This window comes from Argiope bruennichi, chromosome 4 (assembly GCF_947563725.1).
Source record: "Argiope bruennichi chromosome 4, qqArgBrue1.1, whole genome shotgun sequence".
Classification (NCBI taxonomy): domain Eukaryota; kingdom Metazoa; phylum Arthropoda; class Arachnida; order Araneae; family Araneidae; genus Argiope; species Argiope bruennichi.
Genome location: NC_079154.1, coordinates 102,196,847 through 102,324,843, shown reverse-complemented (window position 1 = coordinate 102,324,843; position 127,997 = coordinate 102,196,847). Strand labels below are relative to the sequence as shown.

The 127,997-nt window shown below is 27.9% G+C and overlaps 1 protein-coding gene across 2 annotated transcripts; it reads left to right on the top strand.

Moving 5' to 3' along the window:
* Nucleotides 1–11,318: 11,318 nt before the first annotated feature.
* Nucleotides 11,319–90,933, top strand: LOC129966047 (mid1-interacting protein 1-B-like). 2 transcript variants are annotated; one of them, XM_056080400.1, is made up of 2 exons: nucleotides 11,319–13,733; nucleotides 89,759–90,933. In XM_056080400.1, exon 1 carries the CDS (start codon nucleotides 11,510–11,512, stop codon nucleotides 12,167–12,169), a length of 660 nt encoding a protein of 219 aa, XP_055936375.1. In that variant the 5' UTR covers nucleotides 11,319–11,509; the 3' UTR covers nucleotides 12,170–13,733; nucleotides 89,759–90,933. The 2 variants fall into 2 exon arrangements, with proteins under 2 accessions (XP_055936375.1, XP_055936374.1); XM_056080399.1 differs by lacking the exon at nucleotides 89,759–90,933 and adding an exon at nucleotides 52,874–54,715.
* The last annotated feature ends 37,064 nt before the right edge of the window (nucleotides 90,934–127,997 follow it).

Sequence of the window (127,997 nt, the reverse complement as noted above, 5' to 3'; positions counted from 1 at the left end):
CAGTGAAACAATAACAACCACAGATGAATAATTTGTAATCCACTTCAACAATAGAGTATCTTCTTATAAAATATTTAAAAATTATGTTTAAAAGGTTGACTAAAAAGTAGAAGAATTATAGGACAAAATATTGTTATTATTAAAAAGACAATTTTTATTTTAAATTCTTGCAAAGAAATCTTTTTCTCTTGTAATACTTTTCCAAATTCTGATGGTAAGGGGACAAAATTTCCGCTTAGATTTTAATTAATCAAACTTCTAATTAAAATTTAAAAAAATAGTTCCAATATATTCATTCCCACGTTCAAATATATATATATATGTCTAATGTAACAGCTCTACGTTAGACGGTTTGGCCTATAGACCACCAACACATCCATCCACTCACTCACATTCATTCATTCATTCATCTTTATAATTAATTGGCATAAAGATGTGTTTTAATGATTTTACAGGTTCTTTGAAATATTTCATCCTGCAAACCTTGCTGTCTGAGACTTTTCAAACAGCTCATGCTATAAACTGGATACACCAGTTTTAAGAACAACTAATGTGGGAGTAAGTTAAAAAAAGAGTTTCATTCAGACGTTACTGAAAAGAGGCAAAGTCGAGCTTCTATTCTGTAACGTCTGTGGATTTCTCTCTTGTAATGATTTGGTTTTCACTCTTCGGTTCTGTGTTACAATTGTAACTTGATATTAATACATTTACTTAATTACAATGAAACATTCACTTTACAATTTAAAAAAAGGAACCGGCATTGCAACATTAAATGAAAAAAAATAAATCAAATACAGGGCAATTGTAATTACTGCATTGTCAAGCTGTCACGATTGACAGTGATAGATACGCTCTAACTGTTTGCCTATCTGAAAGCAGAATCCGTTTAAGAGAGAAAAAAATTCTTATCATGCTGACATTCATATTTTATCTAAAAATGAATCTGAACGAGTAGAAATATTTTTGCCGAATTCTTATTGAAAGGAGAAACCAGATTGTAATTAAATATCTTAAAAAATTAAAGTTGTTTATCTAATTTCCTCTCATTCTTATTCTACAATGGTACAATGGTTCTAAAATATATGGTGTTGAATATTCAAAATTTTTTCATTTCCAAGGTCTTTAATACAATTTACTAGACTGCAATAGAAGCGCCTGAGGAAATGTATTAAAGACAATTGATTTTTCTTATAGCTCAATATGGCTATTTTATGCTTCTAAGTTTAGTAAAGAAAAACGAGTATGAGCTATCTGTCTTATTTTTGACTGATGTCATCAAAATCTCATACATATCTACAGTTTCGGTTTACAACCCACATATTGAATTTCATTTAGATAATTTTTGAATAATTGCGTTCAAGTACGCATGAATAGATAAATGAGAGACAATCGATTCCTTGGCAGATTTGAGTCAGAAATTTGATTGAAGTCTATTAATTTGAAAGTAAAACTGTGTGACAAATTTCATTTAACTGATCTGTCCTATTTTTGAGTTTTCGTGATCTCAAACATATGGAACGACAGAAAAGTAGACTGAGTTATTTAGATTTTATATAAAATTTAAATGAAATCAACAATTTTGTTATAAAGGTGACATATTAAATTTTATTTCTGTTGATTATCGTACGAGAATTATCGTTAAAGAACTGAAGAAAAAAATAGATTTTGGGAGATATAATTTTTAGGAAATGGGATTTTTCATTCTGAAAAATTTTGAGGAAATTGTTAGGATTTTTACTTAACGAAAGCAGTCTAAATTATGTCTGGTGATTCATTCACTTCAAAATCAATTTTAAAAAATACGTTTTAATGCTTACCTATTTTAATGTTTAATATAATTAACGAAGCAGTCTTAAAGAGGTAAAACAAACACTTATTTCCTTAAATACTGTACCTAGGCTTATATTTCCCGTTACAAAGTTTAATTAAATAAGGCTAGCAGTCATGCACTTTGACTTCTGTAGAAGTTGATAGTAAAAAAGTTGAAAAAATTAACATACAGCCCCTATAGAGTAAAAGTGTCAGTAGGTAATATGTTTCTCTTACGTTCATCTAGACGCACACACATTTTCAAGCTTTTATTCTTAAAACTTGCAAAAATATTATAAAACACTTTTATTGACTTGACATTTTTTCATATTTTAGACTGGTGTTTGTTCGAGTCTTTCGCTATATATTTTATTGAAAATACATGTGACATGTATTTTCTATAAAATATATAGCGATATTGTAATATGTCAACAAGATCTGTTAACATATTACAAAAGGTCATTCAATAAGCTGAATCAAAATTTAATTTTCACTATTAATTTCTACAGAAGTCAAAGTGTATTCATACAATTGTGCATCTTATTTAATAAAAATTTTCTTACTGTTTCATTGATAGTATACATCTAGGTATAATACTTAAGGATACTTACTAGGTATAATACTTAAGGATACTTACTAGGTATAATACTTAATCAGTCGGTCACCAAAGGCGGCTACTAAAGGATAAGATTCTTGTGAATTATTGCTTAGTCCATTATTTTTAAATATCTCCTACTGAAATGATGTTTGAAATATATATCACTTTTAGGGATTGCAATACCGGACAAAAAAATTTTCAATACCTGTATTCGGTATTTTTTAGATCTTAATACCGGGATACCGGTATTAATACCGGTATTAGAAATTTTAGAAAAAGAAAGAAAACACAGGTGTTTCTTTATTTGCCAGTTTTATTAGAGAGTGTAAATATCACAAAAAATAATTTGTAACTTATAAATTATAACAGTATATAAAGAATCACAAAAAAGTAAAGGAACATCTTATTTATTTCAATCACAAAACAAGTGTAAATATCACTATTCAGTCTGTGGTACTATGACAAATTTTTGAAATGTGATCTTAAAAAACATAATGCATCCATTGTACTGTCATTAAGCCTAAAAAGTTTTGTGTAAAAATTACCAGCTGTCGAAAACGCTCTTTCGGCATCTACGCTAGTTGGTGGTACTGTTAGCAATGCGCGATATACTTTTTGTAAGTATTTACCTCTAAATCCCTCATCTTCAAATAAATCAATTTCTCATCGGATGGTTTTGGATATATCTGATTTTTGTATTGTATTTTGGTTCGTTGAAATTTTTTTATTTATCGCAGATTCTAATTTTTGTTCAAGAGACAATTCCTTTTCACTATCGACATTAGTGTCATCATAATCTTCGATAACTGAACCGGGAGATAGGTTTGTGGGTAAAAAATTTTAAGACAATTTACTCTAAACTTAATCAGATTTGAAATGGTTATCTTCTTTTCTTCTTTTTCATTTTCATTTTTAAAATCATTATAATTATATAAATACCTTAAGACATTTTCTTTCTTCTGTGCTATTTTTCAATGTAATATATAATTCTTCAGATAGTGATGTGTGTTGTTCTTTCAGTGACTGCAACATGAAATTTATTGTTGCATTAGCTGTTAATAAATTAGAATCTCTCCGACATAATGCCTTAATACTCAGTTTTATTGGAAGTAGAGCTGATATAGTTCTGGATATTAAGTCGAATTCACTATCTGAAAAATTAATTTACAGGTTTAAGTCGATTATTGTTTTTTGGATTGGATTTCTCAGTTTCAAAAATCGTTCCATCATTAGGAGTAAACTGTTCCAACGTGTTTTATAATCTAGTATCAACATATATTCTGTTTTATTTTCAGTTAGTATATATTTTAGTAATATATAATTTTTTATAGGGGAACGTTTAAATATCTTAACAATTTTTCGAACTTTATAAATTATAGGAAGCAATTCTTGATGGTTAATATTTCATCCTCATTAGCAATATCTTCTTCAAAAATTATTTTGTCATTGTCAATATCATTCTCACTCTTAATCTATTCAAAGTTGGAATCCGAAGTTTCTATATCCACAGTATTTGGATTCTTCTGTTCTTTATTTTTTTGGTATAATACATCTATTATTCCTAATTGCACCAATCAACTTTCCAACTTTTTTTCATAACTGTTGCTCCATCAATCGTAATGGATACAATATTTTCTTTCGGGGATAATCCATGTTTCGCTAATTTAGATTTAAGCAATTAATTAAGCCATTAATTAGCTAATTAATTTCGCCTGTTAGGGAGACATAAAAACAATAACGTATACTATTTTGCTATGTTCGCGATCCCTGAACATATAGTGGAGACAATTTAAAAATTTTTTAGTAAATACCGAAAAACCGGTATTTAAACTTGTGAATACCGGTATTACAAAATTGTACAAATGGCTCAAAATACCGGTATTCGGTATCCCGGTATACCGGTATTGCAATCTCTAATCACTTTGTAGATTTTAAATTTTCTCTAAATATAAGGGTGCTGATAAAATCAGTGAATGAAACGATTATATATTTAACATTCATTTGAAAGCTTCCTCGGCATCAAGATACCAAACCGTGGGAAACATCTTCTTGCTAAATTTTTAAGCAGCTTAGTTGTAAAAAAAGAACTCAAGGTGAATACAAATAATGCTAAAGTATTCTCAGATTTTTTGGTGTAATTTTTATAATAAAACGAATTGACTAAAACACTTTATCTCTGAGAAACTGAAAAAATATTCCAAGAAAATATGATGTGTGCTACAAGATTCTAAGTACATATTTTTAATAATTATTTGGGTAAAAATGCTATTATTTCGTTAAAAGAAGTTCAAAAAGTTTTATTTACCTGTAATGTGTCAGATTACTTTGCATTAAGTGACACATTCACTTTTTTAAAAATTGGTTTATCACATTCATTTGAATCACTTGCACGGGATTCAAGGCTCAATGGAAAAAAATAACAGAGCTTATATTTTTTTAACGTATTTATAGATATTAATTATGTATTAAATCAAAAGATGAAATTCTTTGGATTCGCGTTGTACCTGCAATTAAGGGAATTAAAAAATGTTATCTGTTATCGAAAATTTAAAGTTATCTTGGGAGAATATTTTAATTTTGTAACCTAAATTTTGATTGCTGAGAGTTGGAATTTAGTTTGAATATCTGGTGACATGAAATGCATTCATAAATCGCATGGTTCGAAAAATTTTGTAAAAAGTGGAATGATCATCAAACTATAATTTTCTTACAGAGTCATTTTTAGTGGTGTTATTAGATTTAAAAACAAACAGTTTTAATACAGAATCTAAATATAAACGCATTAGTATCATTTTAATGATATTTAGTGTTTTCTATAGCTTCAAACATAGTGGATAATCTTCAATGATGCATGGTCTTTATATTTATATTTGGTCAATTTTTTTGACATCACAAACCCCATTTGCAAAACAATATCATATTCTCATATGTTAAAAATTGTTTCTTCGAGATATAAAAGAATCTAAATATTTTAGACAATTCAAATGTCAGCCCCTTGTAATTAAGATTTATTTTGATAACGTTGTTAAAATAAAAATTTAGTTTAATAGATTAAAATGAAATTTATTCACTTTAAGAATGTTTTTTTGATATATCACAGGAGAATTTGCCTATTTCGAAAACCCACAAAAAAAAAATCAATCTATTTTCGAAAATTCAAGTTAAGAAAACTGGATATAGAATAACTACAGAAAAAAAAACTATAGCTTATATTCAAGATAAGAAATGAAACCAAGATAACTTAAATAAAACTAAAATTTGTATCCAAAGAAAAGAAGAATTACTTATAATATGCTGCAGTTTTAGTTACAGCTGTGGAATTTGGCAGAAAGATGCTTCAAAAGACTGGAATATGTATCTAACAGTTATTTTTGAAATTGTTATTAATTAAATATTAAGGAAAGTATGGACAATATTTTTTCTTTTAATAATCTCTAGCATATACGAATTTGTGAAACTAGATTTTAATTAGGAATTCTGTCTGTGTTACATTCAAAAACGAATTCAAATTCAAATAAAAATATTTTATATTAAAGTTGCTAAAAATATACTAATAATATACTAATTATACCAGTTTTTATTGTCTATGCAATTTACATCTTTAAAAACTATTTATAGTAAACATATCTATAGTTTATACTAATGCTTTTAATTTATGAGATTTTCCAATCGTCTGAGGAGTTCAAAAAAATATCATTACTTGAATAGAATATTTATTAGAATTGATGTTACATATTTTGGAACTGAAGTCATTTGATGATGAAAAAAAGTTCTTTTTTATTTAATATTTTTTCTAAAGTCAAAGTTTTTAGTAATACCTCTGTTTGATTATTTTATACCTCTCGTAGCGGATTTGTTGTAAATAAGTTAATATTGCAACTACCAATAATTGATGTATTGGAATGCTGATTCTGTAAGTAATTAACTTGCTGTGTTAAATGAAACAAAGTAACTGAAAGGCATTTCATCAGCTTTTTTTATACCACGAATTAAAAATTGATTCCATTGGTGAATAAAATGTAATTATGCATTTAGAAATTAAAATGTAATTTAAAACTATTGTGAAGTATTATGTTTCATTTTTATGCTTTCGATTAAGTATAATTTCCTTCGATATGTTCCAATTATAGCGAAACAGATTTAATATGATTTGATCTTATATATTAACATAAAGTTTGAACTATTAACGTCTTTTTATGTTGCATATAAATTATGTTTCAGGTGAAAATATTGAAAAAAAAATTTAAAATGATATGAAAATTATTTATAAAATTATTATAAAAAAAGAGAATAATTTCGAATTTTTTAGAATAAATTATTGGCGTATAAATTAAGCAACATCAGTTTTTAAAAATATAGATTTATATAAATTTTAACAATGAAGTTAATAATTAATTCATTTCTTCATTAAGTTTTGCATACGCTATAAATTTAGTTAACCATACTTCGGGATCACTACAAGCAAAGGCGTAATTGCTCTAACTATAAATCCCTTTTTGCTTACTTTCGTGTGCATCTTACGGTTTATTTTAAGAAGAACATAAATTTAGGAATCGTTTCGCAATATATATATATATATATATATATATATATATATATACCAAATGCCTTATAAAACTCCTTTATCGACTTGGTTTATAGAATCAATTTACAAAGACATGGAATTATCGAATATTAAAGCTATATAGCTTCAAATAAAAACATGTTTGATTGTAAAAATTTATACCATATTAAAATTGTTCAGTTTGTTATTTTATTTCTACTTATTATGAGCAATTTTATGAACAATAATATATTTGTGTTTGAAAACATTATTTGCTGAAGTCCGACTTCATAAAAAAATCTACTTTTCCAAAATAGAAAGAATACATTTTAACTCTGAAGACGATCATTTAATTTAATTCAGCTGTTTCTTAATCTGAAATTAATTTTAATTAAACATTATCTTCTTTGATAACGGAATTTTTTTTCATGACCTGATATATAGTATAGTTTCATGCTCAAACATATGCTAAAATATTAAAGTTATTTGATAAAAAAATTTACAGTAGATGTCATTTGAAAATTTTAGAACTTCTATAGTGCATAGTAAAAAAAAAAGAATTGAATTTGAAATTATATAAATGCTATGAAATATATTCATGTAAATTATACCTCCTGGATTCGATTCATCTGGCACGAAGAGTATTTAATTCAATTAGAATCAATAAATTTTATTTACTGTTGCTTATGCTTTTAAACTGATCAAGATGGAATGAACTAAAGGAAATTAAAATTTTGTTTTTAGTAGCTTATTAAAGACAAAAAGATGAACTTATTTTCTTAGGCTTATTTTACATAGAAAGAAGTTTCCTTTGACAAAATTTCATTTGAATAATAAGATTCCATCATAATGATTGTTAAAAAAGAAATACCAGAAAAATCGTTGTGAAGAGAAACTCATTTGTTCCGCTATGCAGGAAAGCTAAAGAAAACTTGTCTGAATCACGTGGTGGGATGGTTTCGGTTTTGTTGCCAAATTAATGCACGCCAAACTTTCTCTCGCCAAATTTTGTCTTGGGAAATTTTCTTTGGTGAAGATTAGAATTACAGAATGAATTCATACACGCTAATTAATTACGCTAATACACGCTAATTAACGCATCGGAATTGATGTTCATAAATTGAAAAGCTAGAATGTCATCAGAATCGACACTTGAACGATATTTTGGATTATACCAGAAAATTAATTCATTTGCATGGGTATAATTAGGACTTAGGAAGATTTAATAATAAAAGAAAAAATAATAATAATTTCGAATTTTTTTCTTTGTGTACAAAGTATATTTGAAAACAATATAAAAAAAAGCGGAAAAATTCGATCTTGATGAATATATTGTTACAAACGTTCCAAAGTTTAATTTTTTTTTAATTATGTCTGTTTGTTTCATGTATATGAGGACACAATAATTCATAAAACTCAATAAATTAGATGCTTCACTTTTAGAATAAAATCCTAAAATTTAAATTTAAATCTGAGTGAAATTCTAATATGAATTCTACAAAGTGAAAATGCATTTTAAATTTGAATTCGATTTACTTTACTTTAACAAGAAATTATATAGAATGGAATTATTTATGTATTATTTTAATAAGCTGTTTTGGCATTTATTTAGTATCTTACTTTGCTGTTGACATAAAAAAATATTTATATTATGTGCATTTCTCTTTGTCTTACACATAAGTTGCCATTCATTAATTTTTTTTTATTAAATCACTGTGAAAAGGGAAGTTGATTAAAATAATTTAAGTATTAGTTCCCGATAAATATTTTTTAAAATATGGCAAAAAATATTTGCTTTTACCTTGGTTTTGAGCAAGTGAGATTAATAATTTTTCATTCAAATTCGTTGTATCTATAATTCAGTTTGTGAAATTCATTTTCATTCTTTTTAATTAAGATCTAAAATAACATTTTATAAAAAGAAATATTTAGTTTATTGTATTTGATTACTAATCATATTTGGACTATAAATGCTTATTCGGTGTAAATGACGTATTTAAACGAGTAATTATGCGAAAAGGTCAACAGGAAACCAATCTTTAATTTTTTTTTAAAAGGAAATTTTTGTATTCCCTGTAATAAAAATTTTGTATTAGTAAAATACCACGTGACAAGCTTATACTTGTACTAGAAGTTATAACTGTGCATAATAATAATAAAAAAAGTGCTTCATGTATGTGATATATTTCTTCATTATTTCTCAAAATTTATCGGAATATTTCAAAATATAATGAAACTTTTTGAACTCAGAGGACAGAAAGTAGCAATTGTTTCAGTTTATTAATATTTTTTGCAATTTCAAGAAATTTTAAATTTTTTCATACTCTAATATTATATTTAGAATATTATAATATTGGTTTTACATATTAAAAACTGACTTTCCAATGTTCAAAACATGTAATTATTTTTTTTCAATTGCAGACGATTTGTAACATTACAAAAATTCAATAAATAAATTCCCGTCCATTGCAAACGATTTAATTCCAGTAAACAATTTTTTATAGAAGTATTACATTAATGGCAATATCAAATAAAAGAGAAAAATACAAAATTTTAATCTGGAATATTCTTTTAAAGAACTTTCTAGAAATAATTTACAAATTCACTACTTTTTCTCTTATTTTCATGAATCTGTAAACCATTAAAGAGGTAAGTTTTTGTATTTATTTATGAAATATTTATTCCATATATTTATTAATATGCTCTAATCGAAATTATTCAAAATTCTTTGAATTGAGAAAAAAATAAGTTATTTTTACCTCTTTCTGATTAATGAAAATATGAAAAGGAATATTTTCAAATAATTCAGAAATATAAGCGGATATCTTATTACTTTTTCTAAACTTATAATATCTTGATATTTTTTGGAAGGTATTATTTAGAATGCTATTTAAAAAACTTACTAAAATCATTGTTCCATGTTTCCTTTTTTTGAGTTCATGCTGATTTAAAATTGGCTATTTTAATAGGTTTTCTTGTGAAAACTATTAATATATAACATTATATATTATCAATGCGGAACATTTAGGCTACTTTAATGATACTTCAAAACTTTTGCATATCGTCTTCTGATATTACATTTTACATCGTATAAATTTGTTTTCAAACATTTTGGATATTGTAAAATAATGGTATTAAATTTTGAAGAATTGCAGCTGAAATCTATTGAAATTGTCTATTTAATTCTTATTTAATGAGTTTTTTTTCTATTTGTTTGTTTTCCTTTGAAATTATTGCGACAAGATATATTTTTTATGAGCAAAAGATTTTTTTTTTAAAAATTCATCTTTAAATTACTTTAAAGAAAGAGGAATATTTTTACTAAACCTAAAACGTATAATCTTTTAAAGAATTGAGAGCGAAGAAAACTTTTCGTACTGAAATTGGAATTAATTTATTATTTACGAATGTTTTAAGTGAATTTCTAAAGAATTATGTTTCAATCATAGTTTCAGTTGCTATAAAAAATTTTGTCACTAAATACATTTTCCAAAAATTCTTAATATTTTTAAATGATAAAAATTGTGTCATTTATTAATTAAGGTTTAATGAGATAATATTTTTATTTAATATTTTGATGTTAGTTAAATTGCTTATCATTTTAGATTTGCATTTATTTGATAATTTAAGCCACAAATTATAAATCAACGATCATTCATAAAAGGCTTTCAATATTATTTTATGAAAGACTAATTAACATTTTTAGGCATTTATCAGCATATTTAAAGATTATTTTAGAGAATTATAGAGGTTATATTTAAGGATAAATTAATAATATGAAACAACTGAGTAAAATTTTAATAGCAGCGTCAGAAAACTGAAGTAGAAATTCCATTGCTGAATTACTGTTCAAATATCTTTGATTATACCTGAAAAAATGTTTGTTTTCTGTAAATATTTTAAAGTGCAAAGTATTATTTATTTAATCTATGCGAATGTCATTTTTAATTGCATTAAATTTTAATTTAGATACCGCGAGTTTTTTTGATGGAGAAAATCTGTTTTTAAATATGCATATAAAAATTTGAATAATAAAATAAATTTTATAACTGTTGTTATGTATTAAAATAACCAGGCTTTGTTTTTTCTTCATGCAAGCTTATGTTTAAAAATTAATTGCGCGTGTGTTTGAAAAACATAGAAATGTTATCTTGAATATCTTTAACTGCGCTTACTTTTTTTCAAAAGCTACAGATGGGTAGTACAATTTCATAATTTATGCTGCTATTTTATATAAAATATTCATGAAAAAATATCTCTTATAATGATGCGTTTTTACAATACTATTTCCCTATTCAATACTTAGTCGAAAATCAAAGGATAACTCGCCAAATCAGGTTTTCTATTCAAGTTGTTCTCCCTCAAGGTGCATTACAGAGCGATCCGTTTCATCTGTAGACACAAGCGGCGAAAATCTACCTTGCATTTGAGCTAGGTCACTCAGGTGGCGAACTAGTTCGGGGTAGCGGGTGTGCTGCTTACGCACACGAAACGAAACAGATTTCAGAAATACAGCCAGTTCGCGCGAACTCGAGTGACTTCCGAGTTTCTCCATCACAATGCTAAATTACGGTGAGGGTCCGGCACCGGTCGTCCCGACATCGGCTATCCGAAGAAGACCTGGTGCTGGAGATCGATTCACATGCTCTCAACAATCGGTGTTAAGTGCGATTGATCGATTTGTGAAAGCCGTCAATAACATGGATGCTACTGTTTTGGTGCCCTCTCGCCTCAAGGATATGGAAGTGCAAAATCGAAGAAAGACCCAACCTCCACCTCCAGGAATCCAATATCAAGATTTATACAGTTTCTATACTATGTTGAAAGATGTGAAAACCGAGTTGCTTTGGGGTCCCTCGTCTATGAATGCAACTCTCTTCCCTGTTGCAGGGTCTCTCAGTGGAATGTCCAGTCCTCGGAGATCAACTTTAGGAATGATGATGCCACCAGGGATGACCACAGGAATGACCACACCCAGGCAATCATCCGATGACGGATTAGGAAGCAGCATGGGCTGTTCCTCTGATCAGGATACAGACAGTGATTTTGAGAGCATTATGACAGACCGTGAAAGCATGATTATTGAGCAAACTTCGCATCTTGCCACAGCCTTCCGCCATCATCTCCATGGACTTCATGCAATCTTGCATCAGTTAGCTGATTCCGCGGATTATTTATCTAGTCGGTATCAAGAAGAAATCGAGTCACCGATGGTATAGTCTTTTCAGACGAATCTTCGCCAGGGAAAAACTTTGGAAACAATGCTGCGCATCAAAACACTGTTTTTCTCAGATACATTAACATTCCATCTGGGGAAAATATCATTGCTCAAAGAAAGCCTAAATCATTTCTTAGGTTTTTCACGTCATTTATTTTGTACCTGGTCGTGGGTTCCGAGTGACTCAATCGGACTAGTTTTGCTTCACTTAATAAGTGACACATATAAGATAAAAATGGTGAAAATATCTTTTTTTTCAATTAATATTATTGATGTTATCTGCAAGTACAATATTTAATTAAATCATTGAGAGCTTTTTTCGATAATTGTGGTGAAAAATGTGCCAGTGCGTTTCAAAATAGGCTTGTATCAAGATGAACCAATGTAAAAATATGGATGCATATTTATATTTAAATGCCATAAGAAAATGCCATTTATTATGACAATTATCTGCAGCTTGTAATGTTCTGTTTAAAATATTTTGATTCATAAAAAGGTAAATGACATTTCTTTCATTCAAGAAGTTCCCCCTAAAATTAAAATGTGTATTATAGTTTCCTGAAATCTAACAAAATGCTTTCATATTTTAAGGTTTACGATGAGCTTCACTTCAGAGTTAAATCTCCATAGAAAAAAAATTTTCTTCGCTTTTCTTTGGTAGACAGATATTTAATATAATAGTGGTAGTCCTAATATTTAGTGTACTCCCAATTTAAATTAAAAATAATTCCCATCTTTTGATTGATTTAATAATAAGAATTTTTAAAAAAAATTCTTATTATTAAAAATTTTAAATTTAAATTAAGATGACAAACTATTCCAGGATATGAGATAATAATCTATATAAAAATGTTTATTAATTTTAAGCAAATTTTTACTGAAGATTATGCCAATATAATTAAGTTATTAAAAATTTACAGTTTTATAGTTCCTACTATCTTTGAAGGTTATTTAAATATTTTTTCCCTCACCAAATCTTTCAAATTTTAAAAATCCTATATAAATATGAACACTTATAAGTCCATTTTTTTCATGTTTTTACTATTTGTGCATTGGCACTTTAGCCACAAAGATACTCATAGAATCAAATGAAAATGAGAATTTTTATTCGAGTGAACGTTTTTCTACAAACGAAGTTTATTTCAGCAGTGCCTTTCCTGAAATTTACAGCAATGGAAGATAAATTATTGTGCCTATTTTTAGAACTAGTCTCAAGTTTCAAGCCAAACGTGAGTGATGTTTTTGTTTTGAGTTTTGAGGAATTCAAAAAGTAATTATTTTTATTTTTCTTTAATAATGTGGTGAGTTCCTGTCTATGGATTTTAATTATATTTCTGAATGGATTATGCAAGAGTGAAAGGAGCTACGCATATTTTTTTATATCTGTTTCTGCAATAGACTTTCTGGAAAAGAATTCGTGTAACCTGCAGATAAATTTCTTATGCAATGAAGCACCATTTCAAGAAGGAAATCAGTGGATATGGATTTTTTAGGAGCTTTTTCTGATGTACTTTTCATCGCAAGAGGAAATAAATATTCTTGTTGAAGAAGCTGATAATTGCAACGTAAGTACATTTCATTTTCTGATTTATTTGGTTTAATTACATTTTTGGATTAGATATGATTATTTATATGGAAGAAATAAAATTTGTTATTAATAGATCGTCCTTCAAAAAATTTGTAAAATACTACATTAAATAATCATTTTAAGATATAATTGATAAATAAATTAATGATACCCAAACTGTTCGGATTTAATAACGGTATAACGCTTACATAAGACACAAGCCAAACAAATAAACAAAATTCAAAATGAAGATTTAAATTTATAGATATTGTTTTCTATTGGAATTATTATAATTATATATTCCGGAACTGGTTCTAAAAAAATCAGAATATGCATTGTTTAGAATATTTTTTATGAAGAATTTCAACATATTTTAGGGAACATCCTAATGAGAATTTATTACTTCTTAATTTAACTATTCCTTATTTTCATTTGTTGTTTTTATTTTTGAATGTTTTGGAAAGCTGAAGAGTTTTTTAACTAAACTCAGTGGAAATTTAAAATATGTTTAATGATTTTTTAATACCCTTTTAGGAAGAAACAAACATTTTAACAAAAAATTTATCTCACGCATTGATAATATAAAAGTTAATCACACGTGGTGTTATTTAAAAACTAAAATATGGACTCATTATTGTCTTTAAATTAGAATTCAGAATGGTTAACTGAAATGTCACATATTTTAAAAAATAAAGCACAATATATATATGACCACTATAATCATTTATTAAAAATTTTATTATTTAAGTATATTATGCGTGAAACATTTTTATAAGTCATTCATTTCATCCAAATGTAAGTAAGGCTGAAATTTTTAGGAAAACGTTACATCATTATATTCTCAAGAGATGAGGAAAATAAATTATTTGCAAATATTAATTAATGTCAAAATTAATCTGAGCAGCAGCTCTGAGTTAAGACGCGATTCGAATAAATTTTTTAATAAGGTGATTCAAAGTTTTTTATATGATATGAATAAAGAATACTGTAATTCATAACTTTTAATTTCTCACAAAAAGTAAAAATGTCAAAAAAAAAAGAAAAAAAAAATACACTGAGTGATTAAATATTAGACTCCAAGGTTAGCAATATTAATCGTGTTTACTATCATCTGGTTTGAAAGAGAGTAGATAGCTTATTAGCATCTCTATAGGTTGCTGAAACAATTGTGGGGGAATATTTGCCGTGTTAAAAACGGTATCTTTATTTTGGTTAGATGGTAATATTTCGAAGTTATTGACAGATCTCTAAATACATCATACATTCACTCCATATCAGCATGTAAAAGAAGAAATCATGACTGTTACATCAGATAAATTTTTTTCCTCTCATCCGACATTTTAAAAAACTTTGTTGGCCTTTTGTTATTGTACTCGTTGCATAGATTTCATTTGGCTCATCTTTTATTAGCAAAAAATCAAAAAAAAAGAAAGTTATTTCGATTACAAATTTTTAGATTAAGTTGCCATTTTTTTTAGACTCGAGTCACTATAATCATTGAGAAAAGCGAAAAAGTTTAGTGGCTTCCGAAATAATTGGAATTGATTCTTTTGGCATCGACAAATATTCCGAGTTTCAAAATATTTAAACGCATTGTTTCCCTATATTTGTAATGTTTACTGGCGTATTTGATTAAAAGAAAGACTCTAAACAAGTCGTAACTTAAATTAGGTACGTATCTGGTACATTGATTATTCAATATAGAACTTACATTATTTAAAATATTTGTAAAAATTTAAATTCTTATACAGATTTTGTTTAATTTTAAATTTTAAAAATATTCCTAATAATAAAAATACATGAATATATAAGTAACAAATTCAGCTTGATATTTTTTTTAAGTTATATTTTTTAGAGTATTTTCTATTCTACTAAAGATGAGCGGAAAAATGTTATGTGCAGGGACAGAAATACGAAATAATGATGATTTTTATGTGGATGAAATTGTGTTATAAGGTTGAAGAGGGAGTAGATTATACTTTATTTTTTTATCTATTTGTCCGTAAAATTGGAGACTGACAATTCTAGACAAACTGGCTAGTTTATTTATACAATCTCAACAAATTAAAATATTAAAAAAAAGGATTTTATGGGAGTAGATGCGATTATCCTAATTAAATCGGCTTAAACTTACTTTAACACTTTCAATGCCACCGATGAGATATCTCGTATTTCAGATACTTCCAATTGCAGGTTTTTGTGGGTTAAAATTTGTCTCTTATGATAAATAGGTTGAACTTTCTAATACATATCTGAAGAATACCTTTACTTCTTTCAAACTGGGATAAGAGGCGAATTTTAGCTCACAGAAATCTGTGATTGAAATGTATCTGAAAGACAAGATATCTCGTCGGTAGCGTTGAAAGTGTTATATCATTCATAAAAGGAATCAGATTCTATCAATAATTTCTTTTAAAATAATTTATTTTCGGAATTTTATAGAATGATATTTTCAGTATTTTGTATTCACCATGAAAAACAAATAAAGTGTATTACTATAGGAGTGCTATACGTATGGTTCAGGGAAAGCATTTATCTCTCTTTTTAAGCCGTTAAAAATATTAAGTAAATATATGTGCTTTTATGTTATTTAATTTAAACAGACACTAAACTCAGCATTGATACTCCGATCAAATATAGATTATATATATATACAATGTATACAGTATAGTTTTACAATGTCGGAGAAACATCAGCAACAATGCAAAAACAGAAAAAAAGGAAGTTCTCCAGAAATTACGTAATATATATATATATATATATATATATATATATATATATATATATATAACTATCAGTAAATTAAAATTACAAAAACCTTGTATTAAATATATAACGGAAACATTTTTCTCCATAATATTTAAAAAAAATACCCTCTTATCATAAAAGCAAAATTTAAATATACTGTTTGAAAGCAGCTCCATAAAAATTTAAGATATATTTAGGATTTGATTGTAATATATCAGTATCTCCGATTATTTCTGAAGGATATTTATTGAGTCGGCGTGGTTCTAAAAGTGCAAGATTCAAAGAATTGTCTATTGCTCTGGTCTTAAAATAGGAAAGTTAGAAAGAATTCGGGTTATCAACTGCATTCTTGTCATATAAGTAGCAATAAAATATAAGAAAATAGTGAGCACGAATTCTGCATCAGAAACTTAAAGCATAATGAAAGATGTTGTATTTTTTATTTCGGATGACTAGGCATAGCAGTATTTTCCATATTATATAAACATGAAGATATTTTTCACAAATAAGCGTCAAAATAAAAAAGTATGCGTGCTTATATTCTACTAACATAATTTGTTAGCTTTTTTTCATTATTATAGCGGAAAAGCAAAATTAGGTGGTATGTATTAGGTATCTGAATATGGAAAATATGCAGTTTCTTGTGGGAAATGTTAATATTATTCTTTTAATGATTTTCTTGATTTAAATTCAGATAAAAATAATCATCTTTTTTTGAAAATTATGACATAGCTACATATAGTTTGTTTCATTATGTTGATGTGTAAATTAGCAGTTTATATTCAAAAGTTTCTATATTTGGCTTTTCAGAAATATTCCATTTTTATGTACATGTATTTCGGAATATTTTACTTATGGTAATGAGTTTCACCTTTGTATATCAGTAGGTTATTTTCATCCTTTGAGAGTATTCTTGTATTCTGCCTAAAGCTACTTGACACTGTTTTTGATGCCCAGTAAACTTGACCTCCTTCATCCTAACACAGAGCCATTCTGAGTCAAAAGATGTGTTTACTAAAGGTATTAGGTTAGAATTTGCCTTAGGAATGACAGTTAAAACCTTTTTTTGAGGCTGTATTAGCTCAATCGATTTAATCAAAATATTTTAAAAATTGCCTGAAGATGAAATGTCTGTAATAGCATTTAATTTTTAATATTCTTATTAGAGATCATAATCAATTATTTTAAACATTGCAGTTTAAAATATTATAGAATTATATTTTTCAGTTCTCGTATCATTGCATAATTTTGGATTTCATTACAATTGATACTAAGAGTAAAGAGGTAGTTTGATTTTTATATCATAAAATTAAGTCTTAAGACTTAATTAAGATAATCTTATTTTGTCTTGATATAAGTTAAAACATTTTTTTAATTACATGCTGCATTACCAGAAGTACGGTTATTTATTTTCGATGTTCATTTCATAAAAATTGTAGCGATTATTATTATCACTTTTTCTGAAAGTTTAATGAAAATTAAACAAGAGTTTACATTTACATTTTAAACTTTAATTTTTTTCTAATCGCACAAATATAAAAATTGAATAAATGCATTGGTAAAAAAATGTCTTTTTTTTCCTTTAAAGAAATGTTTAAAACCAGCAATGATTATTGTACGACTTAATGAGAGCAATCGGTAATTGAAGCAAAGACTTAAAACTACACTTACATGACACAGAGAATATTCGAGATAATAATTGCCCCATCATTTATATAGCTTTTACTCATTCACGCGCAGTTGAACAACCTCGTTACCCAAAACACGTGTTTTTGCCTTTGAAAATTATCTCCCTACAACACGCAAATAAAGAATGCAAAACAAAATCGTATAAGCGTTTTTCATTTATTTTTGTTATTACTGAAATCTGCTTAACCAAATAAATAAATAAATAAAATAAAATAAAAACGTAACTGCAGAAATGATGCAGAAAAGTCAGTGTTCCAAATGATTGAATACGTGGCGAAGTAATGGCTTGGTGGTCTGGTAAGCAACAGAAAATTTTCTCTTAGTGGTAGATTAAATTCATTTTCCTTGCATATGAGTGCTTAGATAAACTGGGTCTTTGTTATATTGGAACAAGAATCAAAATATATCATCCAAGGATGTATATCTGTATGATCTAGCTTTGTAAGTCGTTTATAAATATGAATTTTATTTTAAAATTTTATATTCCAACTATGCATTTTATGTAAGATAATATTTATCAATAGAATATCAAACATGGAATAAACTAACTTTTCAGAATAATGATAGTCTATGGTTGGGGGTCTAAAATAATCAATAATGAAAAATAGTTAGAGTTTTTTTCCCCTTCAAGAATTCAAAATCACTAAATGATTTCATATATGCATTTGAAAATAACTGATAAGATTATGCTTTTCAGTGAATTCTGTTGGTGGAAAATATTTTTTTTCTCCATAATATTTACAAGTAATAATGGTTGCATTTGCGTATGGTGGAGTTCTACAGGATAAATAATTTGTCCTGTAGCTAACATATATGGCATATAAAAACTTTGGAGGATGGGAATGTGTAGGTAGGAAAAATTAAAAAAAATAATTAGGATTTTAATTAATTGAAATTTAAGTGATATTTTGGCGGGGGTTTTTAATGATAACTACAAAAAATATCACAATACAAACTTAATTTTTACATTACCTAAAAATTCAGAAAATTGTCTTTTGAAAAATGCTAACTTTTTAACAGCATAATTTTTCAATCTTTAATTAATTTTTATAAAATATATTAAACGTATTTGACAAAAAATATGAAGTGAATTTCACATCATTGTTGCTACTATTATTTCATCTTAGCTACTTTTCCATTTTTGAATATTAAGAGAAAAGATACAATTTATTTTTCCACGTTGAGTAACTAGATTTCATTTAAGACATAATTTTAATAAAAGTTTTGAAATTTTGTTGCACTTAAAATCGAAGTTTAGTTTCAGAATCAAACAATGGTGAATTTTTTTAAAGTGCTTTCATTTTTAAGCGCCGCCGTTCTTTCTTGTGATAGAAGTGAATGTATATAAACAGAAAATTAAGGAAATCCGCAGCACAATGAAGAGTATTTAGGCTTCTAATATAGTGTGAGTTTCAAAATCTATAAAAATTTGAAGTTCAAAAATATCTTTCTGAGAAACTAGTAAGGCCAAGTTATGAAAATATTGAAATATTTAGCAACTGTTAATTCTATAAAACCAAATGGACGACAAAGGCTGCTAAGTTCTGATAAACATTAGTAATTGTGATATCTAACATTAACACTATAATATTTATAATCTTGATTTTATATGTATATTGTTACTAACTCTGGTGCATAGTTACTTCTTAGTTTAATTACCCAAAATTTGAATTAGAGTGTTGAAAAAATTAATTGAAACTTAACGTTTTCTTTCAATCATTTGAATTACATCATGGCACAAAAACAATTTTTCATCATTTTTAATTTTAAAAAAAATCAGTAACACTAATATTTTCTAAATAATTTTTATTGAATTCATTCTTTTTTATTGTTGGATTTCTTTGTTCAGAAATATTTGCGTCTTACAATGGTTGCAGCTTAATTTTTTATGCACTCGTTGCTATAATTAAGAATAAAATTATGGATATAATTTAAAGATAAAGAATCAAGCCTGAAATATTATCAGGTTACGATGTTTTGAATAAAATTTCAAATAGTCTTTAAATTTCTTTTCAATTATTACTGTATTAACTTAATTTATTTACAGACATATGACTATTATTTAAACTTGATCAACTAAAACAGACAATAAAGAATCCAGCAATGAATACTATCAAAATTAACATAATTGTTATCTCAAACAGTAAAGTTAGTGTCTTATACCATGGTTTAGAAATTTACTGATTTACCAATCCATATTTATCTGCGACTAAAAAAATTATATAAAATTTTAATTTTATATCTTTACGTTGAAATATAATTAATTCAAAAATTAAAATGTTCTTGGATAGATGATGTTTCCAAAAAAAAAAAAAAAATTCCAAGGGAAATGCAATATGGAAGCTATAGATGTAAAACACTATAAATGTGAAATGTATACCAAAAAAAGGTTTAATAATTAAAATAATAATAATACCATCCGTAATGAACAAATGAATATTGAAGCGTTATGCTTTTGTATTTTTGTGCAAGTTTCTTTCAAGTGCATTTACTTCTCTCATCTTTAATTTTTTATGAATCACATATCATTCAAAGAAGTATGTAACAATATAAGCATTCATAATATTAGATTAAAAAACCATTTAACGAAATTATGCATACTGAAATAGGAAAACCTTTGAAAGCAGAAAACTCTACAATGCAGGAACTCATAAGGATTAGCAATTCTTATTTAACCTTTATACATGAATATTAAAAAAATATTGAGTATTCTGTATCTAGTTTTTTTTGTGTATTTCCCAACAATTGTGAAGTTTAAATTATTTTCATTTAGCACCAAAAAATGCAAATTCAGTTATTCCTAAGATGTTTTTACAACAAAAACATACACATTATGAAGTTAATTACACAGGGAAAATATTGTATAGCTAAAAACCTGGGAACTTGAGATTTTGATAAATGTTGTCATTTTACACCTTCCTACATTCGGAAACAAAACCATTTTCTGAAATATGTGAGTCTGCTTATATCCTTGTATGCGCGCAAACATACGTCAGAAACTCAACTCAAAAAATTGAGTGAATCAGATTTGGGTAACTGAATTTTCTGAAAATAGTTTCTGCCGGGGAAGTGAGGAAATTATCGTATTTCTTATTACATATACTTGTATTTCGAGCATAAGAAATTCAAAATAACTCGTTTTTTGAACAAGGCTAAATATTTGCACACAATTTCTTCGGCATTGATATAGCTTTATTATAATATTTAGTGTGATATAAAGGTATCACAAAATGAAGTTGAGTTCAGATATCTTGCTTGTGATACGTGCAATGTGCTTGGTATTCTAATTCTCCATTCAAAATTTTTAAAAAATATTTAACTTCAATTTATATGCAAAGCAAATTGTGCTAAGTGATATCCCTTTTTAGCATTATATTTTACTTTTATGCGAAAAATAAAGAAAAAAATTGAAATTGTAGCGAATTTCTCCTGAATATTAAATGAATGTAAATGCACATATTTTCTGTTTTTTTTTGGGGGGGGATGAAATTATCTTCAGCACTCCAAATGATATTCCTTAAATCAACCCTCTTTTTATTGTTAATCTCCATCCTCTAGAGATGAATTACGAAATTTTTGCCATTAAAATTAGAACAAAAATATAGGTTGGGGGAATTTCTTAGAGTAGATTCATAAATTTAATCTGCAAAGTAAATACAATAAAGCACATTGACAGTTTATATAATATTAGATGAAATATCTCACAATTGTAATAAATTAAATGGTTTCAAGGAACAGTAATAAGAAAATTTTGTTATCCCAACAACCCCTCTCCAAAAAAATGAGAAAAAAAAAGAAGGCCCTGAATTGATTAATGATAATACAGTCACAGATAGCAGTTGCGATTTAAATTTAGCAAATAATAAATTATTAGCTATGTATGCATTGGATTCTCATTTTTGTAACAAGAGAAAAAGGTTCAAATTCACTCAGAATTTATCTTAATTCTTAAAAAATATTCATATTATACTCTAAATTAAATTTATCGAATATTATTAAAGTTTATTAAATTAATTAAATTTAATGAATATTATAGAATATTAAATTTATAGAATAATAATGAGGTCAAAAAGTCATTTTTACAATATGTTTTGAAGCAATTTTTAGAAACTCTAAATTATTTTAGTATAAATCTGAAAAACATTTTAAGTTCGAAAGAAAAATTTAAAATCTCTTTTAAATAACTGCTAATTCTATAGATGTTTTAACAATTCTGCGTCTTTCTGGAATTATTACTATTACTTCATATAAAATTTGTCTTAAAAAAGCTTCAGTATCTTAAAGTCACATTTTTGTGCAAATTTCTTTTGATTGAAATTATTGAGATCTTAAATCCGTTTACAATTACAATAAATAATTGTAACTGTAAACGAATATGACGGTTTAATATGTTTCATATAAAATGTTATTTAATTTAACCGTATACCTTACATTTTTTATCTTTATCTTATTTTACACATTGTATCCACTTTACTTTAGCCAAATTTTTTATTTATTTCACCAAAAGTTTTTGATAAAATATTTTTTATAGTAAATCATACATTTCTATAATAAGTTTCAAATTCTAGGAAATTTTTACATTCCGTAATCGTTACTTATAATAAAGATGAATGAGTGTGTATTTCGGCGCTCTATAGGCCAGATCGTTGGACCTCTAGCTAACGAACTTGGCACATACTTAATTTGGAGGATGAGAATGTGTATAGTGGTTGGAGTTTTTCGAAATTTTAATTGGAATTTTCATTAATTAAAAATTAAGTCGAATTTTGGCATCTTCCCATAATAACTTACGTAAATATCACAAAGCAAAAAGGGTTTTTATATCATCTTTAGGTTAAAATAAATTATCTTCTCAACAATGTAACCAATCTTTTAAACTATAAATTAAGTTTCTATTTTTAATGATTTTAAAAATATTTTAACCATATTTTCGAACATTTTGTTTCGCATAAAAGAAAAGGAAAATTTAATCTACATTAGCACATTATCTGTACAAATAAATAAATAAATTTAATTCAATAAATTAACCTTTAACATGTTGCCATAACATTGAAAAAAAGTGCAATTTAAAAAATAAATTAGCTATTAAAGCAAATTAAACTTATAAAACTTTAATTTTCAGCACTTGTCTATTTGAAATGAAATAAACAAAAAATACAATATTTTCTAAAAATGAATGCAAGAAAACGTTTTCTATGATCTTTTAGAATATCTATATTATTAATTCAATAAATTAGTTTTATTTAAGGCAGTTTATATAAATTAGTTTTATTTAACATGGTTTAATATATACAGGTTATCCATTCGAATCAAGACCAAATGACTAATTTGTAAACCTGGATTAATAGATATATATCTAAATGAAGTAAATAATTATATTTTATGTAACTTCAGTCAAGAAATGTTCTAATGAATTACGAATTTTAAATTTTTACAAAGATGCTCAGTCTTGTAAATCATTTTTAGCAAAATATTTTTGAGATATTAATATTTTAAATGAAAAAAGTTGCACTCCAGTCAACTAAATGTGTCACTAAAACTGACCAATTTATGGAAATTTGAATACCACTGTTCTATAAAAACGAATACATATTTCTGTCCACCATCTTAAAGAAACTAAACCAATCAGTCTCCAAGTCTGATATTAGACGAATATGTTTGTGTTTGCCTGAATGTATGTGTATGTGTTGTCTGTATGTAATGGCGTTCTACACGCCAGAGCTTATGACCTATTGCTTCCGAACTTGGCCTATATATACTTTGGAGTATCGGAATGTGCACTCCTAGCGATCAATTTGAAATATTAATTAGAATTTTAATTAATTTAAAATTAAGCGAAATTTAATTAATTAAAACTAAGCGAAAATATTATGGCATAGAATTAATTTTAAATCATTTTAAAGTTCAAAAAACAATTTTTTTAATGATACCAATTATTTAGACTAAAAATTATGTTTCTATTTTTAATAAATTAAAAAGTTAATTATATTTTTCAGCAATTTATTTTCAACAAAATGAAAATTAAATTCAACCTGCACGAGAACTTTATGAATGTGTAGGAAAAATTAGCTTAAATCAGTGCGTTGCTAACACGTTGATAAAAACTTAAATTGAAAGATTAAGTTAACTCTTGAAACAATTTAAGATTAGGAAAGTAAAATATTTAGCACGTGTTTGTATGAAATGGAATAAATATGAAATATGATATTTTCTGAAGGAAAAAAAAAACGAATGTAAGAAAATTTTTCAGACGTTTTAAAATATCTATACAATTAATTCAATAATTCAGTTTTATTTAAGGCTGCATACGCGGTTTAATATATAAAGGATATCCACTCTAATCAGGACCCAACAGCTAGATCATAACTTTTTTAATTGGTGTATATAATAAAAAAAGGTCAAAATGAAATAAATAATCATATTTTATGTAGTTTATAGCAATAAATTTTCTGATGAATTATGAACTTTAAATTTTTATTCAGATCCTCTGTATATCATATTTCACAAATATATTCTTGAGACACTAATATGTTAAATAAAAAAGTTCCATTCATTTGAAATTAAAATTAATTCTTATGAAAATTTGAATGCATTTATTCTATAAAAATGTGCGATTTTAGACCTCGATCGACTGTCTCAAACAAAATACATCAAGCAGCGTTTGGACTTTCTCCAAGACTAACTGTCTAAAATAATGAAATTGTTAATTGTCTTAAAATAATGATATTCAAAGATATGACCGATTTATATTTCTTTATAAATCGGTCAGGCTTGATACAATTTTATTAAATATGATTTATAGGAACGATGAACACTGTATAAAATTTACACTTCATATTTCTTTCCAGAAGTAAATTTATTGATCGAAATAAAAAAAAAAATATTGTTTACCACATTAAAAGCCTTTTGAAGGTAAAACTGAATTTAATGATGAACCACAGAAATATATTTAGTGATTGCCGCAGAATAAAATATTATTTTGGTTCTTTAAATCATTTTGGAAGTAAAAGCAAAAATTGAATTTTATAATAAAAAAAAGTTTTTATTAAATAATTTTTGAAATTTTGCATAAATTAGAAAAAAAAAATATTCTGTGATACACATAAGATTACATTGCTGAATGATTCGATTTTATGTATTCATAATTAAAAAATATAAGTATGGTGCCATCAAAAACTTTTTTGCATTTATTGAAATTTTATTTGTTTCATTTCAATTTCTAATTTAAATCTTACGGCAGCTGATAGAAAACTAGAGAAATATATAGTACAATGAGCAATATATCGTAAAGTTTCTATAATGATATGATATTTGGAGCTTAAAAATGTTTTGCGGAAGAAGCTATTGAGAGATAAAGGTACATAAATATTTAATTAAAATTTTTAGAAAGCATTAATCCTGACTGACCAGATGGGTCTCCAAAGTATTTTTCATATAACAACTTGCATCAAAAGTATGAACATCTTGCTCTTAACAGATTAACTTATAAATCATAAATTTGTTATTTCATTTTCGAATTTATTAAAGATATTGCCGAAATGCTGTTGAAAATAATCCTAGCTTTAAAAATATTATTAATTAGATATTTTTAAAAACTGCGAAAAGAATTTCTAATTATATGATGTTAGAAATATTGCAGTAAAGATTTTATGTGCAAAAAAAATTTAGGACGCTAAAAGCCATAACACTAAAGACACTTGATTATGAAACATTTAAAATGTAGGCCATAATAAACGATTTGCTGTAATGGGCAAATTTGGGTATTCAAAGGAATTTTAACAAAATTAATAATACATGTGGCAAAAAATTAATAGTTCTGTCAAATGAAGAATTGCTTTTATTGAAAAAGGTTTTCAATAATTTTAAGCTTTTAGAATCTAAAGGTTAACAAGTAATATATATATAAAAAATTTTTAAGTCAATTCCTACTTAGGTCAATAAAAAAAATTTTTAGTTACTTTTGTTAATTAATTACAATTAACATAAATTTGTATATACATTTCACAGAATTACAATATTAAGTGGCAAAATTTTTTAAATTGAAATTCTACTTATATTCTTATATATATATATATATATATATATATATATATATATATATATATATATATATATATATATATATATATATATATATATATATATATATATACATATATATATATATATATATATATATATATATATATATATATATATATATATATATATATATATATTATATTATTTATGATCGGGTATCGCGTCAGTAATCTCAAAGCTTGGTGACATGGCGACGAATTTGGCGACCAAATAGAAATAACTAGACAAATTTAATTAATTGATTAATATTAAACAAACTGTATTGACATCAAGTATCAGCCACTACAAGTTTAAAAAAATGTATTTGAACTTGTGTGGATGAATAAAAAGTATTTTATTTACGATTGAAAATTTGAACAAGATATATAATTATATATATAGGGAGAGTGTGAACTAATAGTAGGAATTGAAAATGCGATTTTCGATCTCTAACATGAGCTAACATAACCTATGCTCGCTATACTTCTTTGGAAAATTCTATTAAGCGTTTTCCCCACTCTCTTTTATTCTCCACGTCCAATCTTTTTGAAATGAAAAAGCGAGATATTTTTCTTTTTTTTTCTTTATATTTTCCTCCGAAATGAAATTTAAGTGAATTTTGACAAGAGACAAACCAAAGATCTTTACATGGTATAAAATGAAGTCTCCTGAAAGCGTCTGTATGTTTGAACTCCAAAAACTCGAGAAATACTTAACTGATATTGGAGATATTTGTACCATTTTGTAGGGCATTTATTGGGGAAGGTTTTAGTATATTGATGTCATATCAAAATAAAAAAAGCAGTTTATAATTGCAATTTCAATTATTTTCCTACTACGATTCGCGCATGCGTTAAAACAGCAGTATCTGTGCGTTGCACTTATCCGCACATGCGCAAATAGCAAGAGCTGTGGTATGCATATGCGATGCATTTCTTTGTTTAGGCTGATTTTAAACAGCGATTCAAAACTCATTATGTCCAGAAAAATTAACTAATATTGGAGATATTTGTACCATTTTGTAGGGCATTTATTGGTGAAAAATTTAGTATATTGAAGTCCATGGACAACTTTATATGGTACTTTCTAGAATTACATCCAAGAAAAATCTTTTTGTCTTTTGCATTAGGAAAAATATCCAGCATAAGTTACAGAGAAATATTATGTAGCAAGCTGAATTTTATTTTCATATCAAATTATACAGAGTTGATAAATAAGCGTGGAACAGTGGGTACAATGAGTTATTTGTAAATTTTTAAATTTTAAAACAGCTGTTCTATTGTGGTCTTTTAGTGAATCTGGAACCGATTTGATATACAGTCATTTTAGCTAAAAAAAAAATAGTTTATCGCCAAATTTTTGTGAAATGGTCAAATGTGGCGCGAACGGTAGCAAAGGCGCAACCAAAAAATTGCCAACCTCGCAAGGCGCCAAACGACTGTATATCAAAAATTAGCTAAAAATTGTTTTGTCATTATTTTTGATTATTTCTAAATATATTTTTATTTTTGATTGACGTTGCGTCACTTGCCCGTGCCATATCGGGTGGAGGCTAAACTTAAATTTAAAACTAATTTTTCATCTTGGATGTTATGCCACGGGCAACGCTGAGCGGGTACTGCTAGTTTCGGTAGTATGATTTTCCCACTTAACTTAATTACAATTTAGTGGAAAAATTTATTATTTAGTTATTTTTATTATTTATTTTAGCTTAAAATTTATTATTTATTATTTAAATTTATTAAATTTAATGTTTTTTATTATTAGTTTAAAATTTATTATTTAGTTATTTTTAACTTTTTAATCTTAATTTTTTAATGAATTACTTGACTTAGTATATTCATTAGTAAATTGAAATTTTACATCTCAAACTTTATTTCTCTTTCGTGTTGGTAAATAAGTACATCACAATATAAATCTAACCGTTTTAATTGCTTAATTTATTACTGGGAATGGAATGTTTAAGCCATTCGTTATCAAGCTTCAACCAACTTATTAATCTAAAACTGGAAAAGCGATTCTAAATTTGCTTTCCAGTTTAACTTATATTTTCGCCTCACGGCATTTAGAATCTTCGTCTGATATACACTCATGTCCATAAATTAAGGATAATGCAAGTTCAGGAAAAGAAAGAGTCAGAAGCAAAACAAATGTGACTTATTTGTAAAGCCTATTTATTAAACAAAAGGTAAAGAGCAAAAAAGATGCTATATGTTTGATATCATTAATAAAAATTGCGATTTTTTGCTCCCTGTAGCAAATCACACACACACACACACAAAACCTTATTTACAAAAAACAATATTATTACATGGTTGGTATGATGGTTAATACATAGTATGTCTCCTAGACGATGTAATACAGTCCGTAAAACGCCTAGAGCATGCTGAGTACCAAATTTTCGATCTGATCTTGGGGAATATTACACCACTCATCAAGCAATGCTCTCCGAAGTTCCTGTAGACATGTAGGAGGTGGTTGACGGGTCGCAACTCGTCGACCAAGCATGTCCCACATATGCTCTACTGGATTAAAGTCCGGTGAGAATGGTGGTCAGTCCATACGGATGATATCCTCCGATCGAAGGCATTCGTTTACGATGTTTGCACGGTGAGGACAGGCGTTGTCATCCATAAACACGAATTCTGCGCCCATGGCTCCCCGAAACACACATACATGTTGTTCTAGAATGACGTCCCGATAGATTTGGCCTGTCACGGTTGCAATTTGAACATGCAGGTCAGTTATGGAACCCAGAATAATTTCTCCCCAAACGAGCAATCCTGCACCACCGTAACGATGTCGTTCAATGATATGCTTTTGGTGGAAACGGGTACCTGGCCCTCTCCATATGAAAGTCCGGCGAGAATCAGACTGCAAGCTAAATCTGGACTCGTCTGAAAACATCACACAAACCCAGTGTTGCGATGTCCACAATTCATCTCTACTCCAGGCTAACCGCAGGCGACAGTGAGTTGCAGTAAGTGGAACATATCTGACAGGCCTACGAGCATAAAGACCAATCTGTTCTAAGCATCTGTACACGGTATGCCTTGAAACTATTGTAACAGTGGCTGAAGAGAGCTGACGAGACAGGTCTGATGCTGTGCTCCATCTATTTCTTTCGGCAGTAACTGCCAAAATTAATCGTCTTCAGTAACCAGCTGTTCAGAATAGTATTAATATAATTTATTTAACGATATCATTCAAATTTGATTAATTACATCTTATTTAATTAAATAGAAGGGATATTTAAAATTTTACTTTCACAATAAACCTAAACCATTCTAATTAATTCATTTTGTAAAAAAAAAAAAATGTGTCAATGGTCGGGCTGGGGAACTCTCTTTGAATACTTTTAAATGGCGAATAAAATTGGGAAGTTAGACCCTTTGTTAAGGCTGAAAGTCTACCAATGTTTTAATTTGATATATTTCTTGAAACATTAGGAAAGTGTGAACAAAAAAAAAACACTGTTAACGTATATAGGGGTCAGGATCGTTTATATCTAGTAAAAATTATCGAAATCAGTATAGGAATTGATATTTGATTTCACATAATTTTTAGTTGCGTTTTGGAAAAATCAGAATTTTGTTGCGAGTTTTCCTCGTTAAGAATATATAGTGATGTAGTGTTTTCTAAATTTTTCTGAAAAATTGAAGTTGTTGAAGATAAACTACCGATGATAAGGTATCTAGATACCATAAGATTTCATATGAAAAAAAGAGGCAAAATTGGATCACTGAAATTGGAGGATTGATTCATTGGTTTTCCTTATTATTTTGAATATACAGATATTTTATGAGCCTTGTCTCTAAATAATAAACGTTTCTAGAAAACAAAATGTTTTCAATATTTAATGCAAAGATATTGAAATAATAAGATGGATTGCTGTCACTGCAAAATATTTCGAAAGACAGTCATCTGGAAAATTCTAAATAAATGAAACTAGCAACATTATTTTAATCGCCCACACTACAATGGAAAATAAAGGCACATAAGAGTCATTAATATTTATTTTAAAATCTGTTTGTATCTGCTTTCCAACCATTCTTTCTTTCTTATTTTGCAAGCAATTAGTGTCAAATTTTTTAAAACGTAATAATTGCGACTGAAGAATTTTTTTTCTCAACTTAAATTACTACAATTTTATATTATTTTCAGAAAAATTGTGTAAAAATCTTAGGACTGTCCTTCAGTTTTCAGTTTCACATACTATAATAGAACAGACTATTTGAATTCCAGATAATTTTCTCGATATTAATCATAAAATAAAGGAATCCTAGAAAGATTAGAATCTACCTGCATTATCTACTTAATCAAATACATTTCAGCATTGCTTTCAGCCGACAGTCTATTTTTCGGCAGTCAGTTTATATGCCATTGTGAATTTTTTTTAATATAAAATTTGAATGTAGAATTACTAAAATTATTACATAAAGTATCATCGCATTATAAATAGCATTAAGTTTGGTATCTTAAAAATAATTTGATGTTCATTAATTCTTCAACAAGATATTTTTTAGGCATCAAATTAGGATAGACATTAAATTCATGTTATTTTAACAGCATTTTAGGCACATGCATCTTAGCATTATAGTATTAATAAAATGTAGCTATTCACACATCTATTCATACACGCGTTTTTCTCGGCATTTTGATTTCATTTTCTACGTCATATATAAATTTCATGGATATTAAACAGAATCTTTAACAAAAGAGGGGACAAGGGATTATATTCTTGATGGAATGATGAAAATCATTTGTATAGTTTTAAGAATAATAATAAAATGTTTAAAATTATTCAAAAATATTTTTAAAGAATGTCAAAATTCAGAAAAAAATGTACTACTACTAAATTGTTGTCAATTAAAAAAGAATGTTCTGTTGCCGAAATTTCAAAAAAATCACTAATGCACATGTTTCACCCTCAAGAGTTTATTTACTTCAAATATTTCTGTGTCAAACAGTCTAGCCAATGGAGCACCAACACACAAACGCTCTCCCACAGACACACACACCGCCTGTCCTCACACCTTTTGCTTTTTTACAAAGAGATATAGAGATGCTCTTATAATTTAAAGAATAACTTGTAATATTTTTTCTTTAAAATTTTAGTGTAGGATAAAACCCTTATAGTTTTGCAATTGCAGTTTTTAGTGTTTATTTCCAAAAAAAAATAATTTGATATAATTTTTTTTTGTCTATATTAAAGTAAAAATGAAGTAACAAGTGTTTGCATCATCATAAATAAAGCAGATATTATTTAAACGAAAAACAAAACATTAATAGAACTCTTTGAAACATGCAATGTTATATTAAGAACATAAATGAATTAATGAACAATAAAAACACGTAACCGCTTTTTTTGATATGTATCGAAAGAGATTTCATCTTTATTATTAGTTTGTGCGGCGATGTTGTCCATACCTTGAACCGGTGAATTAGGTAGTGACCTAGAAAGCTCTTGTTAATCATTTCTCAATTTTTGCAGACCTATTGCAATCAGAGCGAGACTTGCGGTGTAATTTTAGACAATGGCGATTTCTCCATCTTCATCGTCGACACCGAATTAAAACCGGTTGCATTTCCTATGCTCCACTCAATTTTCTAAAGGCTAATAAGATTTTACTATTAAGGTTCTCTTTAATAATCTTATTGAAGAATTCTTATTTGAATGGATTCGTATGATATATTACCATACAAAAGTTATCACAGAAGACATGGTTTGCAGGCTTGTTCTTTATTGAATTTCCACATCACTTTGACACCCAATTTTTTTTATAACTTTCAAGGGCAATTAAGAAAATAATAGGGCAGTTAAGAATAATGTCTGTCTATGATCTTTAAAACATTTAAAGTATGAAAATTGATTAAAGTAAAAAGTAAAAAATTTGATATACAAATTTTTAGAATCTTTTTTAATCAAAAGAAACGACTCTTTTGTTTGAAATTCACATATCGGAAGTTTTCTGTCTGGGTGTACGATTACATGCGAACAAAATAACTACAAAATATTAAAAAGAATCCATAGTTTTGGCATATAAAGTGTAGATTCGTATCAAATTTTGAGCCAAATCTATCGCAGTATTAGCTGTTTCTCAGTCTACATTTTCAAATGGATGCAAAGGGGACAATTCAAAGACGCAATTGCAACTCGGCGTCAAATTTTAGTTTCAGTCGGACAGAAAAAGAAGCACAGCAAAACGTATTCAATTTTCTGGCACTTGTGTATTATTCCACCCCAGGGTTTAAAGACCGAAAAAAAATTTGCTTAAGAATCCCAGTTTTATTTAATATAAACGATAGATTCACATCGAAATGGCATGAAATTAATGCCATATATATATATATATATATATATATGTGTGTGTGTGTGTGTGTGTGTGTGTGTGTGTGTGTGTGTGTGTGTGTGTGTGTGTGTGTGTGTGTGTGTGTGTGTGTGTGTGTGTTCCTATTGATTGAAACTTGCACACTTATTATAAAGAAAACAGTACCTTTTTAAGGTGTTATGTAAAGTTCTGTATTTTTTAGAATCTGTCAAAACTTCATGTATCAAAAATAAAAATATAACTCTTTATAGGAACAAAAATAATGCGGCGCCAATAATATATTCGTAGTTATTTCTTCAAAATTTTTAGAATATTTTATAACTAGGTAAATTAAATACTTGCGAAAAATTCTATATCAGATTAATTGTATACCTTTATTACATTCTTTGATATTTTAATAATTTAAAATTTATAACATAATCTTGAAAAAAATTTATCTGTCTATTTAAAATGATAAATTGGAATTTAACTTTCACAAATTTCTTTTTTTCTAATGATAATTTTTTTAATTAATTTCTATAGGAGAATTAAAATTAATTTTAAAAAATTCGCTTCTATAAAATATTATTCCATCAAAGATGAGTGGCATAAATTGAAAATAGCGATTAAACAGAAAGTCATCTGAATAGATTTAATTATTTTTCTAATAGTCACAATTCCGCCACCTTAATTTCGTGTATTGAAAGCTAGATAAAAATTGCATTCTAATTTGACATTCTTAAGATAATCATGTAAATCGCAAAAGTATGCTGCCAATTTCTTTTTATCATTGTATGAAGCAATCGTTTCTTTGATTTTCTCTCATTATTGCAATATTTATGAGACATAGAATTTTACCCAATTGTTGAATCCTCGTGTGAATTAGAACGTTTCGCTTGAAAACAAAAAATATTCAAGCAAAAAAAAAAAAAATCACGAATAAATCTTAATAAAAGGTCGATGGAACTAAGCATATAACCAGTACTTTAAGAAAAAAAAAGTTTTTGGTCGTCAGAGAATGAATAAAAAAAAAATTGCTTTAAACAAACAACGTTTTGATAGATTCTGCGCGAAATGATTATCAATCTGTTCTTCTTCTAAAATTTTGCTTAATGCTTCATTGGCGGAGGCTAAGAGGAAGAAGCTTCCGAACAGGAAGGGATTCGCAGTAGGGGGTTTCGTTCTTTAAGTTCAGGAGCGAGTCCCATTATGGAGGTCACACTTAATAAGGATACGAGATAGTGTTAAAAATGCCGACGGCGCAACAGGTGGCCAAAGAGAATAATAACCTTGTTCATGCATAACGGAATTTGAATTATACATTCCAAAGTAATTCCGTTACTTTTCTTGAAGAGGCAGAATGAAGGGCACGTCTTCATCTGTAATAGCTTATGTCAATCGGGAAAGAAAAGGAAGGCGTTTAATAACAGTCAATTAAGTGATGCACCGAATGATCTGGTTTTTTAAAATTATTCTGTTGACAGGATAGTTTTTTACATTTTTAGAAAAAAATTCAATAGTCATTCAATAATTCAAAAAGGCAAAGCATTTCATGATTTCAAAAGTTTTTAGAGGTAATTTTTGCTAGTGTATACAATTTAGAATAACCAAATATAACGAAATTCATTTACAACGCACTTAAAGAGAAAGAAATCAAATATCAAAAATTCTATAGTTTAAGAAATATTTAAAAAAATGGTATCTTTGAAATAAAAAAAAGGTAAAATACCAATATTAAAGTATTTATTTTTACAAACTGTTAACTATACATTTTTTAAAAAATATCGAAACGAATTTTACAAAAAGTTTGCGTGCTGCATTCTTTATTTATTATTATTACAGTAACAAATTCATTTAACGCATTTCTTTTGAAAATTACTTTTATTGTTCAGAACTAATTATTTAAATTATATAATGTTTCTTATTTTTCCTATATTATGTGATTTTTTGAAAAATGTAATTGATTATTAAATATAATTTTTAATTTTAATACAATTTCAATTTTCAATCAAGTCAAAGGAAAGTGGAATATTTAGACATTAAAAAGTTTTAATTGTTTCCTTTTTGCAGTTATTTATTATTTTATGAAATGAACTATAGTATATACTTTAACTCTTGGAAAATTGGTCATAATATATAATTTACTCGATTATCACTGGGTGCTTAGTGAGAAAGATACATGATTATATATTTCGGTAGTAAAAGTCTTAAAATCTATAATTTTACATAATATGTAGCAAGTTCAAATCTCATTTTAAAGAGATAGAAGCCAAATTTTTCTGCATAAAATTGTCATCATGTGACAGAAGCATGTTATTTAATCTGGTACATTTGCATCTAATTTTGATTGGTGATACATTTATCTATATTTTTTCAAAGAAATTACAAAAATGTATCAACTTTCTCAACATTTAATCATGAAGAAATTATTATCCTAAATTAATCACTCATTATAGAGTTTAACCTCATTTCATAAATTGTTAGTATTTTTATTATTAAAGAAGTAAAAAATTATTCACTTTATCCAAAAATTTATTAGAAATTTAGCTGACTTATAAATATTGTCATCTTATCTCACGTAAGAGCTATATGGCAAGTATACTTGCATGCTTTATTAAACTTTTAACTATCAATTGCCTTACGTTATGCTGTGAGATCACGACATTTTTCCTTGTGCTAAGTGCTTAATGAATTCCGAAATTTGAATAATTTGGTGCTTTTGATATGTATCATGCGATTATGGATAAAATCCTTAAAAACTGTTTATTTTCTATTATATGATAAATTAAGAAAGATTTTAACGATAATGTGGATGATGGTAAAAAAATCTTATAAACATTTGTTGGTATTATAGCCAGTAATATACATTATAGAATTATAGCTTTTTTAAAAATCTAAGATTGCTAAATAGTACCAAGAGACTCAAAAGTTGCTTCTTTTAAATTATTTCCATGTTGTATAATGAACTTTTTGTATTTCGTATTTTTTTTAAAAAATTAGTTTAATATTTATTTTATAGCGTAAGAATCTTTAAGGAAATAGATTTCTTTATATTTTTTGAGAAAGCTTCTCTTACTTTCAGTAAACTGGGATACTTACGAATTAATCAAAAAATAAAATGAAACATTGAGAAAGAAAATAATTATTGCTTGATTAAAAAAAAAACATTTTTTTGGTATTCTTCTAAAACTTTTGACAATTACAAATGAGTGAAAAGTAATTTTTTATAATTAACTGTGAATGAACGACAAAACTTGAATGTATATATATATTGCTTATTATTATTGCACCTCATACTATTTCATTGATAATTGAGCTTACTGTTAAATTTAATTAGGCTCATAATGACAGTGAAGTTGCAGTTCTTTTTTATATCGGTCGGACTATAATCTTTGCAATTTGTCCTCATGTATTATATCTCATTTGTCGACTTCCAGATCTTAAAATATTTTGTATGTAGATATCATGCGTCAAGATCGGTGTTCGGACCTTCCTTTGTTATGTCATTGGGCTATAAAGTAACCAGAATATCTAGAAATCAAAATGCACTTTATTACCAAATTCATCAATAGTTGCTTATTAAGTGAAGCAAAGTTGAGTAAACAAGATCAGGAATAGAAAACATATTAATATTAGAAAAAAATGAATAGAAGAAGAGTGATAAAAATGTTGAAATTTAGCCAAATGTTGTTTGTTTACGTTTAAATTTCGTCATGCAGAAATATAAATCAGTGTAAAAGTGCGATTCATAATGACATAAAAATAGTGAAATTACGTGTTCCGAGTCAAATTTTTGCAAACAGAACACGCGATTTTGTGTAAACCAAATCTTAAAGGCATCATCTGTAGAAAATTGAGAGGACTATTTAGGTGGCGGTAAGAAAATCAAATAAAAAAAATTAATACCAGAATTTTATTTTAGTAGAAAAATTTATGTGCCAAAATAAAACTAGCTAATAAAATAATTTCTGAATAATAATGGAGATTCATGAAGAAAATGAAGAAAAAAAAAATCACTCGGGAAATTCGACCGTTATCGTCTTCGATGAAGAAAATGTTGAATTTCCTAGAATGTGCTGGTATGCTAACACTTCAAACTAGAACTTAGTCCATTGTGCTACTTACAGTTCAGCTAATGTGAGGCTACTAGGTCAGGTTCAGAAGTAACATTCTACCTCACGGGTGACATTTCTAAAGTAATAACTAAATATTAGATCTATGTTAAATGCATGTAATAGTTTTCATTAGTAGAAAGAATTACATAATTTTAGTAAAGAATTAAATTTTTTTGAAATTGAAATTCTTTACATTTATTTATATTGCTATTATTTTTCATTGCAGCTATTTCAAAAACAAATTTCTTTTTATTCATTGAATTATTTTTCATGCAATTATTTTAAAATGATTTAAATTATGGTTTTAAAGCCATAATTTAAATTTACAGTTTACTACCTCATTACCATGTTTCTAGTATTAATTAAAAAACTATAAAAATAGTTATTAAAAACTATTACTAAACAGTTTTTGGGTAATATTATTCGTTATGTTCCAGACTAATGATAATTTTGACGAGCTGAAAGAGTTCTACTAGACCGTACAAGCTGCGCAGGTGCAAAAAGCAAAATTTGTGGTTTTCCTGTTCCATATTTAACTTCCGCGTTTGTTGTGTGCAACAAAGTGTTTAAAAGTAGGAAAATCCATTTTTGTTGAAATGCTTTGTGCATTACAAAACATTGACTATTGCTTTCACTTGTTTAGAAATGACTCACTTTATTTAACCTTTTATTGAAGTCAAACTTTTGATAATGAAATAAAATGAAAGATCAAATAGAATTACTAAAACTTTTTCTGTTTTTAATTTAATACACTTTTACAGAAACAAAATATTGATTAAATCAATATAACTACTAGCTTGACAGAAACTGAAAACCAACGAAAATTGTCTCCACTAAACTTTCTTGCACACTCTCAGGTACAATTCTCCTTCCCACAGAAATTGTGGATCTTGAACAATATCTTAAATGCCACGAGTGTTTAGATTCTGATTTTTCGAATTCGATACATGAGAGTTGCATGATTTATAGTGTTATTTAAAATTGCATGGCAGTGGGAAATAATAGTTATGAAATATCGATTATTGATGTGAATCTAGTGTTTTTACTGAATCTAGTATACTATTATTGGCGGTTTTTTTTTTGGGGGGGGACGTTATGAATCATTGGCATGTGGTAATTCACAGAAAATCAAATATGTTTTTCAGGTGCTTTTTATTCCAACCTTTTAAAACATAATTTAATGTAAAGCTTCAATTATAATCATAAGATCATATGTAAAATTTTATTCAAGTCAGTGCGTTTATATACATGGAAAGGTGCAGACCGACAGATTGCCAACCCTTTGGTAGAGTTAGTTCCAAATATACATATTTACAGTTTAAATTCTAAGTCTGTGACCTAATTTTGTCCATCTTTTTCTTTATGTATTGTAATAATCTTGTTTGCTTGTGTTTGGATCGCTGGACAGACAGGCTTTTTTCCAAATTGATTCCGTTCAAAATTTGATAGCATTTTTGACGCATTTTTTTTGTTGTCCATATATCATTCATGTAGTTCAAAGTGATTTTGAGTCATTATATGCATAGATATATAGACAGACAGAGCGACATAATTCCAAAATTGTATTTTTCGTACCCAGGAATGTCTAATAAGGAGAGATTGCCAAACATTCGAGTTTTTATTTATTTTTTAACTATTTTAGTACTTTTTCTTTTTGTATGAGAAATTAATTACAAGCAACAATTCAACAATATCTTTATTTATTTGTTGCTTTTATCTAAAATATAGAAATAATTTGTACACTGGGTCCGCTTTATACTCGCCTTATTTTTATAGAGTACAAAAACAATCGTTACTTCATTATTCTGTATTGATAATCCTTTTCATGACATTTTTATATCTTTTTTCAACTAATTTTGGATTATTCCAGTTTTTTCCTTTTTGAATATTTTTTGTTATACAAATTAAATTATTAAAAATCCATAAATTAAAAATTAGATCAAAATTTTCCGTTAAAAGTATTTTTTAAAGTATTGTGAAGCATTTCTATATATTTCAGTTCGAATTGTCTATTGGGTATTCATTTTGCTTAGAAATAATGGAAAATTGTATTTATTTTTTTGCTAGAAGAATTATATTAACGTGACAAATTATAATGGTTCAATACTATTGGAGGAAATAGTGATTTTTGACGTCGAAATATACTGAATATGTTTTATATAAGAAAAAAATTTATAAGATAATTTTTTGGGTAGTAGGGTAATTGGGGAATAAAACACGGCATTTTTATACCATTTCTTTCATGCGAAGTGCCAAAAATCTTTATATAGTAATTAAAATATGAATATTCTCGGTAAGTAATATAAAATTACATAAATACATAATTGGAAGAATTTATATTGCAGTCTTTTATTATACCCTACCTATACGAAGCGTTAAATATTGTTTCACATTCATGTGACTTTCAAAAAGGTTACTTTGAAATTAAATTTCTGAAAAATATCACTGCTTAGTATTTAAAGATGGTTACTCGTATCATTTATGTATAAGTATCATTCATATTTTGAAGGTGAAAAATAGGAAAAAGAAATTTCTTTAACTCCTGTTGTTTGGTGATAACAATTAAAATTACTGATTCTATGGATTAATAATTGTTTTTTAAATTAACCTATGACATAAATGTCAATTGAAAAAAAAATGGTTTGTTTGATGAGAAACTGACGAAGACATTACTTCATTATATCCCATCTTTATATCTATATATGTGGATAACACTAATTAATAATCGTAAAAAAAAATGGAACACCTCTCGACTTTGTTATTTATTATCACATCTTCCCAAAACTGGTATCTTTGGAACTGGCTTAAAGGGATAGGCTTGCTGATTAACAAGAGTTAATTAATTGCAATGTCGAAATGTTTCCATTACGGAAATCGAGATTTTTTAATAATTAAATTCCTCAACTCTTTTTGTGTATGTGTATCAAATTTTGTTCTGAAATTCATAATATTTCTTGAAATATAAATTTTGTTTGTTGAAAACTCAGCCCAAAAAAGAACCAACCCACCGGGTACCATATATTAAGTAATTCTCAACTTGTTAATAGAGAAATAAGACATTTTTTCGCATTTTTATCCCAGCAGTTTCAGAGGGGCAAACTATATGACACAGATATATCCTTAATATGAGTATTTTTTTTATCAAAATATAAACATATTTTTATTTTTATTTAAATTTTATTTTGATTTCATTGAAGAATTTCCATTTCTTTTAAAACCACTTCATAATTTAGACTTTTTTAGTTGATCCCGCTCTAAGAATGAACACAGACATTAATTTTTATGACGAATTCAATACGTTAACTCTTTTTTTTCCTTAAAAAGTTGCTTATTGGAGAAAAGTGAAAATCGCAAAGAGATTTTAAGCCAATGAAATTACGATGTTTATTAAAAGGAGGGACTTTTATTTTCAGGCGGAAAAAATTGCAATTAGGGGAGAATAATTATTAAATTTACTTTTGTAAGCTAATGTAAAAATGACTCAGTGACGGACATTCTTTCTATTATGAAATGGCAAATGCAATCAACATAAATAAATATTAACGAATTGCGCCAAGCACATTATCATGTTACAATATCTGAAATTAGAGGTTCGAAAAAAAACCCCGCTTTTCATAAACAAATGTAAGTGGCATAGAAATCGCTCTTATCAAATATTGTCGAATGGCGACAGTCAAATGTAAACAAATCGACATAATCTCACTGAACGTTTTTACACCAATACTTAAATCACCGCTTTGCTAACTAATGAAACTGTAGAATATTATTAAAAATGTTCTAGACTGGATTCAAAAAAATCTCTATTCATTCAAAGGAAAGAAGATGTAAAACAAATCAAGAAATAGGCGCCATAAAAACTTTAATCAAGTCAAAAAAAAAAAAAAAAGGCATAACCATTCTCAAAAAATATCTTTTTATTGATATCAAATTTCGTGTCTGTGCAATATTTTATCTTTAATAATTTTTTAAATACGTAATACATAACCTATGGATTATATGAAAAAAATTTATGTAAACCTTGCGTTTTATTCGCTTTGTAATTGGTAGATACCGAGTCACTCAACCCTTGATATTTGAAGTTTGTTTTGCCAGTATTCTTTGAAATATTTAATGAAAATATTTTGCCTGTATTCTTTGAAATATTTGACGAAAATTATCATTACATCGTAGTAAGTTTTAAACAGCATTTGAGGGTGAAACGGTGGTAAAGAAAGGAAAACAAAAGCCTTAATTATCACTAGATTAACAGCAAATTAAAACAATATTATTTGTTAATTCTTCTTTTACACAGTTTGTGGCAACACTAATGAATTGTCTTCCGTTTCATATAAATTTTTTGAGTAACAAAAAGTTTTCTTCTCTCGGCTGGCAATCGTCAGAATATCTTAGCAGTACTCGTGTTAGCACAACATCGGTATTGGCGTTCAAAAGCGGGCAGGGGACAAAGCCCCTAGTTTTTGAAAATTTATTTTTAATGTTAAGAGCAATTCAAACTCATCCATTAAAGTATTCAATCGCGTGCTTTTTCCAATGTTGAAATTAAGATTTTCAAATATACTTTCTTTGAACATTGAATCCGAAATAGGATTTTCACTTTCGTTTCATTTCATCCAATATACAGACATTATAATGGTTTTTAACTTATTTAATGAAATTCACGTTTTTCGGTTTTATCAAATAACAAGATGAAATTTTAAAAAATGTTCATTCCACATTAATATTTAGCAATCTAATAAGTCATTCTGGGTGAATAAGCTGGTTGCCAATGGTGGTTAATAGCATAAATACAGTTTCACAATCCTAAAATTGCTACATTTATTCATTTTTGTACTGAAGTGAATAGAGCATTATCATAAATTTCTGACAGAGATCTGACAATTCAGTGTTCTTCTCTTTTGATAGTAATAAATTTGAAAGTTAATTATTTTGTAACAATAGAATAACTTCTGCTTCATTTTATGGGTGGATTATATGTAAAATACCAAAGATTTTATTGCATTTTATTTATTATATAAAGTATTTTAACTGAAATTCATGCATTTAATAAAAAAAATTCCAATTAAAGCGTAAATATTAAATTTGGGAGTAGCTTAATGAATCACATTATTTTTTAAAAAAGCCTTCTCATTTTAAAAACGAGTTGTTTAATGGATCTTTAAAATTTGAGCATATTTTGTAAGAATATAGGAATCTATAAATGTCGCATGTTGTATACTAACTGCACCTTTCCCAATTTAATTTTCAATCGACTTTCATCCATTTTACAAAAGGGACGGAGAAATGACATCACAATACTGCATGAAAGATGTTATTGGTGGATGTTAATAAGTATCATAAAATAAAGATATTTCTGTGTATTGATTCATCTGGGATCAAAGAATAGTTGAACATTCCGACAATTAAATAGAGTCAAAAGAAAATGAAATAAAATTGAAAGATGCCATTAAAATAACAAGAAAAAATTGCTTGTAAATCAATATACAAGAATAACAGTATATACTTACCGTATCTACAGAAAAGAAAAAAAATGTATAATGATATAAATTGGACGAAATATTTACAATTTTTAACGACTCTTGCAAATTTTAACTTTGAATGGTTGGCACTGCATATGCATGTTTAAAATAATCGTCAAAACTAAAGAACCAGTTCTTTAGCATCAACTTTTTACCCATCCCACCAATTTTTATCTTATTTAAAAGTTCACTCCTAAATACGCCAGTAATGGTTGCCGCCCCCTCATAATGCCTTCCACTTACAAGAGAAATCTCAGAAACACTATCTCATAATAAATTTCTTTTGGGGAAAAAATTGCCATCCACAATTGTTAAAACAATTTCATAAAATTTGTTGCATATACTAATGATGTCAAATAGTCACTCACTTTCTCAGTGAGCTCCATTTTCAAGATTTAAAAAAAAAATAGCAGAAATAAAATCTTGTTAGAATCTTCATCGTCAACAACTGGACTATTTCTTCAATTGTAGTCGTCAATTATTTTAAATCCATTGCAACTAATCAATGCTTACACTTTTGCAGAACTAACCAAATATAATAATGTATATTTATCGCCTAGGTTTAATCTTAAATGATAATTTTTTCGTCGTAATAAAATATTGTTAATCAAAGTTGACATAACCCTTAATGATTTAGGCGAACATATGGTCACCGATAATCTCTCTGTTTTTTTTTTCATTTATAACCATTTTTATTAATTTGAAATTATAATATATGATCGTAGTAAGTAATTTTGTTTTACAGTGAATCAAGAAATGCATTGATGATTACATTTAGTATATAAACATATCAAAAAACAATTCACTATTATTCATTTCACAGTGCTTCTGTTTAACATTTGAAATGCATTTAAAAATAAATTCAAGTCAGTTAGAATATCATTTAAAAAATCATTATAGTTTTTTTGTGAATCTATAAGTTTAAAAAACTGTAATATTTAATACTAATAGCCTTTGGTCTCCAGTCGGTTCACTGGGATTAATGGCTGATAGAAATTTCAATTGAGCATTTTGTGAAAATTGATCTTAATGAATTTCTAACTAAACTATTTTGAAATCTCTAACTTTGTCATATATATATTCTAGACTACTTTAAAAGATATGAACCATTCTGTTTATGGAAACTATACATTTTCCTAATTTACTCTCCAGTTCTAGGCTATTACAGAAACAGCAAAATTGTTTATAATGGGTCGAACTTCCAAAAGTTTTCGCTGTTTCCTAATGAGAAGTTAAACCTTAATTGTAATTACAACACAGTTTAAAATTTTTTTATTAAAGCATGTCTTATACTGAAACCTATCTAATGTGGAAAAATAAACTAAGTCGCCATATCGTGATCACCAACAATGGAAAATAAGCTAAAATTTAGGAGCAATGAAAACGATTTGGTTTTCAAGGCAATAATGAAATACATTTTTGTAAAATATGCTTAAAATATTTTATAAAAATTAATTAAATTTAGAAAAAAATATGCCATAAACAATTGGTATTTTTAAAAAAAGATTTTTTTTTTAATTTCTAGGTAATGTAAAATCAAGCCTGCATAGCAAAAATTTGGAAATAATCGCGAAAAAACGCCAAGATTTTGCTTAATTCTTAATAACTGAAAATTCTTATTAATTTTTTTTAAAAAAAATTGTCTCTGAGATGCTCATTTTCGTTATTGAAAGTATGTATTTATCAAGTATGATAGCTTTAGATAAAAAAGTTTAATCTTAGAACATCACCGCATGCAGGCACTTAAACCAGGTTCAAAGTTGGTTTGAAATCTTTATTTTTACTTTCGAAAAAAAAAATGGGTTCATAATTTTAAAATTTGTATAATAGCTAAATGTGTTCTTGTACTTATAAATCACTAATATGCTATCTATTATTATGTCAAATACAGAATGTTATCTAATTAACTTATATTTAACATGGAAAATTTGCCTTAAAATCTATTAAATGGAATTTGTGTTTATAATTCATTGTTACATTGTTTGTTTATAATTCATTGTTTATAATTCATTATGTAATTTAAAATTACTGATGAGGTTTAAAATAGTCGATGTTACAAAGATTTCAGTTATTTAAAAGAAAATAGATTTAATACCTTTACAAAAAATATGTGGGATTTTTTTAAATGTGACAGAATTTTCGCCAAATCAATGAATACTTGAGTCTGAAAGAACTATTTAAATACAGAGATAAAATTTATTAAAAATTCTGCCTTATAAACTAGAGCTTTTTTATATATTTTTTGAATTAAAAATAATGAAAGAAGATTTTTGAGGGAAAAAAACATAAATTTATAAAATATTCTTCCTTAAAAAGTCTAAATAAAAAGATAGAATTATAATTTCTTTAAATTATTCTTAAACTACGGATTGTTCCTAGACCATCAGATAGTTATGAAAAGCTAGTGATCGTTAGAAAAATACTGTGATCTCAATTTATAATAATTATGATTGTGTGTGTCTTAGTTTGTGTTGGTGCTTTACAGGCTAGACATTTTGACTTAGAACAAAATAATATAAAACATGAACAAACAAAATAAAACAAAATAAAATAAAAAATAGTGAGAATATGCACTGTCGAGCCATTCTTAAAAATTTTAATTAGTATGTTAATTAATTGAAAATTAAGCAAAAACTTGGTGTTCCCCACGATAACTTCGAAAAACATTACAATATAAAAAAAATCATCAGCTTAAAATTTAAAACATTTGTGTAAAAAATGAACCGATTGAAATAAAATAAATATGAAACATGATATTTGTTAGAAAAAAAGGCATAAGAATGTTTTGGGGAGAGGGTGTTGTATTTCCAAAATTTTCTCTTATATTCACAAATGAAGGTGATACATCAGAGAACGCTTTTCATGGCAATGGGCATACTACAGTTAAGAAAATTTAATCTTTGGCTTGAATTTAACATTTTTACTGGATCCATAGTGTCATTCTTGGGGATTAGTCCCTGGTATGCTGTTAAAAATAATTAAAAATCGATTTCGATTTTAAATTTTGAACTAAATTTCGATTTTAAACTTCTTTCCCTTCCAATTGAAACAAAAATTTAATAGAGTACTACATTTGTAATCACAAAATTAAGAATCAAATGAGATAAATTTTTTATTAAATTTTTGAGTTATCAAGTTTATATGTTTCTGAAAGTAGAGTTAGACAAACGTCAACCCCTCATTGGATTTGGCTCAAAATTTTATAGGTGTCTACACAATTAGATATTAAATCACTGCACTGAATGTTATCCATCTAGCTCTATCTGTTTTGTGGATTTAATATTAAATTGCATTTGAACAATCAGATAGAAAAACTTCCTCTGAAAAGAATTTACTCAAAATTTGATAGAATTCCATATAGCAAAGACCTCTAACAAATTTCATCCGACCACCTCAAAACATTTTTGAGTTATTTTTGTCACAGATAGACAAATATTTTCCAAAAATGCTTTTTTAAATTAAGGAAGGTCTAAAACATGGAGAATCACCAAAACCTCGGTTTCGAATTTTTTGACGATTACTATATTTTCTCTATACTACGTATACGAGAAAGTAAAAAATACTTATCTTTTAAAATTATTAAATTTGTATTATTTAAGACAAGCACGGTTTAATTTATGCAGAATATCCACTATAATCGGGATTCAATAACTAGTTTCTTAAACGTTAGTAATATATACTTCACAGCTAATTATAAAAAAAATTGCCTAAACGAAGGGAAGAATTGTATTTTATATAGTTTGATTCAATAAATGTGTGGATGAATTGCAGAATTTTAAATTTTAATATAAATCTTCGGTTCTGTGTGTCATATTTAATAGAATATTCTCCAGACATTAATAAATGATGGTTACACTCTTTTGAGACAAAAAGTAATTTGAGTTATGAAAATCTGATAAGTAGTATTTTATAAAGATGATAGAATTTAGAAGCACTCCATTGACCGTCTTGAAGTAGATTCGCCAATCAGCAACCGGAATTACTTCAAGGTCGGCATGCCTAAAATAAGGAAATTGTTGATTGCCTAAATTAATGATATCCAAAGCTTCATAAATTGGTTGAATTTGTTCGCTTTTTGATTTAAAAGTTGGAAGTGTCAAGAATATTTTACTGAATATGATTTTTTGGATCGAAGGACAGTATAAAATTTTAAATTCGTAAACATGATCAAAATAAAATATTATTAATTATATCATTTAAATCCTTTTGAAATTAAAATTAGAAACTGAATTTTATGATAAACCTGAAATTTTTTTGTAGAATAATCTTTTGAGATATTTTAGGAAAAATTCTCTGTAGCAGCCATAATACTTCAATGTCTTTTCTGTGTTTATATTTAAAAATAGAACATATTTCGGTTCAGCAAAAATGTTTTTGTTTTAATTGAAGTTTAATCACTTCCGTTTCAAATTAAATTTTAAATTTTAAGAGAGATGATAGATAGCTAGAAGAACTTATACAATAATAAATAGAACGGTGTAAGATTTCCATAATAATATGAATTAAATGACTATCAAAATGTGAAGCTTAAAAATATTTATTTGAATAAGTCATTAAAACCTAGTTGCATAAAATATTTGATTGAAAATTTTAGCTTCCATTAATATCACCGAGCCAGCTGGTTGACAAAGGCAACTGGTGCTTATGGCTGTTAAATTGAGTCAATAAAGACTATTATGAAAAGAATTATTTCTGAAATGAAACTGAGTTTCTTCAATAAGAGTTGCTTTAAATGCAGAAAGTTGAAATATTCAGACGGCAATGAAACTGAATTGAGTGGTTTTGGTATGAAAGCTTCGTTGATGGCAAATATAGAAACTATGGAAAAAATTCCGAAACTCTCGTAGCCAGGGTAATTTGTCAAAAAAGTGCTAAGTTACGAAGGTTATTGGGCTATACTTGAAATGCGATATTTAAAAGTGACTAAATGTTATCTTGCTGAAAATGTAGAATAGAAATTGTTGAAGGAATTACAATTACTAAATAGATTTCAATAAAGTATTGCAAAGAAAATCGTTATTAAGACAAAACAACTTATTAAATTAAATAGTATCCTTTTTTTATTATTATATTGTTTATACTTCCCAAGAGTATCTCGCATGACTTCTTTCTTAAAATGGAGTCATGAGAGATACTTCGAGATAATTAGCAGATAGGTCTGTAGGAAGCGTTAAATTAATTTTCACTAATAGCAATTTCATTTCGATTGAAGTGTTAATTTTGCAATTTCAGTTGATTGTTAATATTACAGTTTTCTCTTAAATACAAGCAGTAATTTCTAGCACTTGGCTTTTAGAATTTTTTTTACCCTCTCATCAATGCCTTAGCAGATCATTTTAATTGTATGTGTCTGTCAGCTAAATATGTATTAGGGATATTATTGGTGATTGATTTCGGAATATTATTATTGGAATATCAGCAACATCGCCAACCGTGGCATCTATCGATAATTTATCTATGGCTGTGTTATGACATCATGTATTTTTTTTTCTTCAATAAGAAGTGCGTTAAATTCTTGAGCTGGCAAAACGCGTATGTTTATCGCTTGACAGCGCTTATTTGACGTCAAGAGGATATTGCTCGAAGTTCATTTTGAATTATGTCAATCTGATCTTGTACATTCCGATGCTTACAATGATTGTCATTATTTCATCGCCTTAATGTGTAGGCTATATTCTATAAAAGGAAAATCTACTTAGCATATTCATCGTATTATTGTCCGTCTGTAAGCCACCTCTGAACTAATTAATGCGGTAATAAATAATGTAATGACTAATAATAGGTGAAATTATTGCTTCAGTTACACGATAGAGTGTTTTTTTTTAAATTTCCAGTCTCGCTAAGTATTCTTAAATCTATATAATTACCATTCATGAAACACACACACACACTATTTTTTGCTATATTATTTTAAGCCTTTTTTTAATTACAATTTTTAGCATTTAATAATTTAAATTAGAGTTGAAAACTTGAATAAGCAGCCATATTTTTAAATTTTGTTACTACCTAATATGCAATTTTTATCTATTAACTATAAATGTGAAAATTTTCAAAGATTGTCGATAATTTACAGTCGACATTGTTTACGAAGTGAAGTAAAGATCTATTTTATCATCGCTCAACAAACAGTACCATTTATCTATCCCAATTTTCCAAGCTCTATGAGAACAAGAAAAAACTGAATTCGGACACAAATGGTAACAAATACATCTCTTACGATAACTCGAATCTGCTATCGCAAATTTCAAGTTATCATGTGAGAACATTATTTTTGTTTAAGTCACGTCGTATCAATCCAACATAAAAACATCATGTTCTCACATGACTCATATTTCGCAATCACCAAAATTTAGAGAAGCGATGGCTTTTGACCATCTCAGAATCAATTTAGTTCTAAAATGTTTTTTCGTGAAAAATTAGTTTTAAATAATCACGTGATTATCAGACTACTCATGCGTCGATATTAAGAAAACGATGGGTTTTTTCCCCTTATCTCAAAATCGTTCGAGTTCCAATATATATATATATATATATACAATATTTGTATAAATAAGGTGATTCATCGTAGGTGACTGAACAAACTGACAAATTTATTACGGGGAAAAATGTTTTTTAATTCAGAAAATTAAAATGATTTTTGTCTCTTGATATGATGAATACAAAAAGAAAATTATGTGACGAAAACTCGGTTTCTGAAGTTATGTAGGATATTGTATGTATGTATGTATGTTATGTAGGATTATGTAGGATAAAATTCCTTTTAAATAATTGCTGTTTAATGAAGTTTCTAGCAGTATAAATAAAAGCAAAATGCGATATATAAGAAATTTTATACTCAAGGAATTGTTTCGAATTCCCTACGATAATAAAAAAAAGGAATTATCAGCATATGATTTGTATCTTTAAAATTTTGTTGAAATGAAATATCTAGAGTGACGAAGTACCTTCCAAAGTATATATGTTGCAATTTTAAAAATTTTAGGTCATATGATCTGGTCAATAAACCATTAATACACAGAGAGAGAGAGAGAGAGAAAGAAACACACATGATCCTCAATGAAGTTAACTATGAAGACAAAACGTTTATCTGTAAAATGCTGACATATCAGAAAAATCAGAAAATGAGTCACAATATTACATTGTTTAAATTTATCAAAAATGCGGAATGCATATAAGCATAAAAATCAAATTTGTAGGAATTAAGACGTAAAACTATTGTATAAAACTTGAACTATGATTTTTCAAGTGTGCATCAGAAGATAAGAGATTTGTACTTATTATTTTCATTCAAAATATAGCCTGAGAGGTAGTAAAAAAATTTAGAGTTTCATTATTTTAGATCCTTTATAGCTAAATGAATTTTCTGAAAAAGTCAGAATAAATATTTAAAATTTATTTAATTATCATGTAATTTTACCTAAATGACATATACATATAAATAAAATCATTAGTAAGAAGTGAACCACTTGGTTATTATGCGAATAGGTCTTTGAGATTAATGATGATGATTCTTAAGACTTTATTTGAAAATTTGTTTCGTCTTTCAGCAATCAAATTTGAACTTTACAAAGCTTTTAGGACTTTATTTTAACAAAATTAATGTATCTGGTAGAAATTCATTGTACTCGCAGACACATGATTTTTATATATTTCTTTCTGTTCTAAGTTACGAAAGGCAATTTATTTTCATAAGATTTCCTCCACATTAATGTTTTGAATAGTCAAAATCATAATGAAGCTCTATTTCCTAAGGATTAAATCAGAGTGATTGCAAAGCTGTAGAAATTATCTTCTTCTAGATTTTCAAAGATATTCTTGGTTTATAAGGAAAATTATCCTAAGTCTTATCAGTTGTTCCATAAAGACTTGATATGACTTCAGTTTCTTTCAAAATGTTCTCCAAAGGCAATTTTATTCATTTGTTGATGAACTCGGGTCTTTTCATTCTGTTTCTATTATAACAAAAAAAAAAAGATCTTAAAGTACCATGCTGTGGTTGACATTTCGACCACTTTGAACAAAATGCTTTTTTCTGAAAGAAATAAAACATTATAAGAAATATTTTTTAAAGAATTGACCTTCGAGGTAACGAAAAGGAACTGTATCATTTGGGAAAGCGTTCTTTTATTTTCATTGATTCGTAAAACAGATATTTTAATCAGGGATAAAATCCTTAAATTTAATTAATGAAAAATGCATGAAAAATTTATCTCTAAAGTAAAAAAATAATTAAAGGAAACATACATTTATGCTTTTTAATTTTCCATAAAGAAAGAATGAATTTTTTTTGGCGAAAGTTACGTAGAGCACCTCAATATTCATATCATACATCGCACATAGCAAATCGGCATTTGTTATTAACAGCTTTCATCCACATTCTATGAAAATTTTGAGAGTCGATGCATCATCATGTATCTGTTGGCGTTCATAAATTATCGAACTTGAAAATAAGTTTCGATAGTGTGTGTTCCGAAATGTACAATTCGGAAATGTACAATGCGGTTAGGTCAAAATTGAATCGAAGATGACAGTATCACTAACCATTAAATATTCACTTTATTAAAAAAACTTCGAAACTTTATTTATTTTATATAATTAAATTTAAAATTATGTATTATATAAAAATTTGGAATTGATTTTTTGTAAGTGTAAAATCATTCTTCTAATAGCTGAGCTGAAATATGCAAATATTTAACATGTAAAATGTTCTTAAGATCATATAATAAATATAGATACTTTTATGCTATAAAAAGAACGTTAATTTAAACTAAAATCATCTTAGAATTTCATTTAGAAAAAAATCAATTACTGAAGGCTGCAAGTTTTTTTTATTAAGTTTTAAAGTAGGCCACCGAATAGTCCTGTGATAATGAAGCAAAAATTCCAATGTATAGCATTAAATTGCTTTCAAAAATATGGGGAAATCCATCAAACAAAATAACGACTCTTAATTCCTGATATATTATTTCCTGTGATAGAAAGAAAGGACAAATGGGTAATTTAATTTTGAAATCTTCCAACAATTAAAATTTCTTTCCTCTTTAATTAAAAACATATCGAATACTTTCCAAAATACATGTACAACAAGTTTTATTTTAAATAATATTATATGAAATGGACTTTATAGCATTAAATTTGAAAACACACAAAAAAAAAAAAACTACCAATTTAGCGGGAATTTTTTCATCTCGTTTCTTTAGTACATTAGAACAACAGAGAGGGCTTTTGTGCTTTGAAATATAATCTATTAAGTTGGAGACAATAGTCAGTGCCAAGATAAAAACCAGCAAGACAAATTTCATAGACCTAAATTTTGCTGTTTTAAATTACTTCAACCTCATACTCGAAAACATGCAGACTGGCAAACGAACTACTCTTTGACAAATAATGTCGAATATATTTGATAAATATCTGTAATGCTGGTGAGGAAACAATAAGCCTAATTTCATCCTCTTGCTATTTACTTCTCATAGATGGTCCAAAATTTAACAGAAATGTATGAATTTGGTTAAAGAGTTGCATAACATATTTTAAATCTAATTCATTCAGTTTTTGAATCGTTGTGTCCCCCGGTAAGTTGAAATAATTCCAAAAATGTGTCTTTCGGTCTCTTGGAGATCTGAAAGGGGAAATTCATCAATTTATTTCAGTCGAATTTTTTGGCTATTACAACATTTTCCTTTCTCTACTTCATGAATGGAAAATCAAATAAATAAATAAAAATAATTATAAAAACTTACTAAAAATGTCGTTGGAAAAATAAATTTTTCAATAAAAAATTTATTATTAATCAGAGTTTCTTTTATTTGAATACATTGTTTTTAGTAATATGTAAATTTATGTATTTTAATAATCAATAAGTATCCTTCACAAGGACGAAATTCTGTATAATAAACTTCCTTGGTTTTCAAGAACAATGTTTCTCATATTCGTGTCACGATCATGGATTCGAAACAAAAGACAATGGATTCATTCTTTTTCTTTACTTGACCGCATTTCTTCAGATGCAATTGAATATACAAAAAGAATAATATCAGCAAACTATTTCAAAAAGTATGAATTAAAAACCTTTTTCCTGATTTCTTTTTAAATGCAAATACAAATTCAGGTATTTTCGTATTTTATACAAACTTGTAAGATTCGTATTAAAAAACCGAATTTAAGTTTTTATTTTAATTTCATTTAGATCATTTCTGATCTTTGAATAAGCAACGAATACGAAAGATATAAAAAAATAATGCTACGAAGTTAAAAATATTTACTGAAGTTGTAAATTGGGGATTTTGTTTTGCAATTTTGATTTTAAATTATGTCACTAGACAGTGAAATGAATAGATTTGTAGCTTCTCTTAAAATTATTTGGTGTCCTGGTGGCCTAGGTATTTTACTGAACTGGAACCCTTTTATATTTCTCGCTTCATTTATTTTTATAAAATAAAAACCTGATTAAAACGTGTTATTTGTTCTATATCCATATTTTCATTTCCAAACAGGTGTCTGAAAAAAGTTTCTTAGAACAATCAATAGTAACCAAAATATGTACGAACGATAAACAAAAAAAGAATATTATTATGATAATTAGTTACTTTATTCATTAAAATTTTGATATAGCATATTTAACTCTTATTTTTCCTTTCGACCTCTATTAATCAAGAACTTGCGTATATTATGATCTTTGCTTCCTTTCTTTCATTTCAGGTGGATTGCTGGGAAAATAAATTGCGATTAAATCACCAAGGAAGATTAGTGTACAATCCAATGGCATCAGCTCTTCTTTAATAATATCAAAGAATGTTAAAAAGAACAGTAAAATCTTGTTTTGTTCATTACTAGGCTAAGTATTTAGGCTAGTAATATGCCAACTGGAAAACATTCACAGACGGAAGTAATATTTTTTATTTTCTCGTTGATATTTGATTTGTTTTCAATTGCAAATAAGTTGAGATACGGGTTTCTATCGTTTTCCTGTGGGTTATGTTTAAAAATTTTTCTTGTTAAGTCTTATTTCTCTGTCATCTGCTGCTTGTTGATTTCTGTTTATGTTGATGTGTGCTTTCGCTGCTTGTTATCTTGGAAATTTAGAAATGAATTAAGGACATAACTTAGTCGGTAGCTAACTCTTGAATGAAATTTTTAAAAAAATGTTTTTTTTGTTCTAGTTTTATTATGCATTGAAACGCTTTAATATATTTGAAACATTTCCTATATTATTCCTATTTTTTATAATTTTTTTATCTTTCTCTATAATGAAGAAAACAGGAAGTAGAGCCAAATGTATGAAAAAATTGGTTAATTGTTATGGGTTTTCAGTTAATAAGTTTTCCTTAATGTACTAAAAACACGTTACCAAAATTTTTGAACTTCACTTTTATTATTCTCTATAGCATTGTAAACGAAATTTCTAATGAGTAAAAAGTGTAAACAACAAAGGCATAATAAAATATACTAAAATGTTCGTTTTTTTGGATATTTCATACATTAAACAGAAATTTGAATAATATAGAGAAAAAGAGAAAATATTTAAAATAACACTTTCATGATGACGAAATTATGTTTTCAAAAATAAAGTGATTGTTGTACAGGAGGAATATAAATTTAGCATCATATTTATTGGAGAAATATGAACAGATGTTTCATTTTAAGAAACATCTATTCGTTATTTCTTCATTATTCGTTATTTATCTATTCTTTAAATATCTCGTTTTATGGCATACTTTGCGCCAAAAATCATGTCTCAACATGTTTTTAGTTGGGGAGGTGAGATAATCTGAGCTTATCATATTCAAATAAGAATTGAGAAGTTCATTTTAAAAAGTTTTATTATAAATCTTTAATATTAGTAATTTTGGATCGAAGATTAATTCTTCATTAAATTTTCTCAATAATTTTTATCGCAAAGGCCAATAGATTGTGTGCATTTTTAGAAAGTTTGCATTAAAGAAGTGGGTCATTCATCTCTCCCTTAACTCGACCGTACGTAAAAATTTTAATACAACACTAAAATTTGTACTCAAAAAATACTCTATTTATTTATCATTTCCTAAAATCAATACATTATAATATGTACTGTAACTGCAAACAAAAAGGAACAGAAATTTATAATATAACAATGAATAACAGTAACATATTTTGAAAATAAAAATGCAATTAAAATCGCTTGGCCCAAGAGAATGTGAAGTTGCAGCGGAAGTACACACAAATTAAAAATAATCGTTATTTCCATTATTAGTATGTTATGGTCTGTGTTATATAGTCTGAAATAAACGGAATTTGATACGCAGCAGAATTTGTCGTTTTCCTGTCCTCATGCTGATTTTTATATCTATTATATTTTTGTGTGCGTTCCAAATAGTGTGGTGATTGAATGGAACTTGAAACATCTGTCAGTAACCTGTTATGTTATTGTAGATATATAAAAAAAAATCCAGTGCCTGAATTTATTTACGTATAAATTGTGTAAATATGTACATATTGTTATTGTACAATAATTATTGTATGTATAGGTCCAGTAAATTTTATATTAAAGTATTTTTATTGAAACTTGTTAGATGCTTATTTATGTTTTTCAAAATTAACTACACATTTCAAATGTCTTTTTTCCGACAATTGTTCTTTAGACCAATTTCGGTGATAAAAACCACCCTGTTTTAAGCATATGTAAATTTACCAATAATTTTCACATTTTCTCTGGTTTTTTTATCGTATAATTAAATCAAAATTATTCTAGATGAATAAAACAATTCCTTATTGAAATCATTATTAATAATAATTTTAAATTTAGTTCATTTATTTTCATATCTATGAGCTTATATTTATTAATATCCAATTTCATAGCTAAAGCAGTCTAAAAAAGGTTATAAACCAATCTATTTTAATTTTTTCAAACAGAATTGATTTATTCGGCTTTCATTAGAATTTCCTGACTGACTTTGGATTTATTACAAGTTTTTGGTTTGTTTTGGTGCATAATTTAATTCCGTTAAAATGAGTAGCTGAATTCACACCTGCGTAAAATCAGTAAAGATATTCCACAGAATTTCTAGAACATAAGTTTTAGAATTAAATGAACAATTTACAAACAACTGTTAAAATTTTGTTTTTACAGACTTGCCCATAATAACGAATAATTTACAGTTAAAATAATTGCAAAAAAGTTAATTAATTATTTTTGTAAATTTATTATGCAATTATTATACAAAATTATTCCTATTATACAAAAATTGTTGTTGTTAACAACATTCCTGATAAAGAATCATTAAATTTATTCTCATTTAAGCCTTATAATTTCTAGAAACAATTTATACTACTTCCGACATAAGCTGAAGTTTACTTTTAATTTAAATATCGAATCACCATATTTTCAGACAATGTTTATTCTTTAAAAATGATATTTATTTATAAATTACGAATATTTCTACTTTTTCAGATGTTGGCTTATTTTCAGGTGACGAAGATATTTCGCTGTATAGATAATCCAAGAAGATTGCTTAACAACTTTAAGGGAAGGTCAGATATACATTTTTCCATTGGAGAATGGAATCAAAATGTGAAAAAGACAGTTACGAAAAACTCTTTGTCAGGGAAATAAGTAAAAGAAGACAAGTTGTACAACACAAACATAACCGAATCTAAATTAACAATCTGGGTGCATGAATTACAAAATGAAAGGCATTTATCTTTTCAGACGCCAATTCCTTTGAACACTTACTTTAAATACTCAAAAATTTATTATTATTCGATATTGGATCTATTTTCATAATCACACTTGGCATGTTCAGTATAAATTGTAATGTTATCATTCATGCAGTTGCGTTGTTATATATTGAAAATTAATTTTCATTAATATTGTGCATTACATTTTACCTTGAATATTCCTTTCTTTAATTTAAGTCGCAGTCGCCCTCTGTAGAGGCCATCGTTTTCATTTCCGACATCAAGCCGTGTCGGAGAAATGACCTATTTCTTTAACTTGACTTATCCTTTAAGCTTGCAAGCGAATTAACGGTACCCTGTATTTATGTATTACTGGAAAGAAAAAAAAAAGAAAAGCTCACTGTTGCATTTGTAGAGATAAATCGGAAACTAGTTTCTAAACTCGGTTCTAGTTTTAAGAAATATTAAGAAAATTTAAATTAAATAAAACTACAGACGTTTGTAATTGTTCAGAATAAAAATTGTAAAAGGGGATTATTGTGTTTTTAGGCAAATGGAGATGGCTAAATCATTTCCGAATTCTAAAGCCTAAAACGAGGTAGTATATTCATGATAACTATAACTATCCAGAGACATTCTTTCTAAATTTTACATAAAAACCATTACTATTTTGTAAAGAAATATGCATTGAAAAATATAGAACATTCTTGAACAAAGTGTAAAATTCTATAAATTAATTCAAGAGCCAGGCCCCATCATTATGTATGAGACACAATTTTTCCTGAGGATGATTACCTTTTTATTTCAATGAAAAGAAGAAAGAAAATTTACAAAAAATATCGTTTCTTTCATGACGTTTAAGATTGTTTAAAATATTGAAATGAATCGATTTGTAAATTTATTGCATTTATTTCAATTTTCATTTTATTATAAATTGCATCAATTTATTGGGAAGCAAATAACGAAATACAAAAATAGAAAATTAATAAAAGTGACACAATTATAATTAAAAACGAGGCACTATAAGGACTAAGGTACTACGTTGGAATTAAATAACTTAACAAATATATATGGTCATTCTCACCGCTTTTGAAATGAAAATAGGAAAATGTTTGTTAGATCAGAATAATATTTTAAATTTATATTAATCAAAGAAAACTCTCTAAATTAATTTAATATTTGAAATCAAATTATATTGGAAACATCTTTTAAAAAAAAAAATTTCTTTAGTTGCCTGACGCATCACAGCAATGTATTTATTGAAAGGAGTTTCGAATTCTGTGCAGAGGATTAAAATATTAAACATTTAAATTTCTTTAATATTTTCTCAAAATTATTGATAGCGAAATTTCTAAGATACCAATGAATTGGTTTAATATCTCATGATTTTAGATGAAATGAATGTATGTAGTGTGTTTTTATTTGTGTTTCCTTAAATGCATGCATTAAAAAAATTTCGTATTCTTAAAGAAAAATATTCCAAATAAAAATAGAATTTAAGGAAAGAAAGTTAAAAACATAAATCAATTTCTTTATCAAATGTTCTAGCATTTTTTTCCCTAATAAACTGGTTTGACAAGCACGAATTTTTGACAGCAGACTTGATAAATTTTCTTACACTACTGCAATCACTTTTTTAGAGGTAAACACATCTAGTATCAAAGGTGACCACAGAGGATCTATTATTTAACGTTAAAGTTAAAACGGACCCTAGGGCCAGCAGCAGCCTTCAGAATTATCTAGAATTGATTCTAAATGGCGTCAGACAACCTTGGAGATCCATCCTGAAGACAACCTGATGAAACACCAAGAGGCCACCAAGGAACCCTCGAGATTCTTCATTAAAACATCCTCGAATATTTGGACATCAGTGCTCTCTGCAAAAATTTCGAAATCAGGTTAAGAATTCGAAACGACCTCACGTGAAACGCGCGTAACATGAAAGCAATGGCCTCCTCGCGTCCTTCAAGGACGTAGAAACACAGATCAACTTCCTGAGCATGATTTGTTTTTTCAAGATAATTTTATTGATTACGTATATCAGTACCCCAAAACAGTTGCTTAAAAGAAGGACATACTTACCGATTACTTCATCTTTTTTTTCCCGTACAAGTTTGCAACTATATATATATATATATATATAAGTTTTAGTTTCTCATTAACATTAAAATCGATTTTTTTGAATAATATTAATTATTTTTTTATGAAAACAATTATAAAATATTATTTAATTAATATTTTTAATTTGTAATCTAACTAAAAAGCCGCGAACGCATACAATAAATACGAATGGCTTGTGGTTCTTCTAATGCGTAATCAAATAGTTTCTACATTATAAAAGTTATATAAATGTAAAAAATGAATAGTTCCTTTTGCACAAGAAGAATATAAAAGAAGAGTTTGTTTTATATAGTAAATTACTTTCTAGTTTTTCTCTTATATTAATTATTTTTAAGAAATAAACAGTTGAAATTCTTTATTGGAAAAAATGTCAATCTTTTAAAATTAATTTTGATAAGATTTCAAAAATTAATTTTTTGATAAAATTAATTATTAAATTGAAATTTATAATTTTGAAAATCTATAGTATATTTTGCATTTGTATCACATCAATTTTACTTCATATATTTTATATGCAGAAATTTATGGAAAAATTCATGCGAGACATTAATAAAAATGATTAATTTTTTTAAAAAATCGTCTTTTAATGAAAGAAAATTTATTTTTGTATTATTTGGGCTTAACGTCCTCATTTCAAGAAAGAGGTATTTCTGATTTCTCGATAAATGGGTTCGTTATGCTCGTTGATCACGAGTTCAAACCCGATGTAAATCCCTTCAAAAAGTACTTTCACCTAAGTCTGAGAATTAGAACACTAGCTTCTTATCCATGACTAATTAGAACTTGCACATATAACATGAAATAGAACAAGTGTCTCAGGAAAACATTAACAGTAAATGACGAAATATTTGCTCGTTTCAATTGAATATTTAGATCTTGGGATTCGGAAAGCGAAAGGAATTTATTCGGTTTTTATTCATATCGATTCATTATCCTTAAATTAATCATTCCTATGTACAAATTATAAATTGCAGTTACAAGTTTAGTTAGTCAAATTCTACTGCTAATAAACTTTCGAAAATCCGCGCAATTGTTGATGGACTGATTTATAGATAGGAAATAACTATTTTTTGTAACAAATAAGCCACTACATAAAAATTTTATAAGAATCTTACTAATATTCATTATTCCGTAATGCTTTAGACAAAGAGGTAGAAAATTGTTAACTTTTTAATGCTTTATAACCTACGAAATATAAGATTAATCATAAATAAAATAAAGACATTTTAATAAAAGAATAATTTAGAAATTAGATTATAATAAGTAACATTTTGAAAACACATAAATTTTAATTTTGCATTAGAAAGAGTCCTAATTCTATTTGATTAGAAAGTAAAAGAAAGTAAAGGTAAAAACGCATTATAAAATATGGAAATCAAAACTAACTGGACCGAAGTTTTGAAGGGTTTCAATTGATTAGTAGTATTCTTGTTCAGTTTGTTTACATTTTAGCAGAAAATGAAAAATCAATTTTCATTTTAAGACTACATTTTATTTTTACAGATCACTTCGTTTCTGATTATATTTACAGAATATAAATATGCTGGATATTAATACAGACGAAAATGAGATATTTTCATTTATGCTTTTTTTTCTAATTTTCAAAAGAGAATATATTGTCATTCATATCATTTTCATTTTACTCATTTTTTTATCCTGCCTTATTTAATAAACCTCTTCATTACAGTCCCACTTGTATCGTCATTAGGCTGATTTAAAGTTTATTTTCACAGCATTGGGTGTTTTAAGAAATACTTTGATTTTATTATTATTTAGAAAGCTTATGCTGCAGAGTTCATTTTAAATACCTTGCCTTGAAAAAACATAAAACCTGGACTTCATTGTTCTTCCAGTCTAAAATCGGGTTTATGACTTAAGACTGAAATGATTCTATCCTTAAAGTTTTTTTTCTCTTTCAGAAAAGTTTACACTTGATTCTCATGGTAAGCAATTTTCTGCGAGTATAAACATTTTTTTTTTCAGTACTGCTTTTTAGAAAACACGTTTGAATAAGAAAAACATTATGCACTTCAGAACAATAGTCATGACGTCTCCGAAACCTTTTTGCTTTTTGGATCGTAAGAAATTCCTGTCTCAATTTCGAAGCTCATTCACCTCTTAAAATCTCATTTATATTGCTAAGCTTATATATTGAGTATGCAAATTATTTCAGTAAGTAAATTAAAAAAAAAAATTAATATATAGCTTTTATTTTTTAACCACGTGAAATAATTATTTTTTAAATTAAATTTTTTTTCTTCTTTAATATGATTGATTACTTGACTTCGTCATAAGTTCTTTAATATTATTATCGTTGATACCAAGATCTATGCCTTTTTTTCTTTACATCGATATCTATATGAGGCGATGCAAGACTTTTCAAGTTTAAATAAAAGCTATTTGAAAAATAGCCTTTATTTTTAACTACCAGAATTGAATTCCTAGGTAGTTATAGTTTACAGAAAATTTATTTTATTTACAAGTTTTTTTTTCTATTCGATAAATCAACAAATTGTAAAATTAGGATCGGTTTACAAGTGAATTTTTCTTGAGATGTGCTTACTTTTGTTAATTTTCTTTCCTTCTGCATATTTCATCGGGAAATGTCATATGACAGCTTAACCGAAATACGAAGAGATATACGGAAGCTTTCAAAGTAAGAATAGATAATTTCGTTATGTTATATACACTAGAATAATGAGAAGTGGCTCATTGAATGATATTTTGAGTGAAATTAAAAACTTCTTAATATTATTTGAAACCAAGAAATGTATATAGTTTAACCTGAGTGATGATATTTGAATAATAAATTTTCTTATTTCATTACAAGCATCGCAAGAACAATTACAAAATGACCTTGCACATCTATTACGAATTCTCTTTTAATAGTTTCGCTTGATGTGCTAAAAAAATTACAGTTATTTATTTAATTAATCAAATTTTTTATGGGTATCAAAAGTAAAATTTCGGTGAAAAAATATATGTGTAATTATTTGAGCAAATATTCTAGTAAGAATTTATGCAAGTTAAAATCATTCAATGCCACATAAACTAATTTAATTTTAAAAAATCACATTTTTAGATTTCACTTAGTTTTAAAAGATGACATTTCTAGATTTGCTTTTTTCACAAAGAGGAAATAAACTTTATGGGCATTCTTTCTAAGATTCGGAAATATCATTCACATTTGAACAGTCAAATGTTGATGATACAATAACGGAAGTTAGTATGTTGGCCGGCGTCCTGGCATAGAGATAGCGCCTTCCTCGTGATCTGGGCGTCCTGGTTTGGAGTCCCAGTTTGGGCATGGTTTTTCTTCCTCTGTGTTCTATCTGTGAGATGTGCGAATTAAGTAGCTAAGTTGTACTCTTGGCCCTAGTTGGCGCTATTTAAAAAGAAAAAGACGCTCATTCGGCTCAAATAGTTTACAGATCTGACAGCGGCTTCTAAAGTGTCGTAAGTAACGACAATATGATTGCATGTACTTGGACTGCAAGATTAAGTCATGAATATAATGGAATACATGACATCAAAATGGAATAACTTTAGTAAACTATGACTTTTAATTTTTCATGGAATGCTATTTGCAGAAAATGTGTATGTGAAATGTGCATTAGGATTCGCTGTTGCTAATTTTAATGATTACATATATCAATTTATGTGCTCTCCATCTATATGCTAGGTCTGGGAAAAAATAACTTTTACAAATTAATTCAAAATGTTGCAATGATTTTTCAAAAATGCAAAGACATCAAATTTCGAAAGGTTGAAGAATGTTATGATGTTTTTGGTGGTTTTTTTTAATTAAACAAATAATTCGTGATAATATTCACAATGCAACAATTAAAGTAATATTTCATGACATCAACAATAAATTTCAAAAGCCAATGCATTCATTTTTCCAAGATTAAGCTTCAGTTGTGATTATACATTCATAAATAATATAAGTTTATTTTTAAAAAAACAATCAATTCTTTTAAAGTAGATCGTTTTTGTATAAATCATAAGAATTGAATTTCATTACATACAAAATCACATAATTTGTTAAATTCTTGACTTTTTTATATTTTTTAGAAAATATAATTTTATTCACTCTTGTATTTCATTAAAATTTTTTCTCAAACCTTTTGGATAAGCTTCAAAATAAATCAAATTACTTTAGTAATGTAACGTGAGTATAAGAGTTGTAAACTATTACTAGACTATATACAAGGCATGAATTAATTAATGTTCTTTCAATTAGCTCTGAAAACTGGAACTCATTGATAGTTGCAAAATTCATGTTTTTTCTATCTCAAAAGTTACTATGTTAAATTTAGGTCAGGGTTCATAACAAGGCGACTGAAAGCGAATGGTTGCTCCTATGTGTTGCGCATTTAAATTAGAATTCATGAAATTTTTTTCAGCATTTTTGCCATTTTTTTCAAACATATTGTAAATTTATTCATAAATATATATTTGATGATTTATAACCTGGTACATTCGTTTCATTTTCGCATGATTCTCAGAAATATCGTATTTATTATGAGATAGTATAGATACTATAATTTGTCCTATATATCCATAATTTTGCTCTTACCACATTATAGTTGTTGTGGTATGCCATAATTTGAATTACTCATTCTTATATCAGTAGCTATGAGTTATAGATTTAGTAATGCCAAGTATCAAGTGCCAAAAATTAAAAATTTTAAAATAGACAGAGTAACCCATAATTATTAGATGTGTGACTAGTTTTATTCTTCGTTTTTTCAAAGACTTTTTTTTTATTTCAGTAACTTAAAAATTACGATATTTTGGATATAAAGTCAACAGATTTAATCGAAATAGTTAAGTTTAATTACAGCATCTAAAATTATGATTTTGAACCTACCTTTAAGTTGTAAGTTTTCTTTTAGTTTAAATGGAAAAAAATTACTCAATAGATGTTTGCACATAGCAGATTAACTTTTAGAAAAAAAATTATGAAAAAATTTTAATTGATTTATTTTTATAAAACTGAGAGTGTGCAATTCAGTCTTTCATCAATTTTCTTCATTGCTTTTGCCAGTTCGTAATCTTGTGAAAGCAGTGGCAAGAAATCTTTGCAAATAAAAACTTTAAAGAATTAAAAAAATAATAATAATCTGTTTATATTAGAAATATTAAATGGATTAGGAATATTAAAAATAATATAATGCCTCAATTTTTTTTCTTTACATTTCTGCTCCGAAATGTTCTTAAAAAATTAATTGATTTGTAAAGCAAAAAAATGTTACTTTTAATTCATTTCAATAGTGCTTTGAGAATTGATTTCTGCTCCCCATTAGGTAACAAACCAGCCTCCCACCTGTGAAGAGAACTAATAACGCATAATGTTTAGAGAAAAAGCATATCTAGTCTGTACCACTAACCAAGTATTCGAATGAACTGAATATCTCTCCTCTGAATATTAATTTTCTTTCTGATCTGGTTTCGTCCCATTCAGAGTTGAGCACATGATTCAAGAGAAATAAACAACAACAATAAAGGAAGAAACGAAAACGTTATTTGAATGACACCTGATACACACGCACCGTAGCTACTTTCTTTGCTTTTCCAACCACTCATTAGGAAGCAATCACATCGCTGATTTTCCAGTTCCTATCCCCACGCCAAATCTCTCATGCGTGGATGGGAGCGTTTGGCGAAGATGCTTGGCGATAATTGCAAAGAAGGGTAGCGGGTAACCCTTACTCAGTATGTTCTGTCTGGTATGTATTCGAGCGAAATAGTACTAACTTGAGGTCACTGATTCCGAAGTGCCTGAAGCTCTTGAGACAACTGGGTCAACTATACACGGATCTGAAACATTTTACTTCCTCGTTAGATTTTGAAATGGTGCTCACTCTATGTGTACGATGACGTTTCTCACAACCTCGTCATCATTAGCACAGTGGAATGAACATAAATATTGACAGCTGTTTTTAACGATTCGAATTTTCAAATGCCAATCTCATAATAGCATCTCAGGGCCATGCATTGTAAAAATGCTGTCTCTTAGAAAGTTAGAACAAAAGTTTGCTGTCCTCATTAAAAATAATGATTTTTAAAAAGGATTTTCCTTAAATAGTAATGGAGTCATAAAAATGCATTAAAATAATCAGTTGCATATTGCAGCTGCTTAAGCAATGCAATTTTCAGAAGCAATTTAAAGTATAATTTTAAGAAATTTTAGATTTTTTTAAAAAGAATTATGCTTAGTACCAGTGAGTAACTAATCATTTCGGGAAATAAGTTTTTTATCTAGCAAATTTTATCAAATATTTTTAACAAAACACAAAAATTCAGAAGAGCACATTTTATCCAGAATTCACAATTTTACAGAATTAAAATTATTAAATTTAAAAAAATATTTAATTTATAAAATTAAATAATTATAATTCCTTTTTTTAAAAGTTTTTAATTGAATATGTGAAATAAAGGCGTAAACTATTTTTGACAGTATATTTTGTTTCTTTTATATATCTAATTACCTAACTAGATTTCCTGAATATCTAACGAATCAATAGTTATCTAAACAGATCTGATTGAAGTACGTAATAAACAGGTAATTTCAAATTGTTACAGTCTCAGTATTATAAGTAGACAAATAAAATTATTAAAAAACTGTAATTTTTTTGTAGTTGATCTTTAAATCCTTGTATTTTTCATAATAGAAATGTAATATTCTGGTTCAGTTTATAGGAACAAGTACCTGTATTTATAAATTATTTCTCATATTAATTATAATATACAATTATTAACATTTCTTGAAGGAATGACTCTAAAGTGTAATTCTGTTTTGTTTCTTTAATTACAAATTGATAGCTAGCTCAAACAGATTAATGTGAAATGCTATGCCTTAATTTTAGATATTTATGGCGTAATATTGAATTATGAAAATTACTGTCATAATTTCATTAAACAATTCTTAAATTAAAAATTTGGTACTAAAATATATTCATATTTCACAGAAACTTGAAATTTGTGTCATTTCCAATTTGCATTTTAATTTATATAAAATTGATTCTGCATAAATTAAAAGATAAAAGAAATTATTGCAATAAATTTAAAGTGTTGAGTTTTCTGCTGTTTTTGAGCTGGCCTGAATCTGGCAGTATATGATGCTGTCTACTGCTGTGACGGAGAAGACCGACCCAGTGATTCGCAAACCAGTTATGGCAAAACAGACATCCACTTTTCCAGGGTGTAACGTTAATTAAATTATCTCATATATATTTGCTCACACAAAACATTTTATTATTGCAAATATATAAATCTCATAGGTAGAACATGTTTCACGACTAAACCATTGCATTTGCATTCCAAAATTTCGGATTTATCACAGATAAATTCTACCAATCGTTAGAATATTCTCACAACATTTAGATTTAGCAAACCGAAGGTTTAATTTTTAGAATACAAACCTAGATAAAATGCCAAGATATTGCTCCAAAACGGGAATCATTTGGATGCAAAAATAGAAATGATCTATCCACAATTCCACTAGTGATTTTTCTCTGCTTTCGTTCATAAAAATATCGGATCATTATGCATGCAGAGTAATAGAAAGATTACGTTCTTTTGGTGGTGAGAATTTCCCATATTATCATATCATCACTGGAACTATTCAAACACTTTCGTAGTTTATTGCATGTTCCAGGCTTTGTTCAAAAGAAGAGGGGAAATTTTCTTCCTTAGCATATACATTGCTAAGAAAAGAAATCATAAGGAAAGCCCCTTTACATCACAAGGACATCCAGTACAATTGGTCAACTGGACACAGCTGTAATATTATATGACAATAAAATAAGAAAAGCAAAAATCATTACTCAAGTCTTTCTCTTATTTTCAAATGGCTATATTTTAAGAAACATTAGATATATTGATTCCTATTATAATCCCAAAATTTTCTCACAAACACTTAAATAAATGTAAATCGCCCACCCACATAAAATTTTTGAATCCGCACTTAGTTGTTGTATGGCGAAAGAAGAAAAAACTGATGAATCATTTTGATACATTTTATACTACTATATAAAGCCAAAATTTGACACACAGCTACAATTTCAGTGACAAGATTGCATTGTGTTGTTAGCGCGTTTATATGCGGAAAACTGAACAAATCGGGTGATGGTCAACACAGAAAGGGATTTAGTTACAAATCTGATGAGTATCTACATTTTAAATATAAAGTTTGGATAGCAAATTTTACCCATTTAGCTCTCTTCGTTTTGTAATAATTGTGTTAATTTATATCGAACGTCCGGGCACACAAGATTTCCTCCGAATGGATTTCGTTCAAAATTTGACTGAGCTATAGAAATGAAGTGTAAAGTAATGTCCTGCGTCTACCTCAAAGCATTTTCGAGTTCACAGACAAACATAATTTCAAAAATGGATATTTTGGACCAGGGAGCTGTAATGAGAATATTCGTCAAAATCACTTGGAGTATTTTTAAATTACTATAATATCTTCTATTATATACTTTATATTGAGAAAATAAAAACAATTAAAAACACTCTTGAGTAAACCGAAATAATGAAGAGTGCGAAATTAACTCAACTAGTTTAGGGTTTAAAATCAGGAATAATTTGTTTGGTGAGAAAAAAACAAGAGATATAACTTTATCAAACTTGTTGTGATGCGAACAACATTTTCATCTGCTTTCCAACAAGACGCAGCAAACATATCAGTTGCATTACTGAAATATTGAGACATCCCCTTTTGTGGTTAGTAATGTGATAGAGATTTCCCTGTATTTAGGATACATCTGTAAGGAAACTAGTTTTACAAACGAAGCAGTTGAACTAGTCTCTAGGACTGAATAGCGTGCGTGCATCGTCTAGAATAGAAATTAAAAAATGGGCTATAAAAAGATTAAAGCTGGAAACGTTTGGGGCCGTTTTGTAATGCAGTTTATGAGATATAAAATTTCATTTAACGAAAAAGTGCAAAATAGCAGTTACTTTTAGTTATTAATCTATTTATTCTAAAATAAAATGGTTAAATATAAAATAATTCTAATAATTTTGGTGATAAAAATTTTGCCATCGTCCCAATAATACTACATTCATCCGTAACATTGGATTTTTGCTGATAGATTCTATTATTGGATTCTTTTTCATATTAATTTTAAATTGAAGACTGTTTGGGTCATTACTATCTCATGGGAAAGCTTTTTTCCCCAAAAGGACATTAAAATGCTATATGCTTGCCTGACTTTAAAAAAAGAAATCCTCAAATTTTCAACTGCTAATACTGCACACTCATTTTTTAAATGAATATACACTTTTTATTTTTATTTTTGAAATATTTACATAAAGACATATTTAGTTTAACTCTATTTTTTTCAGTTATGATACTACATTTGAGAATATTTATGTAAAGTACTGTTATTCCCATCCACGTGTAAAATTTAGTGAATTTGTATGTAGTGCTCTAAGAATATTGCAAGAAGAACATAATTCATGCTGAATAACATAATGGCTTCAAAATACGCTATTTTTAAAATTCAGTAATTCCGGCTGCAGATGGAAAATTTCAGATTATTCAACATTAGGTTGCTCCAATATTTTTCGAAGACCAATTTCGAACGAAGTTTCAATAGAACTGCATTTACTAAAATAAGTAACTTGTCGAGCCATTGGTCAGTTGAAAAGGAGTACAACATCAAAATAAGTTATTGTTTTTTTACTTGTATCAAATTTCGATATACTGAAAATATTCTTATAAAGACAGATCATGGTTGAAGATTATTATGCGTCCATAATAAACTATCAAATAGGGCATAAGAAACCACATATATAAGAAAACACATATGGCATATAAGAAACCACATAAACCACATATTTTTCAGATTACAGGAGACGACCCTGCAGCAGAAACTGTAATAACCGCCTTCAATCTGAACGATTTATATGCATGCAGGTCCTCTGTTAATATTCGCTTAATGTTAAGTGTTTGAGGGTTAAAGAGAGACTCTATTAATGAACCAGTTAAAGTATAATGGAAAAAAAGCTGCATCCATTTCTCTTCACAGACCTGTTGATGTTAAGCCAATTTATCGCCTGTCTTCATATGACTAGAACGTGGATTTAAAAATTATCTCAATTTTGCCTTCGAAATTTCAGAATCACATTCTGATAATATGAGATTCAAAGAAGAGATTGAGCTTTTTCTACTCATTTGTTCTTATTACATGAAGCTTTTATTCTACTATATATGGAATTCCTGGCCTTCATTTTAATGGATGTCATTGTTCAATGTCACAGAGCTCATCTTGTTGGTCATTAGCTTTTGGTGAAGGATATCAAAGTTATTGATCACTCAGCAAGCTCATCTGACTTATAGATTACTCAGATTTTTTCTCTGACAACTGGATGACGAAAATTTTTTAATTTACATGATCTTTTTTAACTCTAAACCAAACCAATATTCCTAAACTGCGCCATACATATGATTAAAAAATTAATTGTTTAATTCCTTTCTTCTGGAATTATTTGTTTGTTGAATAATTTAGAAATATCTATTTAATTTTTCTTTAAAAAATGAGTATACTTCTTTTTTCGAAAAAAGTTAATGATCCTTTATTGTTTAGTAGTGTACAAGCTGAGGCAATGTTTTCTCTTACCTTTAAAAAGAAAACAATATAACTTAAAGAATCCCTTTTTAATCAGTCTTATCTATTTCTTTCCAATTAGCAAACTGCGGCAGAAGCTAGCTAAGGCAAGGTCTTATTCAAGGACTATTTTAATCAATATGATGACGGGCATGATTTAAAATACCTCTTCTATATCTATTTAAAAGATAGAAGAAAGTGATATATGTACATAGCTTAGCTATATAACAGCTTAGTTCACTTTTATAATAAGAAAAGAGAGCGGCCTTCGAAAAAGAGGAACAGCTCTATAGTTAACACAACATCGTTAAATAGAAGGACGACATTCAAAGCGGTTGCGTATAGGGAAGTTATTTAATAAATAATCAGCTTCCGTTTTTTTCACTCTTATTATATTGTTATTACAGCTACTATTACTATGCTGTTTACTTCTAGCCATTTTTCTTGTTTTTTTATTCTACTTTTTATTCAGCTGTGCACTTTGTGGCTTCAGTTAATTTTATAATCTTTACGAGCATTGAAATCCACACGGCGTAGTAGTTATTTGAATAAGACTTCTGAGAAATGCGGAAGTAGATGCTTCAGTGATACGAGGTAATTTACGAAATGTAAATATAAAAGTGGAAGCTTGTTAAAATTCAAGAAAAAAAAAGCATATTTTTCGAAATTTCTAAAGAGATTAATATGATTGTAGTACATAATCTAATTTAAATTTACGTTGATGTTACAATTTTCTAGAATTTTGTTCTAGCTTTCGATTTGTTCAGAATTTAAGAAATTTTATCTGTTTGAAGTACATGAACAGACATGGGGAAATGTAATACTTCTTATTTTTTTCATATACGAAATTATTGGAATCGTCGGAAAAAATTCAACTCGAGATTTTGATGAATTTTCATCTCCCAGAACTTCCTGAATCCAAATTTTTGGAATTAAGCCTCTCTGTGAACATGATAATTTAAAAACCGTTTCGAGCTGGATGAATGAAATTTGGTTTATATCTGCTCCAAATTTGTAGTTTTCTATGCAGTTTTTTACGAATCGGAGAAAATCTATTTCTCTTACTATACCGAATATAAATTAAAGTAATTACAAATCGAAGAGAGTTGTGGCTAAAATTTGGAACATATATTTAATTTTTAAATTGTAAGGAATTATTTTATTTTGAGCCAAATTGTCAAGTGGTAGACCAGGTATCAGTCTATACTTTCACAAGAATATAAATGCACGAGAATGCAGAAACGCAGGCTTAAATATATGAAATTTGGCAAGTCATTTTTGTGACTAAAAGTATAATTTGTGTGAAATTTTGCTCCTAATCCTGAAAAAAAGGTGTCGGCAATGCATTCAGTTTTCTGATATGTCTTAACCACACATCAGTGATTAATACCCAAATAAATCCTCAAAATATCGGCCTCTAATCACTGTTTATTTAGTTAGTATTTTTCGCCTGTGGCATACGATTAATATATTTATTAGAGAGTATGCGAGAAAATATCAAGGAAACAATTCCTCTGATTAGTTTCTATGAACAGCAGCGTTTTGGAAAAAATGGAAGTATAGATATTTGCTTTATTTTTCATAGCAGTGGAAATAATTAATAAAAATGGCATGGAATTTTATTTCTCTTTTGCAAGTTCCGTTGCTTTGAAATACTCTGTTCTTTATTTTCAATGAGGATAATGTTTAATCCTAAAAATCAGCACATTTCTTTTTTAATATCGTGTTTACGAAGTATGCATAAAGAAAAAATATTTAAATCACCAAAAAATTAGACCTCAAGATTTTGATAAATCTCCACGTTTTAGATATTTCCGACACACATATGTTAGGCACATAATTTCACATGTGTTTTTTGCAATAAGCTTGTATACCTAAAATAAATGTTCTAAAAATTATGTCGAAAGGATAGTTGTCCGCCTTAACGTCCGTGAGAATGTAAACACGGTATTCAAATAACAAAATAACCAAGGTGAAAGAAATTTTACATATCGTCAAACTCTATCTCTAGCGTTATAGTTCGGTGTCAAATTTTAAATTAAATCAATGAAACGGATAAAGAATCAACAGATCTATCTTTTAGTGCATTTCTTCTATCTGTTAGTACCTCTAAAATTTTTAACACGCCAACTAGACATTTGTCTTCAATGTGTTTTGATGCGTTTTTGTCAGAAACACATATAAGATAGAGAGTCATTTTAGGAAAGTGGCTCTTGAACCTGCGACACTCTAGTCTTGAAGCTAAAATCTCGTCAGAAATATCTAAAGGTTCTGCAACGTTATCACTATAGCGAATTATTATAAGAAATTTAATGTTTTGCACATTTTTTTTCATTTACTCCTCTCATTTATGTTATAGATTCAATATTTTTTACAAATTTTATTATTCATTTCATACACATATCATCTATGAATTTAATTTCATTTTTAATAACAATTTTTAAATATAATTTTAAACTAAAAGGTTTGACATATTATAGTCAAATATATTCTTTCCGCCACAAAATTCTGAACACAGATATTTTTAGCTTTTGAAAGCTGCTTGCACTACAATTTTCCTTTTTTTTGCATTAAGTCTTTATTTGTTTTCGCTAGTAACATATTGAAGATAAATTTTATGGTTCAGAGAACATGTAACCATAACCATTAAAAACATACAGAAATCTTGATGAGGCAAACAAGCTTAAATGATCATTCTCCAAACTTCCAAAAGAGTAACTTTATAAGTTGAAGTTGCAATATTTTCTTGCGCAACTGATAGATATATCACTACTTTCTTCACTAGTTGACATTACAGATTTCTTCAATGATTGATGAATTTCTTTCTTGCAATAAATCAAGCTTTTTTTATATTGTGGATACTACCTTAATTGTCACAATCTGAACTGCACGCTCAAATTTTGATTTCGAAACCTGTCACTTACAAGTCTTAAAGTGAAATTTCATCAAATCCTTCCTCCTTTTGTAATGTGGCAAAGACCGGAGGAAACGTAGGGTAAAAACCTAAAGGCTGCGACTTAAACACAAACTGAATTCATTGTTCACTTCTTCATCTCCTGCAGAAGAAGATATGCTTCATCACAGGAGAAGGTGTAACTAAAACCCAAAATTTTACTATAACCATGAAGTTTTCTGTTATGTAACAATTATTAATGTTATCAAGTTATACAATATATTGTTATGAAATAATTTTTATTGTCTGTATGATGAATTAGTTAGAATCGTGATACAATAGTGAATCAAATATAATTACAAATGAATTAAATAGTCTTTTTTATGTACTTACCTATTAATAAGACTTCTTGAGCAGATGAAGATGAAAATTTATTTTCAGAAATTATTGCAAAAATTTCTGCTAATCATCTTCGAACTTCAACTAAAATTCTCTACATTTTTTAACTACCTTAAGGAACTTATAGACTAATGTAATAATACAGTTGACTGGCACACACACACACACTATGGTCTATGCCGTATAGATATCTTAATGAAGACTGACTTTTAAAAGTGCATTTCCCTGGTATTTATAAAGAAATGTAAGTTTCATTTCCGAAGATTCCAATGTATCTAAATATGATGAAAACTTACAATTTTTTAATGCTGTTAATTTTAATAAAATTGTTATGATTTTTTTTCGTATAAGTTTGATACGGCTCTGTTTGATTCAAGGTTTATTTTTATTATGGCATTTGAAAGTTAATTATAACTATGATAGTTTAACTAAAACTTTTAGAATACCCGGCCATATAAAGTGGATTGCAAAGATATTTGTTTTGAGTACGAATCTGACCTATTTGCGTTAATCCAATTTATCTTAGTACACCTGTTCCCATTACAAAGTATCTTGATCTTAAACTGCCGAAAGTACAATACGTATCATGCCATTATCAGCATAATTTAAGACTAGTGAAATCGAGTTCGGTTCTGATCAGAAAGTATTTGATTAATCGATGCGAATAAATCAGGTTTGGAAGAAGGAAGAACTTCCACTTGTTTGGGAAGACTGGATTTGTAAGAGGATGATAGGTATAAATGCGAGTCCTTAATAGCAACTAACTTTGCAATTTTAGAGTAGAAAGTATAAAGCATATACATTAAAAAGTAGCAAATGGGCAAAATATGAGGAAGAATTGAACTTTAACAAACGTTTGAGAATGTAAAATGGGCAATTTTACTATATACATTAAGTTTTGAAAAAAAATTGAATGTAAGTGAATTAAATATGAAAATAAATGCAACTTGAGAATTGTTGAAATTGTTAAAATTCAAGAGAGATTGCATATTTTTTAAGATTAAATTGAAATGCTAAAAGGGCAGGCTTTTAAATGTCACTTTTAGATGGTGTTAAATTTCTTATCTATATAACTCTGTCGAAATTCTAATATTTCTTAGCTTTGACAAAATTTCCTTAAAAAGACTTTTTAGAGAAATTTTGACAAGAAAAAATATTAGTTTCTTTTCTTATTAACAATTGATTAGCATTTAGCATTTTTATTTGCACCACTTTAAATAATTTTTTATCCTTTCACTCCACAAATTCTGCACTTTTTTTTATAAAAAAATTAAACTACTCCGATATTTTTAATAAAAAATTGTATACGAATCTTATAATAGAGTTAAAAATAGAATATTTTCTATATTATAAATCAGTACCGTTTTAATATTATTTGATTTTTTAATTTATTTACCATTTTTTTTTCTATCAAAAATTGGAATTCATTTTTGTCGTTTATATATTTTTTAAATAATTTTAATTAAAATGTGTTATTTTGAAAATTCATGAATGTATACTTTCAGTACGAAAGAATGAACCTCACGTTTTCTTCTCACAAATTTTGTTTTTCTAAAACTGATGAGCCTTTGATGATTTGTTTTGAAAATGTTTACAAAATCGACACTATTCATGAGTGGTTTGCTTACTTGTAGGTCAAAAGCCATGTAATAAAGGAAGCAAAATCAGCTATTTTTGTTCATCTGAATGAGACTAAGAGGCCAAATTACACTATTCTTTTCTCCATGGCTGAAACACATATTAATAATAATGTAAAAAATGCGAATAAAAGAGCACATATGCACACAGACATGGGCAGAATCTTCCTTTTAATTGCATTCCTCAGAGCTGATGTAAAACTACAGAATTAAATTTATTACAGCCATCAAATTCGTAACATATATTAAATAATGCTAATTTTAAATGCCAAAGAAACTGAAAAAGAACAGATATCTTTGCATTTATGAATGCGAAACCAAGATAAGTTTTTGAAAGAAGAATTTTAATCAAGAAAGAAAAGAATTTTATGGTTTGCAAAAAACTATTTCCATTCAAAATAAAATTGCTTTAAAATGGGAAAATACAAGATTTTCTAAAACTAATAATAATTAAAGAATAATTAATAAAAATAATAAATAAGAAGAAGAAGAAGAAGAAAATAAAAAATAATAATAATAAGTAAAGAATAACTGAATTTTTGATAGAAAATTGGCGTTTTAAGGCATGCTTCATGCATCATTATAGTGTGTAATTTTCTTTTACAGTGATGTTGAAATGAACAGCCCTCTAATAATTATGTTGTTTAAACTTATAAAGATAGTTCGAGGACATTTCAAATTTTCCTTTATGAATTTCATAAATGACGTATTGAGAAAGAGCGGCGAAAAATCAAAAGTTTTAAGAGAAATAATAAGAGGTAGAACAAAACTAGAGGAGGGAAACTTTGCCATTGACATTTCTAAAAGATGAGTGTTATGAAACATCCTTCAGAACAATAAGACACGCCATCTCACTTTTAAATGTGCGTTTTGAAACTACAAACTTTATGCAGTTCTGGCTAAATTCAACAAATATTTCATTTTTTCAGCGCTATTATAAAATGCAAAGTTTCGAAAATTCATTTTATTATTTGCACGCTAGGTAATTTTATTTTGTGCAGTAATATTTTTGATTTCAAAATACTCTACTGCTTTCCCTGGTTGAAAGTATAAAATCTGAAACGAACTTGTTGCTGAAAAATTTCAATCTTACACTCTGTTGCAACAATTTAATAAATCTCACTTGAGATAAGCAAATATCATTAAACCGAAAGTATTTATGTTTCTTTCGAACCGCATAAGGCATTATTTTATTGTGAAACCCGATAGACTGCAAAAATTAAATGTTGAAATCATGGCAACAAATATCATCAGTAAATTTATATTGTGAAAATTCCTTAAAAATCAACAATCGGAAATATTTCGATGACAATCATTCATTTGACTTTTGATTTAAGTGAAATTAAATGAATGGCTGATAGGAATAATTTAATTGAATAAAATATTGATATTAATGCAATAATAATAGCGATATTCCTGTTAGATGGAATAAAATGAACCAGTGAAAGCGGCCTTCCGAAATATTTCTCGCATATGTTATTCCCCATCGCTCGCAAAAAAAAAAGAAAAAAAAAAAGGAATTTGATTAAGGCCTCAAGTGTCTTACAAGGTAAGATGAACAATAAATATGAAATATAAATGTTTGGCATCAGTCTAGCATTTTTGCTGAATCTATAGAGTGATCTTTGAAATATTTTTTTGCGACTAAGTCCTGACATAGAAAAAACTCGAATGCATGTACTCGAAAACGGAATGTATTTTGTTACCTTTTGTTTGTGTGGAACTAAATTTTTCGTAGAACTAAAACAATAGTTACAAGTTCACCATATTTTAGTTATTTAAGCACAGCATTTTTGAGTTACTGTGTTTACTTACTTGTGAAAATACTGATCGACAGACAGTCATTCCTTTTGGTTCAAAATTTTATTAGGATTTACATTTTAGATGCTAAAACTGAATATCAAATTTATTCTATCTAATTATTTACTTCTACTTTTATGTTTTCGAGTTCATTTCTACTCGAAGAGCTGTACAGGCATACAGGGTGGTCAAAAAAAAAAAAAAAACTTCCCCTATATATGATATCCTAGCGGCCTATCTGCTCAACCAATCGAACCAAAATTTCAGACATGGCTGTTTGAAGGTATGCGCTGGAGATTGTGATGATTCTAAACAACACAGGGTTCACATTTCTGTTACAGTGAGAGAATTTTGAAATTTTCGAATGGCAACACCCACTTTTTCATTGCGCAAATTGATCAGCGTATTGAAAAACCACAAATGGCGTTGGAACGATTAGCGTGTGACGAAAATTGCCGCCGTAAAGCATATGCAAAGAAGAGCATTATAAAGGACTAATGACAACACAGAGAGAAAAGAGAAAAAAAGTTTTTATTGGAATAGAAAGTTATAATTACAGGTTTTCAACGTTTTCATCTTCGCAGGCGACAACGCATTGCATTCGGGAGATTGTGGACAACAATGCCGAACGTAACATGAAAGGAGGAATCTGCATAACTTCACGTGTTATGGCATCTTGCAATTCTGACACATCTCGTGGACCAGTCGTGTACACCTTAGATTTCAGATAAACCCAGAACCAGAAATCTATAGGAGTGAGTCGGGGGATCGCGGTGGCCACGAAACTGCAAAGTTATGAGAGATGACTCTATCAGCAAAGTGTTGTTGCAGCACTGATCGAACACATTGGGTGACTTGTGGAGGATCCCCATCTTGCATCTATACAATGTCCCTAATGACATTTCGTTGCTTCAATTCAGGACAGAATTCCGCAACTGTGTCAGAATTGCAAGATGCGATAACACGTGAAATTATGCAATTTCCTCCTTTCATGTTACGTTCGGCATTGTTGTCCACAATCTCCCGAATGCAATGCATTGTCGCCTGCGAAGATGAAAACGTTGAAAACCTGTAATTATCACTTTCCATCCCAATAAAAACTTTTTTTTCTCTTTCCTCTCTGTGTTGGCATTAGTCCTTTATAATGCTCTTCTTTGCATATGCTTTACGGCGGCAATTTTCGTCACACGCTAATCGTTCCAACACCATTTGTGGTTTTTCAATACGCTGCTCAATTTGCGCAATGAAAAAGTGGGTGTTGCCATTCGAAAATTTCAAAATTCTCTCACTGTAACCGTAACTGTGAACCCTCTGTTGTTTAGAATCATCACAATCTCCAGCGCATACCTTCAAACAACCATGTCTGAAATTTTGGTTCGATTGGTTGAGCGGATAGGCCGCTAGTGTTTCATATATAGGGGAAGTTTTTTTTTGAGCACCCTGTACTTTCTGTGAATGTATTTTATTCAAAATTTGATAGAATTCAAAAATTTGATCTTACTTTCGTATACTAAATTGTACTGCTACTACTGTACACAAATGGACAAGATAAAAACAAAAATGTGTTTTTGGACTCGGAGATATCTAAAACTCCAAATCCGTCAAAATCACGCAAAATGTTTGAAACTTTTTGACTTAACTGTTAGCCATTTATAAAAAGAAATATGCATGAAAATATTTTTGAATATGCTTTTATTAATTATTATTAAAGATTTTATCTCTTAAAGGTAATCAGGTATTATGATGTTATGTATATTTTTTATATATGAATTCCAGAAGGGATCTTTCATAGAATTTTTTCAGATTTTGAGCGTTGAAACGTGAGCATTTTCTACAGCAATCCTGAAGTAAGAAATGTTTCTCCAGGACTGCAATTCTAATATAGCACACGGGATACAGACATTTTATTTTTACTAAATTTTAAAGTTAAAACTAAACAAAATGATTGTGCACTGTTGCAAAAGTTGTATTCAATATTTCGAAACTCTACTCAAAAGCACGATATTCCCATATATGATTTTCAATCCGTTCTTTTTCTAAATTGATTTGACACGCATTACATGTCGGCTTCTTTTATAACGCTATCGTATCTGCATTTGATATCTTTTTGCCAAACCGATACCATCGCTTTTCATGGGAAATAAAAGAAAGAAAACCTGCTCTGTGCAATGACCTTTCATAATGTTATCCTTCAGAAGGAAATTTTGTTATTTAATAAACCATAAAAAAAAAGAATAGTAAATGGGAAATTTTACTTCCTTGTGAGAATTTTATTATTCAAATGAGTTTTTTTAAGCCGATATAAAAGAAAAGGCATATCACAGAACTTTTCCTGTAATTACTGGGTGTATTCAAATTTAAAAAATGCTTTAATAGCAATACAATTGCAATTAAATGACAGTAACTAGTATTAACTCACTGATTTTCCTTATACATTAGAAGAGGGGACGATTAAAGAAAATAAAAAATCAAAACAGTTATTATTATTAGATTTTAAAAAATTGAATCAAATATATCGTAAGCAGTTTATATTTAAAAGAACAATTTAATGTTGTTAAAATCTTTTTTCTTGATCATCTTCAAATTGTAAGATTTCTTTATTAAAATACTAATATCGACCTAAAATTTTGTTTGCTATCTTTAAGGAGAAAACTTGTTCTTTCTAAATTTATTTAAGTGCTCCTTAATTAAATTCCGATATGAATATTTCTTTCCTTAGTATATAATGGAATATTTTCTTAGTATTTATTACAATGATAGTATATTTCCTTAATATATAATTCGAAGCATAATTGCATGTTATCTAGCATCCAACTGTATGCTGACTTTGTCTATAATGATGCAGCATTTCATCTTCCGAAAACATACAATGAATTCCAAAATCAAATTGGCATTGCTATTTTGTCACTTGTCATTTAAGGACAATTGAATCAATTAAACAAGTGTCTTTTTTGAAAAATATCCCAATAAGAATTCTGTGATGCTATTGTATAGCGAAAAATATATTTTATTCAGTTTTTGTGGATCATTTATTATGATCGGGTAAAAATTCCTACAATATTTCACTGCTATTTTCCAAGTGATAAATTGAAATTCTTATTAATAATTAATTATCTTTCATAAGTCCTCATTCTTATTTCAATTCTTTCCTTTAAGGTCAAGAACACATTTTTCTAACATAAATAAGGATAATGAAATCTTATTTTATCTGAAAAGAAACTCAATCGAAAAAAATTTAAATAAACACTTGTTTCCTCCAATATTTCATGCAAAAATGTTTGATTTAATGCGTTAGAAATATAATAATTAGCCGTTTTATTCTGCAAGTTTTCGAGACAAATAATTCCTAAATCTGGAAATATCCAACATATTTTTATAATTTTACGAATAAGCATATTACTTTATACAAAAAAGATTAAAAAAACTTTAAATATTTATGTTTTTATTAGAATATTAATTGAAGCTACGCTACTACTACCAGACATAATTTTAAGAGAATTTAGGAATAATTTAATTCCGCCTCCCACTTTGCCGAATTTTTTTATTCATGCAACATAGGCAAAAATATTTTTTTTCCCTCCTTCGCCCTAAACTTTTAACCTAGACATCAATATTCATTTATGTCTTTCCCTTCCCTACGTCACTGCCTCTGGGCTTAACCAGTCCATGCATTAAAATTACAGAATTTAGCTTCCTTGTTCCAATATACTTTTAGGGCACGAAGATATTTTTCCAGAAAATTAAGTTCACTTCTCTGCAGATAATTTCATTTCGCACATCTCCTTTTGACACTTGTTGAAAGGAAGGATGGATCTTCACAAATAATTGAACTGCTCTTGGAGATCATGCTTCATATCACCTGTTAACCGTAACTAATGCCTCGCTTGTAGTAAATATCCTTCATTTTCTGCTCACAAATATAAATTAAATTCTCCTTTCCTTTTCCTTAAATTTCTCGCACACTTGACTGGCAGAAACTTGCCTCCAACTGCATAGTTGGAAGTGCGCGGGGTTACAGTGAACTCCACGGAGATGCTCACCACTCCGTAAAATGGCATCTAAAAATAAAGGCCCAGTATGAAGAAATGCGCGCCCCACATTCGAGCCGTGGTGACGTATGAGGAGCCGGGGGGTTCATTGACCTCCAAGTGACCTTGGCCTTGAAGTAGGTCTGCTTTCTGTGGAGTTCCTTGTCACAGATTCATAGGTAGTCCGAATCCGTGTGTATGTATCCGCCTGACAGGTATGAAAGTTGGGTTCGTTAAAAGAAATCGGCCACCCGTTTCAGTGAAAACGGCGTTTCTTTGATGGGAAGATTTCATACCTTCTCTCCTGGCAGTATGTCTCTTATGCATAATTTACTTCTCCGTTGTGTTAATTGGTAAAAGCTGTGAGGGGTTGTTCACATATTGCATGTTTAGGGACTCCCAAATGTTTCGAAATATTATTATTTGCATATTTAAAAAAAATAAAAATTTGAACTGTTTCCGAACATAAATTTATAAGTTAACAAAATATATGAAAAACCATGGAATAAAATATGACTAATGTAATTTATGCATATTAGAGCAGAATTGCTGTTAATTTTTTTACTTTTTTCAAGTTTCTAATTTATATGATATCTGCAATGGTACTCGGCTGATTTGCAAGCGTTTTTAATCCAAATTCGTCGATGATTAAATTTTTTATCTTGAATTTTTTTATTACCATGAAATTCCATCTTTAGTTCGAATTTAATTCAGTTAATTCAAATTTTTATACTACAAAAATTTACTTTTATGTTTGAAATAAACACGCGTATTCTTATGCTCTCAATGATCATTAATGAATAATATTTTAAGGTCTTTAATATTCGAAGACTCTACATTTATGAATGCAGTCGATTTAAAAAATAAAATAAAAAAAGATTATAAAAATTTCTAATTAAAAAAAAGATTATTATTTTTTTTGCCTGAATTTCTGTAATGAAGTTTCATTGAGTAATTAGTATTTTATTTGTATGAGAAATCTTTATAAGATTTAAATGAATTTGTTCTTAAAATTTATTGCTGTATCTTGGTGTGAATAACATATTTTATATTGTAAAATATTTAATTAAGTATTCAAACTTAATGACAATTCCACTTACGATTTCCTTTCTATATTTTTGTTTGACTATGTCTCATACTATGTGGCAACTTGAAAAAATATAGTAATTATTGAAAAAAGAAAAGTTTTAATCGAAGTGGAATTTTTATCCGTCAGAATGCAAGCGATTATTTAAAAAATTTAAAAAATTCTCATAAATAATAGTTTTAAAAAGTTTTTTTAAAGTAAAGATTTTTGTATTACAAAATTTGTCTTGTTTTTGAATCATTAAATACTGTTAATTTTGAATTCCTTTTTTTATGTAGTTTCATTTCCAGAATATCTTTTTGGTCATATTAAAAATTTAAATTTAATAGGCTTCTTATATTATTTTTTTTTTACATAGCGTTTATGAGTTTTAAGCGAGTATAACTAAAATAATCATAAACAAATCTCAATTTGGAATATTCAAATACTTTGTAAATTCTATATTAAAATATCCAAACATCCGATTACAATTTTTTGTTGATTGTTATTTCTTGTTTAAAAAAAAACCGCATTTATTACCTAGAAACCTGATGAAATCCTAAGACCCGTTTTTGGCTGAAAATGCTACCACTTTAATAACGTTATTTGTTATGCAAGAATAAAATAAGTTTCCGAAAACAAATGCTAATTACATTCTTGAAAATGCATAGATACATTAAGTAATTCTAAATAGCTGAAGAAATAAATAGCTGTTCTTGAATGACAGCATTCTGATGATATCAACTTGGAAACATACCATTAGTAAGCTCCAAAAGATAAATGAAATTTCATTATGCTTAAAAGTAATATTAGCTCTAAATGAAATAAGAAATAAATATTTCCAAATCATGGTTTTGCATCACTTTAGAAACTATTTATTTCTAAACTAGCTTGCATTAGTTATAGAAATTAGCATAAAATCATATAATTACATTATTTTGCAAGCTAGAATCTAACTATTTTAAACTTATATATCTTTGGAAATTTTGCGTATTAATATTGAGGTATAAGCTTTTAAAGTATTTAATAACTTAAACCTTACGAAACATATGCACTTATTAAATTAATGATAATTACCGTAAATTCAAAAGTACTTTCTCGATCTAACTTTTTGTAATAACTAAGAAAATTGTGAAATTGGAATAATTTTTTGGAAATCTTTGTAATTTTTAGCAGGAAAAATTATAAATTATAAAAAAGAATATTTATAAAATTTTAGAATGAAAACAGTGAAACTAGAAATATCAAAAATAGCGTTTAAAATCTCATTAGTTTTTTAATGGATGCTTATTTAGTAATATTCAAGTACCATGAGAACTGCAAAAGAAATAAATGTCTAGAAATAACCGTCTAAACGTCTAGAAATAAAGTTTTCTTTTCTTTTCTTTTTTTTTCTTCTAATGTTTATGGTACTATAGTTCAGATTTCTTAAAAAATTTTAATATTAAGAAATTTAATATATTTTTCAATCTTATTGCGGCTTATAAGGCAGCGCATTCCAACTTTTTAAACATCAGAAAATGCTATTTGGAAAGTCCATTTATACAGAAAGAAAACGAAACAAACTTCCGTTATATTGTACACCTGAACTAAGGAAGATTAATTTAACATTATTCTATTTTAGATTTTATTTAGAACAAGATCATCAATTAAAATTCAAGCATTAAAAATTTCTGAACTTTATTGAAGTTGTAAATAATATTTTAAAGTTCGAAATCTACTTTCGTACTTTTTTACTTCGTATAGAAAAAAAAACAGAAATCACCGACTGCATTAGTTTGCAGAAATGTTGATATGGCTTAAAGACAACCAGGGATGTAAGTAAGGCATATTTATTTTACAAAAAAAACTAGTTATTCGTTTTGATTTACGATCAATGGCAAGCGAAATAAACTAGTTCATGTTCACACGATGTTCTTCACATTCTCAGTTCCAAGATCATTTTCGATATATAGTGCGCGTCTGGGAGGAAAAAAGAGTAAAATGCCTCATGCGAAAATAATGCGCATTTAAGAAGGAACAGAAGACTTAGATTTTAAATAGCAAGCGCAATAAAATTTGTTTTGGGTATGTGAAGTAGTTTGAATCGACTCCATTATGGAATCTAAATTTTTATTTTAAATTTGTATTCTATGTAGAATCGTCATTAATTGCTTTAATATCTTATAACTTTAAAAGAGCATTCTTATATCTATAGAATTAAATTTCAAACAATATATAAAAAAGAATGAAGGGAAGAATTATCTTTTTCGAATAGAATTTAGAAGAGGAATAATATTAATTTAGGATTAATTAATTCTTAATAATCAGCGAATTTCTGGAAGACTTTCTAACATTTTTAATAATGCGCTTCTCTATTTGTTAAAATTCTACTGTTTTGATATTTGTAATAGAAATTTCCGACTCTGATATAAATAATCTGGATTTTTGCTATTAATCTTTAATAAAACTCTTCCCAAACTTATAAAGATTTTTTCCAGAGGCAAAGAAATTAGCTTATGAAAGTTGTCGAACGTGATTGAGAGACTCATTAAGTAAGACAGTTAATCCATTTATAGGTCAAATGCAGGTAGAAAGATTCTCCGCTTCGTAAACTCAAAATAAAATAACTTAATTGATGGCTTTCGAAATCAGCCTTGGCATCAGTAACCAGAGTATTACTCAGTATCTTAGGTGTGCATAAATTATTCAAATTCTTTTCAGCCTTCAGTAACACATTAATTCCATTGAGTGTGGAATTTCCATAAGGCATGTATAATGCCATCAACCGTTTTTTCCGTACTGAGAAGGTTATTTTAAGAGCCTATACAACTCTTCATTTTTGTGATACTTTAAACGAATTATACAAAGAGAAAGTATCGTAATCGTCAAATCCTGTAGAAGCAAAAATATCGTCAAACTCGAGATTTTGGTTTATCTGCATATTTAAGATTTCACGAAATCCAGGAAAAAATAATTGGAATTACATCAGTACATGAACACGATACCTAAAAAAAAACTGTCAAATAGATTCAACATCTAAAATGCATATCCATATCAAATTTGATACGAATCCGACTAGGGGTTTGCCGTCTTTTGATCTTTGACATGAATGTACCCCCGGGGAGGTACTTCGAAATGAGGATGAGAGGCTTCCGGGATGGTGGTTGGATCTCGCCACCCTGGAGGGTACACTAATAGGTGAGGGATCTGACTCTTCCCATCGATGACGGGGCGTACTTCCTTCGGGGAGAGTTGTACCGTGGCCGGTGATGGCCCTTAGGATTCAACCACAGTTCCCGCTAATGTTGCTGTTGCGGTGGTCCGGTCATTCAGTTTTTATGGTTTAAATCCGTGTGCCTTCGTGGCGGGTCGAAGAGTTAGATGGTTGACTTGACATGAATGTAAACATGGTAACTCAAAGACACAACTGCTTAAATAAATTAAATTTGGTAGAGATCTTATTACTCAAACTGCATTTCTAGATCAAATTTTGTTGGGAAAAAAGGCATCCAAAATGCATACTCCGTTTTCTTTATTGTGTTACGAAGCATAAAATTCTCATGTGTGAAATTAAAAATCAGAGCAGTCATGGTATTCATGGTCTTGTCTAAGTTATTTATTTTTATGCAGAGAGAAGGAAAAGACAAGTATGTGATTAGTAAAAGAGTTTACGAGAAAGTTTCTGCAAGTTGATTCTACTGTTTTTATTTTTGTTACTGTTGCTGCTATTATATTGTTTCTACTAAAGTGATGATCCTGTATGTTTAAAATTAAACAGTTTTGGAATATTTTTATAAAATGTTATTTAATTAAAGTAATGAGGTGGGTTGATTAATTAAAGTAATTTAATAAATTGCATACTTAAATATTTTAAATAGATTTATTTAAAGTGGAACGAGATAGAACGGCAATTTGGTATCGTCACACTCACAACTATTCCCAAACGTCTTTTTATTTTACTACTTGCAATAAATGCAGTACAAATAAATACGTTAGATAAGATCTAATATTTAATTCAAAATGAATGACTCAATACAATTAAGACTTTGAATTACCATTATTCACTATTATAGAGTGACTCTGACCTGCAACAAAGATTCGGTATACAGGAAAGTTGGAGACGATACTTTTTTATTTTCCAAATTAAATTTTTTTGTATGAAAAAATTATTCATTAAGCTGAAAAATGCTGATCGTTTCATCATTTTTTCCTTGAGTTACCTTACCTATTGTTTTGTCATTAGAAAAATACGACTGCATGTTATAATTTTATTTATATATTTTATTGCTATTGACTGGAAACATTGCATATTTTATTTAAAATAATCAGAAAATACATTAATAAATTTAATGCAGTTAAACTTTAAAGCCATAAAGTTCTTAAAACCTGATTCGTAACTGTGTATTTATGTTGCAGTTTCTTTTCATTGATTATTCAAAACTTTTCCATTACTTTAGAGCTAATTTTAAATTACGCCATTTAATTCATCAATCAGATTCGGTGGTTTTATTTTTGTATTGATAAGAGAAGGAGACTGTAGTCTATAGTTATTCGTCTATTAATTTTGTACTGTTCGTAGTATCCTCTTTTTCGCAAGGCAGTTCACAATGTACAATGTTCGCATAATTTTCACACTTAGAAAGGATAGATTAATGACCAATATGTTACAATCAGATCTAATGAATGTAAGTTGAAAAGATGAATGAAAGGAAGCGATAAGTTTGACAGTCGTGATTTTGAACAAGATATCTCTAATGAACAAGAATAGTTTAACCTAGATATTTAGGCATCTAGGTTTAGGGGGAAAAAATCCAGGAAAATGCTTTCATGTTTAAAAGAGGGAGAAAACATTCGTGTCTAAAGTTGAAAGATTCATGCTGGCAATGATTACATATTCCGTTAATGTTACTGTCCAATCAATATAATTCTTACGTCAACTTGCAATGACATATTTTACATCACATCTAGTATATAGGCTCTACTTTGTTTTTCCACAGAATGTGGAATGACAATGAATGTGTGGTAACTATATGTAATATGATGCTTTTTTAATGATATCCAGTCCAGTCAAGTCATTTATCAGTCAATTTATTCAGATAGAATATTGTTTTTTAGTAGACTAGTCGCCCTACTTAACTTCTTACTTGATTTTCAATAAAGGAAGTTTAGATAATTTACACTTTTATTTTAATGTCTCTCAACAATTCATAATCGGAATATCATATGCCCAAGTCTTGTAATGTTTATTTACAAACAAAGCTAAAAGGTAGATTTTTAAAAAATCATATTGAAAATAAGTTGCCGAAAAATTCGATAGAAAGATGCTGATGAATTTTCTCTTTTTTCTCCGTATCAGAAAAAAAAATGAATTATTTGTTTACTTGTGAACAAAATCACAGAAAAAAACGGAAGGATCTAAAAAAAATTAACTCTGATATGTAGTCTTCACATTGTGGTTCTTTAGTGTAAAGATCAAAAAGGGGACAAAAAATTCTCAACTGAAAAGTCCGTCTGTTTACTTATCCATGATAAATCGATAAAAGGTCTTGTTCATCAGTATTGTAGATTTATATCAAATGTGAAATCAAATAAGTTCTAGTGTTGATTGTAAGTTAATTAATCGATTCATGTTTATGAAGTCAATAAATAAATAATTTAGATAAATAACAAATTTTATGTAATTTTGTTGAATCTGCCGTTATGTAACCTGCCAAAACTGCGCATGCGCCAGCTGCTAGATGTTTACGTTACATGTATTCTATATGTTACAAGATTCTTCCGAGCTTTAGCTAAGCTTCGATCATGATCTTAGTTAATTTAGTTGATCATTTTACTGTAATGTCTTTGTGTGTGTGCGTGTGTGTGTGTTTCTGTACAAATAAATGCTTTTGATGTTTTTGCAATATTCGCTGCTTAAATCTCCAACAAATGTTTATAAAATCATAAATTTATATCGATGGGTGAAAGTACAAAACACACATTCTGCTCTCTTCATTTTGCAACAAATTCAAATGCATAAAGTTACATATATACAAGAAAGCAAACATAAAAACACTTCCTTTTACTTTTTTTAAAGTTTGAAAATGTTTGTATTTGTAATGTATTATGCTTTATATTTAAAAATATTGATGTTTTCAATGTATGTTGTCTTTACTTTGCCAATGATATAACCAAAATCACAGTTTTATTTAAATCTGAAAAAATGGCCAAAAAAGTCTTTCTTATGATTACATTGTGTCTTAATTTCTGTACAATATGTTTAATTTCAGATTTTTAAAAAAGTATTATTTCCTTATTTAAATTATAGTAATAAAAAGAGGCTTAATATCTTTTTATTTTTTAAGTTCGACTTTTTAGAGTTTAACATATTTAATAATTCAAAGTTGCAAACGTTATAAAATCTAAAGGTTAACATTTCTTAAATTTATTTTTCATTGCACTTCTTTTCTAAAATCAATTTTTAGTTAATCAATTTTAGCTGGAAAATTATGAAAATATTCAAAATTCATCGAGAGCTATTATTTGTACAAAATTTCCGATTTCTAATACATAAGAAAGTAAAAAACGTTTATAAAATAGATTACAAAATTTTTATCCTTAAAAATATGGAAAATACGAAGTTAAGTAGAAGCATTCAGAAATGTGTGAAAAATAAACACAGATTTAAAATGACTATTTCTAGGCTCATTACTATTGGCTGTAAATTTCTCATAGTGATAAAATGGGGTTTTTTTGTGAAAAAGTTAATTTATTTAAGATTTTTAAGAGATACTTTCCGGTGAAATTTTTAAATTTAATAAAAATTGCATGCATTTCGTTATTTTTATTAATGAAGTTGAAAATCTTTCAATAATATTCCTCATATGAATCACTTTGACATTTTGTTATGCATCTATGTTATTTTTGCTAGCTTTAATTTGTTAGTTGTAAAACATAGGAACTAATTTACCTTGATTAGGTCAGAGGCACAATATTTCTGATTTAGAAGAAATTATGGATACTTGATGAGATGCAAGATGATTCTCCCATATTGTAAAATAATTCATTCGAATCTGAAAAAAAATCACTTCAATTGTGGATAGATAAAATGAATTTTGTAAGCTTGAAGCCTATGTAGTTTCTCATTCATCAGTAGATTAAAAGTTTACTTTTAAAAGAATGATGAATTCGAATGTACCTAAGTCTTCAACAAGTAATTTGATATATGATATTGTATAATACTTTAATTCTAGATAATTTAATCGTTAAATTATATATAAAATAATCAAAGAAGAAATGATATATTTTTCTAAAAGATTTCACTGAAGAATTAATATAAATTTGTAACCTTTGACACTTACTGTAGCTTCGATATTCGAAGCCGAGTGAAACATATTGTGTATGTGGATTAACTTACTGGTGCGATGAAGTCTGTCCCAAATATGGCAGCCTGCATTTTAAAATTGGATATTGGGCTTCACTTGTACTTCACTTTGATTAAGAGTATAATGACTTGTATCTATAGAAATAGAGTTTTATATAAAAATAATTATTTAAAAACAGTTGTAGATAATTATTTAAGGAATAAAATTTCTTTTAAATTATTTTTAGGTTAGTTGCATGCTTTTGTAATTAAATTGTATTTATGTTAGTTATATATTTTTTTGTATATGCTTATAGTTTTAAGTACATCGTTTGTTTTTTAAGTAGTTTTTTTAAACCTGTTTTAGACCGATTATTTTAAACGATTCGTTTTATTTTCTTAGTGTTTGATGCATTTAAAATTAAACATTTTTAATTAATCGATCTGTTCATGATGAATCTAAAATTTTGTTGACAAATTCTTGAGATATTACATAAATTAAGAAAGATATTCTTTAGTGCCCATAAAGTTTAAACGCTCAGTGACTCTATTATCAGTAATCATATTATTAAAAAAATGCTTTGTTTCAGTAAAAAATATTATTATATTAATTGCAGATTAATCATTTACACTTTAATTTAAAGCATAAATTCTACGAGGGGTAACAGAAAATTAGAGAGATACATATCACGTTATGACTGAAGGCCTTTATAATATTATGAGTGAATTATATGACTATCAAAATTTGAAGTTTTAAAATATTTTGCTGAAAAATCTATTAAAGTTGGAATTGCATAAAATATTTAATTATTAATATTTTAACGAACATTAAGATTGGCGAACCGGCTGGTCGCCAAAGGCGGCTAGTACTAAATAAAGTTCCACTCGATGCAATTGGTGTTGACGGTCTTTCTGAATGGTCAAATGAGTCTACTTTCTTCAGTTTTTTTTTCCAGTAATTAAAAAACCAATAATTACATCACCTGAACATCAAGAAAAACAGTCATTATATTCCTCCCACCGGAGTTAGTTCTATTAAGAATATATCAGGTTATCAAAATAATTTTAATAATAATTATCTAATGAAGAAACATTCATCGATGAATCTACCTTCAACTTTAGGTTAGTATGGCTTAGCAATACAAAAGTTTTTCTTTCTTTTTTCTTTTTGTCTGACTCCTAGGTGTAAAATGCTGCGTATGAAGGCATTTATTAAAAGTCCTTGACCAATCAACTTACCATATTCAAATGCCATTCGGAATCTATGAAAATTATGAAGAAACTTCATGATTTAGGCTCAAGGAAAACAAATTAGCATGCTAAAAGTACAGTTGTGGTTTGTATCAAGTTCCATGAAAACCACGAATATAAATTAAATTTCTATAGAAGGCCGTCAGGAAGAGAGAGAGAAAAAAAAAAACATACTTAAAAGGTTTATTTTTTATTGCCTGTTTTTTCCACCTTTATTTTTTTGAAGGTAAAAAAAATGTTTTTGATTTTTTTTTTTAATTTTTTTATCAATAAGCTTTATTTAAATATTGTTACTCATAGTATAAAATATTTGGTTTGTGGTGTGGAATTGTAAGATTAATAAATAATTTCCAATTATTATATGCTTAGTGGAAAACAAACACTACAAATTTTCATAAACTATCATTTGGAAAATTAAATGAATATTAGCTGTATTTAAACGTGAATTTCATTAAATTCAATAATTCGTTGTTTTTATTTTTGAGACTTTTGAGCCAATACAAAACTTCCATTTTAAACAGAAAAATAAAATAAAAAACTTTCGTATATTCTTTAAAATCTGATAGAGTATTTTTTTTCCTTACAAACAAAAAAATATCCTGTGGTAAACTGTTATCTGTACATCTTCTTACTATCGTTCTTAGTACTGCTATGAAAAGCAATCTCAGTGTCATTTTATGCATGTTTTCCGTGGTCATTTTACAAAAGTGTGAATATTTAATTCTAGTTATAAATATAGCATAAGGATGTCCCCCTTAGCTAAAAATAAAACAGGTGTTTGAATTTCAGGACTCTTTTCACGCCTCCTATCAAGCAGTGTCCTACTCTGGAAACAAGGTGCCTCCTCATGCGCGGAGAACATGCTCAGAGTGACCTGGGGATCCGGATCTTCGGAAAAGTGAAACTGCTATTGAAAGGGAGATCCAGGCCTCATCTATTCGACATTGAATCGACCTTCTTTTCCCCTTGCTCTTGTTTCGTTTTCTTCTTCTTACTTGTTTTCGAAATTAATAGGTGGTCTGGGGTTTTCCCAAGAGAAACACTCCCTTTAAGCAATCAGAAAATTCCATTGATACTTTCTATGGTCTATAAGAGATAATTTTTGATAAATGGGGTTGATTCAAATAAATTTCAAAGCATTTCTTTGACACAAGATAGATGAAATATAAATGAGATATTTCTAAAAAAATCTAGTCTGAAATATGGCTTAGCAATATGACGCCAATGTTATTTTTAAACGTTTTTACTTAACTTCATAAAATATTTTAAACAAATACTTATAGCAAAGGTTACAGGCATCATCTAAGAAATCAGTTATTGAAAACTATATAGTGTAAACGTCTTATGTATGTTAAGTAAAGCAAAAATTAAAAAAAAATTGTTTAAAGAAAAGGAAAAAATTACTAATAATAGAAATATAATTTAAATTAATATTAATAAAAACTAGAGTAAGCTAAATTTTTCATTGGTGATTAATAATCTACGAAGAAGGATATAAAGCTTAAGTAAGCACTGTGAATGCCAATTTTATTATATTTTTGCAGCTTGGAATAAGAAGAAAGCTGTTTTGAACTGTGAATTTATATCTTCATTAACCCCTTAAAGAAAACAGTAAAGTTTTGTGTCAGTTTTAGCAACAGATAAAAAAAATTTCAAATTAAAGAGAAATTTTTCATATTAATGAAGTAAAAGAAATCTTTTTAACTATACTTTTCAGTCATGCTTTGGATATTGCAAATTCAGTACACTGAGGAAATCTTGGGTGTTGGCATTCTATTGCTACGGAATACTATGCTTGCGCAATAGTCACTTAATTTCTGATTGACAAAAGATTATTAATAGTAATCATTAACTAAATTTTTGACTATAAATTTACCAGTTTTTATGGAAATTCCCCACTCCATTTATACTTTTGAGAACAAAATTAGAATTATTTCAACGATTAAGTTGTAATTAATATATATATATTAAAAAGCTGGTATAAATATTAAATTATTTTTTAAAAACTTTTTATTCAATATTTTAACATTTAATGAATTTTGGGAGATTTTCTTTCATATGATATTCACTATCTTTATTCTCTTTTAATTTCGTTATATTGTATTTATTTTCATTTTATAATTGCTTTCTGACCTCAAGTGTGAGGATAAAAGTAAATAGTCTCTATATTTTTTATAGTGTTCAAATAAAAAGTTGTTTTTTTAAACTTTTTACTTTATTTCCTTTTAATGCATTAATAATTTTTAATATCTATTTCATAATATATTCCATGATTAATTAATATAAAATTTGTGAAATATTGAAAATAATTTTTTCTCAAATTCTCTACTAGATGGCGCCTTCCGTGTGGAATCGAAATTATATTAAAATTCATTCAACCATTAAAAATCAATTTAAAAAAAAAAATAATTTTCCTGTGGACGCGAGTATATGAGGTATACACTAGAGAAGAATTCCACTTCATATCTTTTTACCACAGGACGCTAAGGAAGCGTGATTTTGGCTATTCTTACAGCTCTTTTCAATGAACATTAGTAAAACTTTACGATTTCGTTATTTGCATTTCAAAGTACTTGCAATCGATGAGTTACGTTTTTGATGTATTTACATTTCTCTGCCGTTTTAAAAAGTCCAGTTACAATCACAGCTATATAATTCATTCAGCAAACAATAAATAAAATAGCTTAAAAAGAAATCTCTAAGATAGCTAGCAAACGCTTTTATGAAAGAATAATGTGTTCAGCGAAGAACGCCAACATCTTTACAAAGCGAACTAAAAACAAGTGTTGAAAAGGAATTCAGAGCAACGTTTTGAAGAGGTGAACAATGTGTCATCGGGTAAAAAAGATGAAATAATAAGCACGCAAGAATCACAAAGTGTAGCTATGAGATTTTCTAGAAACTGAAATGTTAAGAGGTTATCATATTAGAGAAATTACGAAGGACAAACGAGAGCAATCTCCAGATTTTCCCATCGAAAAATGTTTTTCAAAGTAATTCTAAATAGCTACCAGTAAAATTTAAACAAATTATATTTTATATATTGTGAAGGACCGGAAAAACGATATTAACCTTTGTTGTGGGAAAAAATGTTGTCTAGCGTTAGTTTTTGAGGAACTACTGAAATTAGATCATTTAGGCTTCTGGGACTTTTGTCTGCAATTTTGTGAATATTGCATTAAAACAAAAAAAAAAAAAATTAACTTGTTTCCAGTGAGAATGAGTTTTCACAATCGTTTAGACGATGCTTTGAGTTGGAGAACCGTTGGCAGGCTTGTAGCCGGGCTGTCTCAAGCGGAGGTGGCTCGATGGTTACAAACGGCACCGAAAGTGGTATCCAGGCTGTGGAATCAATTCCAAACAAGTGGTGCTGTAACTAGGAAGGCCTGCCAAGGCTTTCATAGAGCAACAACGCCTTCACAGGATCGGTATCTGGCTATATCGCACGACGGGATATGCTGACAACGGCTCCTCAACTCGCTGGTGACCTTGCTGCTGCTTCTGGAATAAGAATTTTCAGACGAACAGTATACAGATGTCTATCAGAGAGGGCCCTTTATGCCCGGCGACCAGTTCAGGGCGTCCCTTTGACTGCATCCAACAGAAAAACCCGGTTGTTATGGTGCCGAAGACATCAGTCTCGGGCACAGCAAGAATGCGGCGTGTTCTTTTTAGTGATGAGTCGAGATTTACCACACAGAGTAACACTCATCGAATCTTTATCTGGAGAGAGCGAGGAACTCGCTATCATCCCTTCTACGTAAAAGAAATCGACAGATTTAGTAGCAGAGGAATCCTTATCTGGGGTGGCATAATGTTGGGCAATCGTACACCACTGCTCGTCTTTGATGCGGGTACTGTCAATGTACATCGCTATAGGGATGAGATCTTTGAAGCCTATGTGAGGTTGTTCCGGGGTGATTTTGGCCCAGACTTCTTGTTTATGGACGATAACGCGCGTCCACACAGAACCCAGATCGTTGATGATTTTCTTGAGGAAGAGGATATTCGACGTATGGGCTGGCCCTCGAGGTATTTGGATATTAATCCTATTGAACATGTTTGAGATATTCTCGGAAGATCCATTGCATAGCGTAACCCTCCTCCTAATACCCTCCAAGAGTTAAAAGCCGCTCTTTTAGAAGAATGGGCTTTGTTGCTCCAAGCATTTATTGACACCCTCATAAACAGTATGAAAGCTCGTTGTGAAGCCTGTATAGCAGTGCACGGTGGTCACACTCCATATTAGACAGGCTTTTACCGAGATAAATGCTTTATCTCTGATTCATAGTGTAACACTTTTTGATATACCCTCTTTCTTAATTCCCAATTAAAATCTTTTCCATGTTGTTATGTATCTATATTCTTTCTTCCATTGTAGTGTACCTCTGTGCCAAATTTCGTGGCAACACAATGAATTTATGTTTGTGACCTTAATTTTGGACATGAGTGTATATATTCTACCTTGATTTAGCAATTTTCTATATAAATTTAAGTATTTTAATCGCAATATTAGCAACTTCATTTATTTAATTTTCAGATCATTCAGTGAATTCTATGTTTTATGATTACTGTATTCCCATTCCTTGTAAAATAAAAGCTCTTTAAAACAAATGCACATATGATCCTTTACAAAATTACGACCCAGTTTTAATAATTAAATTCTTAAGCATTTATATTTTATAATAATTTATTTGAAAAACACATGCGACTTTTCATATAGGTATAATGCTATTGTAATGTGCGTAAAAATGTTATTGTAAAAAAAAATATAAAAATGTGCGAAATTTCTGAAAAACCCATCATAAGGTAAATAAATAAGATGTTTAAAACTTCCTTTTTAACAACATGAAATAAGGAAATGAAAACGTATAAAAAATATTTTATTTAACAACTAAAAATTATCATTAGGAGCGCTTTAAGAATTTTTCGATTCTCATCGTTACAGGGGTAAGGTCCTTTAGCGTATTACATTAAATTATCAGTCTTTGGCAACCAGATGGATCGCCTAGATTGCTGACTTTTTAAATGATTAATATGGAATAGTTAATCCATCTGCCCATTATTACGCCTATTTTAGCATTTGTTATATTTTTCTAGTGCTTATTTTTTTACATCTTATTTTCTCTGTCTTAATAGAATACCAAACTTCTACAAAGCATTTTTAATAACACTTTGCAGTTCTATTAATTAGAGAAAATTGAAATAACAGTACGTGAAAAAAATAATTAGAGCAGTTTAAAACATTTATATAATGATTTGTTTGTATTTCATTGTTGACATTCAGTAATAAATAATAAGAACAATTTCTGTGTCACGTACATTAGTGTTTTATGTATGGAGAGATATTTTGAGCTTGTAAAAGTTACACCGAAATCCAAAATAAACAAGAAAAATTTGATAGAATATTAATTAAAATTAATTTTTTATAATAAAATCAAGAGCTTCCCTTTATGGTAAATTTTATACTTAATATACAGAGAATCTTAGATAAATTAATAAAGTATCTGAAAAATGATGTAATCGAAATCACGAATCCTATATTAAATGATTTAATCTGATTGAATAAAAATGAATATTTCTTATCAATGAGCGGAAACTGATACCAAAGGACGGAAAATGAATTACTTCCTAATTCGGGTCGGTAAACGAAAGCAGAAATTAGGTTAAATTTGCATAGAATAATGAGTGTGACAGAAAAGGGGATAAAAAAATTTTCTGCATAGGTGGAATTTAAAAGAAATATAGTATTTGACGGGTAGCAAGCGAATTGGAAGCAACTCAATTATTTGCTGTCAGCACTGCTCAGATGGAAAATTTTAATTTCTTAGTTTTAAGAAAAGGGATTGATATAAATACTTAAGGGTTTTTTTATCAAAAATTTTTTACATAAATAAAATTGTTCATAAAAGCAGTCAACTCTCAATAATTTCTGACGAATGCAATTAATATTGCCAGTTTCTCGTGGTAAGTTGGATTCCTCATTTCAGTTCAAAGGATTAAAATTACTGACAGGAATTTTATTGACCACTAGGAGAATGGACAAAATTTGTAGATAAAAGGGAAAATCAATAAATATGTCAAGTGAGTAAATTTTGATTCTTAGGTTAAAGAGTGGGCCTTTTAATAAAAATAAAGAAAATTTATTACATAAAACTTCTTGCATTATTTTACTTGCCTTTATTTAGATCTCTCAAACATAATATTTTTCCATGAATCTTACCATAGAGTTGGCTTTCTTTTATCAAATTCTTCGATATTTATTTTCGTTCTTTTTTCTTAAAGTTTCTCCAAAATTTATTCTATTACATTAGTTATTCTTCATTAATCCTTATTCCTCAACATTTGGAATAAATTCTTTACTTTCCATTTTTCTTCAATTCTTTCATTCTTATCACATTTTATTTTCTATTGTTTTTATTACAGTCCTTATTCTTTTTTACTGTATGGAAATATAATAGGAAAAAAATTATTTAGAAACTCTCATTAAATTAAATAATTTCATTGGAATCTCTGAACTCATTGCTATGATTAAGCTTTCTTTTCGGATATCATTAATTTATTTAAATTTCTTTAACATTTTCAAACTTTACGGTCTTAACAAAAAATTTTACTGACGGAAATGAAGTAGAGAATGGGAAAAATTTAAATAGAACTAGTTTATGAAGACTTTTCATATGTGCAAACTCATTGAAATGCGGACAGTAACGAAATAATTTCTACGAATACATGAAATATTATATTTCCTTGATTTTATTGCAGCATTTTAAAAAATATGGCCATAAATCAGGACTTTGCATCTTTTTCCGCTCGTGACTGTATAATTACCTTGAAAATCAATGCAATGTTGCAGCTGTGAAATAAGTGATATGAATTTAAAATAGAATATTTAAATCTTTCATTCATATTCTCTATAAAACTGGATGCAAAAACTATTCAAGTAAACTAGCGTTATATTTAAAAATATGCCACACTAGGAATAAATTATCTTAAATTTATATAATTTTAAGTGGAAGCATTTAAGATATTTGTGAGAAACTAAAACCAATATTATTGAATTGTGACATTATTTTTATATTGTTTTGTGAAAACTTGCCAATATGGAAACATTAATTATATTCGAATAAAAAAATTAATTTTTTTTATTTTACAAAATTTGTCACCAAAGAATAAAATTAGTATATAAAAAATATTTCAAAGAAAGCCTCAGCAATTATGACAAAAAAAGAGCATAAAATAAAATCAATTGCTGTACATCCTCCTAGAAATAAAACGACCTTGTAGGAAAAAATTACAAAACTATTTGATAGTTTTCCGCAAAATGTACTCTTTAAAGTTCTCTTTTTTTTATCGCAGACATGAAACTATAATAGGAAAATGAATTTCTAAATTTCAATTTCTCCTTTATTATTTCACATTTAGCAGATAAAGAATTTTAAATATGATAGGAATCATAATTGCGGACCTATCCTTGTAATATTAAGAAATGTGAAGAGAAGGATAAATACATTTATATTAAAAAAAACCGTGTCCCCAATCTTTCAAATTCCAGGCTGGAGAGGAAGAAATCGTTCTTCACGTCTTCGAGTCCGGGAGCTATTTTCTTTCATTTTTTTATTTATTCTTTAGTCGTTTTCTTTTCCTTGTAGAAAAGATTGCTCCTCTCAGCGCTGGCCACTTACAACCTTGTTTTCTTTCTCTCAGAGAACCACTGTGTATGTTTGGGTGGTTCTCTTATCAGATTTTCGCTTTCGAAGACCTTCAGATTTACGCAAATAAGAATAACAGCAGAATTCGCATTCTACTGAAATCACTTCTTCTCTGACTATTTATTATGGATGGTGTATGATTAATTTATTTTGAATGGATTATTGTAAATGCTGAATGTGTTTATTAATTCGAAATTTTTTGTCCTTCTGTGAGTTAATTTTATTTAATATCTTTGCAAACTTTTTACTAGTCATTGAGTTAAATTTACTCAGTGTCATTCAGCAACTTAATTTGAATCAATTAACCATTATCAATTATTTTAATTTATTTAATTACTCAGCTAATTTGTGAGGTAATAGTTTCATTTATATCACTAAAAATGAAATTAAGGAAGAAAATAGGATTTCAAGAGCTGCTTTTAAATTAAGTAATATATGCTTATTGCCTTATAGAAATAGATGAAATAATTAGTTAATAAATAAAATTTGTTGCTTAATAAAATTGCTTATGTGTAAGAGCTTATATAAATGCGAATAAATTGATTCCTTCATTAATGGATATTGCTTTTATTCAAGAATTTAAATGATATCTGGAACCTTAGTCCGAAACATTACAACAAGGTAATATTCTAGACTTCATTTGTCTGTTTTTATATTATTTAAAGAATATTTTTCACTTGCCGCCTTTGACGACCAGGTGGTTCGGCGGGAGTAATATTCGTTAAATTTTTCAATTAAATATTTTATGTAGCTTGGTCTCTCAATAACTTCTTCAATAAAATATTTTTGACTTTATATTTTGATAGTCATATAACTCACACTATTTATAGTAGCCTTAAGCTTCTCTATTCATTGTACTATATATTTTTGACTTTATATTTTGACATATAACTCATACTATTACAGTACCCTTAAGCTGCTCTGTTCATTGTACTATATGTTTCTCTCTAGTTTTCTGTCAGAAATTTAAATTAATATAGAAATGATTAAACTTCAATTAATATAAAAACATTTTTTGCTGCAACCAAATACGATTTTCAAAAAATATAAATACAGAAAATAGAATCTTTCGACATTGAAGTCCTATGTGCACTACAGAATAATTTAAGCAATATCTCAACTAATTATTCAATAAAAATTTCTCGGAATCATCATAAAATTCAGTTTTTTTAGTTTTACTTTGAAAAGAATTTAAATGGCGTAAGTAATAATATTTTATTTTGTTCTGCTCAATAAATATACTTAAAAAATTATGAACAAAAAATACACTATCATTTGGTCCTAATGAATCATATTCTGCGAAATATTTTTGACGCTTTATTTTTAAATAAATAAAAAAATTTCTACATTTTGCGACTTTTCAAAGCTTACCGGATTATGAAATTTCGAATATTACAATTTCGGAACAAATGTTAGGCATAATATAATGTTAGGAAGTTCAGCCGGGGGAGACTATGAGTGCCTATTGGCGTATCTTCATTGAGATGGTCAATGGAGTGGTCAATCGAAAATCACGGGTTCTTTTAAAATATTTATAACATTCAAATTTTTATAAATCACTCAGTTTCAATCGCAATATAATGAGTCTTTCTGAATTATGAATTGCTCATTATCCCAAAATATAAAAGTTTAAAATTTCATAACGCGGTCAGATTTTTTTCTCAGAAGTATTTTTTTTATTTAAAAGTTGAAGCCTCAGAATTATTTCATTAATTATGTTCCCTTAGAACCAAAGCACTGAATAAAATTTAGATTTCATAATTTTTTCAGAAGAATATTTAGTGCCTGACACAAAAGAAAATATTATTTATGTCATTTAAATAATTTTGAAAGTAAAAATAAAAACTGAATTTTATGATGAAAAAGAAATTCTTATTAAATAATTTTTGAGAAATTACATGATTTATGAAAAAATATTCTGTACTGTACGTAAGACTTTAATGCTGAACGATTTTGTTTTCTGTGCGCATACTTTAAAAAACATAATTTTCTGCAAAAAAGTTTTCGTTTTAACTGATGTTTTGTCCTTTTCGTTTCAATTTCAATTTCAAATTTTACAGACAAGACAGAAAATTAGAAATATACCATGTAGAATGAACAGAACGGTACAAGGTTCCTATAATAATATGAATTATATCACTATCAAAATTTGTATCTTAAAAATATTTAGCTGAACAAAACTATTAAGAGATCAAGTTACAAAAAATATTAAAAACAGTCAGCATTAAACCCGGAGTACTAACTGGTCGCCAAATGTGGCTAATACAGATAAAATAATAAATGGAATAAGAAATAAATTAAGATTTCTAGAAGGAAAAAAGTTTTTTTAATTACATTTTTTTTTATTACTCTGCTTGAAGAATTGAAAAATGTACATATTAGGAAAAAGTCAAACGATTGTCAATTACTGGAGTAAGCAATTACGTTTTAGGTCAAGAATTAAAGATTAAATGACGGCTTATAAAATAACTTCGCCTTTTAACAATTATTTTGAGTTTAATTGAACATTTTTAATAGTATCACAAATAAAAAAAAAACACGAGGGAATTTTATTGGCGTATTTAGTCGTCTCTTTCAGTTGAATTATTGATTATAACATGGTTTGTTATTTGTAATAATAACAGAAATATTTTCAAAAGTAACATGAAAGGGAAACAAATTGAAATAAAGAAATTTTTGTGATTAGTATAATTAATTAATTAAATTCTTAATAACAGATTTTATTATAGGCACAGATAGATTGATACTATTCCAAAAATTCAACAGGCATTTCTTATATGGATAGCTATTGTCCAATCTTCCACAAAGTTATAAAAGAATTTTAAAAATTCAATAATTAACTTGCGAAGCTCTTAATAAAAATCACCGAAGTGAACAATAAATAATTACTTCTTCATTTTTATTTCACGATTGAGAAATTTTTGTTTATAGAGAAGGAAAGGAAAATGTTCAAAAGAAAGAAAATCATTGCTCATCATATTATTCGATGAAGAACTAATATTATTTTTACCTATTTTGTGAAGCTTTCAATGCGACCTACAGGATATGCGTACTATCATGAGTAAACTTCACGCGTTTGCAGTGAAGGCGTTGAATGCAAACTTCTAAGCCATGTCAGGCTTTATGTATTCACTTTATACAAATATTTTCCTACTTTAGAAGATGTAGCTACTTCCTTTTAAGATATGTTTCTCAAAGTATTTGCATTCCACTCAGTACGGGGAAAAAATCATTTAAATTTTCAATTAAACTTTGCAATTGTTAAATATATATACAATTCCAGACATGATTTATTGCTTTCTCCCGTTTCAACTAAAATAGGATTTTGAATGAAAAGAAATAATTTTATAATCCATAATTGTTTTGAATAACAAACAAATCAAAGCATTATATATGCCTTCAATATTAAATACAGAAATGGAGTATTGCATTGTGATAATTATTTTATTCACAAAACCGTAAGAGGTTTTAACCTCAAGATTTTTTAAAATCTAAATCAACTGAATTCATGAAAATCATGATTCTTTACAGCTTAATAAAAAATAGAGATAAAATTTTATCAAATTGAATTGAATAAATAGAAAATATTAGCAACAGAAACTAATAAAACTGAAATAGAAACTAAGATAATAATTTTATGAAAGTGAAAAAACACTTGTTAATGAAAATCAGATGGAGTATTTTCTCATCGGTTTTCTGGGAGATTTTCACTATATCGATCCTCTTCTTGGGCCTGCGTTTTCACTTCATCAATAGTTCACAGATTAGTTAGTTTAGTTATATTTACGTCCCGTTTGAAAGCAACACTACGGCTATTTTGAGCTTTATACGGCTATTTACGGGTTTATACGGCTATTTATACTACGGCTATTTTGAGTCACGGTCAGATGACGAAGACGACACCTGAACTAGCACCCCCTCTCTAAACTTCCACATAGGGGGTGTAATTTGGGGAAGTAGCTCTTTCCTTTGGCAGCCCGAGTCCTAATTTTAATGTGGATCTTAAATCTTAGTTTTTATATTGGATATAAAAATTTCTTCCTTCTGTTTCGTTGCATTTTTGGTTTAATGTTTTCACAAATAAGGAAATAATGTTTTTTCTCTGATAGACTTGGCTGCAAATTTCTTTTTATTTACAGTTTTGTGCTAAAGATCACGTATTAAAGTAATTCATTTATATAGCTTATTGCGCTTTTGATGTATTACAGAAGCACATGAAGGAATAAGCATACCTACCTCAGTGATGAATTTCCAAAATTCCATTTAGATTTACAATTATGGGGATAAAAATATTTATGAAGTTGTCTAATCGACTGTATTCTTGAGTTATCACATGAACACAAAGATACTTCCAGCAAACGGATTATGTCCAAAATTTGATGGAGATCTCGTATAACACGAATCTTTTTTTTATTACACATTTGAATTACCGTGTACTCATACAGAAGTACAGATAAATATAATAGACAGTTCCAAAAATTTCATAATATAATTCAGCAAATTTTTAAATGTAGAGATTCATTCAAATCCAAATATGATTTTTTTTACAGTTACAAAACTTTCTCTTAACATACTTAAAAGTAAAATTTAAAAAAAAATGTTTATTCGAAAAAAAAGTATTATTTGAAATTTATATATTGTCATCATACACTTCTTAAACTCACAACTGAAAGCTGTAAAAGTGAAAATCTTATGGAATCTAGTCAATGTAAGCCAAGGCTAAAAGGATTTAAGTAGTAAAGCCTTATTCGAAAAGTATGCCTTACACTTTCTTTATAACTACCTTTTACATTAATTGAACGCGGTTTTATTTTGAAAGTCAACTAACATATAGAGTTATTTCGAAATTTTTGTAGCGTTATGATGCAACTACTTTAATTTTCTTTTTGGAAGGTTTAGGTAATACTTTATAAGCATGTATGAATTTCTTTTCAGAAATTTATGTGTCGAAATTTCCAATATATTTTTTAAAAATTAAAATTCAGGATTTATGAGTTATTTGAAATGCTTTGATACTATTTCAGGAGAAAAATCAGATGTTGTAAGAATAGTATAGAAGTAAGTTCACCAAGATAAATAGTTTAAAGATTTTTTTAGTAAAGTAAAGAAATCATTTAGCAATTTACAATATTTTAAAATTAATTTCAGTCTTTCATGGTATGGTCGAAATTAGTTAAATTGTATTTTAATATTTTGTATTTTCAGATTTGTGCTTTTTTTCTGTGACAACTTCAATTCACAAATTTAAATCTTCATCATAATATTCATCCATAAGTGACACATTTGAAAAATGTTCTCAGTTAAAAACATCAAGCTCTGATCACCCCGCATTTACATTTTTAAAAATAATAATATACTAGGGGTGTTCCATATAGACTCTGCTTCTTTACATTAATTAAATTCAGATGCTTCGCAACAATTCTGGAACAACATATAACATTGAAATTCCAACAATATAGTATCGGAGTAAAGTAAATTCTAAAATTATTTACACTAAATATACAAAATAGGATTTAAAATTAACATTGCAGGTATTAAAATGCGATAGAATTTGATTCACCTTTTACATGCATTATAAATTTAATCAGTTTCATATTAATTAATTATTAAATATTTTCGTAAGTTTGCTAATAAATTTGTATATTACCTTCAAATTTTGAGATCAAGCGCTCTAAGGATTACCTAAACATTTTTAGACGAAGTATAAAACAATTAATATTTCACACATTTCGTAGACATAATATACAAAGTCAAATGACAAACCGGCAACTTATATATAGAAAATAATATTAAATTTTAATTTTTCTTCATGTATTTTGAATAAAAAAAGGTTTAACGGAATGTTTTTGATTGTTTCCTAAATAATATTCGAATTTCTGCCAAATGTGTATGTTTTAAATAAAAGTTTTATCATCTCATTATTTTTATAATTTGCTTAAATAACATGGAATGTGTGATTCCATGTAATACTTAAATACTATATACAGTGACTAGAAAAAGATTAACATATTCAAGGAATTCTTATATTTCCTACTTTGCTACTAGCATATACGTCTTTAAAATTTTTATATTTAAAAGATATTACCAGATAATTTGGATTTAGAAATTTCCTTATGAAATGGCATTGTCCTACTACATAGTCATTTGAATATATTTATATAGTTATTATTAATTATATAAAATATAATTCACTATTCACATATTCGGTTTTTAAATAAAAGTAAATAGTTAATTTAAAATTTGAAAGTCGACGTCTTGGCATAGGGATAGCGCGTCTTCCCCGTGATCTGGGAGTCCCGGTTTGGGCATGGTTGTTCTTCCGTTGTTCTATCTGTGAGATGTGTGAATGTGCCCTCCTGCGAAAAGGGGTTGTGCAAGCGAATGAGTGTTGGGTGAGTAGCAAAGTCGTACTCTTGGCCCTAGTTGGCGCTACTATAAACTCCCCCTCCGGCTAAAATCGCTGAATTCGTAACAGAGGGCTTGTCCGTGGTAAGTGCCATAAGAAACAACAACAACAAAATTTGAAAAATGTTTTCGCTCGATATTCAACTTAATTTTTCAATTAATTAATTCCAAAAGTTTAATGTTGTCGTGTTAAATGTTTGATGGCATACAGTTTTATTCGCCTTTTTATTATGCATCACATGAATTAATCATATGACTAAACGTTGTTACAAATGAAATGATCATATTGACATTATACGATTCCACTGAAGAATCCTTCACATATTATTCTTAATGAGCAGATTTTGGAATCATTAGAGAGTCTTTATAATTTTCTAGCATAAATAATAATTATTTTTTTACAAAATTTAAATAGCATTCCAAACAGCTTAAACCATCATGCAATCCATTTTATGGTATCAAGCTTTTAAGGAACAAGAACATTATTATTTTTATGATTCAGAGGAAATTTAACTGGTTTTATCAGATGTTATGAAAGTAAAAGTTTCTATTTTAGTCAATGGGAATTATTTTATAAACCAGCTTCCAGATACGAATTACTAATTTAATCGTTCAGCAATATATAACGGAGCCTACAGACACGAACAGAGCATGCAAAAACTCTGCCACTTTGTGGGAAAAGGACAGCATACCGTGTCATTTAGGTTAGCCCAAGGCGCCTATTACTCCAGTTGCCACAGACTAGCAAAACGCTAATCCCTCGTTTTCCAAACAGACTTACAGCAAGGAGCGTTTCCCAAACTTTTCCTCGCTATAATGGATCGCAGTATTACACCACAGGAACTTTTGTGGCAGAGAAAGTGAAGCTCCAATGAAAAAAAAAAGTTTTCGTTTCCCCCTTCAGGGCAAATTCTAAAAGTGATCCGGTGTGGGTTGGATTTGATGAGGGTTTGAGGAAACCAGGTCAAATCACTTTCTCTGAGTGGTTTTGTTTGGGTTTTTGTTTTTGTTTACTGCGTTGACCATGAGCTGAGATCGGAAACGCTTCAAAGACCTCCCACTTACGAAAATTTGATTAGCGGCACGAGCCTACTGTTACCGACTTCGTCATATTAATCTCACAGACAGTAAGACTAAGAAGAATGTACGTAATAGTGGACAAACGGAATACTTGTAACATGTATCGATTATTTCATCACTGAGCGATTAGGATAATAATACGGTAGATTTGGTCAATTACAAACTCGTATTCACTTTTAAACAAGTGCAAGTGTTCTCCTTGACTTATTCGTCTGCTTACAAAATATACCAGTTTTGAGTTGAACATTTAATGCACTAAAAAAATTGAGTGCGCATTTTGGAATTCTTTTCTGTTAATCAATATGGTTCGAAACTAGATATAATTTCGTAATAAAAAAATCCAAGATTTTAAATTTCTATCTTATTATGGCTTTTAGTTTTGTAATTTTTAACTAACATTGACTTTATAGTCTGGGATTATACGGGGAACTGAGATATTTTGCTAGTAATGAGAACATTGGAGTTATGCCAAAATGCATCCATCTAACTTTTTATTTTTTTACCTATCGGGTTAATATGGACACTTATAAATAAATTTCTCATGGGTGAATTATAGTCAAAAATTGATAAAAGAATCTGAAATGCTGCTGTAAAATATTGCATATCGAATTTAATTTGCTTTCTCCGTTCCGTGTTTGAGCTAATATGCTCATAGATTTACATATATAATTTCAAAAGGGGAATGGGGGAATTCGGATAGTGATTCTAAAACGAGAAGTTATTTATCAAAATCTAAATTTTTTATAGCAAAATTTTTTCATTTGCATGATTTTTTAAGAAAAATTAAAAACATTCTTAAAAAGCCAAATGTTAAGTTTGCGAAAAAGAAGTTTCAAACTTATTTCATATCCTAATCTATTAAAAACTTATTGATTATACATTCTTTTTCCAAGTTTTAAAAAATTTCTATTTAAATAAATATTTCGTGTACTTACTATCATACATACTTTTGCAGTGCTTTAATATCAGAAAAAAGAAGCCTTATTTAAATTAATCAGATTTCGATTAGTATTTCTTTAGAGTATCACAGGCCTCCTATAAAAAGAAAACTCGCAGAGTTCCGAAAATTTTCTAGCGCCATTTCAAAACGTAATTGATCTTGAAATGTCTCCACATCTCTCTTAAATCACCGATTCTTGTGTATATGGAATAAATTCTAGGAAAAATATGAGCCGATCGCCTAACTAAAAAATCTGCATTGTCAAACAATTAAATTAATATCGGGCTTCTTTCTCTTCCGTTTCTCAAAATGTAAAATTAAAATATTCACACAAAACAGTTGGCAAAATTATTGAATTGTATTAAAAACATCCATGTGAGAAGTTTCATAAGATTTGAAGATTCTGTTGAAAATAATTGAGCGATTGTTTTTATTTTCTTATATACGAAGAAAAAATATTTTTGAAATTATGTTTATGCATCTGTCTGTAAAAATGATACATCCAAAATTCTTTGAGTTAAACTGCCGTGGACGTGGAATTGCATGTGGACTGGACACCAAAATTATAGATTTCTCTAAAAATGTTAAGAAAATTCATTCTCAATTAATTTAGCAGCAGTGCCGACAAATGAAAGTGAATACTATACATACAAAATGAAAAAAAAAAGTAGAAGGAAAAAATTTGATATCCTCTTTTAACATATAAAATGTAGATTTGTATCAAATTTTGAACAAAATTCGTTGGCACGTTGACCGTCTATCGGTCTGTTCATTAATATGGGTTTAAAAAAATAACTCAAAAGCGCAATGACTTTGACGAATGGAATTTAGTTGTTTAATATTGTTGTTGTAATTATAATTCTGTGCTGAGAATTTAGTTTTGATAGATTAACAACAACAGCAAAAACTTTCTTCGCTGTTCTACGAGCCATATAAGGCTTATACTCGGGATTCTGAAGATAAAAATCTGAGCACTCACGGTCTTCACGGTTTTGCTCAAAGTTTCTTGAGGGAGGAGGGATAATGTTTTCATTACGAAGTATGTGGGAAAGTTTCACAAAGATCAAACTCTTTGTTCTATTAGGGATGATTATTTTATTTATTTACTTATTTGATTTCAAATTAGCTAAACTATGTAATTGATAATGTATTTCACGATGTGAAACGATAAGAAAAAGTACATATTTTCCGCTATTTGGTATTTCTCAGAATTCCGATTATTATTAAAACTATCTTATTTTTTTATTTTCTCATATACGCAGTATTGAGAACGTATATAGTAATCGTCAAAAAATACGAACTCGAGATTTTAACGAACCTCCATGTTTCAAACCTTCCAGAATTCGAAAAACACATTTTTGAAAAATGCCTGTCTGTCTGTGACAAAAATAACTCAAAAACACGTTGAGCTAAATGGTTGAAATTCGGCATACAGTTCTTGCAACAATATACAAAAACAATAGTTATATAAAACATTTTAAATGGATCAATTAACTAGATGATTATTTAATTTCCTTTGTTGCTTGTTTGTCAAACAATATCTTGCACTGTGGATTATAGATCAATGGAAAAAAAAATCACGTTAATTCCTGAGTTAAATTGTTTTTTTTAGAAATCCACTATTGCATGAGATTACGCCTTCAATGACTGGAGAATTTTAAAAGAGAATTTTTCTTTGTTTCTTAATAAGGCATTAAAAGTTTACATCACATTTCTATAGATTATTTACGTTATGCGTCATTTCACGTCATTATATATTTCAAGAATATTAAATAAAATAACTTTCATTTGCATCTTTATTCAGATATTTTTCAACATTTATCTTCACTTAACAGTAATATTGAAAATATATATTGATAAACTTCAGAATTGTTTCTTAAACTTCTGGTATCAAACTTAGAAAACTATTCCATATAGGAAATATCGTATAAAACGGAGGAAAGGAAAGAAAATTTAAGACTCTAGAAAACAAATTTTATTTTTTGAATTTTGAATGAGTTGATATTAATTCACTGATAAATAAAAATTATAATACTTTTTCTGTCACCATATTTTTGCCATATGGCAAATATGATAGTATAATTTATGCTCTTGCAAAACTGACACTAATTTTATAATAGAAGTCGTCATTCTACTACTGTCATTTTTTTATTCAAGGAACGTTTGCACTTCTGACTGATTTACTGATTTTTTTTTTAATTTTTTTTTTGCTTTTTGAACAATTGTTAAATTTGTACTATATTAATTGCAACAAATTGGGGATCATGCTGTTAAGTTTCTTTATCACAACAGAGAAAAATTTTATATTATTTTAATAAATATATAACTTTTGCCTAACTGTTTTTTATTATTCAAATATTTTATTGCTATTATTATTATACACAGAGCGATTATTAGTTTATATCTGCTATTGTACTGTACCGATTGTAACTGTGCACGAAATAACTCTTTCTCTTTTCTTCTTTTCTCTTAATTTTCTCTCTCTCTTTCTCTCCTTTTTTTTTTTTTTTTTTTAGTTTTTCGAATATGATTTGTAGAAAAGGAAATTATTATAATTGTCAAAAGACTTTCGAACCTGACATTTTGAGATTTCCGAGATTTAATGAATCTCCACATTTCAAACTTCCTCGAGTTCAAAGAACCCATTTCTGAAATTGTCTAAGAACACGACAGCTCAAAAATTTTATAAAATTTGATTTATAATCCAAGTTTTTATATTTCTTTCAAATTTGAACGAAATTCATTTAGAAAGATGGACTGAAAATGCATCAGATTGCAAATGAACAAGATGGCTACAAAATTTAAAGAATTAAATAGATGAAATTGGTAGCCAGTATTAGCACAAGTGTAGACATTTAACAAAATTTAAGCGGCGTCTGTTGCAGAATTGACCATGTGTGGTCTGTGCATTTGCATGCATCTAAAAGCTACAACACTAAATGCAATGACTTAGACAAGTAAAATTCAGTATATGATCTTGATGGTTTTAATCGTATTATTTCTGTGTTAAACTTTGGTTTCAATCGGAAAAAGGCATCTAAAATCCTTTTTATTTTCATTCTACTACAAAGCACAAAATGCTCAAACTTTAAAGAATTAAATTTTGAGTGGTGTTCTGAAAGTAAAACTCTAAACACTCGTTGCTTTCACTGCCTTTCTCAAAAACTATAATGCTGGAGGAAGGAATAATATCTTTATTAGGTAATATGCGAGAAAGTTGCTTTTCTCCCTCGCAATTATACAGATCAGCATTTCAGACCAGCGTATATAGTTTTTAATCAATAATTTTGTAAATTACGTTTCTAACTTCTTTCTAAGTTTTAGATTATTATTAAATATTAATGAAGATATTATTATTATTATATTCAATATAATGTTACAATAATATACAATTTGAATATAATATATATTATATTCAAAACATTGAGGGCGAAATCAAGAGTATTTGATTAAATTTTTCTTATATATATATGTGGGAACTGCTGACAGATCTCATATCTTGTATGGCGCCATGTTGGCCATGTTGCGTCATTAATCACGTGATGCTTTCCCGCCATTATTGGCAGACGAGAGTTGGGTAGTGAGACTGTAAGACGTGCAGCTCACGTTCATGTATCTTTTTATGTTCTATGTTAGTAAGGTTTTGTCCTTTGTCGTTTAATCTTAATAAATATATTTCACATATTAATGCTGGTCTTTGCCTTTTCCCACATATATATATTATTCTTTGCATAAAGATATGGAGATGTTTGATCTTACAGTTGAGTTTCTTCTGGGGGATAGGAGAGTAACGGTTTTTAGATGCGATTCCTTAAATATCTATTTTTTTAAGTGTCAATCGTGATGGGTCAAACGTCCTAATCCTGATTTAGTTTTGAAGCTTGAAAAGCATAGTATTGGCTCATCTATCCTCATTTATTTATTCCAAAAAACACTACTTTATTGCACATTTTCTATGAGAAAAACCTATGACAAAATTCCCCAGCCACAATCGTAAAACCAATTTCGAAAAGCTTTATTTCATAGGAAAGTTTATGATTCCTAGAGATATCATTAGTGAAAGGCTGTATAGCAGCGCTTCCACTTTTGAAAGGAATCGAACTGCACATTCTCCATGGAAAAAAACTCATCAGATTTCCACAATCTTTACCTTGATATTGATTTTGAAAATTTTTGTTTTATATAAATGTTCATGACCTCCTAGACAAGTCCTCATTATTCATATGCCACTTATCTTATAATCTTCAAATTTTAAAATATGTTTGGATGTTTGTTTGGGTATGATAATTATTTTAAATGTATAGATGCGGACTAACAGCTAGTCCAATGAAACAGTTACACAGATAAAAGCATAATTATCAGTGTAGAAAATTGTTAAATGATTTCTGATGGTGTTAATACGCATGCTTAGACTAATCTACTGCATGAATAGTCTTTAGAAAACGAAAGACTCAAATAGTTAAAGAACTAAAGTCATATATATGAATAAAAGGCGCCCTATTCAAGCAAAAATAGTTGCTGTTAGTTTGGATAAAATAAATGGCAGTGAGACGATATACTATAATATTATCATTCAAGTGAAGCCTATATGAATTTATAAAGAGCCGAAAAAGCTAATTACATCTACTCATATATATTTATCATATGACTTGAAAGAGTCATAGCTATTGCTGACTATTCTGGAAAGTAGGTAAAGAGACATGTCCTAAAACATATGGTGATGCTCGGGGAATCCGATATTGCATATACAGAAGAAGATGAAAAAAAGTTTTAAAAAATACATATATTTTTAACAAATTTCTGTGGTGAAACTGGTTCCTATGAGATTTCTGTAGCGCAGAGCGCATCTTGCTTACACCAAACAGATTTTTAAAAACTCTAAATAGATCACAAAAAACTCTTAAAGGTCGATTAGCGCTGTATTTGGAAACTAATCTAGTAATAATATCAAATTTAAATTCTTGACTATAACCATAAGAGCGCTAGGATTCATTGCAATTTTTTCATAATTTCAAAATAAATAAATAAAAATTTGCTCGTGACATACAAGTGAAAAAAAATTACATGGACCAAACAGGGTCCTTTTTTAATGGTTATTTAAATTTACGTTTCAATGATTACTATCAAACAAAAGAATTGTCACTGAAAACATTATTACATTACACATTCGAATGCATTGCTTGGAGACATCCCACTACTGACACGGCTAACCAATCCGATGGTAAAAAAATTGTAGTGTCTAATATTAGCACCGTGGCCTTCTGTTTTATGAGGTAATGGCTGGAACCAATTAATCCGATAAAGGGAGCATGCCAACATGAAACCAGAACAGTGATTCTGTAGATTGTTTTCTGATGTATCTAGTAGTTCCTTACAATCTAACTCATTTATACTGTGAACAGAAGAACCCATAACAACCAATATGCTACTGAACTCCACCCTCATAGTGATATTAAGTACTGATTTAAAATGACATTATCAGGATTTAAAAAATAAATCCTCACATGCAATGCAAAACCTTGACAGGTCAGATTCTACAATATATTCGCGTTGCAAACGAATATGTTTTTATGCATTTTACTATATGAAGAAGATGTTGTGACCCATTTGGAGCTTCTATCCTGATTTGAGCAGATTGAATATGCATGGAATGTATTATATATTTTATATTTTGTGATATATAAAATATATTTTTATATATATAACGTGTTATATATTTTATACACATATTCCGAAACTCTGGTAGTACTAATTCAAGAGTGAAAAGGCCTACCAGAAGAATAATTGGATAATTTAGTGCTTACAATGCACAGCTGACTTGTCAACACACAATCTACAAAAACATTATAGTACTCGTTATATATACAATATAGTACTTAAAAAATATTATACACATTTTTCTAAGGGCATTTGTTTACTTTTGCTCTCAATAAAATTTCTCTTATTTTACTAGGTGCTGTGCTATATGTAATATATTTTATGTTTTGCATTTTCGTTGTTTTTAAATAGAATATTTGTTTATAAAAAAATTTTCTTTGATTTACACTGCACGAACTGTCTTTAGTCTTAGTTTATGGATAGGAGTGTAATTCTGTAAATCCAGAAAAAAATTCAGAAATGCCGAAAATGTGCAGTTGTAATTGTGTCTGAAAAATAAATTGTAAATAATTTCCCGCTTTGTGAAATTTTGTATGGTATTTTGTTATTACTGATGAATGTAAGTTAGTACTGACATTTTAAATTACTTCAGAAACAAAGATGGGATAACATAACAGTTCAGGACAGGTATTTTAATCGGCATTTACTAATGTCAGTTTTGTTTCATCTCAAAATTTTTCAAAGGTGATTTTACAGATCTTAATTCTTTTTTAATCCTTTTTAAAGAGATAAGCATGTATTTTTTACTTCACTAAATCGTATTTTTTCTTTTTCATGAATATTCATTCATGGGAATATTGAATATGGTCTCGCTATATTATTTACTTCCACATTTGTTTGGGGGCATTGACCCAACCAGGAACCTCCTCTGTTCAATATCAAGATCAAAAATCCGTTTAAAAGCCTTTTTTTTTTTAAAGTCATTCATGCCCCATTACAAAGCTTTGCTTCTGATACGGTTCGAAACACAGAACTTCTATGCATATGATTAATCTTCCGGAGTAAAACAACATGCAACTGCGCAAATCTCTGCCTTCATTTAATATCTTTAAGCGTGAATAAACAAAATAGTTTTGTTTTATTGAATCTATTTATTTCCTGCTTTAACTGCATTTTAAATTTGCTGTATCAATGTTGAATAATCTCTTATTTATGCCAACTAGCTTCATTTTGATTTTTTTTCAAATATATGTAAAACAGCATTATACAAGGGGAAAAAGAGGAAACAAGTCATTTTGTGACCTTTCATAAAATATCAAGAATAAATTAAATTAAAAAAAAAAGGATTTTAGACTAACAATATAAGTTTTTTTCTAATGCGACATGAAACTGTTAAGCAGAATCGTAAATTATAGAAGCAAACAAATTTAAATCTCAAGAACGAAGTATTTGTTTTAAAATAATATTTCAATAGGAAAAAGGGAATAATTTATATTCCTTAAAGTTTATAAAAAATAATAATAACTTTCTTCAAAACACGCTTTTATTGGTCTACTGAAAGCTGAATATAATAAATCTTCACAAAAAATATCGAAGTAAAACAAGATAGTGGAAACCTAAAGTACAGATAAAAATATTCAAAATAAATTGTAGTCCGAGTCTTATTTGTAGTTTTTTTTATTATGATATTAATCGTTATTTAATTTCTTTATTATATTATTTATCTTACCAATTACGTATTATTATTTCACGCATCTATTATGCATCTCAAGCATTATTATTTTATTTGTCCTTAAGAGAACCACCTTCACGTAAAGTAATCCAGAAGTCAGTCTCTTTCCATACATACATATTTGTATAAAGAATGTATATATGTATGGGCTGGTGATTTCCCATTTGTTGAAAATATCACAGAAATTTTTAAAGTTATGTTCTTTATCAAAGTTTAACTGCAACATGCAGAATTTTTAAGGGTATCGATTATATTATTCAGACAATTAAAAAGAGTGAATATATCAGAAATATTACTGTTATGTTAGACTTTCTTTGAATATAAATATTAATTTAATGAGCAACGACTGGATATCTTTTCCTTGCTAATTCTTTTTTTAAATACAATAAGGCACACACACACACAGAATGTCATGGAACTTACCCTTTTATATGACACAATCCTCGAAACAACGGATGTTATAAGATGAATAGTTGTACCCAAGTAATTTATAGCGTATTCAAGCAATGTTTGCAGCTTATTATTCTTGTCCTGTGAGATTAACCTAAAAATACTTGGGGGATAGAGTAATGTGCAGTAAGATTTTTAGGTAACAGATGAAGCCATTTTCACACACAGCGACGAACTTAGGAAGCTTAGCCCAAAATGTTAATCTGCTGTAAGTTTCGATTAATGCTAGAGTTCCTTAATACATCTTGCTTGTTGATATCAATATTTTGTATTAGATGATTGATGACAGTGATTTTTTTAAAACTATCATCTAGTATGCTGTACATTCTTCGCTTTTTATAAGAGGATCTTTAGGGCATTTTTGTTCTGATAGACTATTCTTGAATCTGAAGGGAACTCCTTTTAAAATGCTTTCCTGCTTCAGAAGTGCATTCTTGAAGTGTTCGAGGAAGTTCACCAATTCCTTAATGCCCTTACGATTAGTCCGGGGTCATTTCTGAAATTAACTTTAATGAAATTTAATTTCTTTATATTCATATCTGATTCCCATAATCAAATTTTAGGCTCACATTGTCTAAATGCTGAAAGTGCACATTCAGACTCAGAAATATAATATAAAGTTTAAAGTTTGAAGAGGATAATCAACTAAAAAGTGTCTCGCATTTTTTTTTTTTGAAGAGAACATTCAATTCCGAATAATATTTCGAAATACATTGATTTCATATTTCAACTTTGATTTGATTAGATTAAAAATACTATTCATTTGTTAAGAACACTTAAAATACCCAGGCATCAGATTTCAGATTTCTTGTATGATGATTATCGAAGTAAGAGCTGAATTTATTATAAAAAAATAAAAAAAGATCATTTGAGACCCTGGCTATTTAGCCATTTAAAAAAAAGTCTCCAGCCATTCCAATACAGATATCGATGGCATATCTAGGAAGAGAGAGAGAGAGAGAGAAAATAAAGCCTACTAAAATTTCATGCTACGCATTCTCCTTTTTCCAAGCCAAACTAACTTATCATTTCTGAAATAATTTAAAGACTTTTTCCTTTTTCTTTACATTAATTACATCCGTTTACTTACGATGTATTAAACCTGTTGTTCTTAAATTTTTTTAAAAACAGTTTTCAAAACAGACTTTTATTATTGAAAGATCAATAAAAAAGACAAAACAGGTAATTCAACTTCATAGATGGCCTGGATAATTTTCGACAACATTCTAAATCAATTATCACATCATATTGTTCATATCCCTGGTTTTCAAAGCCAACAAGACTCAAAGAAAACCGGAACTTCTAAGGAAGAATAACAAATTCACTGTAAGTAAATGGAGGGGAGGGGGTTGCTCTTCAACCCATCGGAAGAAGAACAAATGAAATTGTTTCACTTCCGCCGGTGACGAAAACTTATCTATGTTATTCTTCCGCAACCAGGTCATAATCTCTGGACAAGGAAGTGGAATAAAAAAAATTTTGCTGGCGCACCAACTTCACATTCAGGTGACGAGTGGCAATAACAACAATAAATAAGAAAGGAATACCAGCAGAAAGTGGAGAAAGCAAGAGAAAGGGGGCCAAGAGCCTTTAGGGTCTATATATTGTCTAGAGGCGTAACTTTCTCTTGACAATAATTAAGACGGTTTGGTTTACTTAAAGTGGCGGTCGAACAGGAAACAAGCGGAAGCGAATTGGCCCTGCAATATGTCACGAATAAATAAAATGTGGTCTCATTCCAACCCTTTGGCAGGTGCCTTGCCTCGTGCATCACCTCATCTGGAGAGCTGTAGGGTATTAGTCATGATTTGGTGCAATACACATTTCAAATTTCAACATACTTTGATAGGATTTTATCACGTGGATGAAAGCCGTTTCGCAGGTTTCGCAAGGATTTAAAGAAAAGAATTTTTTTGATTTCATTTGTACCTGTTTTTATTGATATCATCTTGAAAATAAAGTTAGGGAGTCAGTATGTAGCAAAAAATAAAGGTTAAGATGTTGAAGATTTAACTGCAGTTTAAAAATATTAATTAACTATTTTGTACTTATAAATTAATAGGCTGATCATATAATAAACATAAAATAAATGGAGGGGGAAGTTGGAGATTCATTATAATTTCGAAATAATGGACTTTTTTTGTGTATTGTCCCAAGAAACGAAACTGAATTCTCAATATATAATTCAAATTATTTTCAATTAAATTGACGTCCACTTTCTGAAATACATATATATTTTAAAATATACGTTTGGATTTCAAAAATTCATCTGCATCTCTTTATTATTCATAAAGAAAGACAGTGTATGTGTGTATGTATTGGCGCTCTTTAAGTCATACCATTTAACCCAGAACTACCAGATTTGTCAAGAATAAACTTTGGTGGATGAGGATTTGTACTTCGAAGAGGCTTCTTCTTGAAAATTTAGTTTTATTTAAAAATTATGGAGATTTTAGCAGTTTAACTTGATAACTTCCGAAAATATTCCGTCCATCTAAAATAACAAGGGAAAAGATGAACCAGTCTTCCAGCCCCCATTACTGAACCGCTTTCAATAATTTTAGTTTCATATGAAACCTCATTGCCGCTAGATAAGTCATCATTTTTGGTTTAGCTTTCACCACAATTAATTTTTGGAAGAAATCTAAGAAACAATACTTCACTACGCTTTCTCAATGGGGAAATCTTGAGATAAAATTCTTCAGCTTCACTCACTGAACTAAGAAATCCTGCCACAGAATTCGCCAGCTCCAACTGCTGAACTGATTTCAAAAAATGTTAATCATGATTTCATGTCATTTCAAAAATAATAATCATGATCCTGTAATACGTCAACAATAGTCATCATACATGACTCTCCCCCTCTCCACCTTATTTCGTTAGATTTTGAAATGATCTTTAGTACAACTATCAACCTCAAGAAATGGAATAATTTCGTCTATTTTCGCTTCCAACTTGACGATTTCTTCTATTTAAAATACAGTGAACACAAAATGCCCATCATTTTTGTCAACTTCTATTTATGCTTCTTTTATTATGCTTTTGTTGTGATAAAGTGTAGTTAATCGAAGTTCGTTGGCATGACATTTAGGCCGGCATCTTCGGCAAACTTATTAATGAATCTTGTCAGCGAATTTTGATGAAATGCGTCTTTTAAAAATAAAGGAAAATACTATTTTAAATTAGGATTGTATAGAAATGGTAAAGTATTCTGATTGGTTATCTATGATTGAAAAATGGCGCAATCAATTGTCGATGAAACTAAGCTAAATTAGTCCAGTTGTTGAGTTTGGTCATATTGAGTATCATATTGAGGGGTCATGATCTTTCATTAGAAATTGAAATTGGCAAAATCGATGCATTAGATATTTTATTTAGTGATTAGGACTGGCAGAGTCGATCAAACATTTTTCAGAATGACAGAGAATGAGCAGCTTTTGAAATATATCTAGGAAATGGATAGTGGATGAGAGAATGATCTCATTGATTTAATATGAAATTCATGTGATCATTGGAAATATTAATTTAATATGAAATAAATGTTGGAAAAATCAGGAGAATATTAGCAGCTGGGAGATAGTTTTTTTTTTAATTTGCTAATTATCTTAAAAATTTAGATAATTGGCGAACAACTGGCCGCCAGACGCAGCTAATAATTTTTATGCCATTTAAAAATTCGTAAAAATTTGGATTTTGTTGATACCAGTTTAAAATTATCCCACTTTTTCCAAGAATTTTGACCATTTTTTGAGAGCATTATAACAATTCAGTATAAAAAAATGAACTTTTCTTTATTAAGAATATTTTCAATAATTCATTACATTGTTACAGTGAAATTTTCAAACCATTTCTACTGCTTTACTGTAAATTTAATTTCGTTATATCCCTCCTGTCTTAGAAGCTAAGAAATAAAAATTATATGCATCATCTGTGCAATTTACAAGTAGAATCCGAAGATAGAATCCCAATGCTGATAAAGACAACGTTCAGCTAGAATATTAATATTTTTAATGGCACTATGGCTTCAGTTGACTAAACTTCTTTAGGAAGATTCATGTACATGATAACAGAACAGATACAATGCTTTTAAATCAATGCGCCTTTAAGACTATAACAGTTTAATACTTGAAAATTCTTTTTTGAAGGAATTGCGAACGTATAGTTACACATAAATTAAGTAAAGAATATAATATTAAGATATTTACTGGAAAATAAACATAACCAATATTGCCGGCGAGCCAACAGAACATTAGATGACTAATTTATAAGATATTGGCAATGAAAAATTAGTAAAATAGAAAATATTTTCTTAAAAGAATTCTCTTAAATTTATACTTGTTCAGCTGTAATGAAAAACAAAAATACATATTTAAAAATAATATTGAAATAAATTTCTGAATATTGCTACTCAAGCGCATCTAGAATATACCAAAAATAGTTAAAGCACATATTACATTTTCATTAAACTTATTCTAAGAATATTATGTTAACTTTTCTAGAAAATACAGTACACAAAAATACAGTATACAAATGTAACATAGATTTTATTTCTAAATGAAAAATATTTCATTAATATACTCAATACTTCACAATACTTTTTTAAATTCTAATAAATAGATTCCATACATAAATAATAATTTTTTAATTTGAAAATTCGTTAAAAAATTACACATAAAAATTAAAGCTGGCTATCATTTTCAAGCTGTAATCTCAGCATAAAGATACGTTGTCAAAGCAAAATAAAATAGTTTATACGAATGGAAAAAAAGATAGAATATACTTGCATGTAAATTAAATAGGAAAGAAAAGTAAGAGTGCTATACTTTTACATATGACAAAATGATGTTATCTTCTCATCCCTTTCCAGGAATTAAAGCAACTCATAATCGAGAATCGTCACTCGTTCAGTTATTTTCCATTGTTTATCTTACCTAATTTTTCTTACACTGTTTTGGTATAGTATTCATTCAAAAGGAACATTTGGATTCAAAGGAATTTCGGTTTTTCTTTAAGTAGTTTCTTCTTATGAATAATTTATTAAAAATTGTAGATAAAAATCAAAGTTTATAAACCCTTGAATATTGAATATTTTAACCCTTTATCTTTTTGGACTTTTTTCGCGCTTTGCAGTTGACTAATTTCATTTGCATTAGCGTAACAAGCCTAACCTAGGAATCGAAGATTAATAATTAAAAAAAGTTGTATCAGTTTCTGATAGTTGGAGTGATTTTGAATCAGTTAAGATAGGAGTCATACTTAGCTTTTATATAAACTGGAGACTTAAAGGAATATAAAGTCCATTTGTCTTTCGCTTAAAAGGAAATGTCCAGCAGCCAACGACATGGCAAACAAATATCTGCGAATACGGGCATCGATCAACTAATTTTTAAATAAGATGCTTTGAGATTACAAACAAGACTTTATTCCTCCAATTCAAACACCTTAGCCATATCTTTTCTCACTACTATGTCTAATGTTAATGAAGTAGGAAGAGGGGGCATATAAAATCACATACAGAAAAACAAATGTTTTAAGTATGGATGCAAGAGTAGTTTTCTTTTAATATCATAGAATTAAATAATCAAAATAACTATTCGTTCAGTTATTCTGAAACGGGAAGAGTTTAATATTTCATTCAAATACAAGAATTTAAGGACTAAAAAATAGAAATTTTGTGTGTTACATCCTTGGGGAGATTATGTTTCCATTCTTTCAGTTTACTTTTAGTACGATTAGTATCCACGATTTAGAAGACTGTAATTGTTGCGTGAACAAAGTAAATAGTGTAATTTCTATAATAAAATCCTTCTCATCAAAATTACCTTTTCTAATTAATAAAAAAATTGACTTGAAATTATTTGCCAAATGTAAATTAAGCACAAAGAATAAATTTTGTACAGCAATGGCTAAATTCAAATATTGAAGGAATTATTATTGCTTTTTCATGCCAGTTAATAAAAGCAAAACCTTTTATTATTCAAGATGATCTGCATTTGAAAGATCATTTTAAAGTGTCCTGGCAGTATTCTTTTTTAATGCAGAAAGCAGAAATCGGAAGCACATTTAATTTATTGTTATTAATCAGTTAAAAATAAAACCAAGATATTTATGTTGACAGTGGATTTAAATTTCTAAACCTGGAAGCAAAGTATAACTTTGAAGATATGAAGGCACATATTAAATGAACATTGAAAGATGACATATTGTATATCAAAAGGAATTGAAAATGAATTTGCTTGCCTTTCAAAAAATTATCAGTCAAATAAAAAATTAGAGTTGAAATAGACTATATAACTGCGGATTTCTCGATCAGGAATGGACTAATAAAATCTATTCATGACTGTGAATAAAGAATTCTATACAGCTGTGTATCTTCTAAACAGTAATAATAAAATGTAATGGTAATTCAAAATGGGATTTATAATGCTTTGGCATAAGTTTAGCCATAGGTAATTTTATACATTTTTTTTTAATTTTGGATTATGTGTTCAGAATAAAAGATAATAGGGCGTAAAATGGAAATAGAAGATAAAATGCTATGTAGAATCCTGGCTATATTTTTAAGATTTTTGTTTCCACTGTATGTGAAAATAATACTATAAAAATTTTTTGTACTAAAAATTAAATTGGAAGGCTACTGTACAAACGAAGAAGATTATTTATATCAAAGGTATATATGACAATATATATATAAATCTTATACAAAAAAAATTAATCAATTTAGAGAGAAGGAATATTGTAGAAAAACTATTAAAAAAAAGATTAACTGCATCAAGAAAGACAGAAAAATGTCAGCATTCTGAAAATTATTTGGTTATAAAAGAGAGTGCAGTATTGGAAAGGGAAAGGAGCAGTTTAGATACAGCATTTATCTTTGATTCAATATATCTATGGAAGACAGCTATAAGAAATACAATTGAATGATTATATAGAATAAACTTGTATTTTTTAAAATCAAATATTGGAGGGTTTGGGACAATAATAATGCGATGAAGTCCGTCCTATGCTACTAACAGGGAGAGTTGCAGAATCCCCCCCCCCAAATTTAAGGTTGTTTGAAATGTGAAAACTAAAAATCTCAAGATCTAATTCTTTGATGAGTCCAAAAATTTATTTTTGTAAACAAGAAAACAGTTACAAATTAATAAAATTTATTTGCTCGAAAACTCTCTTATGTTCGTATTAGTTCTTTTCACATTTTTATATATTTTTATGCGTGACGAGAATTATTTTTTAATTAATTTATTTATGTTTTTGTATTACGTAAGAGAAAGTTAATTCCGTAAAAAGAAGCAGTAATTCATTCTAGAACTTTCTTAGCGTCGCCATAACCAAAATTCGCGCCAAGCCAAAACTCTTATCTGGGATCACCAACCAACAACTCTTTGTGCCATGCTTTCCCGTTTACCTTGATTTGAGCACTCGACAAGAGGAATCCTCGGGGCTAAAATTCCTGCCAGGAAGAAAACGAACGTCGCACTAGAGCTACACGTCCATCGATGACCTTATTTTAAAGTACCTCAAACAAAAATAATAAAGAGATAAATAAAAACTTGTAGTGGGATATTACTTTGTTTACTTTGGAATGTTCATTTTGGATCTCCAGTCCTGTGGTGACATGAAGTGGGGGGAAATTCAAGGAGATCAAGGAATGCGCAGCATTTCGGAACGAGTTGCTGGACGTACTTAATGACTGGAAACTTCCAGTGTGACCTCTCCTACAATCAAGACAACCTTCAGATGCATATAGCGTTCGAGACGAAAGTTCCTAATTGTCGATTGTTCAAACAATTTTTTATCTGGTGGAAATATAATATGTCATTAATAACAATGATTTAATCCTGTTTGAAAAAGAATTTAACATAATAATCGATGCTGTCCGGCTTATGTGGCTCGTTTGATGTTGTTAACCGGCTTATGTTTTTATGTAAACCATTCGGTTTCATTTAAGTAATGGTTTAACATATCACTATGCTGGTAGTTAAAAAAATTCATGTAATTAATGTTACCGTTTTTAGATAACATGGCTATTTAACTAATTGCTTCCATATGCAAATCATTTAGTGGTATTAATCGTAAATAAAAAATTCAGCGAATATTTAGAACCAATTGATATTTCTTAATTAATTATACCAGTGATTCCTAAAAATAAAATTTATAAAAAATATCAAAGGTTGTTATTTTATAAAGCTAGTTTTCTTCATACCTGATTCAGTAAAATAATTAATCTATTATTGAATTTTTTTTGTTTTTTCATTGAGCAAAGAAGAAAAATTTGCAAAAAAAGGATGAATAAATAATTGAAAGAATACTTTAAAATCATCCAAAAGATTTTTTTTTAAATTATGAAATCTAAAAAGGGGGAAGTTTTTAATTAATAATTTAAAATAATATAATTTTAGAAAAAATTAAAATCATGAATTTAATCAACGGAATCAAAACATTTTTAAATGCTATTACGTAGATGTCTTATTGTTCTTATATCATTTTTGAATTAATTCCTTGAATAGAAGAAATAAGTTTATTCCTTAAAACTACCATTACCAGGTTAAACATTACAGATGTCTTAATTTATTCGTAATAATTACTTAAAAATAAATTACGGCATAAAAAACCCAAAAATTTATATGCTTAAAAAATGGCCTTAAAGTTTATAAATCAAAAAGAAAAATTCAAACATAAAGAAAAAGATTTTTAAAAATGTCCTGCCAACATTTCAACAATTTCATTAAAATTACTTATTACTTTTTAGCATTCATTTTAAAAGTGGGGAAATAAGAATAATAAATTTTTAATAAAAACTTTAAATGAGGCATATCATATAAAAATAATAAATATAACATAGAAATTATTTAATGAATCACTTATTGGTTAACGAACTAATTTCTAGTGAATATAAATTAAAGAATTTAATAAGTTAATTTCAATTTAAAATGTAGATCTAAACCTAAAAGTAATAAAGGGATTTTGAGCTATATCTCATGAAAAATGATCAACATCTAAATTTTCTTAACTAAAATGTATTTTTTTATATCAAAATACATTAAAAATAGCGTTTATTCATGATAATATGCTGAATTCTCGAACGCATACTCTTTCACGTTTCCCAGAAGTAGAAACAATTCCCATTTTAAAAAATTCTTTAAATAATTTACAGGCAACAAATCGTTTGAAAAAAGTTAAATCACCGTTTGATTTTTCTTCATATGGAGTAAATATTCGTCTTTGATGGCATTAAAATAAGAAATAAATTGGAAATTAATGAACTGGGGAATCATTTTCATATTGTAACAGTGTAATTTAAGCCTGCATTCGTTATGCTTGATAATTTTAAAGGGATACAAATGTAATATAAATTGCTTATATATTGATATTTTTGAATTCGAGAACAAATTAATTTTTGATTCCGTTAACTGCATTCGCAATTCCAGGGGAAGTATATAATAGTACAGATAGTACAGAAATGATAGTAGAGAAATGATATTTAAGTGTAAAATACTTCAAGAAATATGTAAAGAAAATAATTTGATTTCTACCCTAAATATAATTTTTATATAATCTGTAAATTATTTACATTATTTTGTCATTTGATGTAAAACGAAATATAATCAAATTTCGAATAGCAAACTTATTTCAGGTATAAAAAACTTGAATTAAGGAAATTTTAAAAAAAAATGTTATTTACTAGTTAATTGGATAGATATTCAATGACCAATAATTATTTTATGGAATTTCTCCTACTTGTTGTAAATTCTTCCTAAATGACATTTATTTGTTATGAAAATTTAAAACTATTCCTTGTCCTAAAATTAATGTCTACTTTAGTGCTCAGTTTTGGATTAATAGATAGTACAAGGTTTTTAAGTTTCATATAGGAGTCTAAGTTTTCACAGAATATAAATATGTATTGAATTTTAAAAAGGCAGCACATTTCTCCCCATTATATACTATTTATCTGTAAAAGATATTTTCACAAATCAAAATATTAGAACCTCATTAAAACATGCATATTTTCATAAAATTAGGGCAAAATGAGACTATCGCTATTAAAATAAATTCAGGCAAAGTATTTTTCCATCGATTCGTCAATATACTATTTTAATGTTTTCCTGACTTAAATTATCATTAATGAAACTAAGTTCTAATTCCTTACGGGTTTAATCATGAGTTGAAGAAAATATTAATAATATCCCATAATCAAGAAGTAGAAAATAACTAGAATTTTTTTTAAATTCTGCTGTTTATATTAATAAAAGATTGGTTTTAAAAATTGCTTTCAATTATATTTGTTAAATTTATTTAAACATATCGCGAAAAATTTGAGCATTTCATTCATATTATCAACCTCAATAGCTTGAGTTTCCTTGTTCGTTAAATGAGTATTTTTTTATATACTCATTGAAAACCAAGGCATAAAGATGAAGTCCAAATGTGGTATCACAACAGTGAAAATCAAAATTGTTCATTACATTTGTATTAGTTGTCTTCTTCACATATAATGACAGTAGATACATACATACATACAATATATATATATATATATATATATATATATGTATATATATATATATATATATATATATATATATATATATATATATATATATATATATATATATATATATATATATATATATATATATATATATATAAAGAGAGAGAGGGGGAGAGAAATAGAGAGATAACTAGAACCGAAGAAGTAATAAAAAAGCGTGTTTTAGTATATTCATACAAGTATATCAATTGATTCTCAATGATCATGAATTTTGGACATATTAGTAATATTACAATATTTAGCAAAAAAGCAAATAATAAAATTTATTTTATTGTTTGTAATTACTATGTTACGTTCTAAATGATATATTTTATAATGGTATTAAAAAAATTAAAGAAATGGTATATACTAAGGCAACTTTTTTATACTTTTTTCATTTATACAATACATTACAGTCCCAATTCATCAATAATCATTCTAATTACAAAGAACTTTGTTTATGCAATGCAAAGGAGCAAAACTTTATTATTTGTCACAATTGATAATAAAGAAAATTTGATTTTTTTTTATATTAGTAGAGGAGGAAGTTTTTGGAATTTTGAGGAATAAATGAGCCGTGAAATTGAAATTATGACTTCAGAGTTATTCACTACTAATAGATTATAAAAGTTAAAAAACTTGGTGCTAATTTAAACGATGATAAAGAGAAAGGAAAAACATTATACAATCTTGTTTACAGTCGCGATCCATTGGATTCCATTGAAAAATTTAGAACTTATTTTGTTTGTCAAAATATTAGTGGAAAAACAATCAATGAACTTAATTCGATACCTAATGCCATAATAAATTCAGGTAATCCGCACGTGAGAAGAGGATTAAATCTTTTTTTTTTTTTCATTAAACGCTAGCCTGCGTGCCTATGTATAAAATAAAAAATGTATAATTTACACTCAAGCTACGCAATAAAGATACTGTATTTCTCAAATTTATGATAAATATTAACCTAATTATTATTTATAGTTATTTCAGTTTTACGTCCTTTCATTCATACGTTGTTTTAAGTTAATTTCTTGGAGACATAGAAACAGTACTTCACTAAATTTATTTTGCCTATCTTGCAATAATCTTGCTTTAAAAAATATTGCAATGCAACAGATTATGCCATCAAATATACTTTTCGATTTTCGGTAGAAAGTGACAATTCAAATATGTAATTTGAATTATATTTTTAAACACTTTTCAGGGGAATTACCCAAACAAATTACTGTATAATATCTCTAAACGTGAGATAAAAAAAAAGTCTTAATGGCACTTGTATCATAGAATAGTAGTTAAAAATTATTAATGCTTAAAGGAATTTCGCTTGTTTCTAATAAATTTTAATCACTTCTTTTACTATAAATTACTTCCATGCTATGTCATGGATAATTAGCTTTAATACATAACACGTATCATATAGCAAATGATACAAATCCCATATTTGCAAGATTTCTTTCTATTTATAAAAATCTTATTTGTAAGAAAAAGCTAATATTTTTTCAATAATCGTACAAAGGTAAGTCTTAGATGCAAGCTTATTTAGATTTAGAGGGGATAAAAAATTTATTTTATGAAGAGAGAATTGTTTGTTTAAAATAAAAATAATAAATTATTTGCTTATGAATGATTTTATACAGCATCAAATTCATATTTATGTTGTAATCCATTGTAAAACTCAAATTGATATTGTTCAAGGTGTTATTCAATAATATGAATTATAAATCAATCAATTATAATATGAGCATTATTCTTTCTTGATAAAAGTCATTGCTTTTAATCATGATTATTAATCGCGAAGAAAATTCATGATAATGTGTATTGCATCTGAAGACTGACTGATAATTATTTTCTCGTATGCGAAGTATAAATAAATTACTGTAATTGTTTTAAAAATTCTAATTCAAGATTTTGATGAATCTCCACGTTTAAAACCTCCCAAAATTCAAAAACATATTTATGGCATTATACCTGGTTGTCCGTTTATCTGCTTGTGACAAAGAGAACTCAAACATGCTTTGGATAAGACGGATATAATTTTGCATACGGTCTTCACACCAAATTGCAAATTTCTATCAAATTTTGATAAAAATCTGTTCTGAAGAAGTCTGTCCGCCCGACTGTCCAAATATAAATTAACAAAGAACTAGAAAATTAAAAGAGTTAGATGGATATAATTCATTATGCAGATTTAATATCTATAGTTATCATCTATCACCTATCAAATATTTAGCCTAATCCAACAGGGGTTGAACATTTGTCGAGCTGTGCTTTCAGAAGCATGCAAATGCAATAACTCAAAAATGCAAAGATTTAAATATATCAAATTTAGTTTGCAATTTTGTAACTGCAATTGTAGTTCTGTGACAAATTTTGGTTTCAATCCGTTGTGAAAAATGAATTTAAAACACAAATTCGATTTGCGAATACTATTAATCGTATGCCAGGTATTAATTGCTAAAATATTCGCCAAGGATCAATCGATAAATTTAATAAAAATGTTAAATTCAAGCCAAAAGTTCATATTTCGTAACTTTTGTAAGCCATGATTATTCAAGGCGTTCTCTGCGATAACATCTTTATTAAAGAGTATGCGAGAAAGTTTTAGGGGCATCGCTTAAACTTATATGTGACGTTGTCATAAAACTTCCCAATGTAGAATTTTAATGAAAGTAAATCAAGGATCAAAGTTGGCTAGCTTTATTTAATTGCGGCCAAAGAATTCAGTAATAATATCTTTTGCTAATGTGAAGATTTAAAATTTAATGTGACACGCTTCCAAAAGCTGCTTTCATTTAAAAAAAAAAAAAAAAAAAAACGAGTTTTTTTAAATAACAGGGTTATAAAATGGTAAGTAATCAGACTGGTGAAGGGAAAAAAAGCATTACTTTTACATCGTTTTTCTCCATGTGAATTGAATTGATGCATAAGAAAAACTTTCTCCTTCAAACCATTAATTTTTCCTTTTCTTTTTCAGGTCGCCTTTGGAATTAGCCTAATGATAAATGGAGCGATACAATTAGATGAAACAACACTGTATCCTGTGCTGGAAATTACCCTGTTATTAGTGACCATAATGCCTAATAAAGGACTCGCAAAGAAAAAGCATATCATTAAAATACGAAGCTATACTGGATATCTTGTTATTGGATCGTAAAGAATAGATGAATCTTTTTATAACTTTTAAAGATGTCTGTGAATTGTGGTTTATGCCAAAGCATTTATAAAAAGGCTTCGGCATTTTCAAAAGGCATGGGAATACGCTTAAAGCAAACCAGCAAGAAGACGTGCATGATCAGAAAGCGCTTTGAATTTGTGATAGTAAAAAAAATTCTTATTCGAATCAAGTGGAAAAATTGAGGATTTTCTGGCTATTAGATGTTAATCTCTATACTTACCTTCGATTTAGAACTAGGAAATTGCAAACAAATGGGTTTTCTACTTGGCATATTGATGCAACAGATCCATCAACCATTCAATATTTTAATACATCTCAATTTGCTGTAGACGTTTTTAATTTTAATTTTATTAAAATTCTATAAATCTATACCAGAATTTTCTCATAACTTATTATATTACTGTCTTTTATTTCTTTGTTCATTTATTAATAAGGGTTTGATTATATTAAGATGATATGATAAACATAAATCAATAGAAAAATTAATTTAAACAGCTCATGATCTTCAGATTGTTTCAGAACAGCATGCAAGAGACTTTTTTCTGATGTGTTATGCTTTGTCTTTGTATAATATATTCCCTTGAAGTTTTATTTGGAAGGAATTGTCTATGCAGATATATGACATCAGTTAGTTCTTTTAGTCATTCAGATCTGTTACATATTTTAAACATTAACATATACACTCAAAAAATAAACTAATTAAAAAAATGAAACAAAAGTTGCTAAAACTAACAAAATTTAAAATTCCTAATAATCAACAAATGCGTATAATCTGGAGAGGGGGAGTTAAGCACACGTTTAATCCTTGAGTGCACAATTATGACTGTTATGAAATTTCGCACCTTTCTGTTATATTCGTGATTTTCATTAGCGCACAAGTGCATTTGCCAAAGATATGAATATTGCAGACTTTTAAAATGTTTACTAAATCATACGCTAAAATCAACCAGAGAAAAATAAAAAGGGAAATTATTTGTTTCTTAAGGTAGTTTTCTTGTCTCCATAGTTTTCTTTAAATAAAAGAAAAACAAACTCTGTTTTCGTAAAATATTTTGCCAAAATGAAGAGAGGAGAAAAAAAATTTTAAGTTGTGTACTTAATGATATTCTGAGATTATTTCTATATGTTTCCTTTTGGATTTGAGTGGCTCTTATTTTCGATTTATAAAATATGTTATAAATTCTCTGAAAATTAGCAGTATATTAGTAGAAAACTTTATTCCTTTACCTTAAAAATTTGATTTTATGCTTTCAGTGCAATAAAGATTTGTCATTTTTAACTTTTACTGCATTGAAACTGTTTTGGAAGGCCTTATTGCATTATTGGGTTATTATTTTTAATGCATTAGATTAGTAAATCTTGTGCAATATCTGTAAAAAAATTCTACACTAAAAACACAAGATTA

Excerpts from the sequence above, each read along its gene's own strand:
- LOC129966047 (XM_056080400.1), top strand. The coding sequence starts at position 11,510 with ATGCTAAATTACGGTGAGGGTCCGGCACCGGTCGTCCCGACATCGGCT.